This window comes from Bubalus kerabau, chromosome 11 (assembly GCF_029407905.1).
Source record: "Bubalus kerabau isolate K-KA32 ecotype Philippines breed swamp buffalo chromosome 11, PCC_UOA_SB_1v2, whole genome shotgun sequence".
In the NCBI taxonomy this organism is placed as follows: domain Eukaryota; kingdom Metazoa; phylum Chordata; class Mammalia; order Artiodactyla; family Bovidae; genus Bubalus; species Bubalus kerabau.
Window position 1 is genome coordinate 49,659,883 of NC_073634.1, and position 141,943 is coordinate 49,801,825.

At 50.6% G+C, this 141,943-nt stretch overlaps 2 protein-coding genes and 1 long non-coding RNA gene across 3 annotated transcripts; 2 read left to right on the forward strand and 1 right to left on the reverse strand.

Moving 5' to 3' along the window:
* Positions 1-16,463: 16,463 nt before the first annotated feature.
* PSD4 (pleckstrin and Sec7 domain containing 4) lies at positions 16,464-44,647 on the forward strand. The gene is made up of 17 exons (XM_055540279.1): positions 16,464-16,551; positions 26,723-27,808; positions 28,942-29,067; positions 29,366-29,444; positions 30,623-31,004; positions 34,710-34,886; positions 35,307-35,387; positions 35,532-35,644; positions 35,791-35,849; positions 36,020-36,109; positions 37,769-37,812; positions 38,171-38,331; positions 39,354-39,424; positions 39,517-39,680; positions 40,390-40,534; positions 40,784-40,927; positions 43,000-44,647. Exons 1-17 carry the CDS (start codon positions 16,537-16,539, stop codon positions 43,255-43,257), a joined length of 3,195 nt encoding a protein of 1,064 aa, XP_055396254.1. The 5' UTR covers positions 16,464-16,536; the 3' UTR covers positions 43,258-44,647.
* A 13,705-nt stretch (positions 44,648-58,352) lies between these two features.
* Positions 58,353-92,836, reverse strand: PAX8 (paired box 8). Its single transcript, XM_055541732.1, has 11 exons — positions 92,749-92,836; positions 86,086-86,251; positions 83,892-84,089; positions 82,023-82,111; positions 81,604-81,729; positions 80,987-81,162; positions 76,230-76,350; positions 75,592-75,798; positions 67,911-68,012; positions 60,927-61,013; positions 58,353-59,480 (listed from the first exon to the last, which is right to left on the reverse strand). The coding sequence occupies exons 1-11, from the start codon at positions 92,834-92,836 to the stop codon at positions 59,404-59,406; spliced, it is 1,437 nt and encodes a 478-aa protein (XP_055397707.1). The 3' UTR covers positions 58,353-59,403.
* Positions 61,160-63,117, forward strand: LOC129623159 (uncharacterized). The gene is made up of 3 exons (XR_008700387.1): positions 61,160-61,276; positions 61,533-61,674; positions 62,993-63,117. It is a non-coding gene; the product is annotated as an uncharacterized LOC129623159 (long non-coding RNA).
* Positions 92,837-141,943: the final 49,107 nt, after the last annotated feature.

Here is a 141,943-nt window from a genome sequence, read left to right on the forward strand (position 1 = left end):
TCACTGACTGCACTAGAAATATGGACTCACTTCGATTTTCACATAGAGATCCTTACACAGTTACAGGCAGAAACTAGAGTGGCATCTGGTGGGGCATTGAAAAATAAGAGCCTCCTGCCAATACCACGACCTCTGAGGACATGTTTACTAAGACAAATTCAAGTTTCAAGACACAGCTATTCGTCTCCAAGCCACCGATCCCTAAACCATCAAGCAAAATTTCACCGTAAATCAAGTTATAGACGGCTGAAATTCCGAGCTCAAATAATGCCACTTTTTTCTTGAGCCCAAATAAGAACTACTACAGGATGGGTTTGGAGGGACTCGGATTTGTACCCAGCTTGGGGCTGTGCACACGTCTGAGATTCCGGCTGGTGTCTGGGCTGGAGGAGGACACCGGAGCGGGGCTCCAGACGCCGGCGGCCAGCCCGGCTGGAGCACCGCAGGTCATGCAGGAGGCACCCGCCCGCCCTGCCGGCCCGCGCCGCCGCCGTCAGACCAGTCGGACGGCTTCGCCCGCCCCGCCCCGCGCCGCAGGTTCTGCCGCCGCCCTAGTCTCCGCGCCGGAAACCCAGTGCCTCCCGCGAGCCGCGCGCCAGAGCTGGACCGGCCCGGCCCCCGGCGCAGCTGCCGCCCCGCAGCCCCCAAGCCCGCGCCTGGGCTCCGGGCCATGGGGCGCCCGGGCGGGCGGGCGGCCGGAGCAGGAGCCCCGCGGGACTCGGGTAAGAACAGGTGGGGCCCCGCGCCTCCCTCGATGGGGACCGTGTGCCAGCGCACTGGGGCGCCGACCGGGGGAGCCCCTTTGCAACCGGGGACAGCGGGAGCGAGTGGGGGTCTTCCGCCTTCAACTTCATCAGGGGGCGGGGCCAGGGACCGCAGGGGGACAGCAGAGCCTGCCCCGGCCTGGGTTGCCAGTGGCCACACTGACCTCCTCCAGCTGGGCGGGTTGCATTTGGGTGCAGGAGGAGTCCTCAAAAGCCTCCAGCGTCTGAGTCGGGCGCCACCGAGTGCCCTACTCCTTATATCCCATTGGCCTCGGTGGGCCCTGGGCTTGTGACCCGGCCAGGACCTTCTCTCTGTTTGCTGGGAGCCTGGCCGGCCTGGCAGGCTGTCCGCCTCTCCAGGAGCGCACGGGGATGGAGGAGAAGCCAGCTGTTCCCCATTTCCTTGGGTGCTGGCCCCCCTCTCCTTGGCCCTGCTAGGTGTGTCTGGTCAGAAAACCCCAGAGATTCCTAAGACGGTAAAAAGTGTCTGCCTGGCTAACAAACTCGCATTATGCATCTGGGGTTCTTTCTGGCCCTGGGCTTGAGTTTAGCTTCTTTCAGTAAAATAGCGGAGCCAGGACTGTGAGTTCTTTGCAGGTGTGTTTCCCCCCGGGGCTGCAAGGTGCAGTGCATTGCTAACTGTGCTCACCCAGACCCCTGTGTCCGTGGCCTGCATGTCTGGGTCAGGTGGGCAGCAGCAAAGTGGAGGCTAGGGCAGCCAGGGGCCCCACCTGCCCTTGAACCTTCCCCCGGCCCAGGGTTGATTGAATGTAATTAGCCACTAATTGAATGTCTCTGAGCCCCTCTACATGTGAAACACACCAAGGTCAGATTTAGACAGCTGACCCTGCTGAGTGATTCATTCTTTTCTTCCAGATATGGTGTTTCCCTTAGGTGAAGGGTCTGAAGAAGGGTCATTCATTCATTCATCCAAAATTTACTGAGTGCCAACTACTAATCAGACATGGAGGCACTGAGAATATAGCTGCTCTTATTTACATGAGTTGTAGGAAAGAGAAAATAAGTAAGCAGATGAATCATATTATTTCCGACAGTGAGAAGTGCTATAAAACAAAACAAAGCGGGATGACGATGGGCATGAGCATGCGTGCTCAGTTGTGTCTGATTCTTTGCGTCCCCATGGGCTGTAGCCCGCCAGGCTCCTCTGTCCATGGCATTCTCCAGGAAAGAATACTGGAGTGGGTTGCCATTTCCTTCTCCAGGAGATCTTCCCAACCCAGGGACTGAACCCTTGTCTCCTGCATTGGCAGGCGAGTTCTTTACCAGTGAGCCACCAGGGAAGCTGTCTGACTTGTTGGGAGGTTTAAATCTGAGGCATCGATTTGAGTTTCCCTGGAAGACATACCCTTTTTTTCTCTTTAATATTTATTTATTTATCTGGCTGTGCGGAGTCTTAGTTGCAGCATGTGAACTCTTAGTTGTGGCATGTGGGATCTACTTCCCTGACAAGGTATCAAACCCAGGTCCTCTGCATTGGGAGCAAGGAGTCTTAGCCACTGGACCACCATGGAAATCCCGGAAGACATATTCTTTTGAGTCACTTACTTGTTCATTTATTTGACAAATACTGAGGGCCCACATGTTAGGCACTGTTCTGGGTATTAAGTATACATCACTGAATAAGACAGTCTTTCCTCTCGTAGAGCTTATTTTCCAGTGGAGAGAAATGGACAGCAACAACACAGTAACACAGAGATTCGCTCAGTCATGTCTGACTCCTTGCAACCCCACAGACTGTAGCCTGCCAGGGTCCTCTGTCAATGGAATTCTCCAGGGAAGAATACTGGAGCGGGTTGCCATTCCCTTCTCTAGGGCATCTTCCCAACCCAGGGAACGAACCTGGGCCTCTTACATTGCAGGCAGATTCTTTACTGTCTGAGCCACCAAGGAAGCCCACAGTAACAATAACAGTTGTTTTATTGTCATGTCAGATAAATGCTATGGACAAAAGCAAAGTGGCTTAAGGGGTGAGAAGGTGATGGGGGCTCCTGGATTCAATAGGGTGGTCAGGGCAGGCTGTGCTGACTAAGTGTAGTGAGGAGCCAAGTGTAGACAAGACACAGGTATGTGACTCTCTGGGGAAAGAACATTCCAGGCAGAGGGAAGAGAAAGTGCAAAGGCCCGGAGATGTAAAGGACGCTGGAGCAGACTGGGCATTGCTGAACATGTTACAGGAATGGGAAGGAGGACTTCATGGCCGTGGGAGGTGAGCAGGCATCTGCAGCTTTCATTAGAGGGGGTGGGGTTTAGACTGCTGACCAGAGACATGCAGGAGGGCAGGTGATGCTCTCAGCTGCTGGGACAAGAAGATTTACATCTCCCAAAAAAACTTCCCATGTGGTGCTAGTGTTAAAGAGCAACCCCCCCGCCCCCAGTGTAGGAGACATAAGAGATGCTGGTTCAATCCCTGGTTTGGGAAGATCCCTGTAGAAGGAAATGGCAACCCACTCCAGTATTCTTGCTTGGAGAATCCCATGGACAGAGGAGCCTGGCGGGCTACAGTCCATAGAGTCACAAAGAGTCAGACATGACTAAAGTGAGTTTGCACGCACACAAGTAAGAAAACTCAGGGTCAGGCCTGGTGGTTTACACTAGCAGGGGAATAGGCAATCACCAGAGATGGAGAGTGTGTCTCTTGGCAGGAGAGGTATCACTTGCTTTTCTTTTTTGTAATTTAATTTTTAAATTATTTATTTATTTATTGGCCATGCCTCTTGGTATGTGGGATCCTAGTTCCCCGACCAGGGATTGAACCCTCACCCCCTAAGTTGGAAGCATAGAGTCTTAACCACTGGACCACCTGAGAAATCCCTCACTTGTTTTTCTTACACAGCATCCATTAAAAGGACATGGGCTAAAGTGGGAGGCAAACCACAAGTTTTTTTAAATCAGTAAAGACTGGCTATGGGGAGCACAATTGTTGCTTGCTGTCTAGGAAAATTCCAATAATCTTTTACAAAGAATAATCTGATTAGTAGGCTCAAAAGAGACAGGAGGGTATGTTGATTTGTACTATATGCTAGGCTCTCCTTTAAGCACCTTATGTGCAAACACAAACCAGCCTCATAGCACGTCTGTGAGGTACAGACAACCCCATTTCACAGATGAGAAAACTGAGGCCAGCGAGAAGCAAGTTGCCCACTTTTCTACACAGCTAGTGACTGAAGAAGAATCAGGATTTATAATCATGTGGTGCAGTTTTAGAGCCAAGTGTTCTGAAAGAGAGACAGAAGTTTTGGCTGAAGGGATGTTTATTAGGGCTCCAGGGTGTCTCACAGCAGGGGGTTCTTAGACAACAGCAGGGCTTATGGGTGCATTCCATCTCTTTTCTTCTTTATAAGACAATCTTTGTGTGGGTTACAAATTCCTTTAAAAATATTTTGAAAGGTACTACTTGCCTGTTAAAAATTGGTTTTTACAGATGTTTATTCAAACAGCCCTTAAGGAACACAGAAATCTCTCTTGTTGTCCTGTCCTCTGATTCCCAGTCCTCTTCAGAGGCAATTGAGAATGCTTGCAGACAAATGTTCTACTTGTAAATGAGTGTGTGTGAATTGTACTTTTTAAAAAGTATTTTTAAATTAATTATATTATTTAATTTTGGCTGCGCTGGGTCTTGGTTGCTGCCTATGGGCTTTTCTCTATTTGCAGCGAGCGGAGCCTGCTCTCTAGTTGCAGTGCCTGGGCTTCTCACTGTGGTGGCTTCTCTTGTTGCAGAGTTCAAGCCTCAGTAATTGTGGCACACAGGCTTAGTTGCAGCATGTGGGATCTTCCTGGACCAGGGGTCGAACCTGGGTCCCCTGAATTTGCTGGCAGATTCCTAACCACTGGACCACCATGGAAGTCCTAGATGGTACTTTTTTTTTTTTTTAACACAAATAAGAAAACTCAGATGTGTACTTTTTTTTTTAAACTTAATATACTTATTCTGATTCAGGACATAGAGATATACTTCATCTTTTTAACATAAAAATGTTTGTACTTTATTTCTCTAGTCATTCTTTTATGGTCTTCTAAATTGTTTTTCCTATTTTTGTTAGTTTGTTTGCTGTGGTAGACAAGTATGCATTTGGATACTTGTACCTACTTCGGGCTTCCTAGGTGGCGCTAGTGGTAAAGAACTCACCTGTCCATGCAGGTTTGATCCCTGCATCAGGAAGATTCCCTGGAGGAGGGCATGGCAACCCACTCCAGTATTCTTGCCTGGAGAATCCCATGGACAGAAGAGCCTGGTGGGCTACCGTTCATAGGGTCACACAGAGTCGGACACGACTGAAGTGACTTAGCACACACGCATGTATCTACATCTTCGCTCACTCTTGTGACTTTCAGCAGGGGAAATCTATAAACGTATAACTACTGATTGAAAAGCTCTGTGTATTTTAGATTTCCACTGATGCTGCCAGCCTGCTTTCCAAAGCCCCAGTCTGACTTACTACTTCCAGGATTGCTTGTTTGTGTTGGCATGGCCCTGCAGACTTGGGCATCACGTTGTCATGTTTAATAGGTATTTCTTTATCATGAGCAATGTTATGAGTCTCCTGTATTTTTTAAGCCCTTTTTCTTTCTGTTCATGTCCTTGGCCTCTGGTTTAAGTTGGATTTTTGTCTTCATGTTGTTGTTTTTGAATTCTGAGGGAATTATAAGGGATCTTATTATGATTTCCTCTTTATCCCTCATCACTGACTGCCCTTCAGCATCTTCCTTTTGTGCACAGCAGCTACTCTGATATATTTATGATATGTTTATCCTGGGATGAGACTATTTTAGAGAAATGTATGGTGTTGATTTATATGTGCATGTAATTTAAACTTACAGACATTGTATTGTGCTACAAATCTCAATCTTACTGTGAAACTCGATGCTGTTTTTTAAGATTTATCTGCCTGGTGTCTGGACACTTGGTTTATTGCTTCTGATTGTTGTACTATCAGAAGCAATTGTTGTACTGATTGGTGTATTGCTTCTGATTGCATCCCATGGTTGGAATTACAAAATTATCATAACCATTGATTCTTTTTTTTAAATTAGTTTATTTTTAAATTGAAGGATAATTGCTTTACAGAATTTTGTTGTTTTCTGTCAAACCTCCACATGAATCAGCCATAGGTATACATATATCCCCTCCTTCCTGAAACTCCCTCCCCATCCCACCCCTCTGGGTTGATACAGAGCCCCTGTTTGAGTTCCCTGAGACATACAGCAAATTACCATTGGCTATATATTTTACATATGGAAATATAAGTTTACATGTTACTCTCTCCATACATCTCACTCTCTCCTCCCTCTCCCTATGTCCATAATCTGTTCTCTATGTCTGTTTCTCCATTGCTGCTTTGTAAATAAATTCATAAGTACCATATTTCTGGATTCCACATATATACGTTAGTATATGACATTTATCTTTCTCTTTCTGACTTCACTCTGTATAATAGGCTCTAGCTTCATCTACCTCATTAGAACTGACTCAAATGTGTTCCTTTTTATGGCTGAGTAATATTCCATTGTGTATATGTACCACAACTTCTTTATCCATTCATCTGTTGATGGACATCTAGCTTGCTTCCATGTTCTAGCTGTTGTATAGTGTTGCAATGAACATTGGGGTACATGTGTCTTTTACAATTTTTGTTTCTTCAGGGTATATGCCTAGGAATGGGATTGCTGGGTCATATGGTGGTTTTATTCCTAGATTTTTAAGGAATCTCCATACTGTCTTCCATAGAGGCTGTATCAATTTACATTCCCACCAACAGTGCAGGAAGGTTCCCTTTTCTCCATACCCTCTCCAGCATTTATTGTTTGTAGACTTTTTGATAGTGGCCATTCTGAGGTGATATCTGTAGTTTTGATTTGCATTTCTCTAATAATGAGCAACGTTGAGCATCTTTTCATGTGTTTGTTAGCCATCCGTATGTCTTCTTTGGAGAAATGTCTATTGAGATCTTTTTCCCACTTTTTGATTGGGTTGTTTGTTTTTCTGGTATTGAGTTGTGTGAGCTGCTTGTATATTTTGGAAATTAATCCTTTGTCAGTTGCTTCATTTGCTATTATTTTCTCCCATTCTGGAGGGTTGTCTTTTCACCTTGTTTATAGTTTCCTTTGCTGTGTATCTGCTTTTAAGTTTAACTAGGTCCCACTTGTTTACTTTTGTTTTTATTTCCATTATTCTAGGAGACGGGTCATAGAGGATCTTGCTTTGATTTATGTCATCAAGTATAACCATTGATTCTTATTGGCTTGGTCTAGAAAGTTTTTTGGGAGAAATGGCATGATGGGGGTGAGCCTTGGCAGATGAAGAGGATTGGCTAGGAGGAAAGGAGAATGGGGAAGGGAAATAGAGCTGACCAGGAGCCCAGCATGAGGACATGCCGAGGTGTGAAAGTTCCAGGAACGTTCAGGGGAGCCCCATAGACTGGGGGCATGGCTCAAGGTAGGCGTGTGTGGTCCCAGGAGAGGTTGGGGAAGGATCTCAAATGCCAGTGTTGGGCTTTCCCTAAAGGCAACAGGGAGAGGCAGTGGGCTAGGGGTCAATCAGGAAGGATTTTCAAGGGCAGGGGTGGTCTCCTAAAGGAGAATTGGGACCGTGGACGTGAACCTGGGAAGCAGGGGAGGTCCCTGGGATTCTTCAGGTAAGGGAGGAATGGTGGGGCTGCTGGGCAGGGAGAACCAGCGGGACTGGGTGCTGGAGGCATGAAGGGTGCCTGCTAACCTGGGGAAACCAGGCAGATGGGATGTCACTGACAGGACCGAGGGCAGGCCTGGGCACAGGGGTGGGAGGTGCACTCACGGGCATGTGGATAGGCTGTTGGGTGCCTAATTATTCTGAAGTCCTGCTCGCCTACCTAGAGTATTCTCGTTGGTAGTTAGGACTGCAGGCTGAGGAGTGTTCCTGACCCTTCAGTGAGTGGGTAGGAGGTGAACATGCAGGAATGGGTAGGTCATCATGTGCTGTTGTTATTGTTTAGTTGCCAAGTTGTGTCTGACTCTGTGACCCCATGGACTGTAGCCCGCCAGACTTCTCATGGAAGTCCATGAGAAATCCATGGAATTTCGCCTGCAAGAATACTGGAGTGGATTGCCATTTCCTTCTCCAGGGGATCTTCCCAATGCAGGGATTGAACCCAGGTCTCCTGCATTGCAGGCAGATTCTTTACCATCTGAATTTCCAGGGAAGCCCCCAAGGGCAGAAGAGGCCCCTCTAGAACAAAGCCCTGGGCAGGCATGCAGGGAGAAGTGGATGGAGAGGCTGGACCAACAAGGACGCATGGATGCCCTTTGAACTCTGCCCTCTGCTGGCTCCACAACCTCAAGGATGCATCCTCTCATGAAAAGCTGGTCAGGGGACGGCCAAAAAGGGCTCTCTGCCTTCCTGGTGTCTCTCCGTGGATCCTTGGAGGATATGTGGAAGGGGTGAGTCAGACAGGAGGGAAATGACCTCAGAAAGCACAGGTGTGTGGGTTCTCTCCCTGGGGAGGAGCTCTGGGCCCTAGCACTGTTCCAGCTGGAAGTTGCCAAGCCAGACAGGCTGCTTCCTCTGTCCCCGTGGGCAACTGTTGATAGACATGATCATCTCCAGCTGGCATGTAGAGGGCACTGGGAAGCCCATGGCTTTGTTGCTCTGGGAAGGCTTAAGTGTGAGCACCTCCAGGGGAACACTGACCTTTCGGGGGGCCCCAGGAAATGCCTTGCTCTTTTTGTCTCCCTTCTTCACTATATCAGGGCATATCTGTTCCTTTAGGTAACACAAGAGCCTTGGTTTTCTGCCAGTTGTGCACCTGAATTGAATTCTATGCTCATCAATCAATGATATATGAAGGCCAGTTAGTATTATAAGGAGTACCGCAGTTCTTTCTCCAAAAGAGTAACTGCCTGAAAGGTTGAACTTAGCTGTATAAAAAGTGTCTACTCATTCACATAGTTTGTCATGATTTCTGACATGAGAATTTTCCACCTATACTATTTCATGTAACATTTTTCCCTGAGTGCATGCAGTTTGAAAAATCAATGTGAAGTAAGCATAATTTACTTTAGTGTGGTCCTTAGCAACAATATCTGTGAAATCATGACTTTTTACTGTATATTCAAATACATTCTTAACTATTAAAAATGTTTATTATGTATACCATATGCCTACTTAGGCAAATACAGCTTTAGATTGGTGGATTCATGGAGGAGATAATCTTTACGATGTGAAGTGAAGCGAAAGTTGCTCAGTCATGTCTCTTTGCAACCCCATGGACTATACAGTCCATGGAATTCCAGGCCTTTCTGGATTGTAGCCTTTATCTTTTCCAGGGGATCTTCCCAACCAGGGATCGAACCCAGGTCTCCTGCACTGCAGGCGGATTCTTTACCAGCTGAGCCACAAGGGAAGCCCAAGAATACTGGAGTGAGTGGGTAGCCTATCCCTTCTCCAGTGGATCTTCCTGACCCAGGAACGATGTGGGAGAGGGGGAAAAGAAAAACTTTACCCTCTAAAGGGCCTTTCCAGGTGGCTCAGTGGTAAAGAATCTGCCTGCCAAGCAGGAGATGCCAGTTTGATCCCTGGGTCAGGAAAATCACGGAGAAGGAAATGGCAACCCATTCCAGTATTCTTGCCAGGAAAATCCCATGCATAGAGGAGCCTGGTGGGCTATAGTCCATAGGGTCACAGAAGAGTCAGACACGATTTAGCGACTAAACAACAAGAACCCTCTAAGATGCTGTCACTGGTACCTGTGAATTATACTGACAGATGATTAACAGTAGAAAAAGTTTTATTGGCCTGCACATGAGAGTCAATCTAAGTAGCTGGCTTGTTAAAGAGTTGCAAAGAGTCAGACGTGACTGAGCGACTTTCACTTTTCACTTGTTAAAGGGTTAAAGGCTTATATACCTAAATTAGTAGGGGAAAGGGAGGAGGGAGAAAAAGGCTTCTAGGTGAAGAACAAATAGGTTTCTTTTCGTAAGACTAATGTGTTTTTAGAACACATGAAATGAGAAAATAGGATAGTGTTGGTCTTTATACTTAATGACTGTTTTTTTCAGTCTCCTTCTGGGCCATAAATTTCTCCTAGAGAAAGGAGGTGGGGTAGATTTTATTCAGTTCTTCCTTCTGGGAGTAGATCTGCCCTGCAGAAGGAATTTATGACAACCATATTTCTTAACGGATAAGTTAAGCTCTGAGATGGTTTCTTAGTGTATCTGAAAGATCTCAAATGTCTTGATCTTAAACTCTGTATCAGTTCTGGGGCCCCAGGTAGGTCCCTACGCCAGCATCAGAGAAGTCACCCTGCAGCCAGTTGAGAGGTGGTAACAGTGAGGGGGTCCCATACAGATCCTCTCAGGCTCACCTCCATCCCACACAAGTCCCCCTCTGGCAACCAGACAGGGTAAGGGGTGTTGGCAAAGAAACTCCCAGCCTTTAAAGTAAGCAGAGAAATTAAATATTTCTCTGTAATTTAATACAACAAATTTATTTTTGCTGATGACAAACATCATATGTATTTGTTTTTGTTTTTGTTCCATTGCTAAGTCGTGTCCGACTTTGCAACCCCATGGACTGCAGCATGCCAGGCTTCCCTATCCTTTACCATCTCCTAGAGTTTGCTAGAACTCATGTTCATTGAGTCAGTGATGCCATCCAACCATCTCATCCTCTGTCGTCCCCTTCTCCTCCTGCCTTCAGTCCTTCCCAGCATCGGGGTCTTTTCCAGTGAGTCGGTTCTTCGCATCAGGTGGCCAAAGTATTGGAGCTTCAGCTTCAGCATCAGTCCTTGCAATGAATATTCAGGGTTGATTTCCTTTAGGATTAACCGATTTTATCACCTTGCTATCCAAGGGACTCTCAAGAGTCTTCTCCAGCACCACAGTTTTAAAGCATCAGCACTCAGCCTTCTTTTGATTCAACTCTCACATCCATACATGACTACTGGAAATACCATAGCTTTGACTGTATTGTATTGTTTTTTAATTTGAACCTACCACTCAGCATGTGGGATCTTAGCCCTCTGACCGGGGATCAAACCCTCACCCCCTGCATTAAAAAAAGCACAGAGTCTTAACCACTGGACCACCAGGGAAGTCCATCCCTATTTAACAGCAGGTACACACACACACACACCATAAAGAGCTTAAAATCCTGTGTATTGTTACCACACAGAGATTGCCACTATCAACCAGTGTTTTGGTATTTCATTGCCTCAGTTCAGTTCAGTCGCTCAGTCTTGTCCGACTCTTTGCGACCCCATGAATCACAGCACGCCAGGCCTCCCTGTCCATCACCAACTCCCGGAGTTCACTCAGACTCACGTCCATCAAGTCAGTGATGCTATCCAGCCATCTCATCCTCTGTCGTCCCCTTCTCCTCCTGCCCCCAATCCCTCCCAGCATCAGAGTCTTTTCCAATGAGTCAGCTCTTTGCATGAGGTGGCCAAAGTACTGGAGTTTCAGCTTTAGCATCATTCCTTCCAAAGAAATCCCAGGGCTGATCTCCTTCAGAATGGACTGGTTGGATCTCCTTGCAGTCCAAGGGACTCTCAAGAGTCTTCTCCAACACCACAGCTCAAAAGCATCAATTCTTCGGCTCTCAGCTTTCTTCACAGTCCAACTCTCACATCCATACATGACCATGGAAAAACCATAGCCTTGACTAGACGGACCTTTGTTGGCAAAGTAATGTCTCTGCTTTTTAATATGCTATCTAGGTTGGTCATAACTTTTCTTCCAAGGAGTAAGTGTCTTTTAATTTCATGGCTGCAGTCACCATCTGCAGTGATTTTGGAGCCCAGAAAAATAAAGTCTGACACTGTTTTCACTGTTTCCCCATCTATTTCCCATGAAGTGATGGGACCAGATGCCATGATCTTTGTTTTCTGAATGTTGAGCTTTAAGCCAACTTTTTCACTCTCCACTTTCACTTTCATCAAGAGGCTCTTTAGTTCCTCTTCACTTTCTGCAATTTCATTGCCTAGGTACATACATTTTAAAAAAAATGAGACTGTGCCAAATATATAATCAAGTTCCTTACTTAATAATATGCCGTGAGAATCTTTCCACTTCATGAAATACTCTTCAAAAGCAAGATAGTTAAAGGTGCCAGGTTTCACTCTATGGCTGTCCCATAATTTATCTGTTTCCTGATTATGGATGTTGAAGTTGTGAGCATTTTTGCTTTTATAGTATCTTGTTGTTCGGTCGCTAAGTTGTTTCGGACTCATTGAGACCCCTTGAGGCTGTAGCCCACTAGGCTCCTCTGTTCATGGGATTTTCCAGGCAAAAATACTGAAGTGGGTTGCTGTTTCCTTCTCCAGGAGATCTTCCCAGATCAGGGATTGAACCTGCATCTCCTGCATTGGCAGGCGGATTATTTACCACTGAGTCTATCTTAATGCATATGTATTTAGACAGATGTTTGTAAGCATCGTCTGGGTACCAAGGGGGCTTGAGGACAGAGGTGAGTACCTGTGGATCCCTACTTTCTGGTTACCTAAATGTACCTGTAACAAGTGGCTACATGGAAAATGCTAATCTGAAAGCATGGGGCAGCTCTAGGAGAGAGCAGCTGAGGCCAGACTCTCGTGGAAGAAAAGGTCCAGGGATTGGTGGCCTGGCCACCTGTCCCCAGGCCAGGAAAGGACACCTCACAAAGTTACTGTACCAAGCACTCGATTGGGCAACCAAGTCCAGGAGACAGAAGCTTGTCACTCATTTTTGTAATAATCACTTCCTGCCCTTCCCTCGGAAATCAAGGGCAGCCTTGGCGTCCACATGTGTAGGGTGGTTTTTGATGGTGTTACCACTGGCCTCTGCCCCCTGTCTTGCCCTGCTCAGGGATACCTCTCTCTCCAAAGTCTGACCACAGGTGTTAGGGAGGCACCCCGGAACCCCGTCCCTAGACCCCATCGTGGACTTGGTCCCTGGAAGCCCTCTACCTGGACCTCCCTCCCAGCGCTCTGCTCTGATCCCCAGGGACCCCGCAGTCCACTTGGCCAGTGGGCTGTCATCATCTAAGCTGTCAGAGGATTGTTTAGGAAGACAGGCATCCCCCTGTCTGTCTCCCCAAGGGCCCAGGCTTGTGAAGGCCTGAGGGCTAGGAGGCAAAGGCCATTTTCTGGAGGAAGGAACATGTGGCTGCCTCAATCCCAGGCCTCCTTGAAGAACAAAATCTCTACAGAGACAACAGGGACATGTGGCCCAAATGAGGTGCCTCTGGCTTCAGCTCTCCCTCTGCCTGGTAGCTAGTACCCCCAGAAGAATGGCAGTGAGCTCCATCAGCATCAGAGCTTTCCTAAGGTCTGCTTTGTTAAAAATGAATTCATGGCTTCCCTGGTGGCTCAGTGGTAAAGAATCCACCTGCCAATGCAGGAGACATGGGTTTGATCTTTGATCCAGGAAGATCCCACATGCCACGGAGCAACTAAGCCTGTGTGCCACAACTATTGAGTCTGTGCTCTAGAGCCTGTGCTCTGCAACAAGAGAAGCCACCGCAATGAGAAGCCTGCCCATTGCAACTAGAAAGTAGGCCCCGCTCATGGCAACTAGAGAAAGCCCATGCAGCAGCGAAGAACCAGCACAGCCAAAAACAAACAAGTAAAATTATTTTTTTTAAAAGGTGAGTTTTCAAACTGGGCTGTCCGTGGCCCTACATGCTTGGAAAGAAGCCTCGGTCCTTCATACGAGTGGTGTGTGAATGGCAGTGGGGTATAGCAGAAAGTGAATTTGGTTTGGCAGTCCTGGGCTCAAGTTCAGCCGGAGTGGCTACTCTGACCCTCGGTCTCCTCATCTGTTCTGTGGCATGGGGCTCATGACACCCCACCCCTGCCCTAGACTCTAGATTTTGGAGATACTGGTTATAAAGGGCCCAATGAATGTCAGCACCTAGGGTCCCGCTGTGAAAGGTTGTCAGAAGTCAGGTGTCCATCCCCTCTGTCCTCTCACATTCTGCCTCTCAGGAGTGTGGGCTGCGTGCTAAAAGCCCCAGAGCTCCTCTCCTGGAAGGTGGGCTCCACTCCCCAACCTGCACTCGGTCTGTGAGACACCGCCTCCCCACCTGCACCCAGCAGCTTCCTCTGCGGGCAAACAGGAAGCCACTCACATTGGGGGAGGCAGGAAGGGGCTGTCTGCCTCTGGGCTGTGGTCAGGTCAGCAGATTGCGCATCTGCTGGGCCCAGGGGAGGGGGATGTGGGCTGGGACCCCCAGAAAGGGGAGGGGGCATAAAAGATCAAAGCCCATCTCTGGCAGGGCTCTGGGGGCAGGAGCCAGTTTGCCTTCCCCTTCTCACCCTGAGCCACACACCCTGTGAGCAGAAGGCCCTCCTTGGCTGTCCAGCTCTGTTCCTTGCATCTTGGGAAGGAGGTGAAAGTTCTAGGAGATGGAACAGAGCTGACGGGTGCAGGAGTCTCTTCTTGGAGTTTGCTCTAAGCAGGAACCACCCCCTGGCCACATCCCAGAACCCCACCAAACACATACAAGACCTGCTGGGAGGAGAGAGAGAGGCAGACCCCATTTCCCACAGTGTCGCTTGATGTGATCGAGGGATGAGGATGAGCAGCTTTGACTCCTTCATTCATCAGAAGGTCTTGGAGCAGTTATGAGCCTGGCCCCCACCAGTTGGGTGGTGATAGAGGCGAGTGGACCAGTGCTTGCCCTTGAGAAGTTCACAGTCAGGGGGATGGGTGGAGATTCAGAAATATACAGAGGAGGCTGATCCCTGGCACCTGGCTTGACCAACGGCATCTCAGCCCAGCATGCTAAGGGGCCCGGGGATGGTGCAGAGCTGGGACTGGAGGGGGTTGATCCCGGTCCTTGGCTTCTGATCAGTCCTCACCTCCTGGTCGCCCCCATCATGTCTTCACCCCCACCCCCAGCTTGTCTGTAACCTCCTTGTGGGCCTCATTCGATGGTCACTTTGCTCCTTATCGTCCTCCGCTTTCTAGCAGCATTTGACACAGCCAACCACTTCCTCCTTCTGAAGTTGTCTTTCTCCTCTCTTGTCTTTGGTGACAACACACTCTCTCATTCTCACCTCCCTGACAGCCCCTGCTCGCTCTCCTCTGCAGGCGTCTCCTGGGGAGGCTCTGCTGGCCCCTAGTGTGGGTGCCTTCCTGCTGGTCACACTCGAGCTCCTTTCTGCACCCCAGCCCCTCCCATCCACTCTAGGTACTAGCCACTCCTGCTTGAGTAGCTCACAGATATCTCAAACCTAATATTTAAAGATTGAAACCCTTGATTTTCTCCCTTGAGCCTCATCTCCCCAGTTCTTTCCCATTTCCACAAATATTACCACCCCTCAAGGTTGCTCAAGCCAGAACTCTAAAAGTCACCCTTGACTTCTGTCTCTCACCACTTTAGTGGCAGATTCTACCAGGCATCCCTGATGTAGGTCCCACATCCTCTGTCTTCCTTCTATGCCATTTTGGACCCCCTTCCACGCCACCGTCCCACCTCCCCTGGACTGTCACAGAGCCCTTCCCTGACCTCACTGAGCACTTCCACTGTCTCTCTTCCATGCAGTGCCAGGCAATCTGAAAAATAAATACACTTGTCACTTCCTTACTTTACCCCTGGGGACCCTGTGGGATCTGGCCCATCCACTTCTCCCGCCCTCCCACACTGTCTGGCTGTCATTCCTGGAGACCTTTCCAGTCTCAGTAAGAAACTAGACATGCAGTTTCATCTTCCTAAAATGCCCACCCCACGCTCTCTCTTCACATCCTGTCTCCTCTTCATGGGGATATGATGCCCCTGGTCTCCCCTTGCAGTGAGCCCTCCACCCTCAATCACTTTCTTCTCTCCCCACCTGTTCCCCTGCCAGCACTCCTCATACTTTATAATCACATGTTGATTACTTCTTGTTTATTTTCTGTCACTAGATTGGAAGCTCCTGAGGACAGAAGTCTTGTGTTTTGTTTTGTTTTGTTTTAATATTTATTGATTTGGCTCTGCCAGGTCTTAGTTGTAGCACATGGGATCTTTTGAATTCTTAGTGGTGGCATGTGGGATCTAGTTCCCTGACCAGGGATGAACCCAGGCCACTTAATTGGGAGCGTGGAGTTTTAGCCACTGGACCACCAGGGAAACACTGGGGATCCTGTGTTTTATTCCTGACCATCAGTGGCTTCTCACATTGAGACAGCATGGGGTCGGCGCTGGCCATGTTCCAGACACCTCGTGAGGCTGGAGACCTGAGGGTTGGCAGTAGGATTGGCCTGAGGGAGGGTTGGCATTTAGGCCAAGGTGACTTGAGTTTCTGTCACCTGGCAGGGAATAAGAATCCCCCATACAGAGGAGAAGCAGCTTAGAGGAGGTAAGGAACCAGTTTGCATTGCACTGAGCTTGAAGTAAGCCCGCATCTAGCATTGCAGCCCCAGAAATGGAACAGTGGAGGGTCCTGCATCGAGATGTATTGGGATATGTCAGTGTTATAACACCACAGCTGATGAACTCTTATGGAAAGAGTGTTCCCTTCTTCTGCCTCCCCCTTTAATGATGACCTGGAAGCCCAAGTTTGAATTGAGATCCTCAGCCATCACTGTATATGGCAGCAGAGCCTACGCCCGGCCTTTGTCCCCTTCCTTCTCTCTTCCCTGTTCTGGCTTGGGACATGACATGCCCTCAGGCCCAGGCCATGTTCACCTCTTGACTGTCTCTCCCCTTCCCTCCAGGTCTCGGGCTGCACAGAGCAGTGATGCAATGTCCACAGAGAGGGTAGAGACCCTGTGAGTCCAGGAAGCAGAGAATCCTAGATTCCAGGGTGCCCAGGGTGTGATGCAGAAAGGCCAGGTAGGCATGTCCCTATGGACTCCTTGCTCTGTGTGTGTGTATGTGTGTGTGTGTGGTGTGTGTTTGGGGATGTAGCTGGAGCCACGCCCTCTATGTTGTGGGCCAGGCTGGCCCAGGTCTGAAGCCTTTGATTGTGGGTCTTTTTTTTAAAAAAATTAATTAACTACTTTATTTTTGGCTGCAGTGGGTATTGTTGCTTCCCCAGGGTTTTATCTAGTTGTGACGAGTGAGGAGCACCGGCTGGAGGAACGTGGGCTCAGTAGTTCTGGTGCACAGGCTTAAGGCATGTAGCTCCAAGGCATGTAGGATCTTCCCTGATCAGGGATCGAACCTGCATCTCCTGCATTGGCAGGCAGATCCTTTACCATTGAGCCAGCCACCTGGGAAGCCCCTCCGTAAGACCTAGCCACACATAAATGGAGGGAAAAAGAAAAGTTGGCAGCCCCAGGGCCCTCCTGAGTCCCACTGAGTGCCCTGCAAGGAACCGAGAGCTGGGCAGAGATGAGAACCTGGTGACAGACCCGCAGGGAGGAGGGTGGGGCGTGCTTGCAGCCCAGGGCGCTGCGTCTTCCTCTTTTTCTCTCCCAGGCCCTGATTCTGGGCTGTGTAGAGGGTGGGGGCCCCAGGAGCAGGGGGCTGGCGGCCAGAGGCACTGAGCCTGGGAGAAGGGGCTCTCACATTGGGGCAGGAAGTGTGAGGTGCAGAGCAGCAGGGGAGCCCCAGAGGCCTGAGGTGGGTAGGGAGGGTGAGTGTGGTGAGGGGAGCGGAAGTCGGAAGCGGCAGCCGCCACGTTCGCCTTTCACAGGGCGGGTGGGCCGGGCGGCAGGATCGCAACGGGGGAGCCAGGCCCACGCATCCCTTCCCGGTCCTCTGGAGGTGAGCAAGGTGGGCCTGCGTGGGGTGGGGGCGGAGGGTGCAGGGAGTCATGTGCGGACCCTAGTTGGGTAGGTGGACAGGATGGAGGGCCCTGAAGGCCTGTGCACCTGCCGTGAGCCCGGCCCTGGGCTGCAGCCCCATCCTTCTCCTTCCTCCTCTCCATCAACCAGCCGCCTCCCAATGTAGCCCTTTCCCTGAATCCTGCTGTGGCTCCCACTTACCCCAGCCTCCCAGGGAGTCCCTTCCTGAATCTTCTGTGAGCCTCCTTGGATTCCTGGTGACTGGTGCCCAGTGGGGGTTAATGAGGCCAGAGGCCCCAAATGAGGCTTGACCCCCCCCTCCGCCTGGACCCCCGGAAAGAAGGAAGCCATTCGGGCCAGGGCTTTGGGGTGGGGACAGCTTTGGGTGTGGTCATTGTAGGAGCTCAGACTTAGGTCTCCCAGCCCCGCCTTGCCTTCTGGAGCCCGCAGCAAGGCTGGGTTAGGGGGAGGGGGCCCAACTTGCTGGCTTGCCCTGGCAGCACAAATTTAGGCTTATCGCCCTGATGGTTGACAGGAACAAGGTCACTCTCAATGGCGTCCCTGTTTGGGACAATATCAAGCTTCCTAGTTCTTGTCCTCAGCCACTGCCCCCTTATTCTAGGGCCTGAGATCCTACAGGCAGGGTCATTCTTCTCTGCTAAAAGCCTGGGAAGGGTGACCCGTAATCAGCTGATAATAAACACCCCAGAGGGCTGTGGGGCCTCAGCCAGGAGGCCTGTCTCCCAGGCTTTAGGACATCACAGGGCTCCTTGCTCTACAGATAAGGAACCACCCAGCCTATGGATTAGAATCTGGGCTCAGGGCTCTTTGTTTTGGGAGGGGGAGATCCAGGACGGCTTGAGGGAGGCCCAGGCTGGCCCTGAGGCTTTGTTGTCCTCCTGTGGGCAGTAGTTACCCTTTGGCCCTCTGCCCCCTCATCTCCTCTGCCCCTGGCTCATCCTTTCTGCTCACCACTCTCTCTTCTTTTCTGTCCTTTCCATTCTCCCTCCATGCCTGCTTCTCAGCTGACCCATCTCAGGGTTCTCAGCACCAGTGACATGTGTGTGTGTGTGTGTTTCACTGTCTCTCTCGCTCTCTCTGCACATTTGCATGAAGCTGCCTTCCATGTGGGCAGGATGTGGGGTGGCCCCTCATCATATGTCATGTACCTCGGGTGCCCTGGCCCCAGGTTCAGGAAGGGGTGTCTGTCCTGTGACCTCAGCCCGGGGACAGCGTGAGGGGGAAGGGAGGGTAACTGCCCTCAGAGCAACACCCTTAACCTGGCTGCCACTCAGGGCTGCTGAAGGACAGGGCAGATCACCTCCTAAATCCCAGAATGGGCCAGAAAACTTTGGTTTTTGCATAGGAAGGGAACATTGCCAGGACAAAAGGAGGCAGCTTTCTGAGCTGGAAGCTTAAAAGGAGAGAGAGACATATACAGTCCAGACAGGACATCCAGGAACCGACTCCTCAGGTACAGAGGGAGCCGGGGCCAAGCCTGTGCTCTCGTGGAGGGCCTTTTGTTTGCTTGTTTTCATGTATTTTTTTCTTCTCCAAATGGACCTGCAAAGCAGCCAGGTTAATGGACCTGCAAAGCAGCCAGGTTAATCCAAGCTGGACATGGTATTTCTGAGCACCTCCCAAGGGTGGGCTCAGCGTTGGCACTCAGACCCCCTCCCATTTTCTCTCTTTCTTTTTTAAAAAGATTTTATTTATTTGTTTATTCATTTAATTATTTTGGGCTGCACTGGGTCTTCGTTGCTCCACAGGCTTTCTCTGGTTGCAATGAGTGAGGGCCACTCTTCGTTGCAGACTTCTCATTGTCGTGGCTTCTCTTGTTGCAGAGCATAGGCTCAAGAGTGTGTGGAGCGTGGGCTCAGGAGTTGCAGAGCGTGGGCTCAGTAGTTATGACTCTCAGGCTCTGGAGCACAGGCTCAGTAGTTGTGGTGCACAGGCTTAGTTGCTCTGTGGCACGTGGGATCTTCTGGGACCAGGGAACAAACCGGTGTCCCCCGCATTGCACGATGGATTGTTATTGCCTGGGCCACCAGGGAAGCCCCTGCTCCCATTTTCTAGCAAACTTCCTGAGAAAACTTATCCATCTTATTTCCTTCTTTCATAGGCAAGGAGCCAGGTGACGTTTTGGACCAGAGTCACATGGCTGGTCAGTGGTAGTTAGGATTTGAGACTAGGCTGTGAGCCTCCAGGTTATGGCGAGTAGGGGCTGAATGTGTGACACTCGTGCTGTCCCCTGTCCCCCTTGGACAGGCTCTCCCCTGGCCTCCCGTGGCCTTCAACACCTCAGAGCACAGGCTCTGTGCCCAAGCAGGGGGTGAAAAGAGAACCCACTCTCAATAGGATGATCCAGGTGACATCTGGGCTCCTTCCTTCCCCAAGATGGAAAAAACCTTGCCTTGAAGCTGGGGGGAGAGGATAGGTGAGGGTAGAAGGGACTTATGACCCCTTGGTCCCCCAGCTGTCGGGTTCTGTGTCCTTTACCTCCAATCAGCTAATACAGGCTCAGCCCCAGCAGTGGTCACTCTGCTCTGGACAGGAGCCCTGCGGGCCACCCAGTGGAGCGCCCGTTCTCTCCCATCCCTCCCCATCCTCCGCTCCCTCCCCAATCGTTCCCCTCACTGGCTTCTGGACTCAGAGCATTTTCTTGGATTCCAAAGAGCCACCCCACTTCTCCCAGAAGTTTTCCTTAAGCTTCCTGACCCATCATGGTGCTTAGAGACATGAAGGGCCGCTCCTTTCAAAGGTGATGGAACCCAGCTAAGAGACCCGTGTTGGACACTTTCTACCTCCTTTGTTCTGGTTAAGATACCTGAGCGATTTTAAAAGAGGTAACACTAAATACCAAGGGTGGGGGCGGGAATAAACCAAGAAAATTCTAGATGCATGAGACCTGGGCTCTGCTCCCCAATTCCTGGCCCACCTCTGCTTAAGAGGTGCCATCTTACCTCCAGGAAACAGAGGCTGGTCTCCACCTTTGACCCTTGACTCTCTATCCCTGCTCGGTCAGGTTGCCCTCACCCAGGTGATTGGTGGGACTGCCATGTTGGTCATAAGAAGTGACCTCACCCCTCAGGTCATTCTGTCCCTTCATTCAGTGAGAAGCAATAGAAGGTGGGGGGGTGCTGTGGGTGGGGAGAGGGAAAGAGAGTGGGAGAGAGAGACAGAGACTCAGTTAACTTACATTTCTAGTGAGGATCATAGACAAGGTGGTTGAATGGGTCCTGAACTTTCTTCCTCTCAGTCCGGCTTCCTCCTCAGAGCCAGGACCCAGATGGACGTTTTGGCTGCTGGACTGGCCTGGTGGGAACCACTTCTGGGAAAGCTCTGCCCTTAGGGCGCTGGGAGTAAGGTGTGATTCGCTCATGGCCAGACTTGCGCTTAGGGGAACGTCTTCATGTCATAATGATGCTAAATCTCCTTCTCCAAGCCTCAGTCTCCCCAGTCCTGTAGTGTGGTTGTGAGGAGGGAGCTTTCTGAGGATCCATCCACCTACCCATCCATTCATCCATCCCTCCTTCCACCCCTCTATCCATTCATCCATCCATCCTTCTAGTCATCCATTCATCCCTCCATCTATCCATCCATCCATCATCCCTCCCTCCCTCCCTCCATCCATCTCTCCATCTTTCCTCTTATTTTCACAAACATTTCTGGAGTGTCACTTCTGAGTCAGGCAGGTCCTGCCCTGGACAGTGGGGGAAACAGGTGAATTCAGGTGACTCCACTTCAGAAGAAATTCATGCTTTGTTCAATCCATGAATACCCAAAGGAATTGATTTATGGATGGAAAGAAAATGCTGCTAAAGGGAGCTGCAGACCTGGATCAGACCCCAGCTTGCCCACCCACCAGCTGAGCTACCCAGGCACATTTCTGAAGCTCTCTGAGCCTTGTTTCCCTATGAGTAGGAGGGCAATGTCACCACTTGCCTCACCCATGGGGTGACTGGCAGGCCTGAGGTCTGGGCTGCAAAGCACAAGCTAGTTGAGTGACACCCTACTGAGATGGGCGCGCACGACATGAGTTGAGTTGCCAGATATAATACAGTCCAGAGCTACATTTAAATTTCAGAGAAATGAGTCGATTTTCAGTGTAAATATGTTCCCAATATTGGGCATCTTCTGTTGTGTATTTGCTAAATGTGGCAACTCTGCCTAGAGGTTGTGTGCACCCATGTGGACCTGTCTGCCTGGAACCAGGACACCTGCCACCAGGCTCTGTAACCCCAGGTGTCTCATGAGTGATCCTGAGCTTCTCCAGTCCACACTAACCCTCAGCTTTCTAACCGCTGGAACTAGAGGATAACGCTGTGCCCCCTCACACTTGGCAGCTGGAGCGGGTATACACAGTTTAATTCAGTTCAGCCACTCAGTCATGTCCTACTCTTTGCAACCCCATGGACAGCAGCACGCCAGGCCTCCCTTTTCATCGCCAACTCCCGGAGTTTACTCAAACTCATGTTCATTGAGTTGGTGATGCCATCCAACCATATCATCCTCTCTTCCCCTTCTCCCGCCTTCAATATTTCCCAGCATCAGGGTCTTTTCAAATGAGTCAGTTCTTTGCATCAGGTGGCCAAAGTATTGGAGTTTCAGCTTCAGCATCAGTCCTTCCAATGAATATTCAGGGTTGATTTCCTTTAGGATTGACTGATTTGATCTCCTTGCAGTCCAAGGGACTCTCAAGAGTCTTCTCCAGCACCACAGTTTGAAGGCATCAATTCTTTGGTGCTCAGCCTATTTTCTTGTCCAGCTTTCACATCCATAAATGACTGCTGGAAAAACCATAGCTTTGACTAGATGGACCTTTGTTGGCAAAGTAATGTCTCTGCTTTTTTAATATGCTGTCTAGGTTGGTCATAACTTTCCTTCCAAGGAGTAAGCGTCTTTTAATTTCATGGCTGCACTCACCATCTGCAGTGATTTTGGAGCCCAAAAAAATAAAGTCTGTCACTTTTTCCACTGTTTCCCCATCTATTTGCCATGAAGTGATGGGACCAGATGCCATGATCTTAGTTTTCTGAATGTTGAGTTTTAAGCCAACTTTTCCCTCTCCTCTTTCACTTTCATCAAGAGGCTCACACAGTCGGTCACTAAAGTGATTAGGGGTAGCATTTCTGTAGGAGATAGTGATAGCAAAAAACACAAAGAACCTCCTTCTGGGGAGGGGAGGCAAGTGAGAACCAGGTGGGTTGACACGCTAGAAATTACACAATGGAGTAAATGCTCTGAAATACGAGAGAGAAGGGGGTGGTGTGCAGGCATACCTCTTTCCTCACCATGTGCTGGATCTGTCTGTCTTCCCCCAGACCCCACCCCACCTCCTTCAGGCCCTTCCGTCCCCTCAGGCCCCAGCAATCTGTTCCCTTTGGTCTCTGGAAAGCTGCTACAACTTCTCTGATTTTTCTTTCCCTTTGAATCCATGGAGGAAGACCCCATTTCTTCTGGGAAGGCCAAGCCAATCCTCATTTATGTCTAGCATGGTCATTAACATTTATGTGTATATCTTCTTTGCTTCATATACAAGTTTATTTATAAGGGCTTCCCTGGTGGCTCAGTGGTAAAGAATCCACCTGCAAATGCAAGAGACACCAAGATGCAAGTTCGATCCTTGGGTCAGGAAGATCTCCTGGAGTAGGAAATGGTAACCCATTCCAGTATTCTTGCCTGGGAAATGCCATGGACAGAGGAGCCTGGTGGGTTACAGTCCACAGGCTTGCAAAGAGTAGGATACAACTGAGTGACTGAGCACTTTGGCAAAGAGGGACATGTGGAACTCCTGTCTTATTAAAAATTGCAGGGCATACTTTCCTCTGACCCCCTGCCCATAATTTCCCATTCCCATTATTGTCATTTGAACGTGGCTGTCAAGCAATTCACTAACAAGAGGAGAGGAGTTGAAGTCATTTAGGCAGAATGCTGTGGTACTCACAGGGATGCCCTCCTAAGGAAGACAAACACGTCAGATAGAATGTGTGGAGGAGTGAGGACTGGAGAGGGGGCATCTCAGGAGGGGAGCCTGCTGGACACAAACAGACCAGGTCTTGACAGGGAGGGATGGTCAAGGGGTCTGGGAAGGGAGCTAGGGGTGCCCCGAGTTCAGGTGTCTGTGATGGAGGTGCTTCCCTGCACCTCTGCTCTCTATCTCATAAATGGAGCTATTGCCTGAGTTTCCCATACCGTAAGGGTTGTTTCCCTGGTGGCTCAGACAGTAAAGAATTTCCCTGCAATGCAGGAGACCCAGGTTCGATCCCTGGGTCAGGAAGATCCCCTGGAGAAGGGAATGGCTATCCACTCCAATATTCTTGCCTGGAGAATTCCATGGATAGAAGGGCCTAGTGGGCTACAGTCCATGGAGCCATGGGGTTGCAGAGAGTCAGACATGACTGAGCAACAGTCTCAAGGGCTGTTTCCTTGAGAAGCCTGCAGAGTGTGTGTGTGTGCATTGCAGGGGGGCGGTGTCTGACCTCTATTTATACTTGGTCCTTATCCAGGAAGGCCTGGGGAGGGGTGTTTGGCTCCAGAGGGGTTGCCCAAATATAGATGGTGGGTCCTGACCTCACTTGTTCTATCTCCCTTGGAGATAGGATCATAGCAGGGCTCTCACCCAGAGAGGGGAAGAGTTGAAAATGGACAGCTGCTTGTGGGGAGCAAGGTAGCCAGGGATTGCCCCTGAGGCCAGCCGAGGACTTAAGAGTGAACCGTATGAGTCCTCAGCCTTTAACCTGGGGAAGGTATGGGGTGGAGAGGAAGATGCTCAAATGATGACTGAAAGTGAAAGTGTTAATCGCTTAGTCATGTCTGACTCTTTGTGACCCTATGAGCTGTAACCCACCAGGCTCTTCTGTCCATAAGATTCTCCAGGGAAGAATACTGGAGTGGGTCACCATTCCCTTCTCCAGGGGATCTTCCCTACCCAGGAATCAAACATGGGTCTCCTGAACTGCAGGCAGATTCTTTATCATCTGAGCCACCAGGAAAGTCCCAGATGATGACTGAGGCTGAGCTAAAAGAGTTGGAGACCCATAGGAAGAGCAGATTTCAAATTGATTGGATTCAGAGCATCAAATACAAGACTGAAAGTAAGAAGTGGCCTCAGCTCTTGGGAAGTTCCAGTCTACTGGGGAGGCCAGCTGAGAACTCGGTGGTAAATCGGCCCTTCCTGGGGCCTAAAGCTTCAGAGTCCTGAGGCCACAGATCGGCAATTACAGATTCTTGCTGTGCTCACAGTGAGGGATGTGAGGGTTGGGACAGAGGGAGAAGTAAAAACCCAGAAAAGGATTCTGGTTTTGAGAGACTTTTTGGAGGATGCTGTCAAGGGGAATAAGAAACTGAAATTCACGCTGGTCCTGTCTCGTTTTTCTCTGGCACCTCCTGAAAGAAGGAACAGTACCCAGTTGTGCTGTCGTGGTGACCTTAAACAATAGGACCCCACCCAGCCTTGGTTCCCTGTCTCTGAAACTTCCCCCTTATTGAGTGTCTTCTGGTGGACCGTGAAGTAGGTGGACAGTGGGTACTGGGAAATCACACATGGTTGCAAGTCAGGAGCAGGGATATGTGTGTGTTTATTTGTGCCTTTGCTCCCCCCAGATATTTCGAAAACCAGCTTAATGTATACACAGTCCTCCAAGTAGACATATATGAGTGAGGAAAGTAAGGCAAAGGGAAAATGAAAGATGTGGTGTGGTCTGGGCTGCATTTATTGTTCTATTTTTATTTATTTGACTGCACCAAGAAATAGTTGCAGCAAGTGGGAGCTTTAGTTGCAGCTTGTGAACTCTTAGGTGCAGCAAGTGGGATATGGTTCCCTGACCAGGCATTGAACCCAGGCCCCCTGCATTGGGAGCATGGAGTCTTAGCCATTGGACCACCAGGAAAGTCCCCTGGGGTGCATTTAATCCTGGAAATGGGTGCATAGGGCCTGCAGATTTAACCTACACTTCCTGAGGGCCAGTACTGGGAGGGAAACGGGTCCAGTTACGAGTTTCACAGTGTCCACAGGTTCAGAACAGGACAGTTGTTCTGAAGCAGTAGCTGCTGCTAAGTCGCTTCAGTTGTGTCCGACTCTGTGCAACCCCATAGATGGCAGCCCACCAGGCTCCCCCATCCCTGGGATTCTCCAGGCAAGAACACTGGAGTGGGTTGCCATTTCCTTCTCCAAAGCACGAAAGTGAAAAGTGAAAGTGAAGTCGCTCAGTCGTGTCCGACTCTTCGCGACCCCTTGGACTGCAGCCCACCAGGGTCTCCTGAGCTGCAGGCAGTACTGGAGTGGGCTGCCATCGCCTTCTCCGCTGAAGCAATAGAGCCACTCCCAAAAGCTGTGTAACCTGGAGTCCACACACAGGGGATGGAGATATATCTTCTAGAAAATTCCCTGTGAAAATCCTCGGCTGCATCCCATTAGGCCCCGCCCAGAGTGCCAGTGTGGCTGATGCACTGAGCAGCTCTGAACAGATGTGGTGGAGCCCCAGGGGAACATGGCTGGACATCCCCAGCTTTCTCCACCCACACCCCCCCAAGTCACCAAGAAGGCAGTGGTCTCCTCCCCATGCAGCCTGGGTCTTCCCTGTGGGCTGAAGCCCACCCCGCCTCCCTGCAGGAGCCCAGGCTGAGCTTAGCTGGTGCTCCTCTTCCTGGTTCCACCTAGGCCAGACTGCATGGCTGTAACTGAGAATTGGCCGGTTCATTGTTGCAAGGATGCAGGCCCCGAACGCTGGAGCCTCGGGAAGTGGAAACAAGACTGGCCATGGCCTTTCTTCCCTGGCTGCCTGCTTCTCTCTTGAGTCTGTTTCATTCCTTTCACCTCTAGTCCTTGACTGTTTGGTTCCCACATACATTGGTTTCCATGTCTTTTTTTTTTTTTTTTTTTTGGTTTGCCTCTGCTTTCCTGCTAATTTGAGACATTTGTGACTTTTGTTCTTGCTACCAACATTGTCAGCCTCAACATTCTCCAATCCAGGTACCCCAAAGAAGGTTCTGCTGTGCTCAGTTTATCTTTTTCAGCTCAGCCATGGGAGCCACCTTCAGCCAACAGCTGAGTGTCTTTGGGGCAGGTGCCCCCATGGGTACAGGCAGTTGCGATCATGGGTCAGACAGCACGTATGGTATACTCCTCACCCCTGCCTCCGTGTCGAGGGCAGTGGCCCTTGGCCTGGGCTGTAGATGTGGCAGGCACTCAAAACCATATGTAACTTGCCACTTGTGTGCTTCCAGGGGCTGACAGCCCAGTGCTAACCTGAGTTTGTTTTGGGTACTTCCAGGGTACATGTGGGGTCCCGGTCGCCCCTCTGGCCAGCGCTCCCTCTAATCCACACAATGGGCTTGTGAAGGCGGAAGTTCCTGAAGGCTCTAACGCAGCTTACACTCATTGGATAATGGGCGACGACGGACTCTGTGGCCACCCCAGACCCGTGGAAATCCTCGACATCTGTTTGGGAGACAACCTGCAACCCCACTCGGAAGCCCACCTAGGGGAGACCTGTGGCCACCCTGAGCCTCTCGAACCTCACGGGGAGCAGACGTGGGCCTCTGTCCCTCCTGATGCTGTGAGGCCCGACGTTTGTCCCCAGGGCTCCAGCCCAGAGCCCATGCACCTGGGGAGCGGCTCTTCCCAGGAACAGGCAGGACAGAAAACTACCTCCCCCGGGTCTCCCAGGGACAACCAGCCTCTGGGGAGCCCAGGGCAGAGCCAGAGCACGTCCACGCAGGTGGTATTCTGGGCGGGGATCCTGCAGGCCCAGATGTGCGTGCTAGACCTGGAGGAGGAGCTGGAGAAGACAGAAGGGCTCAGAGCTGAGTTGAGATGCTGCATTCCCACGGCCCCTGCCGACCTCCCCACTTTTCCCTCCAGCCCAGTTGGCCCCCGGAACTTGGGCCTCCTCCCCAGCCCACCCCCGGATGCAGATGAGGCCTCTGAGGATGATAGCAGCGGGCCAGAAGGGGAGCCCCAGAAGCCAGCATGGCCAAGGGAGGGCACGCTGGACTTGTCTCCCGAGTGGAGTGCCGAGGAGGAGAGCATCTTCTTTGACAACCCGCTCTTCCTGGAGAGCCCTCGCTCGGACACCAGTGCATCTGAAACGCACTTTTCCTGGGACTTCTCGGACTCCTATGTAGATGTGAGGACTGGGTCCCAGAGCCCACAGACCCTGGAGCCTCCACCCCCAGGAGGCAGAGTGCCCTGGGAGCTGGGCGGTGAGCCGGATCTGGGGGAGAGCACAGCAGAGTCCAGCGGGCACACCACCCCTCCATTCCCTGTGCCCACCTACAGGCCACACTCTTTCTCCTGGGCCGTGGTGGACACCCCCGAGGGGGCTCCTGCAACACCTTCCAGCCAGGAGGAGACCGAGGTAAACTGAGCCCTGAGAACCCACCCTTGGGCTGTGCTTGGGGACATGGACAGAAGGAAGGACCTTCCTCTGCCATCACTGGGCCCAGAACTCTCTTCCTTTTGGTGAGCAACAGAGCAGAAAGGCAGGCCCAGGGTGGCCTTCAGAAGTAGAGGGAATTTTACAGGAGCCGTGATATCATCTGAGCACGACGACAATGCTCAGTTGTTAAGCAGATGACATTTATTAAGGCACAAATGTCTCCATCTCACCAGCTCTAAGGTGCTGCGTCTGGACACATTTAGAGAACAAATAGCTCCTCCCGTTGCAGCATGTTCCAGGCCAGTCTTTAGACTCTGGCCTCCCACCTTGAAGAAGGTCCCAACTGTAACAGAGCAGGGGTCAACCTGCAGGGGTGACCTCTTCTCCCTGTGGGGAGATGTCTCCTTTAAGAGTCCTCTCTGTTTGGGAGAGATTGCAGCATTTTATTACTTTTAGCATCTTTCATCGAATTCAGTTTCACCAGCTCAGGCCCCCAGGACAATGGCAGAGGTCCTTGATATCAACTAGCACAAGTTATGGGGACAAGTTATGTGAGCACTTTTTTCCCCCAGGGAGGCCTCTGCTTAAGAGATAAGGAGACTCAAGATGGCAGAGCCAGGCTGTAACATTCTAATCTCTGTGATCCCAGAGAACAATGGGGAAGAGCTCTGACCCCAAGATCTGAGGAACTGTGAACACTGGCAAGGCCCCTCCACCCACAGGCTGGGGTGGAGTAGGGACAGTTGTGGCTCTGTTTTGAGACGTGTTCTAGGACCTAGTGGCTCTGTTTTGAGACATGTGTTCTAGGACCTAGTTGCTCCAGGGCCCCTGAGGTCCTCAGAGGGAAGCCTGGGAGCTCTGTCCTGGGAGCTGGCAGTTTGCTCTTATCTGGGATGACAGAGCCCAGCCCAGTGTCTGGGGGCTGTTGACCTTCCCTCCAACACAGCCTCTTCTTGAGCAGGACCATGGGAAGCAGGGCCCATTCTAAGCAGACAGAGCAGAGATGACTAGAAATCAGTGAGCATGGATGAGGCCCTGAGGCCAGAGGGATGTGGGAAAGGCCCTGGAAGCAGTTTCCCTGGGGCAAATCTCTCCTCTTTTTCTTCCCTAAGAGTTCTCTGAGAGACAGCCTTGACCCTGCCTTGCCCACAGCATCCTGTGTGGACAAAACACTGAGCTGGGAGACAGAACATGTGGAATATAACAGCAGCACCGCCACACATCCAGTGCAACCTTGGGCAAGTCACTTCCCCTCTCTAGGCCTCACCTTTTCCATCTGTAAAGAGGGAACGTGAGCCCTGTAATTTCTGGGGCCCAGCACCAGCCCACCTAGGATGTGGGTCCCATCCAGGGTGCCCATAACTGATCTGAGGCCCAGATCGGGGAGTGTGGTCTGGGATAGGGGAGGACAGCTGGAAGGAAGGGCCCTGTAAACTTATAGTCCTGCTTCCCTCCCCATCTTCCCCTTCCTGCACTGCCCCCTACATCTCTCAGTGTCTCCAGGCCTCATGGATGTACCTCTATCTTTCTCAACAGGTTGGGCCCAGCACCCAGGGCTGGCCAACCAAGGTCATTCCTTCCTGGCCCCCAGGGCCTCTTAGCTCCCAGGACAGAGGTGAGATCCAGTGTGGGGTCTGGGAAATCAAGTGGTTGGGGTCTTGATCGGGAGTGGGGACAAAGATCATTCTTGGATCCCAGGGGTGTCATTAAGGGGTCCCCTTGTATTGTATTAGAACCAGACAGACTTGGGGTTAAACCCTGTATCTGCCTCTGAAACCTCATCAATACAATGGGTTTTAAAATACCCATCTCTGCTAATGGGAAGTTGCTGTATAACACAGGGAGCTCAACCCAGTGCTCTGTGACAACTAGAGGGACAGGATAGGGTGGGGAGCGGGAGGGAGTTTCAAGAGGGAGGGGACATATATATACCTACAGCTGATTCACGTTGTTGTACGGCAGAAACCAACACAACATTGTAAAGCAATTGTTCAGTCGCCAAGTTGTGTCCGACTCTTTGCGATCCCATGAACTGCAGCACGCCAGGCTTCCCTGTACTTCACTGTCTCCTGGGGTTTGCTCACATTCATGTCCACTGAGTCGGTGACGCTTATCTAACCATCTCATCCCCTGCCACCCCCATATATTCCAATTAAAAGTAAATTAAAAAAAATAAATAATGAAATACCCATCTCTTGGAGTAAATTAAGACTAAAATTTAAAAAAAAATGCTCATAGAGTAAATGAAGAATAAAATTTTTTTTAATAAATTAAGTAAAATACCATCTCATAGAGTAAATGATGAAATGTGCAAAAGATCCTGAAGCTGGGAAAGATTGAAGGTAGGAGGAGAAGGGGATGACAGAGGATGAGATGGTTGAATAGCATCACCAACTCAATGGACATGAGTCTGAGCAAGCTCCGGGAGATGGTGAAGGACAGGGAAGCCTGGCGTGCTGCAGTCCATGGGGACGCAAGGAGTCAGACATGACTTAGCGACTGAACAACAGCAACAAAAGACCCAGCCTTTTGGATTCCTGGATCTTCATGGTTTAGCAACCTTGAACCCCTGGTTGCCTTGGGGCTGGAGTTCTCTGCCTGCTGCCCCATGTGTGGGAGGTCACTGCCCCATGACCGGGGACAGAATGTGCAGTTTCAGGGAGGAGCCCGGGGGGGTAAGGGAGGGGGGACCTGCTAGCAATGACAGCCCAGGCTGTTCCCTGGCTCTGCCAGGCCCCTTGGCCCGCAGCCTGCCCTCACCCCATGCCAGCTTCATTCCATGCTCTTTCTCAGGTGACAAGGATACAGAGTGTGTCCAGGAGTCTGCTCCCTGCACCGTGACCCCTGGCCACCCCTGGGGGAGCCCAGCCTCTTCGCCAGAGCCGAGCAGCCCTGAGTCTGGGGTCAGAGGCCTCGACTCCCTGCCCAGCCCCGTCTCCTCCCGGGAAGGCAGCCTGCGGCTGCAGGGCCACCCCCCAGGCAGTGTTCTTCCCGAGTGGACACTAGATGCTCCAAGCCCTTCATTCCTGGAGACAGATGGGGCAGAGCCAGGTTCCCTGGAAAAAGGGGAGGCAGGAGAGGCCCCAACCCAAGGGAAGGAAGTAAAGTTAAGCCCCGCCAGGACTGCGGAGGCCGGAGCCAGCCAGCCTGACGCTTGCCTGACTTCTGCAAAAACGTAAGTGTCATTCTGACCGCCCTCTGCTTCCTAATTATGTAGGCATTTAAGAATACCCACTCTGATTCTTTTCCCTTATAGCTTATTACAAAATACTAAGAATAGTTCCCTGTGCTATTGCAGTAGGTCCTTACTGGTTGTCTGTTTTATATATAATAGTGTGTATATGTTAATTCCAAACTCCTCATTTATTCTTACCCCTCTTTCCCATTTGGTAACCATAAGTTTTTTTCCATTTCTGTTTTATGAGTAAATTCATTTGTATATTTTTTTTTTTTAGACTTCATATAGAAGTCGTAGCATACAATAGTTGTCTGACTTCACTTAGTATGATAATCTCTAGGTCCATCCATGTTGCTGCAAATGGCTTATTTTATTCTTTTGTATGGCTGAGTAATATTCCATTGTGTGTAGGTGTATATATGTGTATACCACATCTTTTTTATCCGTTCATCAGTGGACATTCAGGTTGCTTCCATGTCCTGGCTATTGTGCCTAGTGCTGCAGTGAACATTGGGGTGCATAGATCTTTTCGAATTACGGCTTCTCTAAATGTATGCCTAGGACTGGGGTTCATGGATCATATGGTAGCTCTATATTTAGGTTTTTAAGAAAACTCCGTACTGTTCTCCATAGTGGCTGTGCCAATTTACACCCCCACCAACAGTGTTGGAGGGTTCCTTTTTCTCCATGTTCTCTCCAGCATGTATTGTTTGTAGACTTTTTGATGATAGCCATTCTGACTTGTGTGAGGTGACATGAGAAACGCACACTGGGACCTAGCATAGAATGTATATAAGCTGGGATTATAGACTGGAGGGTTTGGAAGCACAAGAAACCAAAGAGTGGGCGGTCATACACATAGGGCAGGACTCGCATGTGCCATGGGACAGCCAGGAAGACATGTCCATGACCAGACCACAGGAGATGACCAGGGGCTTGTGCAGTGAACCTGGCCAGGACCATGTGTGCGAAAAATGGGAGTCATGCTAGGCAGGTCTGGGAAGAGAGAAGGTCGGAGCTAGTGGTATGGGGATTACAGGCTACTATGAATTTGAAGGTGTGATTGGGAGGCTCAGAGTGCTGACTTAGATCTCTCTCCCTCACAGAGTAGCAGGGGAAGGTTTGATTGGTACCAAAGGAATGGTGGATCTTGGGGTCCATGGCAGGATTGAATGACCTCAGAACTGTGAGCCGAGGTAGGAATAGGCCACCTGGAAATCCACCTAAATGTCCTCCTGCCCCAAGGATACTGCGTGAAGCCTGTCAGCCTCTAGGATCTCTCCATGGAAAAGGGATTTTGTTGGCCAAATTGAGGTCAGGTGAAAGAGATCAGGGAACACCAGTGATGGTTTAAGTGTTACACTAACTGGAAGGTGTTACACTAACTGGAAGGTTAACTCCACTCCGATCTTAATGTCATTGAGTGATGGTGAACCTCAGGCAGTATCAGAAACCAAAGAAGCATCTTTATTCCACTGCTGGAAATATACATGGTCTCTGGAGATGTTCAGAGTAATCAGAAGAGTCTCTCAGTATCTGAAAAGAGAGCATTGATTGTGCCAGAAATTAACCTTGATTCAGCCCCAAATAAAAGTAAATCTACCTAAAATGCGAGCCATACTTTCATAGTAGATAATGAAAAAGGTTTAACTGATGCTTTTCTTGGTAAACCACACTAAATATTACAGAAATAAATTTATTTAATCTTATATTTAATACAATATAGGAAGTTAATTTTCCTAGCCTAATTTGCTGGCTCAGTGAGATGTCATTCATTCATCTTTAACTTTCATAGTGAGGTAATAAAGGTCTATTTATTACTTTATTTTGGGCTTCCCTGGTGGCTCAGATGGTCAAGAATCTGCCTGCAGTGCAGGAGACCCAGGTTCAACCCCTGGGTTGGGAAGATTAAGAACAGCTTTATTGAGATATAATTCACGTATCATACAATCCATCCATTTAAAGTATACAGTTCCATAACAGATTATATTTGCCTTGTGGGGTTTTTTCCCCTCAAAGTGCCTCCCTATCTAGATGTTATTTTAGTAACAACACTAATTGACTTGGTCATGTTGGTAAAAGTATTTGAGGGCTTCGTCAGCTGATTATCCAAGTAGTTCTCTCTACATTTTTTTGGCCGTACCATAAGGCGTGTGTGATCTAGTTCCCTGAGCAGGGATTGAACCTGTGCCCTCTGCATTGGAAGTGTGAAGTCTTAACCAATGGACCTCTCAGGAAGTCCCCCAAGTAGTTCCCTTTACATGTGACAAGCATATCATTATTTTTACTTCCTCCTCCTCAGTTGTTCATCGGAATAACCCTTCCTGTTCCTGTACTTGTCTCTGGCGTCCCAAGTGACCCCTGGAATCTTCCAGTATTACTTTCGTGGACTTCATAACATCCTATGTTTCTTCGGCAAGATTTGTAATGTCACTTTTCAGTTGATTTCCATTATGTTTACCTTGTTGGATGCAGATGAGCCTCAGGAAGTAGGGAGAAGTTACCAGCAAAGTCACTGACCCAGATGGGGGCAGAGACATACATTTGTGTTACATGGAGAGGACTACTAAGCCCAGCCGAATTTTATAAGTGGATAGTCCATTGGTGAACACTTTTGTGTTGTGATAAGTTTTGCTTCTCTGTACAACTCCCTAACTATGGTAACCTGGATGATGCGTGCTCGCATGTGCTCAGTCGCTTAGTCGTGTCTGAATCTTTGTGACCCCATAGACTGCAGCCCGCCCAGGTTCCCCTTGTCCATGGGATTTTCCAGGCAAGAATACTGGAGTGGGTTGCCATTTCCTCCTCCAGGGGATCTTCCCGACCCAGGGATCAAGGCTGTGTCTCCTGCATTGGCAGGCAGACTTTTTACCACTGAGCCACCTGGGAAGCAACCTGGATGATAATAACGAGGATACCCCACTACTTGGTTGCAGTGTTGCAGGGACAAGGCAGGAGTCAGATGGAGATTGGTCTTGGTGACTTCTGAGGTTCTGAGTGTTCCCTAAGCCTGCCCGAGGGTCTCCTAGGCCTGTTCACCTTTGTAGGTCCCCATCCAAGCCCCTGCAGTGAGACCCTTCTATATGACAGGGAAGCTGGTATAGGAGGGCAAGGGTTGGAAACCACGTCTATGGCAACCCCAGCTATCACCATCCCTAAAGCCAGTCTAGTTTCTGGTTCTCACCTCATCCTTGCACCATCCTTGCCTGCAGATCTAGGAGTAGAGTTTGGAGCTGGGGGTAGGGAAGGAGGGCAAGGAGGCATGATGGGGAGGGCAGGAGAGGTGAGGGACACAGATGGCTGCTGGGGTTTGGGGAGGTAATCCCACCCCTCCTTGGGATGGATTCAGTGCCACCAGGGTCTTCAGAGGGCTGCACCTGCCACCAAGGGGAATTAGGCTCAGTGCATCCCTGCGGTTTACCTGAGAATGTGCTGGCACCAAGCTCAGCTCCAGCCCCTGCTGGCTTGGTGTGGATACTGCCCGCACTGGGCCCTCCTGGTACCCAGGTCAGGTCAGGCGGGCTGTGACCCAGACTCTTCCCTGGGGGTAGAAGGTAGCCCCAGCTCCTGCCCTAAGCTCTGGGCATGGACTCTGAGCACTACTGCCCCCTACTGCCCCAACTGACCTCAAGGACACCTGACCCAGAAGCCCTTTGTCTCCATCCCAAATGGGAGCCTGAGGACACTGATGGACTTTCACAGGCTTCCTGGGAGCCCTATGCCCCAAGTGCAACCCCCAGAGGAAGGCCAGAGGCCCCCGGCTGGAGACAAGCTGGCGAATGGCGTCAGGACTGACAAGGTGGCCTGGAACTTGGCCTCTCGCCTCTATCACCTGGAGGGCTTCCGGAAGTCTGAAGTGGCTGCCTACCTGAGGAAGAAGTAAGGGGTTTTGAACTCAAGTAAGGCTGGATGTCTAGTCAGGATGGGAAGGACCACTGATGGGCCATCCTTGCTGCCCGTGTCCCCCCACCGCTGACATCTCATGCCTTCACTCCTGCCCTGTCTGCTGCACCTCTCTCCCCTTCACCCCCAGACCCTTGCTGTGCCCAGACCCTTAGTCACATTGGACCACCCTCAGTCCCTGCCTAGAGCTGCCAGACCTGGCCACCTGCCTCCCCTACCCCAACCCCATGTCCCTCCCACTCAGCGCCGATGGGGTCCCAGGGGCTGCCAGTGCCCTCTCGGGCCCCAGGGTCCACCCTGGCTGTGCCTTTCCTTTGATCACACCCCCAGCCCCTGTCAGGCCCCAGGAGGCCCGCCAGTCCCCACCCAGGCTTCATCCCCACTTTCCTTCTGCAGCAATGACTTCAGCAGGGCCGTGGCTGAGGCGTACCTGTCCTTCTTCCAGTTCGGAGGCCAGAGCCTGGACCGTGCACTCCGGTAACACCTGGGGGCCTTCTCTGGGGAGGAGGGATGGCCAGCGCGGCGGGGGGGGTGGGGGAAGCACCACCAGCAGAGGCTGGATTCTGGCTGGCCCCGAGCTCAGGCTGCCGGGCTCTGCCTGGACTCGGGCCCTCCTTCCAGGGGCTTCCTCCAGGCCCTGGTGCTCAGTGGGGAGACCCAGGAACGAGAGCGGATCCTCTATCAGTTCTCCAAGCGCTTCCATCACTGCAACCCCGGGCTTTTCTCCTCAGTAGGTAGGGAGGGGCCGGTTCACTGGGTGGTGACTGGTGGGAGTGTACTCATGGGGGCCCAGAAGCATTGGGGAGGTCCCCCCACCCAGGGTGGGCAGAGGCAATGCAGGAGTCCCAGTTCCAACGGCCTTTTCTCTCTGCGGAGGCAGATTGCGTGCACACCTTGACCTGCGCCATCATGCTCCTTAACACGGACCTGCATGGACAGGTGAGAGCCTGTGGGGGTCTTGGGAGAGGGGAGCCACGACCAAGGCCCAGGATGGGGTTGGGGAGGGCCCTGGGGACCCAGGGGAGGTTCGGGGTGGCCAGCCGGGGGTCGTGCTGCTGGAGTGGGACATGTGTGCCAGCTGCCCCCCTCTCCACATGTTCTGGCCACAGAACATTGGGAAGAGCATGAGCTGCCAGGAATTCATAACCAACCTGAATGGCCTGCGGGACGGCGGGAACTTCCCCAAAGAACTGCTCAAGGTACGGCACGGGGTCCATGTGGGGCCTGGAGCCTCAGCTCACTGTCCCAAGGGGAACATGAGCTCGGGCCTGGCTCTGCCAAGACATCCTTCAGACAACACGCCTTTTTAAAAACATAATTCCTTATTTATTTATTCGACTGTCCTGGATCTTTGTCACCAATAAGCAAGATCTTCTAGTTGTGGCATGTGAGATCTAGTTCCCTGACCAGGAATCGAACCTGTCCCCCCTGCAATGGGAGCATGGAGTCTTAACCACTGGACTGCCAGGGAAATCCTAGAACAGGCCTTCTTTACTGAAGGGAACTAAAAGTGATACTGCCCAGCCTGCGGCATCAGTGTCCCCTTGAAATGTATCAGCTTGTGTGAATTCACATCCCCCTGGCCTGGATCCACTGAATCAAATCTCGGGCTGGGTCCCTACATTGTTCCGTCATGCCTCTGGGTGACTCTTAGGCCTGTGAAGTCTGAGAAGCACTGGTTTTTGGTCCTTGGTGTAAAGCTTCACGTGGGGAAAGTCTGGAGCTACGATTCAGGAGCCAGAGGTTGCAGGGTTTGCATTCTAGCCTTGGGCAGCTTACACTTTGGCCGAGGCAAATTCTCCCAGGGTGAGTGACCATTTTGCAGGGTTGTTACCACGATGAAATTAAGGTGGTCAAGTGCTTAGTCCTGCACACAGGCTGCTTTCATAAGCAATCACAGCATTTATTCTCCTGTCTATTCAGCGAACATTAACTGAACACTTACTATCTGCGTGGCACCACCGCTAGGTGTGGCCAGAGCTCCAGAAGCCAGCCAGCCAGCCCCGTGGACATGCGCACTCTCGGTCATATCATTTCAAAGTCATGGCATCTCGTTTATTCACTCACTCACCAAATTCTGACTGCTCTGTAGTGAGGCATTCCTTCTGCCTCACATCCCTCTGGGCAGGATGGTATGTGGGTGATTCATTTCCCCTTCAGGGAACTAGTTCAGGCCTCACTAAGTTCAAGGAAAGGGCTTCCCTAGTGGCTCAGATGGTAAAGAATCCACCTGCAATGCAGGAGACCTGGGTTTAATCGTTGGGTTGGGAAGCTCTCCTGGAGAGGAAATGGCTACCTGCTCTAGTATTGTTGCCTGGCAAATCTTACGGACAGAGGAGCTTGGCAGGCTATGGGCTTCTCTGATGACTCAGACAGTAAAGAATCTGCCTGCAATGCGGGAGACCTGGGTTTGATCCCTGGGTTGGGAAGGTGCCCTGGAGAAGGGCATAGTAACCCACTCCAGTATTGCTTGGAGAATCCCCATGGACAGAGGAGCCTGGTGGGCTACAGTCCATCGGGTCGCAAAGAGTTGGACCCGACTGAGCGACTAAGCACACACACACAGCGGGCTGGAGTCCATGGAGTCACAAAGAGTTGGTCACAGTGAGCACAAACAAAGAAAAGCTCAAGGATTGGTTTGTTCACCCTTGTGTCTCCAGCCCCCAGCGCAGTGCCTGGCACATGGCAAATGCCTGATAAATTGTTGCCTGCTTGCATGGATCCATGGGTTGCTTGCTGCCCAGGGCAGAAGGGCAGCAATACTGGGATGGACATGGCAGCATGCCCGTCCTACCTCTGGCAGAGTATGGGCCCCCTGGCCTGAGGCTCTCCGGTCCAGCTGTGTGTTTCTGTTCCAGGCCCTCTACTGGTCTATCCGAAGTGAGAAGCTCGAGTGGGCCGTGTAAGTGAGACCCATCTTCCCTCCCCACCCTCTCTCCTGCCTGCCCTCTTCCCGCCTAGCTGAGTGGGAGAGTTCAGGGTCCCGGACAGTGCTCCCCTCTGCATGGGTGGAGTCAGAGGCAGGGCATCAGGCTGGTCTCAGAGAGGGTGCAGGGGGGCATGTAACACCTGGAGGAGCCAGAGGCCATGAGGGCATAGGGATGATAGGAACTGATGGGCTGACCTTGAAGGAGGGCTTCTTTTAGGGGGTCCTGAGGTGTGGCTGCCCAGCAAGAGAGAGGGTGGGGTCCTGAGGCAGGGGTGCCTCCTGGTGGCCTCTGCCCATTTAAGCAGCCCCAGCCTGATTCTTTGATGCCCAGGGATGAAGAAGACGCAGCCAGGCCTGAGAAGGCCCAGCCGTCTCCCCCAGCTGGCAAGATGAGCAACCCTTTCCTCCAGCTGGCCCAGGATCCCACGGTGCCCACCTACAAGCAGGGCTTCCTGGCCCGGAAGATGCACCAGGATGCGGATGGCAAGAAGAGTGAGTGTCTGCCTGCTGTCGTGCATCTGTCGACCAGTGTGTGCAAAGCGCCCTGCCCAGGAACACGATGTCCTGAGCCGATGTGTGTGTGGGTGTGCAGAGAGATGGCATGGGTGGAGGATGGGCAGACCCATGGTCCTTCCTCAGTAGTGACTGTAAGTGGGGGTGGGGGAGGTGATGCAGAGACAAGACAAACCTAGGGATCCCCTGCCCCCTGGGCCTCTGTGCTAAGGTGGGAATTAGACAAACAAGGCAGCGTCTGGGATAAATAGAAGAGCTAGCTGCATGATGCAGGGAGGTCTCGATCGGGTATGGGGTGTGGAGGAGGGCTTCTGTTTTTGTTTGGGGGTAGAATGTGGGAGACAGGATAGTTAAGGTTTCTGGGACATGATGGTCTCTGAGCTGAACCTTGGAGGAAAAGAGGGTCTGGTTATTTGCAGAGAGAGCCCCACCAGGCAAAGAGCACAGGGTGGGGTGTGAGAGAAAAGACGGCGCAGGGTGCACTGGGCTTCATCCTGCAGGCCGTTGAGGGCTCTGGAGCAGGGAGCCACATGACCAGAGCAGGACTGGGATCCCAGGTGGATGGGGCTGTGGTGACCAGCTAGGGGACTGGCATTTGGTTGTGAGAAGCCACATGAGCAAGGCCAGGAGGTGACCATGGGGACGCAGGCCTTCAGCCCTAGCTTCTGAGCCCCTGTGTCTCTCTGGATGGGACTAGAAAGAGGCCCCAGAAGAGCTGTGCTTGTGGGTGCGTGTGTTTGAGGGGGCTGGACTGGATGAGCACCTACTTGTGTTACTGTTCGTGAGCAGCTCTGTTTTGGTGTCTAAGCGTGATCGCCCGTGTGTGTGAGACACAGTACTGCCTGCTTGTGATCTTCTGTGTTTTGTTGTGTTGGTGTGTTTCTGTGTGTTTCTGTGCACCCTGGGGAGGGACTGGAGGTGGTGAGATGGTGTGCACCTGAGGGTCTGGATGTGGTGGGGGGGGAATCATCACCCACCTTTGTGTTCTGCTTCCCGGGTAGCGCCATGGGGTAAGCGCGGCTGGAAGATGCTCCACACCTTACTTCGAGGGATGGTCCTCTACTTCCTGAAGGTAGGGAGGGTGTCTGCACCCCTGATGGGCAGTGTAGGAGGGTGGGCAGCTGATGGAAACCTCTTTTCTGAGCCCCTGTTGCCCTGTGGCAGGGAGAGGACCACGCCCTTGATGGGGAGAGTTTGGTGGGGCAGATGGTGGATGAGCCGGTGGGGGTGCACCACTCACTGGCCACCCCCGCCACCCACTACACCAAGAAGCCACATGTCTTCCAGCTGCGCACGGCCGACTGGCGCCTCTACCTCTTCCAGGCACCGTAAGTCAGGGGTGGGGATGGGCGATAGCAAGGCCCCAGCTTTCCTCCTGTAAACCTCTCATCCTCTGACGGGTGCTGGCCCCACGCTGGAGGGAGGTGCAGGCGTGACCTGAGATGCGTCACTGGTGGGTCCCAGATACACATGAAGTGTGGAGAGCAGGGAACTTCCAGCTTCCCTCCCCCGCCCTAAGCCCATTTCACCCCTGGGACCGCCTCTTCCTTGAAAGTTGGACTAAGCCTTTCAGTTCCAAACAGAGGATTCCAGGAAGCCACGAACACTTGATCATTTTTTGGCATTTGATATAAACTCTATTGGGCTTCCCTGGTGGCTCAGTGGTAAAGGACCCACCTGCCAATGCAGGAGACTTGGGTTCGATCCCTGGATCAGGAAGATCTCCTGGAGAAGGGCATGGCAACCCACTCCAGTATTCTTGTCTGGAGAGTCTCATGAACAGAGGAGCCTGGCGGGTTACAGCCCTTGGGGTCCCAGAGTTGGACACGACTGAGTAACTAAACATAAACTCTTATTGCCTTCCCAAATTTGCCTCTGTTGGGTGAGAAAAACCACCAGCAGGGGTCAACCACCTCAGCTAGTGGCAGGACTTCTGGCTTTTGTAGCCGGGTGCCTGTGCTGACCACCAGAGGCTGGAGGGCGGTGATAGGCTAGCACGCTGTGGTCCAAGGGACAGACCGCTCTCTCTGTACACAGCACTGCCCAGGAGATGACTTCCTGGATCGCGCGCATCAATCTAGCCGCTGCCACGCACTCAGCTCCGCCTTTCCCTGCCGCGGTGGGCTCCCAGCGCAAATTCGTCCGTCCCATCCTGCCCGTGGGCCCAACCCAGGGCTCCCTGGTAAGACCTGAGCCTGAAGGAGGGGCGGGATGTGGTGGTGGGATACACCCTGGAGGACTAGAAGGGAGATGAGAGGCTGTGCACCTGGCCTAGGAGAAGTGGGGGACGGGGGCTGGGCTGAACATCTGGGCCCCTGGGTCAGGATGGAGCTGTACTCCTGGGCTCAGGAACAGAGAGGGGAGGTCTTGGGATGGTGGGGACAGAGAGGGAGGGCTTGAAACAGCTCCCCGCACCGCCTCCCGCTCCCAGGAGGAGCAGCATCGATCCCACGAGAACTGCTTGGACGCTGCCTCTGACGACCTGCTGGATCTGCAGAGGAACTTACCCGAGCGGCGAGGCCGCAGCCGCGAGCTGGAAGACTACCGCTTGCGGAAGGAGTACCTGGAGTACGAGGTGAGGTCGCTGTCTCACCCTCCGCCTGGACCCTCTGCCGCCCTCTCATGGCCGTGGCTGTCCCTGCAGCCTTGGCTCCCAGCCGCTCAGGGCAGTGGGGCGGGGGAGGGCTTGTGTGAGAACTCCAGCCCTGTATGAATGGTCTACATACACGAATGTGTGCACACGCCTGCACAAGTGTGTGTGTCTGTGTGCTCTCAGGCCACTTCACCTCTTGTCCTTGGAACACAGCAGCTGCTTGTCTGGTAACACTCGTGTGTATGTGTGTTGCTCAGTTTGGCCCCCATCCAGGCTCCCTTGTCCATGAGATTCTCAGGCAAGAATACTAGAGTGGGTTGCCATTCCCCTGTCCAGGGGATCTTGCCAACCCAGATCTCAAGCCCAGGTCCCTTGCTTTGCAGGAAGATTCTTTACCATCTGAGCCACCTGGGAGGCCCAATTATTATATTATATATATATATATAAATGTACTATATATATGTGTGTGTGTGTATGTATATATGTATATGTGTGTGTACATATATATATATATATGTATATAATTTTCTTGGCCACACCTTTTGGCACGTGGGAGCTTAGTTCCTGACCAGGGATCTAACCCATGCCCCCTGCATTGGGAGTGCTGAGTCTTAACCACTGGACCACCAGGGAAGTCTTGGAAAAACTATATTTTAACAGAATATATATTTCCCCTCATACCTATCTAATACTATTATAGTAGGCAGTATTTCTGAAGCTTGTTGCATGGATTGTCTTATTTAGTCATCCAGCTACTCTGGGGTAAGGACACTAATCCTCAGTTTACAGATGAGGAAACTGAGGCACAGAGAGATTAAACTTGTCCACACCTGATATACTTTCATGAGACCTGATCACATCCATGCCTCATTTATGGCCGTAACTAAGGAATGATCTTTGTTAGCTCTCTGATGCTGAAATATTTTCCTCACCCCACCCCCAATCCTGCATCCAAATTCAGCAGCAGGGGGGTGTAGGGCAGTTGACGAGAGAGGAGGGCAGAGGCCACGCGGGGCACGGAGGGGAGAGGGGAGCAAGCGTCAGCGTCACCTCCTGTCTGTGTCCACTAGCCTTGCACTATCCTCTCCCTCCCTTTCTAGCTCTTCCTCTTGGGGCGTTGGCTGCATCCATAGCCGTGAGCATGCCACTTCCCCGAGGTCCCAGGGGTGGCTGATAGGATCCAGCCCTGCCTGCAGCACTCCAGCCATTCCCCACCACTGACCAACCTTTTGCTGGGACCTTTAGCAAGGCCTTGACCCTCCCTGGTGGGCTTACCTGGTGGCTCAGATGGTAAAGAACCTGCCAGCAATGCAGGAGAACCTGGGTTCAGTCCCTGGGGCAGAAAGATCCCCTAGAGAAAGAAATGACAGCCCACTCCAGTATTCTTGCCTGAAGAATCCTATGGACAGAGGAGCCTGGCGGGCTACAGTCCATGGGGTCGCAGAGTCAGACACGACTGATCAACTAACACTGACCCTCCCTCTTTATAAATAAAGCACAGCGATGACTCCCACCCAGCCTCCCAGGGCGTGGATGAGGACCCAGTGGGCTGGAGGGTGGGACAGCACTGAGTAAACTGGGAACTGTTTCTGAAGGATGCTAGTTACGGGGGCCCGAGGAGTGTTAAGCAGATGAGGGTAGTTAGCGCCATGCTTTCCAGATGCCAGTTGTTAAAATGCTATTCAGACTCAATGAGGGCTGCGTACAGATGTATGCTGTTTGTGTGCAGTGCTGCACAGATCTCTGGCCTAGTGGCTTATGGATCTTTTAGTGTCTCAGCGATGTAACGTGCTCCAGAAATGTTAGTTACAGCACCAGGCAGTGTTGGCTGTATCAAACAGGGCCAGGCTGATGGGTGTAACTCTGAGACACCTGGGGAAGGACAGGATCTGCAGAGATCGCTGTTCAAGTGAATGCTAGCTGTTGGCCCAGCCCTCTTTCTAAAGTCTCTGTCCCTGTAGCATCATTCAGTGTGAGCTGTCTGTGTGATCCCAGCCCCCTCCTGACCTGGAACTGAGGTGGTGCTGAGGCAGTGGGACCCATATGTGTTCCAGAAAACCCGCTATGAGACCTACCTACAGCTGCTTGTGGCCCGTCTACACTGCCCATCGGAAGACCTGGACCTGTGGGAGCAGCAGCTGGGGAGGGAGGCTGGAGGCCTGCAGGAGCCCAAGCCCAGCCTGAAGAAGTCCCACTCCAGCCCGTCGCTGCACCAGGATGAGGCCCCCACCACGGCCAAGGTCAAGCGCAACATCTCAGAGCGCAGAACCTACCGGAAGATCATCCCCAAACGGAACCGCAATCAACTGTGAAGCCAGGGTCACCTCACCAACTACCCCCCGCGGCCTGGGCCTGCGGTGGATTTGGGATGAAACCCTAGGAATAGCCTTATGTCAGCGGGTCCGTACTGAGGATGGGGCCCCGCCTCTTCCCCGTGGAAGGATACGCTAGTGTGGTCCCCCGTTCCTTCCCTCACTCACCACACTGGAGTTCTCCTGATACTGTTGCCCCCACCCCGGCTGCTCCCAAGAGAGGACAGAGGTCAAAGACTTGACTCAGCTCCCACAGTTCATCCCATTCCACCCTCCATCCCTCCAGAAGCCACAGAGGACACCTTTCCTGGACCTGGGGAGTTGCTCAGCTCTCTGTCTTTGAGTCAGAGGACAGACTGACTCCCCCATCCTCAGGGACAGAGACCAGGGCAGTAGAGACCTTGGCACAGACAGGCTAGGGAAGCTGCAGCACTGGGAGCGGTCTTGCTCTGGAAATCAGGTGACTTGCTGGAAGAGGTCCTGGGAGACCCCAGCTGGGCCCTGTCCACTGCGGGGAACAGCCTTCTGGGCAGGACCAGAGACTCGGCAAGTTCAAGGGCTCAGTGAGGCTGGCTCTGGGGCCCCCTGCCTTTGTCTGGTCTTCCCTACATCCTGCACACATAGGGGGCAGATGAGAGAGGCCTTGCCTCCCATGGCCAATGGCTGATCATCAGAGTGGAACCAACGGTGGTCAGCGAGGGCTGTAAGGGGAGAGGGTTCCCAGAGCTCAGTGGAGAGCCCTGTAACAAGGGCGTTTGCCTCCCCAGAGCAGGGAAGGAGGTGCTCCAGGTTTGGGGAGGCTAAGGGTAAGAGGTGGTGACGCATGCTGTGTCCCCTGGGGGCTCTGGAGGGTTGTGAGGGGCCGTGAAGGCCTGGCTCCCTCCCCACAAACCCCTCCCCTGGAAGCTCCAGGACTCACTCAGGGACCCCTTCCCTCCCCCAGCCTGCTCCCAGGGGCCCTTTCCACCCTCCCTGGGAAGCCCCCTTGTGCTCCCTTTGGCCGCATCCCAGCTGGGCTGTTCTCCGGACACTCGAGGACCCGAGGCTCTGCCTGTGGGAAGGAGGCCGGGCCGCCAAGCAGCCACCATTGTCTCTGTTCAGCCAAGTGTGAGAGCCGGCTGCCCGCCAAAAGGGGCCTCTCACCACCCGCCTGCTGGCTGACGCACGCACGGCCTCTCCAGCCTTCCTGCCGCCCTGCCCTCCCCTTCGTGCTTGTAACCAACACGGGGGCCTGCAACTCCACCAGGTGGGGCTGGCACTTGAGGGTTGCCAACAAGTGTCTGTCCGTGGCTGGGCCACGCGCCCAGTGGGTGCACAATAAATACAGGCCAGTGAAGAAGGAGGTGCGTGCCAGTGAGGGGGTTGGGAGGGGCAGGCAGCTCTGGGTAGCTGAGGCCACCGTCTGGCACCTGCCTGAGGGTGGCAGGCCAGGTTCCCTTTGCCATGTGTGTGCATGTGCGTGTCTGTGTGTGCATGTATGTATCTGTGTGCGTGTGCATGTCTGTGAATGTGTAGCATGCTAATCGTGTGCAGGAGTCACATAGGCTGTCACAGCAGGAGGGGACCTCAGAATCATTGATTGATCCACTCATGGGTTCATTCTTTCATTTCTCCAGTAATATTAAGTACCTTTATGGGCCAGTACTGTGAGATTCAGGCATGAATCAAGCATGTCCCTGGCCTCCAGGAGAGGACCATCCTGTTCTCTGGTGCCCAACTGGCAGTATAGAGTGGCACTGGAGACATTCGCATCCTATGCCCAGGAATCTGGATCCAGTAGGTCTGGGTCAGAGGCACCAACGGGTATTTTTAAGGCTCCATGGGCCACTCTGATGGGCAGAGGCCAATTGTCTCATTTGATTGGGGTGGTATACTAGCGCTGTGTGGACGTGACTTGGCCCACAAATGATGCTTACAGGCTGAACCGCTGTGAGTGGGTTATTTGACCTCACTGACCTGTATCCTTATTTCCAAAACCAGAATAAAAGGCAGAGGTTTGTTTGTATGCATGCATGTCTGTGACGCTTCCATGCTTTTTTGCTCTTGTAGAACTTGTACCTCCCTTTCACCTTGGCACAGGAGGTCTCCAAAGCCAGGTGCTCCAGGCTGCTAGGGTGCACCTTGTCCAGCGCTGCTCCAGCTGGGTTTGGCCTGGAGGCTTGATGGGTTGTTAGGCTGCGGTTATGACATGTGACCACTGGGGGGCGGGCTTGCACCTCCCAAGCCTCAAGCACTAGGTGTCCAGCTGCAGCTATGCCTCTAGAAGAACAGGTAGTGAGTTGGGTGCTCCTGGCCATCACCAGAACCAGGCTCTTCCATTTCCCTAGGGCCATAGTGGCCCAGGTCAGGCCTCCCACCATCTGGGAAGGCAAAGGGTTGGTACTTTGACATCGTTCTTCAGTGAAATGCTTGTGCTTATTTGCTCAGTCATGTACGACTCTTTGCAACCCCATGGACTGTGACCCGCCAGGCTTCTCTGTCTATGAGATTTTCCATGCAAGAATACTGGAGTGGATTGCCATTTCCTTCTCCAGAGGATCTTCCCAAACCAGGGATCGAACCTGCATCTCCTGTGTCTCCTGCATTGCAGGTGAATTCTTTACCCACTGAGCCATCTGGGAAGACCCTCTTGCTGCTGATGGAGAGGAAAAAGTTTCTGGAGTCATATGGGACAGCCTAGGATTCCCTACAGAATTGTCTCAGGGAACCTAGAACAGTGAAAACTAAATGAGTTTACTTTTCACCCAGTCCCAGTCCTGCGTATGGAACAGATCAAACCCCACGGGCCTAGACTGACCTTGTCTCCACCCTCCTCTTCCTTCCCACCCAGGAGTGGGCTGGCCCATCCCTTTGCAGGGGAAGGGACTGGACACACGTTCTTGGTGAGCAGCTCAGACTGCATAAGGCTGGCTGAAGTCTGTCCTCAGGGCCTCCTTTGCCATCTAGGGGGCTCAGCTCACTGCCATGAGCCAGGTGACACCCCGGTGCAACCTTTTCCCAGTCTGTCAGCATCTCTGCTCCATCTGGCTTTCTGCTAATAACATTCATTTATTTGTTGTTTGCTGGGCACCAGGGAGGAGTTAAAGGTCACTAAGGCCTGAGGGCTGGGTCATTTCCTTGCAGGGCTCAGAGTCAGATGGAAACAAGAGGGCTTTGTTGGGGTTGGAGGAGCTGGACTGGAGGGTTGCAGGGGGGATGGCATAAGACACAGAATAGTCAGGGTGGGCTCAGGCCAGATCAGAAAGGAATCAGTGTCTATGGCCATACCATCCTAAACACACCTGATCTCGTCTGGTCTTGGAAGCTAAGCAGAGTTTGGCCTGGTTAGTACTTGGATGAGAGATCATAAAGGAATTGGTGGGCAGCTCAGAAGGGTGAGTTTTGAGCAGAAGAGTGACCAATTCATGGCTTGGGAGACAGCCTGGGAGTTTGGCTTTAAGATGCAATAACTTGAGTGAGTGAGCCTAGAATAGGGTAGATAATGGTAATGGCCTAGAGATGTTTATTCTATCTGTGCAACTTTTCTATAAGAAAAGAGGAGGCAGAGAGAATGACCTGGAACCTTGGGCCAACCTGGCATTCTCACACCTGGCCTCTCCTCCCTTCCTGTTCCCCTCCCCCAACCTCCATGCTGCCCTGCTCACTTATGGGGTTTACTGAATGTCAAACTCTGTGTACAGCCCCTCCTTATCACCCACTCTGCCAACACCTTTGTTATTGTTCAGTAGCTAAGTCATGTCCGACTCTTTGTGACCCCCATGGATGGTGCACACCAGGCTTCCCTGTCCATCACCAACTCCTGGAGCTTGCTCAAACTCATGTCCGTTGAGTCGATGATGCCATCCAACCATCTCATCCTCTGTTGCCCCCTTCTCCTCCTGCCCTCAGTCTTTCCCAGCATCAGGGTCTTTTCCAATGAGTCGGCTCTTTGCATCAGGTGGCCAAAGTATTGGAGCTTCAGCATCAGTCCTTCCAGTGAATATTCAGGACTGATTTCCTTTAGGATTGACTGGTTTCATCTCCTTGCTGTCCAAGGGACTCTCAAGAGTCTTCTCCAGCACCACAGTTTGAAAGCATCGGTTCTTTGACACTCAGCCTTCTTTACAGTTGAACCCTCACATCCTTACAATAACACTTCTGTCCCCAGCTATTCTGCATCTAACTGGCGGCTCCACCTCTACCTGTTCCCTGTCTCCCGTGGAAGCGGTGCTCCTTGCCTTTCTGGGACTATCCCCTCTCTCTCCCCAGTTTTCTGCCTGCCTTAGAGCTCCCCCTTGGGGGTCCCATCTGGGTCTTGGGCCTATGCTCTACCCCTTCATTATCTTGCCTTGTAAACAACTTGAAGAATCACCATCAGAAGGAAAAAGAAAAGCCTGTGTTTGACTCTCTGCTTCCTGTAGCCGAGACCCACGGATGGGTAGTCTTTGCCAGCTGTTTTGCTCCCTCACCTGGTTCCATTCACACCTGGCACATTGGCCTCCAGCCACCACTCTCCACTGATGACCCTCCATCACCAAAGTCTTCTCAGCCTCCTCAGCCCTTCATCTCTCAGTGACCTTTGGCCCCATCCGCCCCTTGATCTGTGGACCTTACACGAAGCCCAGCGTGACCTGGCCACTTGCTTAGCCTCTTGTGCTTTGGTTTGCTTCTCTATAAAATGGGGATAATAACACCACTTACCTCACAGGGCCCTTAAGTGAAATTATGCACGTAAACAACTCAGAACAATGCCTGGCACAGGAGGAAGGCCGGTTAGCTATTAGCACTGGATTTGCTGGTCTTCCCCAGGCACCCTCCCGCCTCTGGGCTCCCGTTTACCTTCTGCCCTCAAACACAGGGTCCTTCTCCAAGGCTGGGCCTCTGCCCTCGGCTCTCTCTCTGCCTGGACATTGCGAGTGACAGATGTCAACTCAGATTGCCTCCTTCCAAGCTGGGGGTGGGGTGTGGAGGCAATGCTACTCAGAGGATGGGGGCTGTGACCAGCTGCTGAGAAACACTGAGAGCTAGGGCTGGGAAGAGGAAAAACCCATTGCCATCCACATACCACTTCCTCTGTGAAGCCTTCTTTGCGTTCTCCTCCCCCAGCTATTCCCTATCACATCAAAGCCAAAGTTTCCACATCCCTCCCCTGCCCTCCTCTCCAGTCTTTCCTGTCTGTCTGCTTCCAGTGGAACATAAACCTCCCAAAGGCGGGAACAATGCAGGTTGTTTTCCATCATATCGCAGGGCCTTGTCCAAGGCCTGGCTCTTGGTATCGAAAATTATAAATGTCAAAACTTTATCCTCCCTGGGCTTCCGGTACTCCACGTTCTCCTGGCTCTTCTTCTATTTCCTTACATGTTCTTTTCCATCTTTCCTCTGCTTGCATCGCCCCCACCCCCAGCCTTGAACTCAGCCTTTTCCCAAAATGAAACCTCAGAGATCTTGCCTCACTGACTTCATGGGCACCAGAGTAACTTCTGGGAAAAACTTCCAAATCTAAGCTTTCAGCCCTAATATTTTTTTTTGGAATTGCAGACCTGGAGTTCTGTCTGTAGGGATAGGGACCCTCAGTTAATCCTCCTGGAAATGGTAAATTTCTGTTCCCACCCCACCCCCGGGTGTGCATGCTCAATCATGTATGACTCTTTGTGACCCCCCGGGACCATACCCCGCCAGGCTCCCCTGTCCATGGGATTCTCCAGGCAAGAATATTGGAGTGGGTTTCCATTTCCTCCTCCTGGGGATCTTCCTGACCCAGGGATTGAACCTGCATCTCCTGAATTGGCAGGCAGATTCTTTACCACTGAGCTGCCAGGGAAGCCAAATTTCTGTGTAAAAGTTACTTATGACCCGTGAGAGTGAGCTTGGTGTCATCTCCTGTAAACTGTCCCCCGTGTCTATGAATGATGCTGTGACAAGTTGTCCATTGCTTTGAAAGACAACACACCAGGATTATGGGGAGATTTGAGCCAGATGGGCCTTTGCCTCACCTTGGGGTCAGGTAGAAGCTTCTGGTTCTCTGATTTCTTTGTCCCCATCTGATGTGACACGGACGGTGGGGGAGGGAGGTGTATGCACAGAGAGGTTGAATGAAGTGAACGAATGAGACCCAATAAGTGACTGTGACGGCACTGTTGCTTGGCCACCAAAGATTCTAGGCGTGTTTGCAGTCGGGACCCATCCTTCTACCCAGTCTATATTCCCTGTGGTCCCGATGCTTTCTTTCTTATTTGTATTTGACGAATTCATTGCATGCAGTTCCTGTGAGCTGTCTCAGATCCTCTCTGGAACAAGGTGGGGAAGGCATGAATATTTAAAATAAAATAAACAAAATGTTGGCATGTGCGTGTGTCTTAGGTTGGAAATTCCTTAAGGGCAGGGACCATGTCTGTTTATATAGCACCTGGCACAGTGTCAAACTGAGGCTTAACAAATGAATTTTGATGAAGACGAAAAAGAAGCCGCCTGCAAGAAGATACAGAGCCAAAACTCAAACCTCACCCCAATCCCCTTTTTCCAGGGAGTAGCCTTCTTCAGGCTCCACCCAAATCCTCACCCCGTTTCTGATCATCCAGGCTCCTTCTTGTCACCCCTACCTGTCCACATCCCCCCCCCCACCCCGTCACCAACCCTGTGTGTGCATGTGCACTGAGTCACTTCAGTCATGGCCGACTCTTTGCGACCCCATAGACTGTAGCCCTCCAGGCTCCTCTGTCCTTGGGATTTTCCAGGCATGAATACTGGAGTGGGTTGCCACGCCCTCCTCCAGGGGATCTTCCCGACCCGGGGGCTCAAACCCACGTCTTTTATGTTTCCTGCGTTGGCAGGAGGACTCTTTACCACTAGCGCCACCTGGGAAGCCCTGTCCTCACCCACAAATTCTCCCCTTCCTCACACAGAGAACCTCAACCTCACCTCACTCGGGGTGGCTTCACCCCAAACACCCAGGCCACCCTTTCACCCAGTGTCCCAGCCCCGCAGGCCCATCCCCGGCTGGGCGGCAGTGCGTGGTGCTGGGAAACACCACCTCCGGCCAAGTGTTTGAGGTGCTGTCCCCTCGCGTGTCTTGGCCCCTTGGGGGCCTCCAGCCAGGCAGGGACCCGACAGAGGGAGGGGAGGGGATAAGCTGCTTCAAAACTCCAGATGCAGCAGTTAAAAAGAGGACAGAGGCAATGATCCTTCAAATTGCCACATCTGTATAATCTGCCTTTTATTTTCTGCTTCATGAAGTTTTATTTCCTATTATTTATTCACCTCCCCGCCCTCCCCTCCCCCGCCTCCGCTCTTCCTTAGCAGGCGACATGCTCAGATGGGCCCCCGAGCCTCAGCCTGGGTCTCAGCCCCCCACCCCTCCCCCACCCCGGGCTGGCTGCTGGGAGAAGGCACCTGCTCCCCCATGGTGACTCCTTCTCCTCCCCCAGTCACTGCGTTTCAGCCCCCAAACGCCCCTCCCGCCACCCTCCAGGTAAAGCTGGGTGGAAACGTGCTTGGGGAACAGGTCATGGAGGTGAGGCCTGTCCCCAAGGCCCAGGTCACTGTCACCACCCTGAGCCAGAGCTCAGGGGGTGGAGGAACCCAGGAGATAGAGATGGGGACTCACAGCCAGGTGGTGTCCCCATCCCCCCCTCCGCATACCCTCCACCTGCCTCCTCTCCTGGGGCCTCCTTGACCCTCTCTACCCAGCACCCTCATCCTTCTCTCTTCCCTCCAGTTCTTGGACCTGTGGTCAGGGAGCTAGGCTGGCCCAAGCCTGGGTCAGGGAGCTACTGAAATGGAGAGGAGCGGGACCAGGCAGGACCACAAGGAGGGGAGCTTTTGGTTTGTTTTGAGGTTCTGAGCATCTCCTGCACTCCCTACCCCATTGGAGGAATAAAGATTCCTGACTCAAAGAAAGACCCAGGCTGTCTGGTTCTAGTTAATCATGGTGGGGGGTGATGGGGATGCTGGCCCTCAGTGCCTGCAGTGGGGTGGGAGGGCCTCTGGGAAAGGGCACTGACATTGAGACTTCTTGCCTAGAGCCCTCCCGAACCCTCCTTGGGACACAGAAGTCAGGACAATAATCCTTTTAAGGAAGAGGAGTCAGGCTGTAGGTTAGGATTTGCAGTTGGTGTTCCTAGAGGCTCCTGGGAGAAGCTATGGATGCTAGAGAAGGGCCTTGGGGTGGCGGGTGGCAGGCAGGAGGAATTTTGCAAATCTTACCCTGAAACCTGACAACACTTTATATCCCTTCTCTTCTGGCTTTTATCCCTTTCCTACCTTGCTCTATGGTGACCTTTTTCCTCATGTTTATTTTTGGCTGTGCCGGTGTTAGATGCAGTTCAGGGGTTGTTCACTGCGGTGAGCAATGAGGTGCAAGTGGAAGTGGAACTAGTGCTGGGTTCTTTGTTGCGGTGCATGGGCTTCTCTCTAGCTGTGGTGCTTAGTTGCCCCTCCACACATGGGATCTTAGTTCCCTGCGTGTGTGCTGCACGCTAAATGGATTCAGTCGTGTCCAACTCTTTGTGACCTTATGGACTGTGGCCTGCCAGGTTCCTCTGTCCACGGGATTCTCCAGGCAAGAATACTGGAGTGGGTTACCATGCCCTCCTCTAAGGAATCTTCCTGACCTAGAGATAGAACCCATGTCTCATATGCCTCCTGCCTTGGTAGGTGGGTTCTTTACCACTAGCACCACCTGGGAAGCCCTAGTTCCCTGACCAGGGCTCAAACCTACATCCCCTGTATTGAAAGATGGGGACGACCTTCCCACCTTCAACCAAGGAAGTCCTTAGAGTGACTTTTATAAAGGCTCTAAGCTCTGAGGTTTTTTGTTTTTATTTTGGGTGATGGTGGGGTTGGAGGAGGGTGATCTCATCTGGTTCATCCCTCTTACAGGGACAGGCACAAAGTAGGTGGTTTATGATCTGCTTCCGAATGAATGAATGAATCAACGAATGTGAGGCCTACACCTTCTCATGCCCCGGCCTGTACTAACTGTGCCTGTATTTGCTTTGCTGTTTTCTCATCTCTGCCCCATCCTGGAAGCCCCTGGAAGCCTGGCTTTCACCTAGCCAGCTGAAGCAGGACTCTAGTCCCCCGGGTGAGTGGGGCGCCAGGAGCCACTTTGCCCCTACCCCAAACGGAGACTGATTCCACATACAAAGTATGGTGTTTGCCTGATGGAAAATTACCTGGGGAATCTGGAAGAGAGCTTCATACCTGAACCAGTCAAATGAGTCCCATAATGCCTTTGATGACCGGGTGACTACTGATTCATGACCTTAGTGCTGGACATCACTCTGGCCAGAGCCATGCATTTTATGGCCCAGGAAGCTGAGGATGTCCCTTGGGCTGCCACCCAGGAGGTGATGGGGTGGGGACAGAGGCCCACACCCAGGCCTGGATTCTGCAGCAATGCCATCTCCCAGGGGGTAAACAGATGACCATAACTAACAGCTGCAGTGACACCACAACCTCAGCCCCTAAAATAGCTGGTGACTAGGCCTTTTCTCTCGTCATCAGCAAAGAGGGTGGTTCTGGAGAGGACGTGGTGTAATCTCAACAGGTAAACCTCAGTTCTCATCAAGGTCAAGAGGCTGTAAGGCCTCCCTTCTTTTTAGCGTGTGTGCTCAGCCGCATGCAACTCTTTGCTACCCCATGGACTGTAGCCCGCTAGGCTCCTCTGTGCATGGGATTTCCCAGGCAAGAATACTGGATTGGGTTGCCATTTCCTTCTCCAGTGGATCTTCCTGGATCAGGGATCAAACCTGCACCTCCTGCATTGGCAGACAGATGCTTTACTGCTGAGCCAGCTGGGAAGGAAGCCCTCCTTGTTTTTTACACACTTCCTTTTCCTTCTTTGCTTTGATGGAGAAATAAGTTTCCATTCAGACCAAGGGCATCCATTTATGGCTAGCATCTTTCCCGAAGCAATGTCCCCTGGTGGGCGCGTGACTGGACTGGGGGACTCTCTCCGGGCTAGGACCAATGGGGGTGCGCTCCTCTTCCCAGGGGCTCATCTGCCTGGGGAGTGGTAAAAAGTATCCACCTGCAATGCAGGAGTACAGGAAATGTGGGTTTGATCCCTGGGTCGGGAAGACCCCCTGGAGAAGGAAATGACAACCCACTCCAGTATTCTTGCCTGGAAAATCCCATGGACAGAGGAGCCTGGCGGGCTACAGTCCATGGGGTCGCAAGAATCAGACATGACTTAGCAACTAAAGCATAACCACCACCTCTCCCCAGAGCATGTATGGAGGTGGGGGGGGGGGCAGCGGAAACCAATGTTGCCCACAGCTGGGGACCTCTACTCAGGACTCCCTGGGAAGCGGGAGCAGGTCATAAGAATCGGGGCTCAATGGAGGGATGCGGTGGAGGGGAACGTGCGTTCCCAGGCCTGGGCTGTTAGTGAAGTGACTAATGCCCCCCTCCTGGCAAAAAAGCAAACACATCTAAAACAAACAAAAAGAGTTATTTGCAAATGAACATGGCTCTCATTCAAGGATGGGCCCTTGGATTTGAGGCAGCAGGCAGGGCTGTGTGTGCACACACGCGTGTGGGCCTGGGCTCCCCTTACACAGGGGAGGATGCCTTGGCTAGGGAGGAGGGGGAGGGAAAGAGGGAGAGTCTGAGACAAGGGGGGACCAGGAGGCACGGTGGGGGGAGGGTGTTGGCTTCACGCTGGTACTAGTGTGATTTATCCCTAATGAGTTCTCAGCACATGGCTGCTCCCGGCTCACTCCGGGGGCCAGCGCGGCCTCCTGCGGGCCCCAGCCCGCCCCCCACTCCAGAACAGCCTCCACTCGCTCAGAAAAGAGCCAATTTCCACACTGCACAGTCCGCTACACTCAAGGGGAAATCACATTTCCCTGGGAGAGCCGGAGGCAGCGCTTCACTCCCCAGCCTGGCCGGCTGCCACCGGGCACAGATGTGGAAGAGCTGGGCTCCAGCTTCTCTTCTCCCCCCAAAACAAAGCCCCACACCCACAGACCCAGCCCTCAACCTAAGTCTCAGGGCAGCCCCTCGGCACCTGAGGTTTAGCCTTTGCCACTCAGCAAGAGGAGAAAGGGTGATACTCAGGGAGGATGTTGGCCGGGAGGGGACCAGCCTTGCCTGCTTCCTCCAGCTTCATCCAGGAAGCCAGGCACCTGGTTTTGCTTGAGGCACTTAGAGATGTGGAGGTGGGGTTGCTGGTGGCATGTGTGTGTGTGTATGCACACGTGTGCGTGCGAGCAGGGAGCAGTAGGGAATCAGTATCTGCCATCAGGAGATAAAGACCTTCAGCATCTGTATTCCGAGTGCCCCCAGAGCTAGAGGAAGAGGAGAGAGCAGAGAGAAGAGAAACAAACCAGAAGGGAAAGGAGGGAGGGAGGAGAAATGCTTGCAGCATTTTCTGAGCAGATGCAGGACCTCTTAAGTCCTCACGAATATTCACTGGAGACACAAAAGGTCTCACAAAGGAATAATTGCTTCGGACTCCTGCAGAAGAGGGACTGGAATGGGGAAACTAGAAGAGGTGAGAAAAGGAAGGAGAAAGAGACGAGGCGGGTAGAGAGAGGAGGTGGCCCTTGTGGGACGAGATGCTTTCACTAGCATCACAGCTGTGGGAGCGTGGCTGGCCACTCTCTGTCTGCGGGAGATGCACAAGCTGGGACAGAGGAGCCATCAGACTCCTTGCAGGTGGAGATGCTTTAAGACCCTAAAAGCTGGAGGAGGGCTGAAGGGTCGGCCTGGGGGAGACTTGGGACCAAGGATGGAGGCTCAGTTGGCATTCCCCGCTGGCCCCGGCACTCCTTCCCCACCCGCAGGCTAACCTCTGGGTCCTTCATCCAGGACTGTCCCCACGTTGACGTTGGGTGGGTGTGGCAGTGCCCCAGGAGCCATGAAACTCTGTACCTCGCCATTGAGCTATGGGAGCCTGAGGTCTGTGCAGAAACTCGGCCACACCCTGCTACTCAAGGCCTTAGATTAGGATGCAGATTCAGCCTCAGATTAGAGTTCAGGCAGTGGTCTCAGTTCCTCTGAATGACCTTGAAAAATCCAGGCACCTCTTGCTCCCAGTTTCCCCAAGTGTGAAATGAGGCTAACATTCAGAATCGGAGACAAAAGTGGTCGCTGGGGTCAAAGAGTCGGACACGACTGAGCGACTAAACAATAATGCCAAGAATATTGAAGAAGTGACAGAAGGGCTCGGAACCAGCCTGGGGGCTGGCCTTAGAGCAGGACTCCCACCTGCCCCCCACCCTCAGGCCATGGGGCAGGAGCCAGAGGGTCACAGCAGCTCCAGCCCACCTTAGACAGATGGGTTCTGCTCTACCCTAACTGCTCTCCTAGCAGGAAACCCACCCACGTGCAGGGGCTGCCTGGCCCACACTGCCCCCTGAGCTCCAGGCACCCTGGGCTGGCCTGGTGTGTTCTGGGAGGGTACAGGGGGTGCTGGAGGAGTAAGGGCGAGGATGACAGACCAGGGAGAGCAGCCTGGAAATCTGAGGAGGCCTCTCCACATAGGTAGTGAAAAGGCTGGTTCCAGGGCACAATGCGGGTTGGGGATGGGGGGGTGGTGAGGCTGGGCTCTCTCTGCCCAGGTCCAGGTCTTCAGAGAAACTAGAGGCCCCCGACTCTGCTACAGAGTAGACCACCCCTCCCCTACTTCCCACTCGCTGCCCACAGATGCGTCCCACATGCCCCAGCTGGATCTTCTGTGGCCACGCCCCTTTCCTCCCATCCTTGTCTTCACGCTTCTTCTTCACCATGGCCCCCTCATGTACCTCCCCGACTTGTCCCAACACTGCCCCTGAAGACAGGGCACCTCAGATCATCTCTCTCCCCCAGCAAGTGTGTGCACATGTGTGCACTCAGTTGTGTCTCTTTGCAATCCAAGGGATTCTCCAGGTAAGAATACTGGAGTGGGTTGCCATTTCCTTCTTCAGGGGATCTTTCTGACCCAAGGATCGAACAAGGGTCTCCAGGGTCTCCTGCCTGCATTGCAGGCAGTCTTTATCATCTGAGCCACCAGAGAAGACCCTGACATGTAGATAGCTATATTTTCTAAGCCCCTGGGGTTTGACCATGGACACAATGTCTGGAGAGGTACTGGCTGGGACCCGCTGCACTTGAGCCATGTCACACACCCACGGACACCTGCTCTGAGCAGCATCCTGGGAGGCTCAGCTCACCTCCAAGAAAAAAGGGGAGAGCTGAGCCATTGTCACCCAGCAAAAGCACCGCCAAGTTCCTCTGTCATTCAGGGCTTAGAGAGGCTACCAGGGCACCGCTGTTACCAAGGGTTTGGGTGTGAATAGAAAGGGTTGCTCTGCAGACTCCTTGGGGCACCAAGCAACTCAAGGTGGTTCCTGGGTGGGGACTGTCTTGGGGAGCTCAGGAACGCAGAGGTTTGGGATCATGAAGAGCCTCAGATATAATGGGATTCAGTCCTGCTGCCATGCTCGAGGCTAGAGGGAAGTCCTGTTATTGAAGAATGAGACTCTTCTCAGATCCACAAGGAAGACACGGGGACCAGCTTTCTTTGTGGGAGGGTCCGCCTTGTCCATGCTACCCTCAGTAAGCACTCCTGGCCTCTTCGTTGGGAGAACCAGGGGAGTCAGAGTCTCTGCCCTCTCAGCCTGAGAGTCCCTGGGGATGAGGGGTTGTTGAGGAATCCCTTCCTCCATCAGACTCAGCCCCAGCTGCTGTTTGCCCAACTGTCAGCCTTGTCCTGGGCATCCTCCCCCCACCACCCCCCGGCCCCACTCCAGCTGGGTCCTTAATGAAGAGGGTCCACACAGACACCAGGCAGCTGCTGGTGGGACGAGCATCCTCTTGTGGACAGAGCCAGCCCTTGCAGTCACCACTGTATTTCCCACCTTGTTCTATGGAATTTCACAGAAGAGGGTTGTTCTAAGTCCCCACAGTAACTCCCTCACCCCTTCCTGGCCCCGGCTTCTTGACTACCCAGTCTTGCCAAATATTTTGCGTGTGGTCGCTTGAGTGATGTCCAACTCTTTGCAACCCTATGGATTGTAGCCTGCCAAGGCTCCTCTGTCCTCCATGGGGTTCTCCAGGCAAGAATACTGGAGAGGACTGCCATTAATTCCTCCAGGAGATCTTCCCTGGGATCCAACTCAAGTCTTGTAATTACGTCTCCTGAATTGGCAGGCAAGTGCTTTACCACTAGCCCCACCTGGGAAGTCCAATATTGCCAAATATTGGGTTGGCCCAAAAGTTCATTCGGTTTGGCCAACCCAATACTTAGGAACCAAGCCAAAAGATATTAGACTCTCAGGGGTAGTCCCTGGATCTCCCTTGGGTCCCTGGTATCCCTGATGAGTGCCCGTGGTGCTAAGCCAAAGTGTTAGACTTAAGGTAAGAGGTTTTGACCTACCACTTCCTGCCTCAGGCAAGTTATTTCTTTATTTTCTGAGCCTCAGTTTCTCCATACGTAAAATAGGGCAAATCCCAGGTTCATTTATGTGAGGATCCCATGCAGCTCCTGGTGGCTCAGACGGTAAAGAATGTCCCTGCAATGCAGGAGACCCTGGTTCGATCCCTGGCTTGGGAAGATCTCCTGGAGAAGGGAATGGCAATCCACTCCAGTATGCTTGCCTGCAGAGTACCACAGACAGGGGAGCCTGGCAGGCTACAGTCCCATGGGGTCACAAAGAGTTGGACATGACTGAGTGACTGACACTCTCAACACCTTCCCAGGCAGCTGAGGCCAATAATTGTCTTCTCCCTTCCCTCCTCTCACACCTCAGGGATCCTAAGAGCTGTTTATGCAGGCTCCGGTGTGGCGCCGTTCCTGGATCTGTCACCAGCCTTCCTGGCTGGTTCTTTGGCTTCCTGTAAGTAACAGCAGCCACCACCTGTGGAGAGTCTGTGATTGGTCAGGCACCAGGCCACTTGCTTATTTTCTGCTCTCATTGACTCAGAGATGGAACAATCAAAGCTTGGGGTAGTGGTGTGCCTGGCGCCGAACATCTCCCTGGGGCAGAATGCTAAGTCAGGGTTCTCCCAGACAATAGCGGTCCTTTCAACATGCAGCCCCAATACAAGTTCATTGGCTGCTAGGCTCTGAGGTTTTCTGGAGAAAACCCTGTCACAGGGTTCCTCCTACCCAGTCAACCCAAAGCCAGAGACCAAGAGCAATGGTTTATTGAGTCATATGGCAATGGTGGGTTGTCTTTTAAAAAAGAAGCTTCAAGGAGAGAAGCCGGACATGGCAAGGAAACGACACTGAGAGGAAAGGGGTAGTTTGACTTAAGCTGAGGCTCATTTACAGTATTTACAGTCAGGCCTGGTGGGGGCAGGGGTGGGAGCTGTGGGGCCCAGAGAGGGAACTGTAGGCGGGGTTGTGTCAGGGTCTCTCAGTAGCTGTGGGTTTGGCAGGGCTGTTGGGAGCAGGAGGCAGGGTCCCCAGTTACATGCCTGGTTCTACTCTGGGCAGGGCTGCACCCCACCCCCCAGAGCCTAGGGCGGGGTGGGAGGGGTGCTTTGGAATGTCTGTCTCCAGCTGTAATGGGCTGGTCTGGCTGCCAAGGAGAGGGGTGGATTCTCCGCTGCAGGGGAGCTCCTGGGATGGAATTGGTACATTCACAGCAGCAGGTAAGGGGAAGGCAGGCGGCTGACCACCTTGACCACCGGGTGGAGCTCCTGGTTGGCTGGACCCAGGGTTGAGTCTGTGACCAGGAGGGACGAGCAGGAAGAGCCAAACAAGCTGCATAGAGAAGGCGGTGCCTCTCAGGGTGGCAGCGGGGGCGAGCCTTCGCACCCACTGTGGCTGCAGGCTGGGCAGAAGTGCTCACAGCCCATGGCCATTAGAGCGTGTCAACAGTGGAGCCACGGAGGCGCCTCTGTGCGCCCCAGAGCCCGCTGTGGGCCCCAAGGGCCATCTCTCTCCAGCCCTCTTGTCCACATTTCTCCTCCGATTCTGTCTCTTTGGAATGGGACAGTCTGTCCCCCTGGGACTCTTGTCCCTCATTAAGGAGTCCCGGAGGACCGGTGGCGTCTCCTCCACCATCGTCCTGTCTCTCATGGTTCACTGAATCACCCACACAGGGAGGGAGCCGCAGTGCTGGATTTGTGGTTATTTTTCATGTAATAAATAAAGATTCCTTTGTGTGACTCTCAGGGGCCTGTCCCAGGCTGAGTCCTCCCGTGGCTCGGTCGCTCCCACTGTCCCCATGGCAACTACAGATGGTCAAAGGCCGTGGCGGTGGTGGGCGGTGCGCTCGGCCTTGATGTGGAACTGTAATAATATGGGGAACCTGGATAAGTTCAAAAAAAAAAAAAAAAGAACAACAACACTGCCGGTCAGAAGAAAAAAATTGCACCATAGCCTCCCCCTGCCTCTGCTAACCTTTAAGACAGCGTGAGTTAATCATTGATCCCTCTGGCCTATCTGATCATCAAAGATTAACTCCTCTCTGGCCCTTATTTCCTCCTTCTCTAGGCTCACCTTTGAGTTTCTGGCCAGAAGGAGAACAGTGGCTTCTTGCCCCTCCCCTCCCCACGATTCCTTTGACCTTCAGCACCCTTGCATTGAGAGAGGGCAAGAAAGAGAAGTTACGCCTGGAGCCCTGAAGAATCAAGTACTGACTGGGGGATCGCTGGGTGTTCCCTGGCCTTGCCCAAAAGGCACAAGATCAGAGGATCTTAGGAACCAGTGGGGATAGAAAGCTGACTGCTCAAGGGATATGTGGATTTGAGAGCCTCCTCCAGGCTGCTCTGCATACCCACAGGATGGACAGCCAGGGGAAGTTCCGTGGGGAGGACACATCTCTATGCCCTCATCTTTCTGAGTTGAACTACATAAGGGTGGCTTGAATTCACATGGCAAACAGAGCCCAAGTCAGTCAGCCTCCTAGTCATTCCTGGAACATGAGGAGGTAACAGGAGGAGAGGGGGGGGATCTTGGGAATGGAGACCCTTGGGGTCAGCTGCACTGTGCTGCAGCTTCTACAGGGCTCAGGTTTGCTCCCAAGCCCTCCAGGTCACCCCTTCATGGAGACTCCAGTGGGATCCCTCACATTCATTTATGGGGCTTGGTTTCCTGATTTCCTTGGTTTCGCAACCCAACCCCGGCCCAGGGGAAGAGGGGCCGATGAGAAGCCCTGCAGTCCAGTTCACTATCTAGACCTCCATACTGAAGGCTGCTGCCCACATCTCAAGCCAAATATCAGGAATATGGTGGGACAGAGGGTCTCTGTGTAAGGGCTTTGGGGCTGAATCATGAGTATTTTTGAGCCACTTAGATGGTTAATGAGAGCGACAGGATGGCACTGTTTGCAATCAGCATGCTCCCCAGCAGGAGGGTTGCTGGCACTCCCCTAGGCACCCTCCAAGATGTGGAGGGGCACAGAGACGTGCCCTCCCCGTGGAACTTTCTTAGCCTGTCCATCCTGCAGAGATGTCCCCTCCACCCCTGCCCTCCCAAAGCCTGAGCCCTGAATCTTACACAAAACAAAGATTTCACAGACATGGCCTCAGGAGAGAGAAGTAAGTGATGCCCAGAAGTCTCCCCTCTGCCTCTCCCCCAAGACAACTTGGTACCCTGCCTTTCCCTGACCTGCTCGGATTATGAATAACACCTGTCTCTCCAGGCCCTCCATCGAACTGGGGATTCCCCGCTCTTAGACCACTTTGGTCCAACCTAGCACCTCCACCCGCCCCGAACAGTGGAGGGCCTGCGACAGCCCCAAAGGCAAACTTACTCAGTAAGCTGGAGTTGGGGAAGCGCCAGGCCTCGCTGTAGGAGGAGTAGGGGGTGTGGCCGTAGGTGTTGCCAGAGTATTCGCTTCCTGTGGGAGGCACACAGTGAGAGACCCATGAGGTGGATTCACAGCCTGAGGGCTGGGTCTGGGGGATGAGGGTCTGCAGGGTGGACACAGAGCGAGCCCTGGAGGACAGATGGGGCCAGGGCAGGGACAGTGGGAGCTCAGGAGACCCCTCCAAGAGCCCTTTGGAGGCCCCTCTGTCTGCATTCCTTTGGGGGGCAGTGCCTTTTCCGTCAGGGACTGGGGGCACCTCCCTGACACGACAGCTCTCACAGGAACCCCAGGAGGTAGATGTTATTATGATGCCTGTTTTCCAGATGAGGAAACAGAGACTTGGGGATCTGTAGCTCACACAGCTGCAGGGTTTGGTGGAATTTGAAAGCTGTGCTGTGACTCCAGGTTCCAGGTTCTAACCATTTCTGCTGCTGCCTGGACCTTCTGTAGAAAGGTCTTTCCAGGAGGGGTCAATGTGAGTGACAGAGGTTAGAGGTCAAAGAAGGACTCAAGGGAGTATAAACTGTGCTGTTGTTGTTTAATCACTAGGTCGTGTCTGACTCTTGTGACCCCATGGACTGCAGTCTGCCAGGCTTCTCTGCCCATAGGATTTTCCAGGCAAGAATACTGGAGTGGGTTGCTGTTTCTTTCCCCAGGGGATCTTCCCAACCCACGTCTCCTGTATTGGCAGGTGGGTTCTTTGTAGCCTCCTTCAATATGCTTTGTTACAGAGGGCAGAGAGAGAGAGAGAGTGTGTGTGTGTGTGTGTGGTTGGGGATGGGTGCAGAGGATGAAAGGCAGAAAAGGGGAGGGGCCTGGAGAGCATGTGGGGCCTGAGACTTCCTCTGAAGAGACTCTTGTCCCATCTCAAACCTGCCACTTGAAGAAAACTCAGCACACGACTTACACAAAGCAAATCAGATCACCTGTTTCTGTGAGTGGATTCTTGGCCTCACTAGAATTACTTACCCAAGAAATGACTTAAGAATTCCCTTAAATAACAAAGCAGACCACTGCAATTACTGCTGGAACTCAGACGGAGCTTAAGGTTGGCAAAGCACTTTCCCACACTCGATGCCCCTTTCTTCTCACAACTGGGAGGCGCCATCAATAACGCCAATTTATAGAAGAGGAAACTGGAGTGCAGAGTGAGTAAGGAGTTAGCCTCAAATCCCACAGATGGGAAATGGCAAAGGAGAAGCTGACCTGAGAGGTCTTCACTCGAAATTCCAGATCATCCATTTATGCACTTGGGAGACAGTTCCATCCACAAAGCCAGGTTCCCACCGATCCTGAACTCCAATGAATGTCCACACCGCCTTCCAGAATCTCATCTGCTGTTACAAGTCAAGTGCATTCTTTGGCTCCTGAACTCATTCCCAGACTCTGGGAGTAGGGCTCGAAGCTGCCTGGTTCTGGAGCTGGCCTGCCTGGAGCCAAATCTCTGTGCCCCACTTCCGAGTTGTGCAACCTTGGACAAGTCACTGAGCTGCTCTGAGCCTTAGTTTCCTCATCTGTCAAACGGGGCAGATTATTGCCCCTATCTCATGGGGTTGTGGGGAGGATTCAATTTGATAACATACATCAAATGCTTATGGCACCACTCTTGGAACAGAAGAAGCAGGCAAGGAATGCCAGCGTTTATGATTTCCCCATTAGGCAGGCACAAAAATAAAGCTCACCAGAGCCCCACATCCATCATCCAACCAGTGTTAAAGCCTGAGTTGGGGTCAGTGGGTGCTGATTTCCTGCCAGAGAGGTAGGCAATTGCACAGGAGGAATGGAAGCGAGGAGGAAGAGCCTGAAGGAGAGGAAGGCTTCTGGGTCCTTGTCCAGGCCATTAGTGACAGGCAGTAACACAGGAAGTTCATTAGGGGCAGGGATTAATCTAACACAGGTCAGGTGAACAACAAATACATGGAAGAGAAAGGAGGGAGGAAAAAAAGCAAAGGGATTAAAAAGAGAAAGAAAGAAACTAAGAAATGACCTCATCCAACCATTCGTTTCAGAAATGAAGAAACTGCTGCCCAGAGAGGGAAAGACATTGCCCCAGGCCACATGCTCCCTTAGAACCTTCTAGGACCCTGGCCTCTGGTGCCTACTCCGGTGCTCTTTCTTGTATTCACAATGAGATCTGCTTTATGTACTGCTGGTGTACCCCACTCCTCCTTGGTTTCAGTGCATCCTTGGAGAAAGCCAATTATACCTTAGCAATGCTTTCAGGCCTTGACCCTACCCCAGCCAATGCCAACATCAGCCAGCTCCAAAGGACAGGAAGAAATGTGGAAAATCCACCGTATTTGCCCCTCACTGTGTCGCTTATTCATGCATTCACTCACTCGCTCGCTTGTTCATTTATCCAGCGCACACTTGCAGGGTACCTATGTGCTTTGGTCACACAGTAGTGGAGGAGAGGATGGGGCTGAGGTGGTGGTATACCCCTAGGTGCAGCATCCTTTCACCATCAGGTCCGTCATCCCACCTTCATCTACGGCAGATGAAATGTCCTTGCTCTCATGAGAGGCCAACCTGTCCTCTTTGCTCTGCATCCTACCCCACTCATCTTTCCATGGATTGGGCCCTCATAATTTACCCCTTCTCTTCACTCTTTGTCAACATCTTCCTTTCCAATTCATCATTCCCCTAGCCACCCAACAGGCTCTACTATTTTCTCTTTTAAAAATCCTCTTCTTAGCCCACATTTCTCTGCAGCTCACAGCCCTTCTCTGCACCATGGTCTCTGCCCTCACCTCCTCATCCCCCCTCCAGTCAGGCCAATGCTGATCCCTTCAAATCCCTACCACCTCTACCCCGATCACTCCAAAGGTCACTTGGCTGACTCTGATTCAGTTCATCACTCCCTCCCTGCCTTTGGATTTCATGGTGCCAAGTCCCCTGGTTTGCCACCTAACCCACTGGCCTTTCCTGCTCTCTCACCTTGTTGGTTCCTTCTCTGCTATATCTCTAAATGCTGAAGGACCCCAGAGCTTGGTTTGTGAGCCATCTGTGATTTTCCATCCACATCCTCTTTCTGGTGACCTTGCATAATCCCTTAAGCATTAAATAACAATTCTGCACAATGGTTGAAAGGTATGCCCTAGTCTTTCCTGACTATAGATATACATCATGTGCCTACTGATGTATTAAACTGGTTATCTAGGAGGTGTCTCAATCCTAATATGGCCCAGTAGAATCCTTGACTTCCATATGCTAAATACTCTACCATTTCCTCTTCTGCTCTCCCATACATACTTGCCACCACCACCCATGCCTTTTCCCAAACTTCAAACTTATCCTCGTTTCCTCTGTCATTAAACCCCTATGGCCAATTCACTAGTAAGTGCTATTGGCTCCACCACCAAAATACATTACACCCTTAATCTCTCTCTTCTCCTCCTTCTCTGCTACTTGCCTGGTGCATGCCACTATCACATCCTGTATCAACCACTGCAACTGCCCCTCCCCTAACTGGTCTCTAGGTGTCCTCTTCTGGCCATCTACCATCTGATTTCCCAGCGACCCAGGTAGTCTTAAAATTTGACCCCCCCCCCCAATATCTCTTCATTGTGTAGTGCTTTTCACACTCACTCGCTGTTCTCAGTTATACTCATACTCTTCCCATGTGTGATCATGCTACACTACTAGTTCCTACCTTGGGGCCTTTGCACTTGCTGTTCTTTTGGGCTGGGGATGGCCTGCCCCAGTTTATCACTTGGCTGACCACTCTGAACACCTTCTCAGAGAGGCCTCTCCTGATCACCCAATCTAAAGCAGTTATCTTCTCTCCCTGCGGCTCTTTATTACATCATCCCATTTTATTGTCTGAACCAGAGCTTATCGCTATCTGAAATTATCTTGTCGATTCATTCGTTGACTTGTTTACTATACTTTTTTCTCCACTGTTAGGCTGTAAGCTCCATAAACAGATGGACCTGGCTTGGTCACTGCATCTCATACCAGAGAATCTCAACTCTTATTTGTTAAGTGAAAAGTGGTAAATGGATGGAAGGATGCAAGGATGGTTGAAAGGATGGGTGACAGAAGTATGGATAATGGATAAAAGAAAGGATAGATGTATGAAAAGATGCATGGAAGGATGAATAGAGGGATAAAAGGTGAACTAAAGGATGGATGGATGATGGAAGACAGATGAATGGATGGGAGCAAGGATGGGTGAAGAAAAGATGAATAGAAGGTTTAATTGAGAGAAGAATGGATGAATGAATTGAAGTATGGATGGATGAATGGAAAGATGGGTGAATAGGTGAATGGATGGATGCATGAATAGAAAAATGGGTAGATGGATGGAAGAAAGGATGGATAAAGGAAAGATGAATAGAAGACTGAATGATAGACTGATGGAAGGATGGATAAGAATATGCATGGATATATGGGGAAATGTGTGAAAGATGAATGTATGGAAAGATGGAGAGATAGATGGGTGTATCCATCTATCGGAGCTGTTGTTCAGCTCTAAAACTGGTAAGAGGGCCATTAACAGTATTAACAGGGCAGGAACAGCAACAGCAACAATTAGAAGGGAAAACAGAAGATGAATAGGCAAGAGAAATCTGTGCCCTGGTCTTATTCCTGTGTCACTCTCTTATAGCTCTTGTCGTTACTTCTGATATGATGGGAGGCAGCGTGGTGTAGCAGAAAGAACGCAAGACTTGAAAATCAAAAGAATAGTGTTTGAACAACCCAGCCACTTAGTATGATTATGATTATGATCCCCAAGCACACCACTTTGCTTTTCTAAGCTTGACTCCTTATCTACATAAACCTAAGATTATATCAATGCTCCAGTCTTATGGTGAGGATTCAATGAGAAATAAACTTATACCTACGAATGGCCAGGCACCCAGAAAATGCAAACAAATGATCTCTTCTGTCCTTCTACAACTGACTGAAGACTGTCACTGGCATGACTTGCTGAGAGCATTTTGTATCTATCTAGAACAGAGTAGGTGCTCAATGAAAGTTTGATTTTAATGGAAGAAATCCCCCTTCAATCAATCAGGAGATTGTAACCACTGGTAAGAAATGGACAAATACTTTTCTACCAAAAAAATTCCTTAAGAATTCATTTGCACCACTGAGTTACTAGGGACCAAAGGATACATTTAAATAACATTGCATTTTCTAAAAACTGATTTGCATGAAACTTACTGGGTGCTCATCCACCTTGCCAGGCAAACCCCCTCTTGGAATTCACTTGTGGTCCACGGTGTACTTGTATTATTATTATTTCTTTTTTCTGCAACACCCACTCAGGATGAGGTCTTTAGAGAAACAACCTGGGAGACTTTGATGAGAGGCCCGAGCCTCCCAGCTACCTCACAGGTCACACTCTGGGCCCCAGGAACCCTGTGCCCTGGGCCTGCCCCCGGGAAATGATTCATAATTAAGAGAAAAGCCCTGGGCTTTCTGTCTCTTCCTCCTCCTCTAAGCAGGCGGCAGGGAAAGGTGGAGAGGTTGGAAGGGGGATGGGGGCACTGACTGGAGCCTGGGATTGTGATTGAGAGGCCCCATTATCCACACTCTTAAAAAAATAACCGAATCTTTTCCTTTTTTATCTTGACCAATCTCATTTCACGCTCCAGAAGAGGAAGGGAGGGAGGGAGGGAGTCTGGGGCCAGGAGGGAGAGAGGAGTCAGTATTCTGTATTTTCAACGCTGCATTAAGCACATCGCCACGGTAACCAGGCAGCAACAAGTGCCAGCTCAGCGGGTTCCCAGGGAGCCCAGAGCCTCCTTCCCTCCCTCCCTCCTCCGTCCCCTCCCTCTGCCCAGGAGCGCCCAGCCCACCTGCCTCGCACAGGGCGCCCACAGTGGGTGGCTGGTAAAGAATAACCCCTGCTGGTGGGGGAGGGGAAGCAGGCCTGGGTGAAGGCCTTGAGTCTCTGAAGTCAGAGGCAGGTAGGCTGGTGGTAGGCTGGTGGGGAGAAGGGGGGTCACAGATGCCCTGATTCAGAGCCCCTTCCAGAAGCTCCAGGTCCTCAGACCTCTCTGGGCAGGGCAAATGGCTCTGAAAGTGTCAGCTGCTCAGTCAGGTCTGACTCTTTGCAACCCTATGCACTGAAGCCCTCTAGGCTCCTCTGTCCATGGAATTCTCCAGGCAAGAATAGTGGAGTGGGTAGCCATTCCCTTCTCCACGTAGGGACTGAACCCAGGTCTCCTGCATTGCAGGCAGATTCTTTACCATCTGAGCCACCAGGGACCCTATGTATATGGCTCCACCCTATTCATTCTGAGGTTCTCCCTGTACGGTTCCTAAAAGAGACCCCCAGGACTGTTGGGGAGGATTCCAGGACTGTCCAAGTGATGATGGAGACATACTCCCTGCTCATCTCACACTCTAGTACCTTTGGAATACTCAAGCCATGGGTCCTGACTGTGCAGGGTTGAATGAATGTGAGGTATGAAGAAGGATATTTCAACCATCTTCATGGCCATCATCACCAACACCATTCACACTCATATTTTTCTGAAAGGGTAAACCAGGATTCATCAGAGGTAAATAACTGGAAGACCACAGGGTGCTTAAGAGCTGGGCTTAGGTTTACCTCCATTGTTCTAATGGCTCCCAGATGACTCTCTATGAAGGCTTACTGAATCACTGGAAGAAACAGCAGAGCTCTGATTTGAATGTCAGTCTGTCTCAGCCTCTCCCTTTGCATCATGATGGGAAATAGGGAGCCTCTGGGAAGAAGGGGGCTGAGCTGGAGGGAGAGTTAAGGGGGCCAGGACTGCACTGGAGTCTTTTCTCCAGGTGTTAACAAGGAGCTGCATCCCTTGGTCCATCCTTCAGTGTCCTTCAGAAAGTCTATGCATGGGGCACACCCTACCTCTTGTACCCTCTTGCTCCACCTGTGGCCACCACTTCCTCCTTACAATGTTTCCCCTCCTGCCCAGCCCCACCCCTTACCTGCCACCATGCCTGCGATGGCAGAAGAGGCATAGCTGCCCTGTCCACTGGTGGGGATGTGGGGTGGGTATCCAGGCAGTGTGGGGCCCACCATCTCTCGCCCTGAAAAAATACAGCAAAGCATTATCAGGCGGGCCACTGTGGGCTCCTGTACTTACTGTCTTGCTCCGCGGAGGCTCTGCAAGCCTGCCCTCTGCCACTCCCACTCTCTCCCAAGCCATTCTCTGGACTTACTTCCTCCCTCCCCTCTCCTTCTCTGAGCCCAAGCTCCTCTCTACTCAGTGGGCCTTCACCAGGCCACAGGCTCCACCATGTAGGGAGGACCTGGCTATTACAGGCCTCTATTATTCCCTATCCTCCAATGATTTTATTTACAAGAATCTTAGTCATCCATAATGATGTCATGGTATTGGAAGGAGGCTGGGGGCTATGTCTTCTAGGTCTTTGTGGTCCCCTGTGGCATTTGCATAGCAGCCAGCACAGTGGGCCGAAATAAACACATTAGAGGCCACTGGCCACCCTTTCAGCCCCAGCTCCCAGGAGAACCAAGGTCAAGGCCCTATGAAGGGATGGCAAAGGGGCGGCTGGTTGGCCCATCACTGTCCTTTTCTGGACCTGTGGCAGACATTGTTAATCAATCACCACACTCTTTGCCTCTGAGTCAGAATGGGGTTTCTGCTCCTCAACCTGGCCTTGCGGGTGGATATAACATATCAGAGCTGCAAGGGACATGAAACATGGTGCCTATTCCTGACCTGGAAAGGAGAGGTGGGTTGACAGGCAGTGTTTACACAAGCCTGAACCACTGACATCTATCCATGCCATTCCTGAAAAGAACTGTTTTCAGCAAAACTGACAAGTATCCCTCTCTTTGTTTATCTATAATTTGTGGGAAATAGTCTGGCCTTGGTGACACGGAGGCTGCTCTGTGAAGTTCTGAAGTTCTGGCTCTGCCTCTCCTCTCCTTCAGGTGGTCAAGCCTTCCCATTCTGGAGACCCCATTTAACCTGGTGATTTCTCTCCATCCACACCACGTACCAACAACCACAATCCTCCATCCACCCGTGTCCCTTCTTTCATGGGCCCCTGTCTGAAGGCGCACAGGATCCTTCCAGACCCAAGGATTCTTGACCAGGTGAAAAGACATCCCAATCTGCCCAGATATGAATACTGTCCCAGCATATATACAAAGAACGCACATTTCACTCTCTTCCCTCTCAAAACACCCCGTTTGATGATGAAATTATCTGGTTGTCTGAGTTCTTGGTGATGTTTATGAGGTAGATAGGAGGTTTGCCAACCTCATCCCCATTGACACTTGGGGCCAGATAATTCTCCGTGGTGGGGGGTGGGGGGTGGGGGGAGGCTGTGCATTACAGGATGTTGGACAGCATCCCTGGGGTCTACCCTCTAGATGCCAGTAAGTTCCCACCCAGTGCGACAACCCGGAATGTCTCCAGATATTGTCACATGACACCAGGGTGGCAAAATCACCTCTGAATGAGAACCACTGGATTAGATTATCATCATTTTATCAAAATGCCTTTACCTCTTTCCAGACTGGGGGCTGCCTTTTCTTCTAGGACTCACATGGATTCCCTGTGAGCCTCTGTCAACCAGGTTACCAAGTCCACCCCACCACGGCACTGTTTGCCCAATTTTCCCTCCATCAGTCCCCCACACCCACCCCTGGGGTCCTTCTTGTGTCAGACCCTCTGGGGGTGCCTAGCAAGAATGGAAGAGAAGGTACCTCTCACGGAACCCTGTAAGTTGTCAATACCGCAGTAACTGCCTCCTTACCTCTATTTCTAGAGATTCCTTGAAGACAATTCATTCATTTGACAAATATTGATTAATCCTGATATCCTGGGCACTTTAAGAAGCACTTGGGGATACAGCAGTAAGCAAGAATGTAAATTAGCAAGGCTAGGTGCTAAGTCAAGGGAGGATAGACTGGGAAGGGTACTGGAGCCCTGGGGGGCTCAACAGACAAGACCAGGCCTGCTGGACTTCCACCCTTCCTCTAGGAGGAAGAGTCCAGAAACTGGAGGACTTCGGTCCTCATTCTGCTTCTAGAACTAATTTTCCAAGTGCCCTTAGACCAGCCACCTACATGCCCCAAGCCTCAGCTTCTTCACATGTAAAATGGGAAAAAAAATAAATAAATGAAAGTAGCCATACACACCTTATTACTATTACCATCATGCTTTCAGCATCATTCAGAGTCAAAAGTTTCCTGCCACAGGTGCACGCTGATTCATGCAATGGACACATTCTATAAATAATTACATGCCAAGGGAAACCTTATAGAATAAATCCTATTGGAAAGAGCTATCGGTGTTCATGATTCAAAGCTGTGTGAATGTTTTGGTAAAAATAAACACCACTCCCTAAGTTCCTAATTTGTTTTGAGCATACTGTCTGGCAGTGGTTGGCGCTGGACCAAACAGAGTGGAACCTGCTGGAATTTGACAGATGCGTTCAGTTCACTTGACACAGGCCTGAACAAATGAGGGCTCAGCAACACAGGTGAGAGAAGGGGAACTTCAGTATAATGAGAAGGAGAGGGGGACACAGGCAGAAAATTGGATCTTTCTTCGAAAAAGACTGCAGTACGATCAACTCTCAGACTCAGCCCCTTCGACCCTTGGATGAAGCCCCTGGTACTAGAGCCCACGAGAGGCAAGGAGCGGCATGAAGTCCATGTAGGCAGATCAAGGACAGAGGGTGGATGGGACATGAGTAGGAGAGTGATGGAAGAGGGTGACAGACATCTGGGTCTAGATTATGGCCAGGGAGGACAGTATTTAATTTCCCTGGCCTGCATCTTCTCATCTCTCTTATGAAGAGCTCAGTTAGATGAGAGATTGCACACTGGATTCACCTAAACCAATACTTGATTGGTAGGGGCTTCCTGTTGCACTGCTGAGAAGGATTCTGAGGCTGCATGTATGTCTGCTATGACTGGGGTTGGGGGTGAGTATTGGCTCTCAGACCACCTATTAGCTATTACTGGCCTAGTGCTCTCTGGGGCTCCCTGTGGTCCCACATTTCCCCTTCTCATGTTACTCTCATCTTGTCCTTTTCCATCACCAGGTTCTGCTGCTTCTTAAGCTCTACAGCTCAGGAGGACAGAGCACCAGGACAGCACCAAGCTCTCCTTAAGCCACAATTTAATTTAGTCACAGTTGCGCCCCTCAGTCCCATCCTATGAGAACTAGCCCCTAAAATGCTCTTGGAAATTGAATTTCACCAGCTTTACTCCCTTGTATTCTGTGATTTTTAATCTTCATTTCTTCTCAGTCACCCAATTTTCTCCCAGTGGGACAGAGATATCTGAGTCAGATGCTGGAGCGTCAACTCCTGGAGGCTTCCTCCCCTTAAACTTGGCCCCCTTGAAAAGCCGGCTGAGACTGTCTTCAGGACACCCTTCACCCTCAACTTCTCCGTTAGTCCCCAGGAAAGAGTGAAAGTGTTAGTGGCTCAGTCGTGTCAGACTCTTTGTGACCCCATGGACTGTAGCCCACCAGGCTCCTCTCTCTATGGGATTTCCCAGGCAAGAATACTGGAGAGGGTTGCCATTCCTTTCTCCAAGGGATCTTTCCAACCCAGTGTTTGAACCTGTGTCTCCTGCATTGCAGGCAGATTCTTTACCACTGGGAAGCCCCAGGACTAGAAGCCGCAGGACTCTGCTTCAATTCCTTAAATATTCGGTTTCTTCCCCCAAAGCCAAAAACTTTACAACCTTCTTAGAAATGAAACTACAGAAGCCATAAGGTGGAGGCATGCCTTCACAGCCTATTTTCTGGACTTGATTTTTAAGGCTCTTCACCATAAGTTTATCTATGGTTTGTAATTCCATCTCTCCTGCACTCAAATATATTTTCAAAATAGTTCTATTTTTAAGAAGCTGATGTAGGACTTCCCTGGTGGTCCAGTGGATAAGAATTTACCTGCCAATACAGGGGACATGGGTTCAATCCCTGGTCTGGGAAGATTCCACATACCTTGGAGCAGCTAAGCATGTGCACCACAACTACTGAGCCTATGTTCTAGGGCCAGCAAGCTGCAGCTACTGAAGCCTGTGTGCTACAGCTCCACAACAAGAGGAGCCACCGCAAGGAGAAGCCCGCGCATCACAAGTAGAGAGTAGTCCCCACTCTCCCCAACTAGAGAAATCACATGCACAGTGCCAAAGATCCCGCACAGCCACACAAAATAAAATAAATTATATATACACATATATATGTATATATATGAAAAGCAGCTGATGTAGACAAAGCTGCATATTAAATGACTGGGAAGTCGGGTTCTGCAAGAAAACACTAGCATCTCAGAAATGCTGGTAAATATCCTACGTATCGGTAGAGGCCAGCGTCAGAAAACCAGGACTTGGGGGAATTCTGAGGGTAGAGGTGATTTCAGACCATTTATCGGCTCCTTTGATGTCCGCCCTCTATGTGACCTCTTTTCAACTCCTTATCTCGCTCTGATAGCAAGGAGAATTTATGGCAATCCAGAAATCTCTTTGGCAGGATTAAATATAATTTTGCACAGAAGGATGGAGGCGGGTAACGGACTCTTTGATGATAAAGCCAAAGTCAGGGCTTCCTCAACAGCTGAGCTGGAGTCAGCCGGAGAAAAGACAGGACAAGGACAGCATCAATATTGCTCTCGGTCAGGGCGCTGGGACCCTAGACAGGGGCATCTGGGAGGAGAATTTAGGGGCAATCCTCCTGTCTCCCAAACCCTGAGATTTCTTCTTTCTTGGCTAATTAGGGAGAAGCTGAGACCCAGAAAAACCATCCTGAACATCGCATTAGCAGAGGCTGTGCTGGGGAGAACTTGACCTGGTGGAGACTCTGAGGCAAGCAAACACCTGGTAGGAGGTGGTAGGCAGGGTCCAGTCCATAGGTAGCTACTCAGAGGAGGAGAGCTGGGGAGGGCGTTCAGATAGGTGATGATTATGGAATGAAAATTTACCTAGTCCTTCATCGTCTCCCCTGTCTGCAGCATCATTACCTTGCATTAATTTGGTCTTGGCTTTCTTTTTATTCTTCTAAATCAATCTCTTGCTCCCTTGGATAGGTTTCCAGCCCCCAGACTCTTGATATCATTCCCTTCTTTTTTTTTTTTGGCCATGGTGCCCATGGCTTATGGGGTCTTAGTTTCCTGACCAGGGATTGAACCTGGGCCCACAGCAGTGAAATCGTGGAGTCCTAATCACTGGATCTTCAAGGAAGTCTCAAATTACTCCCTTCCTAATCTGGTTTCTTCCTACCCCATCTCCCCAGTCTGCTCACTCCGGCTCAGCCACGTGGTAGACATTTAGGTTCAATCTTGATTGGATGTTGCAAGGGGACAGTCTTTCAGGAGCTTCAGGCCACCACCTGGGCTCAGCATGGACACTAGCCATCCTGAACTCCTGTGCTGAGTCACAGGGCAGGCCCAGTTCTGTAGACTGTGACCTTGGCTTGCTTCCTGCTCTCAGTAACCATCTAGACCAAGCCTCTCCAAGCCTGGGCCCTGCTTGCTCTTCCCAGAGCCCCTGCCTCTGTGCTGCCTCTTCCACCCTCAGGCTGGGCTCCACAGCCTTCACGGGGGTCACACCCTCCACATCAGCCTCACCAGGGTCTGTCTCTGGGGGCCCCCCGCCTGAATGACCACTGCGTGTCTGCTGCCTGCTGCTTTGCCCCATGCAGGGATGACCTCCCAGTCCTGCATGGACAACGGACACAGGGCAAGTTGGAAGCATCACCCCTGATTTGATCACATGTTGTCTGGAGGTGCTTGAAGCCCTTAAGGGAGGGAGAAAGTAGGGGAGGGGTTTGAGGGTAGGGACTCTGCACTGGGCTGTTTAAACCACACTTCACACCAATGCCCAGGTCTGTGCTCTGACATATCTGCTTCCCACTGCCCGGGGTCCTTCTTGCTCCTCTCTGGCTGATCCTGCCCAGCCTCTTCACAATTCCCAGTAAGTGAAGAACTGCTCCCCCACACCACACGCTTCACCCACACCATCATCCCTTACCTGCCTCTTCTCAGCCCTCCTGGCCATCGCCTACCAGATACACAGGCAGGCAGTGGTGCCCAGTGACTGGGCCCCTCCCCCACACACATTGAATTTAAGTCTCTCCGACTCTCCCCCTCCTCTCTCCCCTCCTAACCCTGTCCCATTTTCTCTGGCTGACATCACTTCACTCAGCTCACAGACTTTTCTTCTTTAATCACTTTGGTCAAAACAAATGACCCATCTCCGCTGACTTCACCCTCTTTTGAAATTCTGCACTGAGTCAACACTTTACTCCTTGCTTCATCACTGCCTCTCTGCCCACACGTTGGGCTTCCTTTATGAACCCTCTACCTCTGTGTCCACCTCCTCAAAGAGGTCCTCCTTCATTAGACACGGGGATGCACAAAGGGAAAAAAAAAAAACGTCCTAGGTGCCAGACAGACATAAAATGTAGAGACAGTTATAAGGAAGGGTCAATGGACTTGAATAAGATGACCTTGAGGTCCCTCTGGGTGGACAGAGGTCTGGTTCTTATGATGCAGTGATTTTCAAGTGCAAGGGCTTTCCCTGGGCAGAGCCCCTGCTTCAGACAGAGCAGCTCTTCATTTGTCTGGTCTGGATACCTGGCTTCTGTCAAACTTTACATTTCAAGAGTGTTGTGAGGCCCGGCAAGCTTGAAAACCACTGGTCCAGAAGGGCTGGCCCACTCCTGGTTTCTTCCCTGGGTCCTGGTTCAATGCCTTGGACCCACTTCTGAAATAGTCTCATCTCTGTGGCCGTCTTTCAAATATCTGGAGACTGTTATCGGGCTCTGTTCCCTCCCTCACTCCACCTCTGGCCTTCTCCCTGCCTAGCCAAACACCTCTGACTTTTTCAGCCACTGCTCAGACTTTGCCTGGACGGGCCAATGTCCTTCTGCCCGGGAGATTCAGCTCTGCTGGGATCTGATCCACAGGGCACACGCAGGCTGACATGTCATCATGTTCCTATTCAGGGATTTTGGCTGGGCCTTTCTCCCTGGGCCTGTTGCCCATCAGTGTAAGGAGAGATTTGAACTAAATGTCCCTAAGGTGCTTCCAGACTTCAGTTGGATGAGGGTTTTGATGAAAAGTCCCTGCTTCCCCTTCTCTTGAGTTGGTGAGTCACTCTGCCTGAGTGTCCTCCAAGAGAGACACTTAAGCTAGGGACACAAGAGTTACACTATGGGGACCCAATTGGGACTGACCCTCCATCCTTAGAAATTTGATCCAGAATTTGGCCCCCAAAGCCAACGCCTTTCTCCCTCCAGAGTTTTCTTTTTTTCTTCTTTTGCATTTTTTTTTTACCCAGACCAAGGGTTTGGGGCTTTACTGAGTCTGGCTCCTGGTCTTAGGGTTCTGGCACTTTCATGGGGCTTTGGGGCAAGGTTTTGGAAATCCACCAGGCACCCCCACTGCCAAGCACCCCCCAGAGTGCCTGCCCCTCCCATGGCCTGACTTTGCAGGCATGGAGGACCGCATCTTGGCGCCTCCAAAAGTGGCCGGAGGAATGAGGGAAGAGGATGATGGTGGAGAGGACTTGGGAAGAGAGTAGGGGCTAGACCCAAAGTAGGGAACTGGCGGCCGGCCGTGAGGACTCCCCCTCCCGCCCCCCGCGATGGCTGTACGGCCCGGGACCTCCCTGTCGTACCTGAGAGGAGGGCCTGGCCCGTGAACTGCCCGTACACGGAGGCAGCATGGGGAAAGGCATTGAAGGGCGGGACCGAGGCACCGGCTGGGACCCCGGAGCCGACTTGCTGCAGATCCAAAAAGGCGGAGCTAGATAAAGAGGAAGGGGTGGAGCTAGAACTGGACACCTCGGGGGTTTCCTGCTTTATGGCGAAGGGTGAATGAGGATCTGCCGGAGGGAGGGAGACAACAAGGAGAGAGGGGTGTGAGATGATGGGGCGGGAACATGCACAAACCAAGCCATGAGATGCGGGAGGGGCGGGGCGGCGAGGCGCGGGCGGGCTCCTCCCTGAGGCGGGGCGCGGGGGTGGGCGGGGCTACGCGGTGTCACTCAGGTTGGGGGAGGAGGTGAGAGGGCACTTCTGTCTCCCTGCTGTGCCTCTGTGAGTGTAGACGCAGGTCGCGTGTGCCCCGCGCTGGGGGGCAGGCGGAGAAAGGGCCGAGGACAGAAGGCGAGACCCTCTCGACCCACCTGCTGACCGGCCAGCAGAGTCCCCTCTCCTCTCGAGGCCCAGGGCCCTAACACCTTCCTCCTCTCCACCAGCCAGCTCTGCCCGCCAGCCGGCTCCCGCATGGCCCAGGAGATTCTGGGCATCGTACCTGCCACCACGGGGTAGGTCTGATGAGTCGAGAGGTTGCGCCCCAAGGGTGTATTGGAGGGGGTCAGGGTGGCCTTCCCGTCGTCCAGGGCGCTGTTGAGCAAGGGCAGCGGGTAAAGACCCTGGGGAACAAGAAGAAGTGAGCGCACAGAGGCTGTGGGCGGCAGGCTCTCCTTTTAAAGCCCCACCCCCCCCACCCCCGCCAGCCGGCTCCCCCTAGAAAATACCTGCTTCCTCTGTCCCCTCTTCCCGCTCACTCGCTCAGTCTTGACTCTTAGTCTGTTTAATCAGTTCTTATTCTCTGACTCACAGCCCTTCTGTTTTTCTCCCAGTTCTAGGGGCAGAACTCGCCCTCCGCGGCAGCTCTGGAATTCAACGCTGGCTGGTGGCAACAGCGCCAGACACAGAAGAGAGTGGGTCCTTCCAAGGACCACACCCTGGCTGGATGCTGGGCCCCTTCCGGGTTTCCTCACCCTGTCTGGGCCCACGGAGGGCAAGATGCAGGGCTGGGGCAGTTAGCACGTGGGACTGTTCAGGGTGCTTTCCTCCTTTCATTAAAATATTCCCCAGATGGGAAATGGAGGCACAGAGCTGGTCAAGACACTTCTCACACTCCCACAGAAGTCACACTCCCCTGGTCTGACTTCAGGACCTATGTTCTCAACCACTGCTCTGCAGTGGATAACATCATGACCACATCTTACATGTAAAGACAGCAGGCATTAGACATTGCCTGTATTATCCTGATCCATTTCTCCCAACAGCCCTGTGACGTAGGCAAGCAATATTATGTCTGAGATGCTGAGAGCCTGAAGACCAGAGATGTGAATGTCCTAGGTGAGTATGAAGTGGAGTCTAAATCGAGGACATCTGATCCTGACCCCTGTGCTCTCTCCTTCAGTAAAGGACAGACCTGACACCTAAGCAAAATAGGTAGACTTCTTCCCTCTCTCTCCATATCCAAGCAAACATAAATGTGCACATTAAGCTTGAAGATGATATTTGTGGTTACTTTTGTTTAAAAATTCTTTATCAAGTACCCCCGGGGGTTTTCTTTGTGAACCTCATTTTAGACTTCACTGAGCCTCCCCTGACATGAGTGGGCCATCTCCTCCAATGCTTCTTCCAAGAAGAACTTGTTCAATTAAAGGCAAGGGTACATCACCCCTCATCATGATAACCTCCCATCAGGCCACGGAACAGCACACACCTCTGCTCCCCACATGTGGATCACACATGTCACTAATGTGCTCTGTGAACTGGTGTGCAAAAACCGAAATCAAGGCTTGTGCTCCGTGGTTATATAACAGCTCTCTAAAGGCAATCGCTTTCAACAATTTGAGCTGGGTTCTCCAAGGAGCCACAGCAGTTTCTGGTTGCATGCCAGGCACTTATGGAAGTTGCAGTCAACTCTGGAGACCACAAGGGCACCATTATCCTGTAGCAGCAATTACTGACTAAATGGCACTCTGGTTCTACACCTTCTGAGGGAGCTTCCTGCTTCTAGTCAGGGTAGAGTTACTTAGAGCCTGGTTTCGTGAAATTGAACAAAATGCCTGATTTCTAGGAAGTGTAAGAAAAGTTTAAAATGTTTTGTGGACATGTTGATCTGATATAAAACACCTCCTCAAAATCCTGGTGGTGGTGGTTACTCAGTCATGTCCGACACTCTGCGACCCTATGGACTGTAGCTCACCAGACTCTCTCAGCATGGAATTCTCCAGGCAAGAATACTGCAGTTGGTTGCCCTTCCCTTCTCCAGGGGCTCTTCCCGACCTAGGGATTGAACCCAAGTCTCCTGTACTGCAGACAGATTCTTTGCCATCTGAGCCACCAGGGAGGTGAAAGTTGCTTAGTTGTGTCTGAATTTTTGTGACCCTCCAGGCCAGAGTACTGGAATGGGTAGTCGCTGCTCCCTTCTCCAGGGGATCTTCCCAACCCAGGGATTGAACCCAGGTCTCCCGCATTATAGGCAGATTCTTTACCAGCTGAGCCACAAGGGAAGCAAGCCACTAGGGAAGCCCCACCTCAAAATCCTATAGCTCTCCAAAATCTAACAATTCAGTGAAAAACAAACCTATAAATCAGACATTTCAGTAATGTAACCCCAAATGCCTTAAACATCTCAAGGATGATTGGATTTCTTATTGGGGTGGGACTTGAATTGGGGTGCAGAGAGCACAATTCCTCAGGACTTGGACAAGTTTGAGCTCTTGTTCTGCAATCACCAGCTTAGTAGCTTTGGTCTCCTTGACCTCTCTGAGCCTTGGTTTTCTCACCTGTGTACCGTTTTCTCACCTGTGTAACAGGGATAATAGATCTTCTTTACAAGGCTGATGCAAGGATTAAAGGAGATTTTATATACCTACGTTAAACACCTAGCACAAAATGCTTAGTAACAAACATTCCATAAACAGCTACTTTCGAGTTATGTGAAGGGTCACAAGCTGCCCAGTTCTTGAGGCTCTGTCGTCATAATATTCACATTGTGTTGATCTGTTCCTTGATGCACTTGTGAAATAGAGGAACAAGAGCTTTGCAGACTCCTAACTGTGCCTGGTAGTAAAATAGCAACCAGAAATGAGCCCACAGAAATGTTTATGTTGAATGCTTTGCCCTTTCTTGATTTTGCAGAAAAGATGGCCATGCTTTTGCCCCATCCTGAGGTCAGGTGTGAGGACCTGTGCTTCTCTCTCAGCTTCCCAGACCAGAGGCCCTTTCCTTGCCCAGCAAGAGGACACTGGGGTGTTCCTTTGGCAGCACTGGCAGCTGTGGGAAAGGCAAGGAGCCCCAGGCACAGGCTGGGTCCTCCCTGTCCTTCCTCATCGAGCAGGGGAATGAATGAGGGAGGGAGTGATTGGCTGAGCAAGGCACTGAATCAGTAATGGTCATGACTGAACCTCCATCTCCTCAACTGTAGGATGAAGGAGTAGAGTAGTTGCATGGTTTTTAAGTTCTCTTTTTCCAGTCTTCAAATAAGAACTCGCATAGGAGCACCATATTTAAAACAGGTGACAGTGGACCAGTCTGAATGAAACCAGGGCCTAGAGGTCTGAGCCCCACAAACTTTCACTTCTGTCAGCCCTCTCCACCCTCCTTGGCCCTAGTCCTCTCCAGGCAAATGGAAAGACTGGACTGAATGGGCCCTGTGGGTCCTCTGGCTCAAGACTCTCCATTTGCATGATCCCCTATGTATGTATGCCAGTTTGGAGTAGGGTCTTGGGACACCTTATAATCAAGCAAGGTCCCTCAGAGGCGTAGGGGAGCTCAGGAGTGGTTCTGCACAACCCAGTGGGTCTCAGCAGCAAGGTTTCTCTACCAGCACACTGAGCTGTGTGGGGTCCATATCTCACAGCAGGTTCCCGGCAGACCTACCGCTGTGGCCCCATTCCCCTCCTGCCCAGTCAACCCCGGCCTGGGGTGCCATGTGCTGACTCGTGGCTGATCGCCCTGCCCTCTCCCCAGGTCTGCTGACGGCCAGCCTTCTCTGAAGCCCTCCTGGTTGTCACAGCCCAGGCTGATAAAATCGCTGACGCAGATTGCCTGCCCAGCTGCGTTGTTGGCAAGGCCCAGCCGCCCAGACGGTCACTGGCAGTGGTTCAGCCAGTGACTGGCATCGTCACCATTGTCCTGCTCAGATCTTAAAGGTACACGGGCTTGCCTCACTCCTGGCTCAGATGACACCTTGAGCTGAGAGGGATGAGCAGACACTGCTCTAGAGAAAATCTTCAGCTGATTGATGGTGTTGGGTTAGGGGATGGGGAAGACGCTGAGACTGTGGTGTTGACAGAAGATAATTAACAGAGGTGCAGAGTTATTTTTTGGCTCCTGAAGACACTTTGGACATCTCTGCCAGTTTTTCATAGAAGCCAACCCCTGATAAGCCATTTCACCTGTCCCGAACACTGGGAATAAAACTTTGCTTGTAGCTTGCATTTCTCGGGCTGCATTTCTCATTGCATTTACTCAGTCTACCTTTATTAAGCATCTGTTAGAGGGGCACAATGGGAGATGCTGGAGGTAAAAAGATGCCTTGAGATGCTGCCCTGTGCTCAAGAAATGTGCTGTATCTTGACATCTCTGTCTGCTAGGCAGTGACACTACCCCATGAGTTCTGGGGAGCGGCCCCTCCCACCCCGGACATGCAGAAGTCTGGGAGAGTGAAAATGAAGCGTGTCTGAGGGGCAGGGAAGAATTCATGGACCAGGTGAGGCTTGAGCTGAGTCATACTAGCCGAGCAGTACTTTTCCAGGCAGAGAAGTGGGAGGAAGGCATTCAGCGAGGAGGGCACACCGTGTGCCGGGGCAGAGAGGTGTGAACGAGAGGAGCGTGAGCATGGCAGGCCAGGGGTGGGGAGGCGTGAGTGGTGCGAGGCGGGGCTGGAGGTGCTGGTGGAGGTCACGCTGTAAAGGCTGGAGCTGCGACTTATTGCTGTAGGACCTGACCCTGCTATCTGGGGGAGACACTGTGGCAGGGGGATGGCATGGTTGGTTGCATTGCTCTAAGCTCAGAGGCTACAGGTGAGGGAAGGCAGGGGGCTGGAAGGATGAGCAGGAAGATGCTGCTAGCGTCTGGTGAAATAATGCCCATGACAGCCTTGGAGCTGCTGGAAGCACGTGCCCTGGGCCCATCAAGCAACTTCTAGTTGCTTCTAGAATTGCCAGTTGACTAGGGAGCTTTCAGAGACCATGTCTTGCTCTGCCCTCCCCCCACCCTCCCAACTGTCTGCTCGCCTCCCGTGCCCAGCTGGCCCCTCACCTGCTCGCCTTTGGTGTGGCTGGGGGAGGCGTAGGCCTCCGGGTAGTGCTGCCGATCAAAGGGGCATTCGAGCGATTCGAGGTGGTGCTGGCTGAAGGTGTCCGTGCGGAGGTGTTTGCGGGGCCCGCTGCTGCTGCTCTGGGAGTCAATGCTCAGCCGGCAGCTGTCCTGGTCACCTGGCAGGCGTCCCCCGGCAGGGAGAAAGCTTTCAGGGGGCTTGTCGACCCATTGCCCAGGCCAGAGTGGGGAAGCAGACTCACTTGGGAAGAGGGAAGAGCAAGACTTCCGGGTGGCTTAGAGACAATCCACAAAGTCCTGGGCCTAAGGGGGTCTCTGTCTCATCAGTAGTAGTAGTATTAGTCACTTAGTCATGTCTGACTCTTTGTGACCCCATGGATTGTAGCCCACCAGGCTCCTCTGTTCATGGGATTCTCCAGGCAAAAATAATGAAGTGGGTAGCTGTGCCCTCCTCCAGGGGATCTTCCTGACCCAGGGATCAAACCTGTGTCTCCTGCATTGCAGGCAGATTTTTTACCACCTGAGCCACCAGAGAAGCCCTGTCTGAGCAGTTGCCCTCCTGCACCCCCAACCTACCCTCTGGTCCCCCCAACACTCACTGTCATCCATCTTCCTCTTGCTGTCGCTGCCAGGCTGGGCGATCCCCAGGAGCCCATTGATGGAATAAGTAGAACCCAGAGAGTCCGACTGTGGAGATTCTGGGGGCGTCACAGCTGAGCTGGGGACTGCAGTGGGGCAAGACAGAGGGTCAGGATGTGGGCCTGACACCCCTCAGAGCCCCTGACACCACCACAGAGGAGTCAGGAGCACTGCCTACTGGTGCCAGGGTTCTGGCCTGTGTTGTTTCCAGCCCTAAACATTTCAGAGAATCTTCCCTGGGATTCCAGCCAGGTTTGGGCTCAGTTCGAACATACGGATGTGTCTGTGTGGACATGTTTGTGTGTGACTCTGTGTGTGTACATGGATGGGAGTGTGTATGCAAGGGGCTGAGTGTGACTGTGGGACCCTCGGCACTCACTCAGCGTGTGTCCTGGGCTCAGGGACTTGGTGGCCACGCAGCTGTCCATGGGAAGGTTGAATGGCTGCTGCACTTTAGTCCGGATGATTCTGTAAGGAAGAGAAGAAAGGCCCTTATAGCAGAAGGAGGCAGGGCTTCCAGCTGCCCCAGCTCCATCCACCTTTTTGAGATCCCACTTGAGTATCTATAGACACTCAGCCCAAACTCAGCTCATTGTTCTTTTAGTTGCTAAATTGCAACTGACTCTTTGAAACCCCATGGACTGTAGCCCACCAGGCTCCTCTGTCCATGGGATTTTCCAAGCAAGAATACTACAGTGAGTTGCCATTTCTTCCTCCAGGGAATCTTCCTGACGCAGGGATCAAACTTGAATCTCCTGCATTGCAGGTGGATTCTTTACCCACTGAGCCATCCGGAAAGCCCCAAACTCAACCTGTCCACACTCAAACCCACGACCTTACTCCTCACGCCTGGTCCTTCCCACTGTTCCCATTCCATGACTAGCCCACCCGTCACTCAAGGCAGAAGTACAGGTGGGGCTCAGTATCTGCCTTCCTCCCTCCTCCGAGCCGTCATCAGGTTTGGTAGATTTGACCTCTTAACTCTCTTCAGCATTGATCCCTCTCTGCATCTCACTGCCACCACTAAACTCTACCTCCAGGGTCACTCACTGGCCCACTCCTATCTGCTCTTGACCCTTTCTAATCTTTTCTTTCTATTGCAGCCAGACTGGACTTTCTGAAATGCAAGTCGGTCTCATGGTTAACATCTCGTGCTAAGGTTCTTGCCATTGCTTATAGGTGAGAGGTAAGAATACGTAGCATGACCCCCGGCCTCTGAGGGGCAAACAGACTTTATTCACATCTCCACCTCAGTCTACCTTATGCTCTCCCCTTCCCTTTACCTGCTGGCTTTCTTTTCAGCTTTTCTTTTCTTTTTGGCCATGCGGCTTGTGGGATCTTAGTTTCCCAACCAGGGATCGAACTCAGACCCTCAGAAGGGAAAGTGCAGAGTCTTAACCACTGGACTGCCAGGGACTTCCCTCTTTCAGCTTCTCGTATAAGATTTTATTAGCCACAGGGCCTTTGCACATGCTCTCTCAAGCTCCTTTCACTCCCCCTTTCACCTAGGTAACTCTTATTTGTTACTTCTTACTTGGGACATCTTTTCATAACCTCCCTAAACCAAGCCACCTGACACCAGCTCAATACCCTCATATTTTTCTCCCTAGCCAGACTTAGAACTGCGTGGACATCAATTAGGACTTGGTTAGTGCCTGTTTTCCCACTGGACTGTAAGTGCCACACAGATAAGACTTGTGCATCCCCAGGGGGTACGTGTGTGCTAAGTCATTTCAGTCGTGTCCAACTCTGCAACCCGATGGACTGTATGTTCCTCTGTCCATGGGAGTTCCAGGCAAGAACACTGGAGTGGGTTGCCATTTCCTACTCCAGCTTTAGGGCCTACACATGAGTAAAGTATGTGTGAATGAATGAGTGAGTGAATAACTGACTGAGGTGGTGACTGAATGACTAAACAAATGAGTGGATGCTTGAATGAGGTCCAGGTTAGGGCTCTTGTGTCTCATGCAGGAAAGGCTCGATTCAAGAAGTTTCGTTTATTGAATGAAAGAGGATGTGGTATGTGGGGAAGGAAACTGCAGAGAGTACAGCCCTGGGGAGGGGGATACGTTGAGGTGGGAGTGGGGATGCTATAGAGGCGTGGTACCTACCTTGGGCCCAGGGCACTTCCAGCCTGACTTTTCAGCATGCAGCCCCCTCCAAGGTTCTGTTCCACTCAAGTCAGGTCTCCATCACGATTCCCCCAAAGCCCAGGGACCCCAGTCCCCGGCTGCGGTGTCCACCTCACCTGTTGATGGAGCTGACGCTGGGCACAGTGTCGTTGTCACAGACACCCTCAGCCAGGAGCCGGTCCCGGATCTCCCAGGCGAACATGGTTGGGTTCTGCCGCTTGTAGTCCCCGATCTTCTCCACCACCTTGGGGGTGGCCACCTTAGGCTTTGAGCCCCCTATCACTCCAGGCCGGATGCTGCCAGTCTCGTAGTACCTACTCCAATAGAGAACCCCAAAGAAGTACCCAGTAAGCAGGTGGGGATCTTTGGGCAGCAAATTAGCCAGAGACTCTCGTTCCCTTCTGAGGCTGCTTGGGGAAGGGCCTGAGGGGGTGAATGGTGACCCCCAAGGCTGGTCTCTGGCACCATGTTCCTGTCACTGCCTGTTTCCCTTGCATGGGTAGGTTTATGCTGCTGCTGAACCAGAACGTCTTCAAAAGGCTTCACCCTGGGATGCCTGGTTTCTCTCTTTCCTGTCATCCCTCTGGCCAGTCTCCTGACCTGAACACCTTCAGGAAACACCTTATGGAGCACAAAAGGTCTCCCTTCTAAGAAAGGACATTTTGAGTGTGCTCTGTGTGTATATACAGGCTCAAGGTGGTGGCCGGTTGCTCCATCCAGTTTTCCTTGGCTGAAGCATGACTGACTGTTCTCGACCATCCTGGTTCTACCCCTCCTTCCCCAGAAAGCCAGCTGGGGTCATTGGGCCGTCTGCCCTGACTTTCTGGTTTCACCTTTGTTCTCCATAAAACCCCTCCAACCCCCCTCCACCCCACCCCACAGCCCCGGCCACTGGTTTTCCACCAGGTTACATGGTTCAGGTTGAAGCTGGTCCTCATGGACTCTGGAACGCCAGCCTGGCTTGGAGCCCTGGCCATGTCCAGCTCCCTAAGCTAAGCCAGCTCTCTCGGGGTCTCCCCATGCCCCATCCCCCATCCCCCAACCAGCTGCTTAGGCAGATCAGTGACCTGTGTCAGGATAGCCTACCTCTCCTCCTTGGGGAAACTCTGGTTTCTTCTGCCATGAAATAAAACCTCTTTAATACTCCCTTTTGGGTGTCACCATCCACTAGCACTCAGCCCCTCTTGGGGTGCTGCAACCCACCTGGGAAACCCCTCTCCTGACCCCAGGAGACCTGGGGACCACAATTTTCCCTGATGACTTCCATCAGGGAGGCAGGGCTTCCCACGTTCAATTATAAGCCTTGACCTCTTTGAACCAGAACTCCTCCTGAATCTCACTTATGGGTTGGGTAAGGGAGACACTGAACTGACACAAAGCCCAGAAAACCCTGCACATGGGCACTTCCACTGGAAGTGGCCCTCCAGGCTAGACTACGCTTTGCTGCTCCTGGTCCCTCCTGAGCCTTTAAGTTAACAGTTCTTAACTCTGGCTGCAGAAAATTAGAATCTTAGGGCTGAACACTATACTCAAACTTGGGCTCATTCCCCTAAAGTTCTGCCTTAACTGGTGTGGGCCGGGGCTTAGACATCCATTTATTTTCTAAATTAAGATTCCCCAGGTGACTCTACTGTGCAGCCAGGGCTGTGAACTGCTGCTCCGGAGTTGGTCATAAGCGTCACCTAGTCATCTCATAAAAATCATGGTGTCCGGATCTGGCTCCCAGAGAGGGTGCTGCAATGGGCCTGGTCTGGGGCTTAGGATCTGCATTTCATCAAAACACCCCAGTGCTTCTCTTGCAAGTGCTCTGGGAGTTACAGTTCGAGAAGCACAAACTCAGACACCCCTCGTGCTGGAGCAAGACCTCAGGAGCCACCTCTGATTGCGTGTCCCCTCCCTGTTGTTGTTGCTGTTCAGTCGCTCATTCGTGTCTGACTCTTTGCGACTCCAAGGACTGCAGCATGCTAGGCTTCCCTGTCCTTCACCACCTCTCAGAGTTTGCTCAAACTCATGTCCATCTCTTGGTCTCAGCAGGGGGAAAGCCTTTTGGGAAGATTCTTCTGCTTTAGGAACAAAGAAGCCTATAGAAACCAGGACATGGGGCAGAAGAGACCATGGGGGAGGGAGAAAGGAAAGGAAGAAGAAATGGATGAGGGAGGAAGGAAGAGCAGGAAACACACAGACGAGCAGCAGATGGGCGAGGCCCGGAAGCCCTACCACATCCTGTTCAGATCCTGGGACCCAGGCCGGACACCAGAGTGGACCCGAGTCCCTGGGAGGGAAGGGGGTGGGGGTGAATTTTGTGCTTACCTGCCAAGGATCTTGCTGACACAGCCATGGCTGACACGGAGCTGGCGGGAAATGTCGCAAGGCCTCACGCCCTGGTGGGCTAGGTCCACGATGCGCTGACGCACCACTTCAGGCAGGGGTCTGCCATTCACAAAGGCCCCTCCCAGCTGGTTCAGCCCTCCGTGGCCTGAAAGACAGTAATCCGGGGGGACTGCTGTCAGGGCCACCAGGCAGAGAATCAGCCGGCATGTGGGCCTTGGCTGTTGAGAGCCCCTAAACTTGAGCTCTATTGGTCACATCCCCTGGAGCTCCTGCTGTACCCCTCTGCTTTCCGCCTCTGAGTAGGGGCTAGCTCAGGGTGGCAGGGGCAGGGATGTATGATGCCACAGAGGGGCACATTCCACTCTGGGGACCTTTTGTGTCTGCTCAGCATTCTTTTGTGGGCTTCCCAGAGGGCTCAACAGATAAAGAATCCACCTGCGATGAGGAGACACAGGAGACACAGGTTCAATCTCTGGATCAGAAAGATCCCCTGGAAGAGGAAATGGCAACCCCCTCCAGTATTCTTGCCTGGAGAATTCCATGGACAGAGGAGCCTGGCAGGCTACAGTCCATGAGGTTGCAGAGTCAGACATGACAGAGTACACACACAGTCTCCTCTCAGACCCTCAGCACCTCACTCCAAATAACAATCTCACCACCTTCCTCTACCCTCTGGAAAGTATCTAAAGAGTTGAGGATTCAGGTTCTGTCTTCCTACTCTGACGCTGAACTGTGTGATCTTGGGGAAATCTCCATGTTTTCTCTGCGTCTCTGTTCATCTCTAAAATGAGGGCATGGGACGAAGAAATCAGTGGTATTTAAGTTTCTTGTTCTCATTCTTCTTTTGAACTATAGAGCTAGATTTTTTAAGCACAAAGACAATGAGAAACCCAGACTCAAAAGAATAAAAGCAGAGCTTCTCTGGTTGATCTAGGATAGAGCAGGCCTTGTCCTTGGGCTCCCAACTTGAGCTCTGTTTGGAGCACTGAGAGGCAGGCAGAGACCTCACTGGCCCATGTTCTGGGGCTTCCAGGACTGACGTGTCAGGCAGTGGGCAGTGGTACAGAACATGGACACACCGTGATGTGTGCCTGTCTCCTTAGGTGCCTTCCTGACTTGGCCTCTACCCTCCAGCCCCAGCCTGTGTTTCATTCTGAGCCCATCCACCTATTCTCAATGCATATTTGTTGAGTACCTACTACGTGGCAGGCACTGTACCAGCCCTCCCAATGTTGAGTTGGATAAGGTAGATGTGATTCCTGTACTTGCCTCATGGGGTTCAAGTGAAGAGTTAGACCAGCTGGTGGCCATATGGCATGGCCACATCTGGGACACCAGAAGTGGACCTGAGCCAGCACTGGGACTTGGACATGAAAGGGGTTATGGGAACCCTTGGAGGGGACCAAGCCCAGGCTCAGGGGACAAGAGAAAGTTTCCTGGTATTGGTATTGGTTTAGTTGCTAAGTCGTGTCTGACTCTTGCAACCCCATGGACTATAGCCTGCCAGGATCCTTTGACCATGGGACTCTCCAGGCAAGAATACTGGAGTGGGTTGCTATTTCCTTCTCCAAGGGATCTTCCTGACCCAGGAATCGAACCCAGGTATCCTGCATTGTAGGCAGATTCTTTATTGACTGAGCTATGAGGGAAGCCCTAGACGAGTTCCTGGAGAAGTCTAAACTGAGGCTGAAGATAAAGAGGTGTCAGACCAGAGAAGGAGATGAGGAAGAAAACTGTTCCAGGCAGTGGGAACAGCATGTGCAAAGGCTTATAGGTAGGAAGGCATCTGTTAGATTTATTAACATACTCAGTTCTCTAAAATCCCTAGATTCTGGGTGGGTGAGCTTCAGGCCCGAGGTCTTCCTTTGGCCAAGGAGGAGACCAGGGCTTAGAGAGTTACAGTGGGTATTCATGTGACTGATGTGACTCAGCCTGCATCATGGGGGGTCAAGATCTAACCAGGAACAAATGCTCCTGTTGGGGCTGCTGGGAGAGCCCTGTTCTATGGCCAGAACGGATTCTGGAAACTTGGCCTTGGCCCTACAGTCCCACGCTAGAGATGCCATGTTCCCAGCATGATGATTTGGTGATCTGGCTAGGATGGCAGAGCCCCGGGGTGGGAGTCAAGGGGAACAGGCGGGCGGGTGAGGAGGAAGAGCCATTGCCAGGCCTCCTGTGTCAGCCCGTTAAGGACAATTTATGGCTGAGGGCTGGACGTGCCTCTGCTAGGCACACTGTGCTCATTACTGCCCACTGACTTAGCACATTCAGAACTGCCTTGCAATGACCCCTCAGGGGCTCAAGCTGTCTTCAGCAGAGCAGTCAATGTCTGCTTTTTTTTAAGAGGCTACAAGTGCCTCTGGCCTGGGCACTGAGTCAGGAGGAAAAGCCCACTAGCCAAACACCTGGCAGGAAGGATGCTATGATCCATCTCCCTAGTGGAGGCCACTGGGTGACCTTGGACACTGCTTCCACCTGTCCAGTTCTAGGCAACTTGCCCTAGCCAGTGTTTCCACCAGGGCCGGGAAGACATCCCAGTGCTCAGCAGAGGGGCCTGAGCCCGCTTTGGAGAGGGCTGACTTCTCACTGGCCACAGGCAGTCCTGGAGAGTGGCTCAGCCTTTCCACCCTCACTCCATTCCTGAGGCTTTTGGCTCTTCTGGGTCCAGACACTGAACACAAGGGGGCACCAGAGAGCCACCCAAAGGGACAAGACCTTGAGCAGCTCATCTTTGTCCCCATTCTCCAGAACTTAAGACTACCAAGCCATCTAGGAGCTTAGGTGTCCATGCTAGGTCCACTACATCTGAAAGCTAGGGTTCCTACAGGTGGAAGTCTTCACCCCTAGAAAGGCAACTGGTTAAAAAAAACCAAAGGCTATTTTTTGGGTAGCATGAATTGGGAATTGTGCCTTAAAAACAAACCTATCCTGTTTCTCCGTTGAAGCTGTTGGGGATCAATGTCCTAAATCTTCCTGAAGGGCTTGTTGATCGATATCCTTAGAGACTCAAACTCTCTGGAACCCGCTGGAAGGGTTATTTACTAGATCAGCTGGCATCTGTGTGAAAGGGAAGATGTACTCATACCTCTGGCTCTTAAACTGTGAAGGCCCTGGTGATTTATTTCATTTTATTGACTTCTGAGTTCTTTATATTACCATGCAAAGGGTGTTGGGCTAGATTCCTGTGTTGACTCTGCCTATTTTAATTTATTTTTTCAGTAGTTTCTTTTATTCTGAAAAATTGCTTGAATTCTTTTAAAATATTCTTTAAATTTCCTTCTGAAGAGTAGTTTCTTTCCCCCCCCCAAGGCTTATTAATTTGTTTATCCCTCCATGTATACAGTATTTTACCATCTAGTCATTATATATATATTTTTTTTTTTTTTGAGAAGGAAATGGCAACCCACTCCAGTGTTCTTGCCTGGAGAATCCCAGGGACGGGGGAGCCTGGTGGGCTGCCGTATGGGGTCACACAGTCAGACACGACTGAAGTGACTTAGCATAGCATAGTCATTTTTTAAATATAGTAGGTCCTTGTTTGTTACCTATTTTATTTATTTATTTATTTGGCCACGCCGCATGGCACTTGGAATCTTAGTTCCCCAACCAGGAATCAAACCCACACCCCCTTCACTGGGAGCACAGAGTCTTAGCCACTGGCATACCAGAGAAGTCCCTAGTTATCTATTTTAGATATAGCAGTGTGTACATGTCAATCCTAAACTCCCAATCTATCCCTACCCCCTTACCTCCTTGGTAACCATAAGTTTTTTCTCTAAGTCTGTCAATCTGTATTTGCTTTGTAAATAAGTTCATTTGTATCAATTTTTTAGGTTCTGCATATAAGCAAAATCATATGATATTGTCTTTCTCGCCATATATTTTTTATACATTTTTTAAGGGTTACTCTTCATTTACTGCCAGTTTTAATTTTATGATTTGAGAAAGTTGGGTTTTTTTTCCAAGCATATTGTTTCTATCCACTTATTAAGAGCTAAACAAAACGTCCTGCAGTGTCTGATGCTGACTTCAGGTGATGGCTGGTAAAGAAAATTTCAGAGAAAAACTAACTGCATGTACATCCCCCACCTCAGCCCCATCTTCTTAGAATAATGATTTTTATTGTTTGTATATTACAGTGTTCATCTCTTTTGATCTCAACACATATATACCAAGTGGGAGTATGCTTAGTCTTGAAGTCTTGTCTGACTCTTTGTGACCCCATGGACTGTAACACACTAGACTCCTCTGTCCATGGAATTCTCCAGGCAAGAATACTGGAGTCTGTTGCCATTTCCTCCTCCAGGGAGTCTTCCTGACCCAGAGATGGAAACTGTGTCCCTTGTGTCTCCTGCATTGGCAGGTGAATTCTTTACCCACTGAGCCACCTGGGACGCCCATATATACCAAGTAGTGAGTATAAATCAGAACACTGGGAAAGTCACCTTGAACAAGACAGGAAAGCTGGCCCTCGAGGAACTTACAATCTTTGGAGAGATGCAGTCAGATAAATTGAACTTCCCTGGTGGCTCAGACAGTAAAGAATCTGCCTGCAATGCAGGAGACCTGGGTTCAATCCCTGGGTAGGGAAGATCCCCTGGAGAAGGGAATGGCTAGCCACTCCAGTACTCTTGCCTGGAGAATCCCATGGACAGAGGAGCCTGGTGGCTACAGTCCATGGGGTGGTAAAGAGTCGGACACAACTGAGCGACTAACACACATGAAATCAGATAAATTTGGACTCATCATGTTAAGAGAGAGGTTTTTAGGAAGAGGTAAGTCAGATGCCAGAGGAGCCCTAAGTGGTCAGAGGGAAGCTGTAGCACAGAATGACTAGGAGGTAACCAAGAGAAGAAGCTTCCATAGGAAGAAAATCCACACACAAGGCTTTAGTGCTGTCAAGACATGGAAAGACATTTACTATAGCTGTCAGAGAGGCAGGGTGGAGGGTGTGGAAAGAGCCTGCTGGCTGCAAATGGAGACAGGCCTTATGGTTTGAGGTTTGGAGCCGAGTCCTGGTCACCCAAAGGTTTTTGTCCCTCCTGTGTCCGGTGTGGGGGAGTGGACGCCTTTGGGCGAGTCACCACCAGACTAGCAGCCTAGAGGTGGGCGCATCCTTCCTTCCTGCCCCAGGGCTACCCACCATTGCTGACCACCTGTCCATGTGGCTGTGGACCAGGTGGGCTCTCAGGCCGGAAGCCAGGAATGAGTAGGAGCCCTTGGTTGGGCGGGGGTGGGAGGTGGGGAAGGTATGACCCAGGAAGAGGTGTGAGGCTTCCTGAACAAAGGCCCTTTGTTGGTCTGGAGGTCGTGGGGGTGGAGGAAGAAGATAAGACGGCCTGGCTGGACATAAGTGGGTTCTGACTGTGAGATCCTCAGACAAAGGGATGCCAACTTGCCTGGGGACAGAGAACTCTGAGCCTATAGTGAGGGGACAGAGCTCTACAAAGTTCTGGGTGAAGCCTGTGGTCCAGAAATGTATATTTTGGAAAAGTGACCATTTGGAGAGATCTGAGGACTTTCTTTTGTCATTCTTCACTCCTTAACAGGGCTCTGAGGAGTAAGGATGGTAGGAGGAAAAGAGAAGGGGCTTCCCAGGTGGCACTAGTGGTAAAGATTCCACTTGCCAATCAGGAGACACAAGGGACATGGGTTCCATCCCTGGGTCAGGAAGATCCCCTGGAGTAGGAAATGGCAACCCACTCCAGTATTCTTGCCTGAAAAATTCCATGGACAGAGGAACCTGGCAGGTTACAGTTCATGGGGTTGCAAAGAGTCACACATGCATGAGGACAAGAGAAAAGTCATTGCCCCATATTCCTGTTACATGCACGGATACTCAGACCCTTGAGATGTAGGATAATTTCCCTGTGCCCCACAATCTTTCTTCAATTTTGATTTAATTTTTCTTGGCCACGCCACATGCACAGAATGTGGGTTCTTGGTTCCCAGACCAGGGATTGAACCCATGCCACTGGAGTGGTAGTGCAGTTTTAACCACTGGACCGCCAGGGAAGTCCCTGAGCCCCGTAGCCCGAGTCTTAGTCCCAGCACTGCTTGCACTGGGCAGTACCCTGATCTGTTTAGATTCTTTTATGGGCTCGCAAGGGCAGGAATCCTGTCTCTGTCTACCTAGCACCTGTTACAAAAGTTTAATTAACACTTTGGTAAATACACGTGGCAGAAAAATGCTTTACAAATGTGTGGGGGGCTGTTGTGATGGTTGGTGAGTGAGTCTTACATTCCCCACTGTAAGACCCCCAGGTCCCATGGTTGGGTACTTTCCCCCCCCTTTTATGTTCTATTTAATTTCTCACATTGCTGCCTAGCCCGAAAGCGAGAATGGTTCGATGTACTGTGCTGTGAAAATTTCCACTTGACTATCTGGAGATTTTTGTTTCAGCCTAAAAGAACTGTTAAGATGAGCATCTGAGCCTTGGAAGGACTACAGTGGAGGGTGCAGTGGCCGCTTTCGGGTGTCCTGTAAATCTCGCTGTACCCACTTGTCCTCCCCAAGGCACGGGTCCCCAGCCTCTAGGATCTAATGAGTCATGATCTGAGGTGGAGTTGATGTGACAATAATAGAAATAAAGTGCACAATGAATGTAACGCACTTGAATCATCCCAAGACCATCCCCTTACCCTCCACTCTGTAGTTTAACCGTCTTCCAGGAAGCAGGTCCCTGGTGCCAGAGAGGTTGGGGACCACGGCCTCAAGCATGGTGGCCATGCTAGAGCTACCCAGTCTCTGACCATCTCAGCCGCATGATGTTGTCTCCCCAGCACATTCACCTGCGGGCCTGTGATTTCCTGCTGTAACCTCGCAGCTATTCCCTTAGGCTCCATGCCTTTCTGGCACAGAAAGGAGTAAAGACCAGGATCTCTGCCTCAAATCACTGCCAAGGGAGATGCTCCAGGGCCGTGGAGACCTGGTGTTCCAACCTCTTGTCCGACCTTCCACCCTAAGTCTACATGCTGAGTCCCTCCAGTATCTATGAGGTTTAGGTTACCTGGGCACATTAGGCCCTTGGACTACAACAAGGGGCCGGTATGCTGAGAAGCAGCAGTGTGCATCTGGTTTTACCCTGGACTTGCTGCGTGACCTTGGTCTCTGTGCCTTGCACTCCTTCTCCCAAGGGTGACCAGAGAAGAGAGACAGTAGGTCGGTAAGGCTGCTGCTTGTTCCTCTCATCTGTCTCTCACTGGTTCCTTCCGCCTGTGCTGCAACTCTGTCCATCAGCCTCCTATGTCTTTGTCTTTATATTAGTTGTGCGCTCTTAGTCGCTTAGTGGTGTCTGACTCTTTGCAACCCCATGGACTGTAGCCCGCCAGATTCTTCTGTCCATGGGAATTCTCCAGGCAAGAATTCTGGAATGGATTGCCATGCTCTCCTCCAGGGGATCTTCCCAACCTAGGGATCGAACCCAGGTCTCCCGCATTGCAGGCAGATTCTTTACTGTCTGAGCCACCAGGGGAGCCCAAGGAAGAAGTAACTAACTTTATATTACATCTCTCTCTCTCTTTTTTTTTTTTTAACCAGGCCCATTCCTTGGACCTGCAAACAACTAAATTCATCTATGCTGCCTCCCCAGCGTCTGCTTACAAAACAAAACCAACCTCCCCTTGACTAGGAAACCTCTCTTTCTTATTGATGTCAACCAGATTTCTCAAGTGGTCATACTTGGCTGTTCCTATGTCCTTCCCTTCATCGCTTGCTATTCAGGGATCACACCGTGATATGCCTTATCCTTAGCAGGTGCTCAGATGCTAGGAAGTTGGTGGATGGCAGGTGCTGAGTTATCCTTCTTAAAGAGTCTTCCATGACAAGGCTTGGCACTTGGTCCAGGTTCCTTGTGTTTCTCTTTAATGGGGTTCTCTTCCCTGCTTTGTTCTATGTTATCTACTTTTTTTCAGGCTTCATTGAGGTCTCAGTGCTGCCTCACTCTACACCGTCATCCTTGGTGATCCCACCCTCTCTCCTTCTTTTACCTTCTAACCCTGTACTGATGGGATCCGGGCATCCAGCTATCTTCAGTCCAGATCTCTCCCCCATTAAAAAAATAATTTTTTTAATTTATTTTTGACCACACTGGGTCTTCGTTGTGCTGTGTGGGCTTTTCTTTAGTTGCAGCGAGCAGGAGCTACTCTCTGGTTGCTGTGAAAGGACTCATTGCAGTGGCTTCTCTTGTTGCAGAGCTCGGGCTCTTGGGCACGTGGGCTTCTGTGGTTGCGGCTTCCGGACTCTAGAGCGCAGGCTCAGTAGTTGTGGCTCACAGACTTAGTTGCTCCACAGCATGTGGGCTCTTCCCAGATCAGAGATCGAACCCTGTCTCCTGCATTGGCAGGCAGATTCTTTACCACTGAACCACCAGGGAAGTCCTTCCCCCATAAGGTGTGACACTTGTTTATATTCAAATTGCTATCAGAAATTTCTGGGTGACAGAGGCATCTCCTCTAAGACTGTTTGGGTTGGTCACATTACCACCCGCCATGCAAGCATAAAACCTGACCTTCAGCTTCATCAGAGGCCAGCTTCTACCACACTCTCCACACTACATGCTCAGAGACCTTGTATGTGACCTTGGAGCTCAGTGTGTCCTCCTGTCTTGGGGCCTTTGCACACGATATTCCCTCTCCCTGGCTTCTTCTTTTTTAAAAATATGTATTTCTTTATTTGGTTGTGTCTGATCTTAGTTGCATCATGCAGGATCTTTTATTGAGGTGTGTGGACTCTCTAGTTGTGGCTCAAAGGCTCCAGAGCGGTAGGCTCAGTAGTTATGTCCATGGGCTTTCTTGCTCTGATGCATGTGGGATCTTAGTTCCCTGACCAGGGATCAAACCCATGTCCCCTGCATTGCAAGGCAGTTTCTTAACCACTGGACCACAAGAGAAGTCCCTGCCTGACTTCTTTGTCTCTAAAACTCTAATCTCTAATGTAATGCTTGATGCACAGTAGGTACCCAATAAATGCTGGTTGAGTTCATTCCTGGAAGGAAGGAAAGAGGGAGGAAAGAAGGGAGGGAGGGAAGAGAGGGAGGCAGGAAAGAAAGCAGGCCCAAAGCAAGCTGAGTGAAGCCCACACATTCTTTGCTTTCAGCAGAACTCTGTCTCTTTCAATGACACATACTCTTAGACATGAGTTGTTTTAAACAGGAGGCCCAGACATCATGACACAGGAGAAGAGAGGTCTGCCTTCCTTTGCAGGAACCATGGGATGAATGCAAGGGCCTTCCAGTTGGCTTTCACATCCAACCTTCAAGGTCATCATTAAGGTGTGACACTTGTCAGGCTTACACCTTTGCGGGGAGCATAATGGCTCACACACACCCTTGTTGTTTGGGCAGGACAATTCTATGAGATAAATATTCCTGTCATCAGTTTACACCAATAAGAAGACTGTCACCAACTCAAGACTTTGGGTTCCAAATTGGGAAGCCTTTTTTCCCTAACCCTGGCCATAGAGGGCTATGGAAAATGATGAGTGGTCTACAATGCTGGTGGGGAGATTTCTACATGCACCGAAGGAAAGAGCCACAAGAGCTGGCTCCAGCTAGGGAGGACCACAGTTTGATAGTAAAAACCTCCTCTCCTGGGAACTGGGACATCCCTGACTCAGAGACCCACTTGATAAGTTTGTGACTCAGGGCTGTGGGGTGATATTACCCCTGATGTCTGTCCATAAAAAAGAAACTGGTTCCCCAGACCTCATAGCCAAGGAGTTCAGCACTGTGTTTTGGGTTCAAGGCCAAGGATATGACCAAGGCAGTACTGGGATCCTGTTTCCTCTGATCTCCTCTGGCATTAAGTAGAGTATCAGTCAGGAGCTGATCAGAAAACACAAATCTGTTTCTAGGTATTTCAGCAGAGGTGCTTGAATAGAGGGACCTGTTTATCTAGGTGGTTGGAGGCTGTAAGAGCAGAGAGGAGCACTGGGATAACCCTGAGACAGTAACTGTGGGAAGACGCCCCCATTTCTAGGACCAGAGTAAAAATGGAAGAGGTTGGACTTATCAGAACCTTGACACTTTAAGGACGGGCCAAGGGGACTGGGCTTGGACCTCCAAGGTGATGGTAACTCTTGGCTGCTGCTCGTCCATCTGAGGGGCACAGGAGGCAGGGTTCCTGGAGAGTTTGTCTCTGGATCACCTGCTGCTGGTGAGGCATGCTGACAAGAACCACAAGCAATAAGAGGAAAGCCCTGTCTCATCCTTCAGCTTTTTAGCCCTTCTGTGTGGCACGCTTATCAGTCCTTCATAGAAGCCCAAACTATAAGAAATTTGCAAATCTGTCCTTTTCCCCTGATGAGTGGGGTGAGGTTCATTTATTTGTTTATCTTCATCCACTGAAGCGGTATAGGGTAGAGGTTAGAAGAGCAAGCTCAGGAGACAGACTGCCTGCATACAAAGCCCTGCTCCTCCTCTGATTTTGGCATGAGCTTCACCTCTCTCTGCCTCTTCCTAGGCATGCTGTGTGATCTACATAGTGTTGCATGCCATACACGATGCGTGTATAGCACTCAAAAACATTCTCCATTATCATCTGACCATCACTGCTCCCAGGCCAGGCATGGCTCCAGGATCCGGGGATGTACAGGGATTAAGACAGGTGGATTTCACCCTCTTGGAGGTTATAATTTTATGGGAATAGTTTTACTTTAATGAACTTATTTCTCTGCAGGTGACAAAGCTCTCGCACCCCATCTACCCCAACTTCCTGCCTGGATCAGTTTCTGCTTTTCCTCCTTCAAAATCCTGAGTGATGAGCAAAAGGTGAGGTTCTAGAATTCCCTGAGGGACAGGGAATTCTCCTAGCCTATTGGCCACTGTCCCTCCTGTGGGGCCTTCATGCACTTTAATGTAGCCCAAGAGGCCCCCGGGTTGTAAGGTCATGAGGACCAGCTCCCAGCCCCCTACACTCTGATGTTTTGGCAGATCTGAGGGTCTCCCAGAGCCCTTGGAATGAGAGGTAAGAGGTCTGGCTTCCTTGGATGCTCTTGCCTTAGATCAGCCCAGAGGTGGGAGGGTGTAGCCCTGTTCTTTCATCTCCAACAGGGAGAGAGGACTGGGAGGGGTGGAGGGAGGGAGACAGAGGGAGGATAAAGAGGATCCCCTATATTAGTCTCTAACTGGGAAAGAACTAAGCTTGGCTGGTATTTTACCAAGATTTTCTTAAAAGAAGAAGAAAGAGGGGAAGGAGAAAGGGAGGATGGGCTACTTTCAGTATTCACCACCCTCCCCCTAGAGTCAAACTTAGACAAACCTAGTTTAGTTCAGTTCAGTCGCTCAGTCATGTCCGACTCTGCGACCCCATGAATCGCAGCACGCCAGGCCTCCCTGTCCATCACCAACTCCCGGAGTTCACTCAGACTCACGTCCATCGAGTTGGTGATGCCATCCAGCCATCTCATCCTCTGTCGTCCCCTTCTCCTCCTGCCCCCAATCCCTCCCAGCATCAGGGTCCTTTCCAATGAGTCAACTCTTCACATGAGGTGGCTAAAGTACTGGAGTTTCAGCTTTTAGTATCAGTCCTTCCAATGAACACCCAGGACTACATCAAGTCTGTACATTGTCACCCTACTTATTTAACTTATACACAGAGTACATCATGAGAAACGTGGGGCTGGAAGAAGCACAAGCTGGAATCAAGATTGCTGGGAGAAATACCAATAACCTCAGATAGGCAGATGATACCACCCTTATGGCAGAAAGTGAAGAGGAACTAAAAAGCCTCTTGATGAAAGTGAACGAGGAGAGTGAAAAAGTTGGCTTAAATCTCAACATTCAGAAAACTAAGATCATGGCATCTGGTCCCATCACTTTATGGGAAAGAGATGGGGAAACAGAGGAAACAGTGTCAGACTTTATTTTTTTGGGCTCCAAAATCACTGCAGATGGTGATTGCAGCGATGAAATTAAAAGATGCTTACTCATTTGAAGGAAAGTTATGACCAACCTAGATAGCACATTAAAAAGCAGAGACAAACCTAGAGAGTGTATTAAAAAGCAGAGATACCACTTTGCCAACAAAGGTCTATATAGTCAAAGCTATAGTTTCTCCAGTAGTCATGTATGTACCTGAGAGTTGGACCATAAGGAAGGCTGAGGGCCAAAGAATTGATGCTTTCGAACTGTGGTGCTGGAGAAGACTCTTGAGAGTCCTTGGACAGCAAGCAGATCCAACCAGTCTATCCTAAAGGATATCAACCCTGAATACCATTGGAAGGACTGATGCTAAAGCTGAAGCTCCAATACTTTGACCACTGATGTGAAGAGCTGACTCATTGGAAAAGACCCCCATGCTGGGAAAGATTGAGGGCAGGAGGACAAGGGGATGACAGATGACGAGATGGTTGGATGGCATTATTGACTAAATGGACAGGAGTTTGAGCAACCTCTGGGAGATAGTGAGGGACAGGGAAGCCTGGCGTGCTTCAGTCCATCGGGTTGCAAAGAGTCAGGCACAACTAAGCTGAACAACACAGACTGAACAACAACCCCCCCCCAGAGTCAATGCTTAGGAATAAGACTGACAGCCAGCGGAGTGAGAAGGGCTCACTCTGGAGCCAGGCTGAGCTCTCTATGTGCATCTTCTCATCCAGTTCTCATAACAGCACATGATCCCCATTTTACAGATGAAGAGGTGTGAGCAGAAACTGTCTGTAACTTGCCCAAGGGTGCATCGTTACCAAAGGGCAGAACTGAGACTCCAGCTGAGGGCTCCCAGGTGCCCCTGACACTGCCCCTGGCAGCATGTGGCCATTCCAGATGGACAGTCAGAACTTTCTCTGCAGGCAAATGTGTCTTCACATCACCTGCCAAGCATGGGTGCATGGCAAAGCCCACTTCAGAAGCCTCTCTGGGATTTCATGCTGTTGAGGTTGAATTTTTCCTTTTTTACAAGTTTTCTTTAGCCAGAGAATGAACCAAATTCCATTATATTTCCCCCCTCTTCCACACTGGTTTGTCCTCTTCCATGTCTTGATTGCCATCCACCTCCACTCCCTTTCTGCCCCCAGTCCTTCCTACGTAGGTTTCTATTCCTCTGTCCTCAGTCTTCTCCCATTGTCTTGCTGGTTTTTCTTTCCATCCCTTGCTGATGGCCTCTGCTCCTCTCGGCACCTTCCCTGCCCCAGTTCCCTCCACTCCTGTCCAAGATGGCAGACTCCTCCCCTGCACCTCTCCCCCAACTCATTCACACCCAATTTTCCCTTCTCTCTACCTTCCCCTCTCCCCTCGCTCTTCTGGCCGATTCCCCCTCCCTGAGCTGTCTTGTCTTTATTGCCTGCATGACTGCTCTGGTTCTCTAGCCCATCTTCCCCTCAAAGGCATTCGCAGCTCTGCTGTTATTCTTGTATTAGCATTGAACCCATTAAAGCTAATTTGTTTGCCCTAATCTCCATTTATTTTTCCCTAGTTGATATTAGATTTCCCTTTCTATTGCTCCAGCATGATTTTCTCTTTGTCTTCCTAATGGTCCACACACCCCCCCTTCTTCTATTAATCTGATTGGCTTCACTGTGTGGTTTCAAGGCCTTTCTCCACCTCCCCCAGCCCTGAGATTAACCCTGTCACCTCTCTCCCAGGAAGGGACCCAGGGCTTGGATTTCCAGGGATGGAGCTCCTGTAAATGTCAGACAACATCTTGTTGTTATCATTTAGTTGCTAAGTCATGTCTGCCTCTTTTGAGACCTCTATGGACTATAGCCTGACAGATTCTTCTGTCTATGGGATTTCCCAAGCAATAATACTTGTGTGGGCTGCCATTTGCTGTTCCAGGGGATCTTCCCCACCCAGGGACTGAACCCAGATCACCTGCATCACAGGTGGATTCTTTACCCCTGAGCCACCAGGCAAGCCCCCTAAATGACCTCTAAGCTCCCTCAAGTATTTGATGCGAGTTCCTGCCTTGTCCTGAAGCCTGTCTGGAAAGCTCAAGAATGTGGGGTCTGGAGAACTGGAGGCAAGTGGAATGCAATAGGCTGTTCTGAGCCCTGAAAGATCACCCAGCCCAAGGGTTTCCTGGCTATCTTTCCCTCTGGGGCTGTCTCAAGTTTTCTGGAAGCCTCTGCAAGCTTCTCAGATCCCATAGATTGTTGTTACTGGTGTTCAGTCTCTCAGTTGTGTCCAACTCCCTGCGACCCCACAGATTACAGCACGCCAGGCTTCCCTGTCCTTCACCATCTCCTGGAGTTTGCTCACACTCACGTCCACTGAGTCGATGATGCTAGGAAGCCAAACAGCACTGGGCCACTTTCTCCCTGTGATTAATATTGGGCATTGTCTCTCCTCCACCTTGTTTCCCAAGCTGGGGACACATTCCGTCCCCTTCCTGAAGAGCGGAAGCTTCCTCTCTGTGGATGTGGCTTTGGGGTGGCTAAAACATACCCCGCACCCTGGCCATCATGTTACCAAGGACAGAGGACTGCCTGGACCACCTCTCAGAAGCCTTCCCTATCCCCTACTCTCTTCCCCTCTGACTGCCCTGGTCCACAGCCCTCCATCTAAGTCTCATTATTGGCCTTTCTTGGGGCCAGTGCTCTGCCTGACCCCTGGACACCTAGCTCCTGGAGGACAGGTATAGTGTCCTATCCGACCATCTAAGCTTGCATCACAGGAAGAAGACTGGTGCTTTCCACCCTGGTTGCCTGCTAGAGTATCTGGGGTGTTCAGAAACTTTCCATTCCTGTCAGTTCAACCAGAATCTCTTGGCATGATGTCCGTATTTTTAAAAAAGTTCGTCTGGCGATTGCCCAGAGTTTTGTTTTGTTTTGTTTTTGCCCAGAGTTTATATCCACTCAGTAGATGGTCAATAAATATTTATTGAAAGCATGAATTTATGGATTAAACACAAACTTCCGGTGAGAGGCTGCAAATGGAACTTGCCGGTACTTGCTGGCGGTTGCCTAGAGGTCATTGTCAGCTCCTTCCTTCCCACTGAGCCTCTTAGATGCCTCCAGATCCCTGGAATCGCGCACCTGGGGCTGCAGTGGGAAGGACCAGGGCCTCTGCATTTCGGAGAGTGGGCACACGCGAGGCAGGCATGTCAGCACTCACTGATCCCAGCCTTAGGAGCCCAGCATCTGTACCAGTCACTGTGCTGTGCCCTCAACTCCCCCTGGGGTCAGAGGCTTATGGATATTAATGCTGTTTTTCTTTTAGTGGTTCTACATTAAAGCAATTTTCAGTTCATTAGATTTCATTCAACGAAAGCCCACTCTATGCCTAATAATATTCCAGGCTGTGTGTATGTGGGGAGATGGTTTCTGAGTAGAAGACACAGTTCTTGCCCTTGAGAAACTTACAGGTTCATCATCCCTGACACCCAAAAGAAACTTAAAGATTTAAAATCTATTCACAAGCACTGTCTCCTTTAATTCTTTTTATAACCCTGTGGAAAACCTGTGGTGGGGTGTATGTGTACATTTCTGTGCGAGTGTGTGTGAGTGTATGGCTGTTTGTGCTCCTGTGTATGTCTGTATGAGTGTGTGAGTATGGCTGTTTGTATCCCTATGTGTTTGTATGAGTGTGTGTCCCTCGGTATGTATGAATGTGTGTGTATGTGGCTGTGTTCTTTTTTTTTTTTTCAATGTGGCTGTGTTCTTGTGTGTGTGTATATGAGTGTGTGGGGGTGTGTCTGTGTCCCTGTGTGTATATAGGTGTATGTGTGTGTGGCTGTTCATGTCTGTGTGTATGTGGCTGTTTGTGTTCCTGTGTGTTTATATGAGTGTGTGTGTTCCTTGGTTTGTATGAATGTGTGTGTGTGTGTGTGTGTGTGTCTATTCTTGCCCTTATGTGTGTGCCCTTATGAATGTGTGTGGGTGAGTCTGTGTCCCTGTGTGTATATATGTGTATGTGCTTGTGGCTGTTCATGCCCATGTATGTGTAGTTTTTTGTATCCCTGTGTGTATGTATAAGTGTGTGAGTGTATGTCTGTGTCCCTATGTGCATGTGTGTGTGTGTCTGTGTCCCCGTGTATGTGTATGAGTCTGTGTGGGTGTGGTTGTTTGTGTCCCTGTGTGTGTATGAGCGTGTGTCTGTGTGTGTGGCTGTTTGTGTCCCTATTTGTATGTATGTGTATGTGTGTGGCTATTTATGTCCCTATGTGTATGTATGTGTGTGTGTGGCTGTTTATATCCCTATGTGTATGTGTGTGTATGTGTGTGGTTGTTCATGTCCATGTGTGTGTGGCTGTTTGTATCCCTGTGTGTGTGTGGTGTGTGCAGGTGACTGTTTCTGTCCCTGTGTGTATATATAAGTGTGTGGGATTGTGTCTGTGTCCCTGTGTGTGTGTGTGTGTGTGTGTGTGACTTGGTTGTGGGAGCAGGAGAGGTCTTGGCTGTCCTGAGGAGTCAAACAGGTTGGAACAAATGAAGAACAATGGCTCTTGTGAGTCTGACACATTGAGCAAAATCTGTGACGAAACTGCGTATCTGTGGCTTCCACACCTGTCAACAGCTGGTTCCCCAGAATCAGAAGCTGCAGCAAAGTGGATTACACACTCGACAAGACTGCCTGAGGAGACAGGAAGGCACAGGGGGCAGACTCAGCCTGCAGGTTGTGGTTTCAGGGAGGAAACGGGAGGGGCACTGAGAACTTGGAGACCAGGGTCGTGCCGGCTCTGGGGCCCTCCTGTCTGCACTTCGGTTTCCTCATCTGGCTTGAAAGGCACAGATCATCGCTATTGTCCTTTTAGTCCTGACATCCACAACTGCAAGACTGCCCACAGGCCTGAGAATAGAGGCCAGGAACAATTAATACTAGAGGGGGTGCAGAGAGAGCTCTGTGGGGGGGCTTTGGGCAAGTTTTCCATGGGAGAAACTCCCACAGGTGGCCCTGAGGCCACCGGTGGAAAGATGAAGGGAGAGACACACAGTGGGCCCTCAGGCTGCTCATGACCTGAGTGATGGCAGACAAAGATGCTCTGCTGACCAACGATGGAGGGGGACATGTGCGAGTGCCAGGCTGTGGGCCACATCTGAGAGGGTCCCCAGCCAGGAAGGGGAGGTCACCGGCCTGATGCCACAGACTCACTTCATGGCAGAGCCCAGGCAGGACTCACATTTTCTGAACCATGTTCCCATTCATTCCACAGCCCAGGGGGCCCTGTGGGATTTCAGCACCATCTCAACTGGGCCATCTTGGCCGACAGTGAAGGAAGATGGCAGTGCAGATGACGGACAATGTATTCTGAGCCCAGGCACACCCTGGAAGAGTCCTGGTCCTTTTACCAGTTTGCTTGTCACTTGATTGTCTTCTGTGGGGAAACCGAGTCTTGAAGCTCTTATCCATGGGTTTTGAGTTTGGGAAGTAGAATCTCTTCCTCCATGGGATTACGGGGCTTTGAGCAACAAGAAATCCCCTCAAGAACAGGTGTCACTTCTCCTCCCTTCTTTTGTTAGTGTTATATTTGTTTGTTTATTTACTTAGGCTGTGCTGGGTCTTCATTGCTACATGCAGGCTTTCTTTGGTTGTGGTGAGTGGGGGCTACTCTCAAGTTGGGGTGCATGGGCTTCTCATTGCAGTGGTTTCTCTGGTTGTGGAGCACAGGCTCTAGGGCGTGAAGGCTCAGTACTTGTGACACACCAGCCTAGTTGCCCCATGGAATGTGGAATCTTCCCGGACCAGGGGTTGAACCTGTGTCCTCTGCATTGGCAAGCAGATTCTCAACCACTGGACCACCAGAGAAGTCCACTTCTCTCTCAGTCGGTCCCAAACCAGGGCTTCTACAGCTGGTATCACTCAAACCCAAAGAAGCTAAAGTGGGGACTGAGCTAGACCTACCACCAGCAACACTCAGACTGTTACACATTGAACTGTGCTCCCCCAAAACTCACACGTGGATGTCCTAAACCCCAGAATTTCAGAATGTGACCTTATACAGAAATAGGGTCTCTGCAGATGATCAAGTTAAGGTGAAGTCATCAGGGTGAGCCCTAATTCACTGTGGCCACATCCTTTCAAAAGGGGAAATTTGGACACAGAGAGAGAGAGAGAGAGAGAAACATGGGGAGAATGCCATGAGAAGACCAGAGTGATGCTGTTGCAAGCCAAGGAACACCAACCATGGCCAGCACATCACCAGACACTAGAGGAGCAACACAGAACAGATTCTCCCTCTCAGACCTCAGATGAAACCAACCCTGCCAACATCTTGACCTCAGACCTCCAGCCTCCAGAACCATGAGAACATACATGTCTGTTGTGAAGTCCCTAGTTTGTGGTACTTCATTACAGCAGCTCCATCAAATACAAACACACAGATCAACAAGGTTCGAGCTCTGAACAGACACAGCAGGCTTGGGGAAGGACACCACCTTGGCTATTAAGGAGGTGGCACTAGCAGTAAAGAGCTAACTTGTCAATGCAGGAGACATAAGATATGGGTTCAATCCATGGCTCAGGAAGACCCCCTGGAGGAGGGCATGGATACCTTCTCCAGTATTCTGGTCTGGAGAATCCCATGGACAGAGGAACCTGGCGGGCTACAGTCCATGGGATTTCCAAGAGTCGACTCAACTGAAGAGACTTAGCACACATAGTTAAGAGCAAAACTGAGACTGCACCTGAGTCTGACCCACTGCTGTCCATACCCAGATGGGAGATCTCCCAGGAGAGGAGTTGCCAGGCACACAGAAGGACTGACTGTCTCTCCAGAAGGCTGGCATGAGAGACTCCACATGGGATTAACTTCCAGTTGGGACTTGTGGTGGGCTGACTCCAGATCACTGGTTCCCCAATGCTGATCTACAGTGGCAACATGGGAAGACAGTGAAGCAGGTAGATTCCAGGGCACCACACTGGATAACAGAGCCCCAGGAGCCTCTGATGCTAGACTAGAGACCACACTTGAGAAATATTTGTAGAAACCAAGTTTTCAAAAAGGTTCTTTCATTCAGCAAATATTTATTAAGCATCTAGCATATATCTTGCTTGTTTAGTCACTAAGTCATGTCCAACTACTTTGGGACCCCATGGGTTGTACCCTGCCAGGCTCCTTTGTTCGTGGAATTTTTCAGGCAAGAATATTGGAGTGGATGGCCGTTTTGTCCTCCAGGGGATCTTCCCAACTCAGGGATCAAACCCATGTCTACTTCATTGGCAGGCGGATTCTTTATCGCTGAGCTTCCTAGGAAGCCCCCACCTCAGTCCCATAGTGGCCACTTACTATAAAGAAAAATAGGAGAGTAATTACCGTAATATCATGCGAAAAGATCAAGTATATTTCAGATTTGGAAAACTTCATTTAAAACTTCAGATGTACAAGTTAGGTCAACTAGGAAGACAACGAAGCATGTTATGAGAGAATTATGTGACAACTACCATCATGAAGTTATATGGAACCCTCACTCCCTATATGATTTTAGGGAAATGCTGGGGATGCAGAGACAGCTTAAAGAGATCTTATTCTAGCTCAGAGGCAGGTGAAGTGGGCAGTCAGACAGGGTGGTCACTAAATGTGAGGGTATCAGAGAGAGGGGGTCTGGTTTGAGGAAGTCTTGTTGTTGAGTTGCCAAGTCATGTCTGACTCTTTTGGGACCCTATGGACTGTACCCGCCAGGCTACTCTGTCCACAGGATTTTCCAGACAAGAATACTGGAGTGGGTTGCCATTTCCTCCACCAGGGGATCTTCCCAACCCAGGGATCGAACCTGTGTTCCTGTGTTGCAGGCTGATCCTTTACCACTGAGCCACCCAGGAAGCCCAAGGAAGTCTTGGGTTGGCCACAAAGCTTGTTTGGGTTTTTCTGTAACATGGAAAAAACCGAGCAAACTTTTTGACCAACCCCAAAGAACTTGAACAGGGCATTGTGAAGGGGAGTAAGTGGGTGGGGACAAAGTTCCAGGCAGCCGCCACTGACTGGGCAAAGGCACATGGGTGGCAATGTACATGGTGTATTTTGGAAACAAAGGCTAGTTGGCTGGAACATGAGTTTGCATACGGAAATAGTGGGAAATAGGGACAGAGGGGTGAGATCAAAGCTTCTCGGATTGTTCACCGGTGGTTTGCCCACAAATGCCTGTTAATGACTGGATGCAAAGGAAGAGTTAGCAGGACTCGAAGATGAATTTGGAAAATCACCAGACTCAGATTCTCTGTAACAGGACTGGAAAGGGAGGGAAACCAGAACATTTTGATAATGTGAATCATCTAGTGATCACAGACCATTGCCAAGCTGTTCCACTTAATAAAAATACCACAAAGCCCAAAGAAGACAGAGTAAGTGGGTATGTGGCTCTAACAAGAGAACTAAAAGGAATTTGGAAATCAGCAACAAGAGAAATGTGAAGCCCAGCTAGCGGATGATGGCAGTTTCTATGCACAAGTGAAAAGCTCCCCACCCCCCATGCATATTGAGTGCACTTGACTCAGGCTTGGTGATGGCAGGGTTAGAGTGAACTCCTTCATCTGGCCCCTCTGGTCCAAGCCCCACACAGTCTGTCTGAACCCACCTGTCTTGCCATTGCTGTCTGCTATGGACAGGGCTGACCCTGAGTCCTGGAACCTGCCCACACTCCTAGGACATCACATCTCTGCTCCCACTGGTCCTTCCTGAGTCCCTGGTGGATTTATGCCCCTGTCTCAGGGCAGGCTCCCACCCGCCATCCACTCACAGCCCAGCATGCCACCACCTCCTAGCTCAGCATTTTGTGCCTCTCTGGACTGAAACCCTCACTCTCTCTCCATGCTGTGGCTAAAAGTCCAGTTTGCTTTCCTCTCTAGAATGTCAGCATAAATGCAGAAGCATGGTTCTTGAGCCCTGTAATCCCATAGCTAAACTCCATGCCTGCCATACTGAAGGACTCAGTGGATGTTTACTTACTGAGCTGAATATTAGAATAATGATGCCCTTTGAGACAGGAGTGAGAACTCTAGGCTCTGTGGCTAGGAATGTAGGTTTGGGGAGAGCACATCATAAGAATTGGGAGTAACTGAGCCTGATTGGTGGGGGTGAGGTGAGACACATGCGCCAGGCACTGCCCGGCAGGTACAGGCTTGCCAGGGAGTCAGAGTCAGAGATGAAGGGACTACAGATCCACCCTTAGAAGCTACAATAAAACCTGGAGTCATGCAGGCACAGCATCCACAGGGAGACCCACTTAGAAGTGAAAGAGGCCAGGAGGAGCGGAGACAGGTGTGTCATAGGAGTAGAGGGCAGGGAACAGAAGCACCTCTGGAGGGGGGACAAAGTGGTCTGTGCAGCCGAAAGGAAGAAAAATATATCATGATTTCTATGGCTGGTGTCATGGGCTGAATGTTTGTGCCCATCCAAATTTATATGTTGATGACCTAACCCCTAATATAATATTTTTAGGTGGAGGCTTCTGGAAGATGATTAAGGTCAGATGAAGTTGTGAGGGTGGATGGCTCATTATGGGATTAGTGCCCTTGTAAGAGGAGGAAGAAACACCAGAACTCTCTCTTCAGTCTCCTGCACTGAGGAAAACCCATACGAAGACACAGCAAGAAGGCAGCCATCTGCAAACTGGGAAGAGCGCCCTCATCAGAGCCTGACCGTGCTGGCACTTCCCCCTAGACTTCCAGCCTCTAGAGCTTGAGAAATAGGTGTCTGTTGTTTAAGCCACACAGTCTGTGGCATTTTGACATCAAAGCCCAGGCTGACTAAGACAGGTGACTGGGATGGAAAGGTCAGAGGTGACAGGATCTTCAGAGAAGATCTTGAGCGGAGGTGACACGGCTCTAGGTGTATGCGAGGGAAGCTGAGAATGAGACAAAGGAGCAACTGCTCAAGGTGTGATGGGTGAACAGATGCAGGCAGCTGAGTGCCAGGAGACCCCAATCCAGTAGCTTGCCTTTTCTGTGTATGTCCTTATGGTCCACAGAGTGACTGGGTTCCTTAAATGATGGATACATACGTGCTATATTATACCAAGTACCTGGAAAGAAGGGGGTTTCTCAGGGAAAGTAAAGAGGAGAGGAAGGGGCACATCTTTTCTTTAGATGGTGGCAATGTAAATTCCCCATGATGGATATGCTCAGGATGCTTTCTGACACAGGCATGGGGACCTCATCATTTCACAGAATTGGGGTCACTATGTGGATGTCAGGCAACACCAGTCTCATATTGACCCCAGCTGTTCCCGAGGGATGGGGCATCTGGAGGGTCCCACACAGTGTTCTCCCATGAACACCACAGCAAACTCAACCTAGCGAAATTAGAACATGCTGCTAAATCAACTCCTGGCTTCCCAGGTGGTTCTGTAGTAGAGAACCTGCCTGCCAACGCAGGAGACATGGGCTCAATCCCTGTGTCAGGAAGATCCCCTAGAGAAGTAAATAGCAACTCACTCCAGTACTCTTGCCTGGGAAATCCTATGGACAGAGGAGCCTGGCAGGTTACAGTCCATGAGGTCGCAGAGTCAGACAAGACTTGAGTGACTAAGTACACATACATGCTAAATCAACTCCTAGGACCTAAGAAAAGTGTGAGGTAGTGGCCATTCAGATCACATCAGATCAGATCAGTCGCTCATTCGTGTCCGACTCTTCACGACCCCATGAATCGCAGCATGCCAGGCCTCCCTGTCCATCACCAACTCCCGGAGTTCACTCAGACTCATGTCCATTGAGTCAGTGATGCCATCCAGCCATCTCATCCTCTGTCGTCCCCTTCTCCTCCTGCCCCCAATCCCTCCCAGCATCAGAGTCTTTTCCAATGAGTCAACTCCTCCCATGAGGTGGCCAAAGTACTTGAGTTTCAGCTTTAGCATCATTCCTTCCAAAGAAATCCCAGGGCTGACCTCCTTCAGAATGGACTGGTTGGATCTCCTTGCAGTCCAAGGGACTCTCAAGAGCCTTCTCCAACACCACACTTCAAAAGCATCAATTCTTCGGCGCTCAGCCTTCTTCACAGTCCAACTCTCACATCCATACATGACCACAGGAAAAACCATAGCCTTGACTAGACGAACCTTTGTTGGCAAAGTAATGTCTCTGCTTTTGAATATGCTATCTAGGTTGGTCATAACTTTCCTTCCATGAACAGTGGCCACTAGAGAGGAAAAAAAATACTCCTTTAACTCAAAGGTATTTTATCCATAATTGTAGTTTTTCCTGCCACCATTACTCATTACTCATCATATCCACTAGTGGGTACCTCTGCCCACTCCGCAGGGAAACATTGTTTGAGAATCACTGATTTATGGAAGTTATACAAATGTCTGTTGATCAAATGCATGAAATATTTCCTAGGGACCACACTGTTTGTAATGATGGGTTCCTGCGGTGCTGCAACAAGCATGGTGTGGTGCTGTGTGTCCACGAGACTGTGGTTCCCGCTCACGTTGCACCTGCTAGCTTAGTGCACAGGGCATGCGTGTTCCTAAGGTTCCAGGGCAGGGCTCCCAGGGATTCTGAGCAAGGACATTCTCGCTGTCTGAGCCGAGGAGCCCACCAGGGACAGTCTTCCGCCAGCTGTCTTCCATGTTGTCATCCTTGGGGAAGCAAGAGGTCAGATTCTTGAACAGGCAAGTCCAAGTCCTGCTGCTGTTGCTTACATTCTTGGTAACCCTTTCCCCACTTGGGCAGAGTCACCATGAACCCCAGAGCCTGAGTATTTCCAGCAGCTCTGACACTGGCCAGACAATCAACCTGTGCGCAATGACTGACTGCCCTTGGGTCTCATTTGAAAACAAGGTCTCTGCAGGGCTCCACAGCCACAGATGTCCCATAATCCAAGTTGTGTGGGGGGGGGGCTGGCAGAGGTCATGACTGGACAGTGGAGTTTCTCTGCTCAGACTTCAAACCACAGATTTCAAGAATATGGAGTTTACAAGTCAGTAACCGCAGGCTAGACTGACCAGAATTGATACTCAACATACTGCAGGCTCCCTGGACCTCTTGGAACCTCACTTTTTTTCACTGTGTCTAGAGTCATGCACTCAGTCAGCTCTCGTCAATTGCTCCTGTAATTTCACAACCAAGTCTCTTGGGGTCTCTGACAGCAGAGATTTCTTTGGCCGTCATTTTTATCACTCCCAAACCAAGGAAAGTGTTCTGTGCACACACATGTGTTTATGTGTATGAAAGGGTGAGTCTTGTATGCATGCGTGTGTGTGTGAGTACTTGTCACCCATGTGTGTAAGAGTGTAGGTATAACTGGGTAGGTGTGTGTATCACAGACTGTGGACCAGGGTGAGGACAGCCAGGAATCCAGAGTACAGAATTTAAGAAGGCACTTGCTCTCAGGGCTGATTCTGTCCTTTAACGAGCCCAAGACTGGGGCCTCCTTAAATTTTGCACTTTGCATGCTTTGGTGACTCACTCTAGTCTCAGCCTTGGTTGTGTGATGTGTCTGTATGTGTGAGTCTCTGTACATTGGTGTGTATGGGAGTATGTGTATGTGTGTGCATACATGTGGGTGTGAGTGTGAGTGTATATGTGTGCACTTGTGTCTGTCTTGGCAGCTGTCACTGGGCTTTGCCCATCCAGTCAGAAACTAGGGGGCCCCTTCTTCTCATTCCCCTGGGTCAGCCTTCACTCTACCCCATGCCACCCTTCAAAAGGGAGCACCATATCACGAGAGTCCCAGTTATAGACATGAAGCCATTCCTCTGCCACTAACCTATGCCATCTGGGGCATGGCATAGTTGTCTGACCTCAGTTTCCTTGTTGGTAAAATGGGGCAACAGGGCCTCACCCTCCTGGCCTTGAACAACTCTGGGTCTAGGTAGCCAATTTGATGGAACACAACCTACAAGGCTTCTGTGACATGCCATCCTCAAGTCTAGAAGGTGAGAGGTATAGAAACAGACATTCTTATACAAAGTAGGCTGCAAAACATGCCATAAAAATAAGGTACTAAAGATGCTGGGGAGAAGGAGAGGAATTGTGGAAGGCTCTAGGAGGAAGTGGCTTTTGAGCAGCATGGGTTGAGGATGGCTGAGATGTATGTATCATGGATGTGAGGTCCAGCAGGCCCCCTAGCCGCCCACTGAGGCAGGAATCACAGGTCTGCTTCACTGGTGAGCGGCTCCTGAGGTCACACAGGTGCCCACGGTCTGAAAGGGGATTCAGACCACATGTGCTGAGCCTCCAAGGACCCGTATCTTTGGCCACCTCCATCCAGGGGGAAGGGGCTTCCCTGGTGGCTCAGACAGTAAAGAATCTGCCTGCATTACAGGAGACCTGGGTTCGATCTCTGGGTTGGGAAGATTCTCTGGAGAAGGGAATGGCAATCCATTCCAGTATTCTTGCCTAGAGAATCCCATGGACAGAGGACCTGGCAGACTACAGTCCATGGAGTCACAAAGAGTTGGATACAACTGAGTGACTAACACACACACAGAAAAATCATCCAGGGTAAAGAGGTTCCCAGGCCTCTATGCAGGGCAGACTGATGAACACACAGAAAACAGTCTGTAAACAATACAAGGCTGTGCGCAATCGTGTGTACACGGTAGGACAGTGAGTGACTTCCCGGGAGGTGGGGACAGAGAGCAGCGTGGGCAGGGGCTCACCACGCTCCTGCCTAAGCTTTCCTTGGGAGATGGACACCTTCCAGCCAAGCCGACCAGTCAGACTCTGAGGAAAGCAACTGTGATGAAGCAATCGGTGGCAACTGTGTGGCTCCAGGAAGACTCTAGAGAGGGTGACACTCAACAAGAGGGTGAACCCCAAGACCCAGAGCATGTCTGTTCCAGTTGGGGCACCTGTCCAGACAACTGTGAGGCCAGCAGGAGATGAGCGGCTTGTGGGATCTATGGGGTGTTATCATATCTGGTGATGCAGGAGACCCCGGTTCCATCTCTGGGTTGGGAAGATTCCCTGGAGAAAGGAATGGCTTACCCACTCCAGTATTCTTACCTGGAAAATTTCATGGTCAGAGGAGCCTGGTGGGCTACAGTCCATGGGGTTGCAAAGAGTTGGACACAACTGAGCAACTGACACTTTCACTTTCATATCACCAGAGAACACAGGGACTGGAAGGACCCAGGTCTTGTCACTCTGCCCAAAGGGAGGTGTCTTATAAAATCTGCAAATCTCTGAACACACAGGGGTTAAGCATTAGATGTGTCCAGCAAAGGTTCTGATCTGGTCCATGCTGCTTGCACCTACAATTCTGCAACATTTTGTCACAAGCTGGCCAGCCACCCGGAGCCCCAGTGTAGACCGTCATGGAGTTGACTGATCCAACACAGCCTCACATGCTGCCTTTCTTGAACAGTGACTTCTCCAGAGATCAATCAGACTCCAGAAGGCCAGATGAGGTTTATCTGTTATCAGCAACCACATGATTGTGCTGGGGTGGCTATTGGCGATAAATGACCTTTGGTGCTCCCACTACTTGGGTTCTTAGTTTGCAATCCTTGTCCAGACACTGAATTGTTCTGTCTGATTATTTTCAGCGCTGGTACTGTGTGTTTGACCCCTTTGACAGGGAATCGCAAGACTTTAGCTCCCTGCCCCGAGATGGTGCCTCTCACCCCTGTCATTTGCCTGGACTACCCTGGCACTGGGTGCCACCAGCAACGGCATGATGCTATGCACATGGCAGGTAGCATCCACAAGGGCTTGTGAAATTGGATGAAAGTTCTGACTTTCAGATTCCAGCTTGACCTCAGTGCCTCTCCTGCCCCAACATCCTCCCCCGCAGCCTCTTCCTCCAATTGGAAGTCACAGCCAGCTGCCCCGAGGACTTGTCAGGAAATCACCCCATTCCTGCCATCTCCACTTTGACAGTCGTCAAGAACAATCTCAGGTTCAAGGGAAAGAGCACAACAGAGCTGGAGTCAGAAATCTCTTGCTTAGCTAATTCCAGACTTTTAAATGTCAACCAGGGTTTGCTAGGTGCCAAAGCTGGATTACTATGACACAAAGTAGGAAAGTATCAGACAGAAGGTAGGGGTGGGGCTGGAGAGAAGGAGAAAGAAAGCAGAAGATTCATGGATTCTTTTTTTTTTTTTTTTTTAAACATATGGTTCTGGATCAATTAGGAATCAGGACTCAAGGTATACAGGAGATGTGGGTTCGATCCCTGGGTCAGGAAAATCCCCCTGAAGAGGGCATGACAATCCACTTCACTATTCTTGCCTGGAGAATCCCATGGACAGAGGAGCCTGGCGGGCTACAGTTCACAGAGTTGCAGAGTTGGACACAACTGAAGCAACTGAGCGTGCACACACGCACTCAAAGCACATCTCCCTTTGGTCCTATCTCAGCTACACACACATCACAGATGCACGTGCACTCTAGTTCATCCTTTTTCTAAGGCAAATTCTACCAAAACCCTGGAATGTTCTGGATGCCAACATAAAGTCCACAGACAGCCCATTCTATCGTGAACCTGCTGCTTCCCCGATGATTGGGTTTTCTGGTAAAAGGAAACAAGGACTCCTTTTTCAGAGTGGATTGGGGTAGCAGCTGATCATAGCCACAGGCCTCTGAGTCAGCACTTTTCATGAATCCTTTCATTTAATCCAACACCCCTAGACTGCAGGTCTATGATTTTGTCCAAGTAGAATATTAACATGTCTGTCCTAAATCTTTTTTTTTCCCCTTAATTTATTTTTATTATTTCTGGCTGTGCTGGGTCTTCATTGCTGCGCTGGTTTTTCTCTAGTTGTGTGTCTTCTCTAGTTGTGTGTCTTCAGTTGCGGTGCTGGGGCTTCTCCTCTTGCAGAGCACAGGCTCTATGGCACATGGGCTCAGTAGTTTCAGCTCCCAGGTTCTACAGGGCAGGCTCAATAGTTAAGGCACACGGGCATAGTTGCTCTGTGGAATGTGGGATCTTCCTGGACTAGGGATCGAACCTGTGTCTCCCGCACTAGAAGGCGATTCTTTACCACTGAGCCACCAGGGAAGCCCTGTCCTAAATCTTAACTGGAGCAAAATTTTGACACAGGGTTTCAAGTTACACATGGAGAGTTTCACAGGAAATGCTAAAACAGTGTCTTGTTTGATCATCTGTCCCGGAGAATTTGGGGGGACTCTTGTCCCCCGGTGCCCATGTATTGGAACGGGAAAATTCTTGAGTAGTTGCTATGTGCCAGGTGAGGAAACTGGTTTCACTTTCAGTGTTTCCTAGAAATCCTGCAATATGCCCGTCTTTTATACAGAGGAAACTCGTCCCCAGGGAGACAACTGGCTTGCCTAAAATCACACAGCAAGAAAGCAGCAGGGTCAGGCTCACGGGCAAAGCCTCTGAGGAGGCGCCCCCAACCGCCTACAGAGATGGAGAGGCATTCATTCACAGGACCTGGCTTCACAGTGACTTCAAAAGTCCTTCGCCCTCTTGACACCTCACAGCCGCCCCTGAGTTGATCTGAGGAATAACAGTTCTCTCAGAGAAGCTGAGGAATCAAAATGCAACACACACAGTGGGCCCTGGGTGTGTGCAAACACGCAGTTCACACAATGACAGCAGATTAAGCTGTTTGTCCCTCAAATGTGTCACCCACCCAGCTCCCGACCACTCTGCTGTGTGCGCCTGACAGTACAATACATCCCGGTGGACTAATTAGCACTAACGACTCAGGTCACTCCAAGGCCACTTAGGGAAACAAGTGCAGAAGAGAACACGGAGGAGTGCTGGAGCTGAGGACAGGAGAAAAAAGGAACAGAGTTAGAAAGGAAGGGGGGTCCATCCATGTCTCTGCAAAAGGCACAATTCGTAGAAGACTGTCACACAGAGTAAAGTAAGTCAGAAAGAGAAAAACAAATATTGTACATTAACACACACATGTGGAATCTAGAAAAATGGTAGAGATGATCTTATTTGCAAAGCAGAAATAGAGACACAGACATACAGAACAAGCATATGGAAACCAAGGGGGAAAGGGCTGGGTGGGATGAGTTGGGAGATCTGCGATTGACATATATACACTGCCATGTATAAAACAGATAACTAATGAGTACTTATTGTATAGCACAGGGAACCCTACTCAATGCTCTGTGGTGACCTGAATGTGAAGGAAATCCAAAAAAGAGGGGATATATGTATAGGTGTGGCTGATTCACCTTACTGTATAGCCGAAACGAACACAACATTGTCAAGCAACTATACTCCAATAAAAATTTTAAAAAGGAAGAGAGGGAAGAAGTAGTTTTCTCTCTCCATGTCTTTCTCTGCTTAAATCAAAGATGGGTTTGCTTCTGAGAAATGCAATCAGCCAGGAGCTGGGCAGTTGCATTCCACAGCATAAAGGGACAAAACAACTCCCTTTCCAGATCCTGGTACAAGTGGAACCTTGGCTGAAGCTCCAAAGGAGCAGATGACTTAATTTTGAACTCTTGAGTGAGAGGAACCCTCAGGAAGCAGAAGAGGGAATGAACCTAAACTTAGGGAAATAAGATCTGGTATCTTAGGGGCTCCCCACTTGCTGCCCGTGGAGAGGGCACCCAGCAACCATCCCTGACTTTGTGGTTTGGTCTTCCCAGTAATTCTGAACCTGTGTCCATCATTTCCACTAATCTATTAGTCTCTGAAATGTAGCCAAGCAGGCAGGCCCAGTGGGGTTTGGAGATGCCAAGGGAGCAAGTTCCCTGATGGTCTACAATTTATGGCGGTACTTGTGCGAGTGTTAGTCGTTCAGTCGTGTCTGACTCTTTGCAAGTCCATGGACTGTAGCCCGCTAAGCTCTTCTGTCCCTGGAATTCTCCAGGCAAGAATACTGGAGTGGGTTCTCATTCCCTTCTCCAGGGGATCTTCCTGACTCAGGGATCAAACCCGGGTCTCCTGCATTGCAGGCAGAGTCTTTACCACTAGTGCCACCTGGGAAGCCCAAAGGGTCATGCTCTAGGTGAGACTTAAATTCACAACCTTGGCATTGCTCTGCATGTACTGCTGTATAAGTACCGTGCGTTAACAGATTGCACCACTGGAGCTCTGAGGTTCTTGTGGGTAGCCGCTTTTTTTTTGATGCAGGTGGAAACATGGCAGCACTGGAGGGGATGTGTTAAAAGAAAGCTCCCTCTCTCTGCTTTTCCTGAGTCGCTGACCATCTTCTTCCTCCTCACAGGACCTCCAAGAGGGACATCCAGATAGGGATCACCACCCCCATTTTGCAGATGGGAAGACTGAGAATAGTCTGTTTTAACTGAGTTGGAGCTTTAGGGACAGAGATAAGGAAACCAAGCCAACAGACTGATGGTCCTATCTGTCTCTATTCGTAAGAATCCTTGAGCCTCCTGACCCAAGATGCTGGCCTAAGTTCCCGATAGAGTTGCAGGCGTGAAGCCATCTAGTGATGCGGGGAGTTTTGATGAGCTGGACTTCGAGAAAGAAGGCAGTGGAAAGGGAGTTGCAGACACATCAGCCTCAGTGAGCACGAGTGCTCCTCTCTTCTGTAAAAATGTCCGTAACACACCTGCCTGGTGGCTCCTGAGAATTAAACGAGATGATGGATATGCTCTCTCCCAGCAGAATTCCACACCTGTAATAGCCCTCAGAGATAAAATAATCAGAACTTACATTTACCAAGGGCTCACTAAGTGCCATGATGCGCTCAGCACTGTGTGTTGCATCTCTTTCTTTGGATATGAATGAGGCATGGGCAGCGCTGCCGCGGCTGTGGGCAAGCTGTGCGGAGCCTTGATGATCCTTGGCATTTTCCATGGGATTCAGGACCTCAGGAGGATCCTCCGGCATTAACACAGAAACAAGACCCACGTATCACTGGAGGATCCCTGAATTTTCCTCCCTTTGATCTGAGACATGCCACGGCAAGGAGACACTGGTGTGTACCCAGGCCCTTTGTCCTTCGTGGGGAAGAAGCCCCAGTCAAAGTAAAGCCCATACTCAGTGACCAATGGTGGTTTAAAACAGAAACCTTTCTACCATGATTTTTCTGATCCATAGTGCCGGTAAGAGACATTTGCTCATGTGGCCCACCTGACCAAGGGAGGGGTCTGGAGGGGTTTTAAGAAACCCCCAAAGACTTGTCAGCCCTGACTCTGGACCTCAGTGACTAAACATAACACAACATGTTTAGTCGCTCAGTCGTATCCGACTCTGCGATCCCAAGGACTGTAGCCCACCAGGCTCCTCTGTCCATGGGATTCTCCAGGCAGGAATACTGGAGTGGGTTGCCATTTCCCTCTCCAGGGGATCTTCCCGACCCAGGAATCGAAGCTGGATTTCCTGCATTGACAGGTGGGTTCTTTACCACTGAGCCACCAGGGACGACCCAGTATATAATTAAGACCACAGATAAATAAGGAATTGTGGATGCTCCTGCCCACTCCACCGTGATCCAGAAATTCTATCCTAGGGTCACTGACCATGGACTGGAGGAACCGAGATTCGCTTGGGAGGGTGAAGTTTTCAGGAACCAGGAGACCCTTGGACTGTGCTTTCTATACTCTTTCTTCCAAAAAAGAAACACCTAGCACCTCTGTTGGAAGCAGGCATCGCACCTACTTCCTACGCGAACCTGAGCCAAGGTGTTCTAGAAAGAATCCTCCCCACCAAAGAGCTCTGAGTGGGAGGCTGCATCCTCCTCTATTTTGACGGAGCTCTACACCCCCAAGTTGTATCTCTGAAGGGAGTGAAGGCTCCTGGGGGCTGAGACACAGTCTTTCACCCAATCTCAACTAAAACAAAAGCAAACCGTAGCCTGGAATGGGAGGGGCACGTTCCCCTCCCCCCTCCTTTTAAAATCATCTTTCTTCCCCCCCTTAAATGAAATTGTGTCTTTTATCTCTTTGTGTACTCAGAACCTCGGAGCTCAAAGCTTTCTCAGCGCAACTGAGAAGTCAGTACCTCTTGGATTGATAAATAGAGCAGCTTTAAAATGCTTAGAACTGAAGACGGACCAACTGTGGCGAGAGAAAGTAAACACATCCCCGCATCAGTCAACCCTAGCAAGCTCCTCGCTGAGATTACAAACTGCAGTTCCTGCCTGAGCTGGTGAGGATGCTGGAGCAGACTGGGGTGGGGTTGCGGGGGGAAGAGCCACAGAGCAGCCTCCTCTGCTTCTTAGTCATGTCCCAAAGGAGATGGGTCACCTGGGAGTCCTCTCAGGACCCGGTTTGGATGTTCCCAAGCAGAGCCGGCTCTGCCAGCTGGTTTCATGCCTGAAAATGTCCCAAGAGAAAAAGGAACCTCTCTTCCTTCTTTTGATCTCAAGGAGTTTCTCTTCCTTACCCCTACTCTCTCTGTGTGCAGGTGAAATTCTCCAGTGAGAGAACTGGAATTTTTCACAAAATAGACTGTGATTGCTACATAATTTGATATGAATATTTGAGGAACTTTTCCCATGAAAAATCCATACTTTAAACACTCTCCCCCCCAAACATACACACACAAATTGTTTTTATGAGAACCAATTAATAAATGCTAATTCATCCAGGCATATCTCCACTAAATTACTCTTTCATTTAATTGCAGGGGAATTTTCCATTACTAAACTCTCCCTTGCTGATTTTTTTTTTTGCATTATTTATACATTATTTCAGTTTCACTAATAGTGAGGTTGGTATGCGATATTATCTGCTGTTTGTAAGTTTTAAATTTCTTTTCATTTAACATGTTTCCTCATTCTTGTCGCTCCACGTAATCTGGGAGAAACATCATTAAAAGCAGACAAGATTTTAAACATAAATGATGGAAACAGGCACTGGCTGAACAGAACCTGACAGGACAGTATCTTGTCTGATGAAACAGCTCCGATTTCAGGCACGCGTGGGTGTCCGGGAGCATGCGTCTCCACTTTGGATTAATATGGAAATGTTTTCCTATGTCAGTGAGTCACAAGTCAATCCACGGAAAAGACTGTGGGTTCTGAACTAGGAACGATCTCAGGGGCTTTAATAATAAAAATAAACAACACTTAAATCTTTTTATAAGCCACCAGAGCACAATGTCTCTTTTCTTGCTTCCTTTTCGTGGGCACCAAATCCAAACTTTGATATCTAGACACCCCAAATTCAGACCAGCCACTCCCCAAAGATCCTGACTTTTTATGCATGAAAAAGTGGGGGTTCTGGTGATGGTAAGGGGTTAGGGACTGTGGTTGAGATCATATTCAAAAGGACGTGTTTTAAAGTAGAATTTTGATTTCCTTATATTGAATGGCAAAGTTTCCAAGTACCTGGCCACCTTCATTTCTGAAATGAGTTCTTTCTTTTTCCTCTCCAATCACCTTCTTCCCTTCTAGGCTCCCCTCCCTCATTGTCTCCTTTCAGTGTCTTTCTTTTTCTCTTTAGTCTCTCCCTTCTTTTTCTTTCACACGAACACATTCTAGGGGATGTGAATGATTAAACTGTTTACTCCAAGGTTTGAGGTTTAGGTATGAAAAGTCATGTCACCGTAAGTAAAGTTTCACCTTTATACCCAACTCTATCAATAATTACAGAGCAAGGATGACGGTTAGTAAATCTGTCTTACAATTTGCTCTTACAAAAATGATACCATTTATTCTGAGTGTACTGAACTCCCTTGATCTTACTTTTCACAAAAATTAATTACAAAGCTGAGTAACCTCCAAAATGAAGTCAGTATATAAAGGGATGTATATTCCTGGGAAAAGGCATACACATAAAACACGTGCCATATTAAAATTCAAGATTCGAGGCCGTAAATAGAAAGTTTTGACATGTAGTTATAATGGTAGGTGCTCTCCTCTGAACCAAAATATCTCTTAATAATTAAATTTCTGAGATTGATTTTTGTGTTTTTTTTTTTTTCCCCCTCCACTTCCTTTGTCCTCTTCAGTAAAATTAGGTACAGTCCTTTTGGGTATAGACTGATAAAATTAATTAACTTTCCTTCCACCCCAAAAATGTCCCAAATAAATGCTTCCAATAGACATCAAAAAAGTGTCAATTAGAAATAATTACTTCTTATCAATCAGTGGGGCAATTAAAGTGACAAAGCTTGAAAAGATACTTATCTTAAAACTAATTCACAAGGTAGCTAAATTATCTCCTAATTAACTTGCATGGAGGAGGGTTGGAGGATGGACCATCTCCAAACAAAGATGAATTGAGGAACCCCAATACCTCTTTATGTTCCTCAAGACCTTTTCTCATCCCTAGACCTTATTTTCAACCCAGGCAGGAAACCTGGGAAGAAAACAGTTTCTTGGCTTCCTTTGCTCCTTTTTAAAACCGAGAAGAGGGTATGGGGGGCTTTCCATCTGTGATCTAAGGAAGTTAGAGAAACGCTCTTTCCTTAATGGAAAGTCACATCTTCTTGAATAATATATTTTCAGGAGTTGGGGGAAGAGGATTTCTGAAAAGTTACTGTGCATAACTTTTAATAACAACCTGCTTGCTTTTTTTTTTTTACTGAGCCCTCTTCCTCACTCATGTAGTACTGTTTACATTCTAATACTTATGTGGCATCTTTTACTTTTTAAAGAAAAGTTCTTGCTCAGGATCTCTGTTCCTTGATGCTACAAAACTCCCGGTGGATTTTACGGACCGTTCATCCCATCGCTGACCATCGGCAAATCAGACTCATTTACTCTTCGCTCTCCACATCCCTTCAGAATAAAACAGTAGGGAGGAAAAAGGAAATTTTAAAGATCCCTCTGCGAAGCCAGGGGGGTGAGCCGCAGTGGCGGGGGCGGCAGAGGCCGCGCAAAACTTTTCTCAGCGCGTTTCGTTTTATCTGAAACGGTGCGCTGGGCCTCGCTCCCGCGAAAACGTCCCGCCGGCCGCCTTCGCCCCATTTTGCTCCAGGGAAAAGCTTCAAGAAGGCTTCTCCAGGCAAAGTCCAGGCAGAGCCATGAACTCAGAAAGGGAGAAAGAAGGAAATCTCTAAGACCATTGAGGGAAATGGGCTTATAAAAAACTGGAGGGCTCAGCTTGTGAATTTAGCTCTAAATACAGACAAGTGATTAGAAAGACGGAGGGTCTCTCACTCAGATTTACCTAGAGAGGATTTGGAAAAGAAACAGGGGACAGCCTTGAATCTTTTGAGCTATGCTTTAAACAATTTTCTTCTGTTTCACTAGCATTAAATTAAACTATAGGAGAAAGCCTTTCTCCCTCTCTCAGATTTATTTATTTTTTATTCGTTTTGGGGAGAGGATTGAAGAAGTCCCTTCTAGACAGAGAATATACTTCCGTCCCAGGCCCCGCCTGCGGTAGGGGCGAAACCGCTCCCTCCCCAAACCCAAGGGCGATTGCTTCCGAGCTAATGGAAAAGCAGGGTCTCCTCATCTGGGTTTGGGGCTGATTAAAAATAAAGTAAAAATAAATTGTGCCCTTTCTTCTTTCCCTCTTGATTTCCATGTATTCTAACGAGCGCTTCCGTAATGACAATCAGTAGTGAAAACAAAATCCAGCCAACCCGAGGGACCGCGATATCGTCTTATTTCTCACGCAGCGACAGAGAGGAAAAGGTCTGGTCCAGGACTGTAAATTCGAGGACCGAGAGAGAGCACCCCCTTTTATCACCGCCAGAGCGGTCAGGGGAAGGTCGGCGATGGCTTAAGGGTTGGGTAGAAAGAAACCCGGAGCGGAGCAGAAGCTGCGGAACCAGCCTGGCGTGGGATCCTGCACCTGACGCCGCGCCGCGCGCTCGGCCTGGGAGACCAGTCCTGATTCCGAGGCGAGGGTGACGTGTGTCGTTATACCCGCATTAGGCTAAAGACTAAGAGACCAAAACCTGGTCCTGGTCCCAGAAAGTGGTCAAGGAGCTTTTATAACGCCTGGGCGCGGAGTAAGGAGAGCCAGGCGCTCCGCTGGGTCTCCTGGCTCGCCAACCCCGCCGCTCCCGGGAGCCTTGGTGAGATTTCCACTCCGCTCCCCCGAAGGCCGGGCGCCCGCAGAGCGGGGCCAGGACCGCGGTGGCCTCGCTCACCTCCGGGCACCGGGATCGGGAGGGAGCGTGCTGCTGACTCAGTCTCCGGTGGTGGAGCGAACCCGAATCAGAAACCTTCGGGCGTTCACCGGGGTCCCAGCGCCTGTGCCGTTGGATCCTCCGCCTCCAGTCCCGGAGCAGCGCGGCGCTCTGGGCTAAATTGAGATCTCAGCCGCGCGCAGCGCCCGATGCGACCCTCCTTATTATAACAAATGTCCCGCTTGCCGAGCGGGACTTCATATTCGCCGAGAATTCATCTGAAATATTGATTTCCTCTCACTCCACCGGCCCAAATCGATAGCGTTGCGCCCTGGCCCCATAAATCGCCTTCCCCGCGGCTGGCCCGGCTCCATCCATCACCGCGGGCCGGGCCGTGACTCCGGCTCGCTGTCCACACTTGCTGAGCGCCCGGCGGGCCATGCCCTCTGTGCCGACCAGCCCCAGCCCTGCGGCTCCTTCCTGGCACAGACCACCCCGACCTTAGCCCGGAGGTTGCGGAGAGTCGGCGCCGCGGCTATGGACCCCGAGCGCTTTTGAAGGCCGTGGACCCGGATTCCGGTGGGGAGCGGGATTCGGCCCGCGGAGGGCTCAGTCCTCGCCCGGCCGGATGCCCCGCACGCGGTTCCCCTTCTGACCGGTGTTGAGCAAGGAGTCCGATAGCCCTCCAGTGCGCTCACGGCTCCCGGGCCCCGGACCGCGGGCTCCTCTCGTGTGGGCTGGAGAGGTGCGCGGGGCTCAGGGTCCCGCCCGGGGAGCCTCAGGAGAGAGCTGCGCGCACCCGGGGACGAGGGCTTAGAGGTCGGGAGCAGGGGAGCTGCAAGTCCAGCAGGGGCGCGGCGTAGGGCCTGAGAGCGCGCAGGATGGCCACTCTGACGGGCCAGGCGAGAGGCGGATGGGACACGAAGGACACTCCTCTGACCCCACGGAGAGCTCCTCGCCCCTCACGGTGGTCCGCAGAAACCCAGGCCTGGGGAGGTCGGTTCCGCCGGGCCGAGGGGGTACCTCAGGGCCCAAGAGAGTGGCGAGGCGGCCGCTGCGGAAAGCCAGGCCCGAGGCGTTTCCAGCTGCGCCCCCACGCAAGGGGTCCAGTGAGCCGCGAGCCCCACCGACCCGAACGCACGCACGGACGCACAGAGACGCGGGGGCTCCGGGGGTCCCCGGCCACGCCGCGTTCTTACCGGATCTAATGGAGTTGTGAGGCATCCCGGAGAGTCGCTCGCAGCCCGCCGAGGGCTCAGGGCTTCCTCATGCAGGTCCGCGCCGCGCCCGCCGCCACGCCGCTGCCCTGCACAGACCCGGGGCACGGGTATGAGACTCCGGCCCTCCGCCTTAGACCTCCTCCCCAGGCCTTACCCCAAGGCTTTCATCGCCAGGCAGGGGTCGCAGGATTTTCAGGCAAAGAGTGGCCAACCTCAGGCCGGCCTAACCCATGCGCCCGTCCGGAAGAGCCGGCGTTGGGGCCCGCTGGGCAGCGCCAAACTCTAACGCGCTGCCCTCCGCTCGGCTGCCCCAGCCTCATCCAGTTTAACTTGAGAGAGAAAAGGCTGCTGGGCTTCCTGGGACCCTTTCCCTTCTCGAATCACCCCTCTCTCCCACTCAGCTTTCAGCCAACCCCTGGGCAGCATACCTGGCCGGCCGGCCACAGGCCCTCACTGCCCGGGTCCGCCCTCGAGGGTGCCTTGGACCCCGTGTCTCTCCTCCTTCCGAAGTTTGTTCCCATCCACCCGGCATCGCCGACCGGTTTTATCCCGCCAGGGCCCGGAGAGATGGGTCTGGAGAGGCTCGCAGGCCGCCGATTGGCTGGCTGGGTGCGGGAAGGGGAGGATTTTGCAAGGGGGACATGGCTGAGTGGACTCAGGAGTTAGAAACATTCGCTGGAGCTTCTGTTTCCAGTGGAGAGAGGAGAGAGAGGCAGCTGAGCCCTAACTCAGCAGGCCTGGAAAGATCTGAGGAGTGTGCGATGGAGGCTTTAGAGCTTGAGGACAGGGGTCTCTGGGAACCTCTGGGCCCAGTGAAGCCCGCCACCTTTCTTGCTCCCTGAGGAATTTGAACTTGGGGGAAGAGTTCAGAGGACAGGACTAGTTGAGGGCCTAGATTGCCTAGATTACAACTCAACCTGGAAGTATGTTAGAAAGGGACAGGGTGAACTGACCTTTGACTTGTCTGCAGGAATCAGCAGCCTCAGGGGAGCAGGGGTAAGAAGGGTTGGATAAGAAGGGCTCTCTGGGTGGAGATGAGAAGCCCTTGGTGGGGGCAAAAGCTTCCTCCCCTTCTTCATTGCTCTCCTCTTCTGTTGAGGAAGCAGATACAGGGATGGCTGTGTGGGTGAACCAATGTCCTACAGTGCCAGCAGGGTGATCCCACACTCAGGCCTGCTCTGGACTCAGGGTTACAGCTGCGGGGAGAGTGATGCTTGTAACTGGGAAGGGCTGCTCTGGGATGCAGAGGCCAGAACCACTGGGGTGAGAGGGAAGGGATGAGGCAGAGGAAACAGGGGTAATGCAGGAGTGTGTGTGCACATGTTTGAATAGCACACACACACACACACACACACCCCCCACAAAAGCTTTCAGGTTAATCCATTTCCTCCTCCTGCCCAGCCTTGCTTTTTCTGGATTCAGCAGAAATGAATCATTCTATGAATAGAAAAAGAGTATGTATGTCCTGAAATGGATCCTCCACCCCACATGTGACTTGAAACAAAAAACAATTGGTGCTTTATTGTTTTAAGTGCTTCTCGAAAATTGTTACTTAAGATTGCTCTGTGGTTTCACAATGTTCAGATATTCTGCTTCTCTAGTCAGACCTCCCCCTAAATCCACTCTCACCCTAGAGAGAGAGAGAAAAGAAGGGTGTCGGGATGAAAGTGGACCTGGGTATAGGTCCCACAGACCCCTCTGCCCTGCCTCGGCCAGTTTGCTGCTCTGGTGCCTGCCCTGTTGTCTGTAGGGGAGCTGTGGACTGTGGAGGCCGCTCAGAGACAGTCCGCCCAAGCTCCCCTCCTGCCTGGGGTTGGGGGAGGGCAGTGCTCCATCCAGGGTGAGCCTGAAAAGCCCTCATCCAAACAGTTCTGCAAACCTCAGAAGATCTGTCCAGGCCGAGGGGCTGACAGGTACCAATAACCTTAAAAATGCACGTATTCAGTCTTGCCAATGCTTTCCTCCTGTTCAGCAAAACAAAGCCCCTTCTCCCTCTCTGCTTTTAGAAAAATTTCTCAGAGGACAAAAACAGCAAGTTATTGAAACATTCAGGTCCCAGTTGTGAGTTCGTGTTTTAAAAAATTCATTTTAATATGACAACTTAATCTGCACATCCGCACACCTGAGAACAGCCCGCCCTCAGACTGGGATGACAGTGGGTTACCAGGAGGAGGCACCACGGACGAGTTCTTCCAAAGCCAAGAACCAACAGGCAGTGAGAACACAGTGAGCTCCTTTGCCTCTGGGTCTGGTTCTGCTTTCTAATTACAATGGGAAATAAGGCCTGGGTTCCCTGCTACTTTCTAATTCTTTTCAACCAAGGCCAAGGAAATGGTTATTAACCAGTATCCTGACTTTTTGCAAAATGAAGAAGCTGAAAAAAATATATATATACATATATAATTTTCCCAGGTGGTGCAGTGGTGAAGAATCCACCTGCTAATGCAAAAGATGCAGGAGATGCAAGACTTGGATTTGATCCCTGGGTCAGGAAGTTCCCCTGGAGGAGGAAATGGCAACCCACTCCATTATTCTTGCCTGGAAAATTCCATGGACAGAGGGGCCTAGAGGTCTATAAACCATGTGGTCACAAAGAGTCAGATACAACTGTGCATGCATGCCATTTGCTCTACAAAGTTTGTATATATATATATGTATTAATAATTATATACATATAATTTTAAAAATGGCTTTTATCACAGTTTTTTTCTCAAACAGGAAAATTCCATGATCCTTTTAGCTAAGCATGAACATCTCAAGCCTTCCTTTGATGTAATTACAATTTCCAAATAAATTTAGCATGCTGACTAAGATGCTTAGAGCAATGGGAAATTTAGGACATTGTTTCAAAACCCAACACCTTCTCCTGCCCTTCTCAGATTTGATGTCCATAAGCCTTTCACACTGAGACTATCATCTGGCAATCTGTGGTTTAAACCCAGTTATGATTTTTTAAACACAGTGTTTTTCCAAGAAAATGTAATTAGTTGCCGATATGAAAATCAATAGGGAAGTGAGAGTAACTTTGGTTTCCTTTAAAAATCTGGCAGATGTGGCCACAGATCTGAGTGTTTCTTTGTGGAAATGAATTGTCTTGTGGTTCAACATTCCAAGAGGTTAATATACATCCCAGGTGGCTGCCTAACCCCCGTGAGTCTTCTGAGATTTTTAAATTCCAGGTTGATCCACTGAACCTTCCAAAGGGGTTCTGTCTTTCCGCAATTCAGCTGAAATCCACCCAGCTGGGGATGAGACCAAGGACATTCCCTAGATGTGGGATTTGGGGTGCTAAAACACCCAACGTGTCATGGGGAAACCAGAATGAGTTGGTCATGTCAGCTAATAGTAGGGAAGGAAGGTGGTCTGGGGTCTTTTATAAGAAGCTCAGAGTTTAAACTGTCTCTGGGTTGGGTGCACATGGAATTCTGCAACCTGCTGGCTCAGGTCCTCGAACCCCAGAGTGGTCCACAGGCTTCTCTCCCTATCACCTCTCTATATCCTAGGTGAGGGGACCCAAGACCTCTTCCATCCAGAGGAGGAGAGCCCAGCCCCCAACAGTCTTTGGGGAGATCCTTGCCCCCTGCTTACCTACTATGCCACCTTCCCCTACATGGTAAACAATCCCAGGACTAAAGAGCATCCTTTGGGAAAGAAACAGCAGCTCCCTACCCTGAGTTAGAAGGCTAGCGTGTCAGCCCTGGCTGTGTGAAATGGGACCATTCCTTTTCTCTGAATCTTACTTTCTTCTGTAGCATATGGGTGGGGGTAGCAATGGGAATGAGGGGGTGAGGAGGGTGAGACCCACCTCATAGCCTTGCTGTGAGGATGAATAGAATTATGAACGTAAAAGGCCTTTGAAAACTGCAGCTCTGTACAAAAGTTAATTATTATTAGACAACAAAGGCCGGGCAATACTTCCAAGAAGGGCAGAGTTAAAGCTCCTCTAAAATTTTGCTGTGCAAGTCGGTTCCTTTCATCCTTTCCCAGCAGCACTGTGCATTCGTCAAACAGCCATGTGAGCCACTGGGTGATGGACAGGTGAGCTGTGGGGCAGCAAAGGGCCAGTGAGCGTGCGCTGATGCTGTGGGTACAGGGCGGGTGTAGGGAATGCTCTGGGGCTGGGGGTGTCTGTGAGGGGTGCAATGAATAGTTTCTGACCCAGAAAAAGGACAACAGAGTCAGTGCATGTGTGTGTGGCGGGGTGGGGGGGTGGCGGCGCCAGGGCAGAGCTTTGATGCCCTGAGAAGTGCTCAGGGCACCACTGTCTCCCCCTTCCTCACTTCTCAGACCTGTCCAATTGTGTCACAGCCAGGTGGGATTTTTACCTTGTTCCCCAAGCCTCAGGAAGTGGCCAACAGCATGCCCTGAGGCCTCCTGGTGGCTGTGCCAGAGACTCAATCATTAATTACCCTGCACTCCTCCTCTCCTCCCCCCACCCTCCAGGCTTTCAAAACACAGAAATACAAATACAGATCCTGGCAGGGGAAAGGAAAGTGGAAGGCAGTTTGGAAAAAGCCACCCTTGGCATCTGTCCAGTTGCTTTGGGGGTTGGAGATGTGTCCTGGGCACAGGTCTCTGGAGCTCTTTGCCTACCCCAAAGCACCTGGTAGCTGCTACCTGGGCTGGTCGGGAGCGGGAGACTTGATATTTTCAGGGTTTAATAAGAAAGAATCTCCTTTGGGGAAGCAAAGAGAGGTCAGATTTTTTTTTCCCCTGCTTTTAACAGTATTTTAAAAAGTTGTAAATAATGACCTAGGTTCCTTTGCCACCCATTTTGCGGATGAGAATACTGAGGCCCAGGAAAAGCAAGTACAATTTCCAAGGTTACCCAGCTGGTAGGTGGCTGACTCAATGTCCAAATAAACACAAGGGACCCAGGTCTGGCCTTAGATGTTAGAAATTCTGCTCACTCCAGCCTAGTTCCCTCATTCCCCAGCACCTACACTAACTCCCACCAGAAAGGAAGGTTCTGGATCCCAGGGTGTGGTCAGGGTGAGATCAAACTCCCAGGGCCAGAGAACTTTCCTGCCACAGAAGAAAAGTGCAGCTCACCAGGCAGGAATGCCCTCCCTTTGGCCCAGCCCCAGAGTCCAGCCCAGAGCAGAGGGGGTCAGGACACAGGAATCCTCTTAGGTGGACGCCAGGGCACTGAAGTGGGCTGCCCTCCTGACAGCTGTCCTTGGGGAGGCGCCAAGGGGAAAAACCAGGTCTGAGACTTTTTTCATCAGATTCAGGGTTGGTTTTGTTCTTTGTGGCCTTGGAAGGCCAGAGGTGTCTGATGTTGGCACAAACCATAGAACAGAGCCTGGTAGTGCCCAGGGCCCTGATGAAAGGATCTGAGACCCTGGTGATAGGGTGGGAGGAGGGGGGAGAAGCTGAGGGATAGAGAAGGAGTTGGAAGGTTTAACTTGCCTCTTGCCCCCAGCCTTCACTGCCTGCCCCCTGGAAGGCTTCCCACATTCTAAGCTAAGTAACCCTGGGCACCTTGCCATGCTTTGGGCCTTGGCTGGACCCAAAACTCTCTTCCTGTTTAGACCTCTTGCATTCTTCCACAGACTCTACAGCCTTTGACTCCCCTGCATTTGGAGGAGCAGAGCTTTTGCCTCTCCGTTTTTGGTCTTTAGGCTCTAGTTGTCCCAACAATGTGGTCCTCTTTGGTCCCCATAGGAGGAGGGGACATGCCAACATGTTGATGGAACGCTGAACATGCATTTCCTTCTAAGAACAACGGCTAAATCTACTATTATTTACAAAGTATTACTAAATGCCAGAAACTGTCAAATGCCTTACATTTAACCCTATTTATTTTCCACAACAGCCAGTGAAACTGAGTTTTGGGGAAACATGGGCATAGTGGCTGCTCTGGATCATCCCATGGCTGGGCAATGGAGCCATGATGGGAACTTGGGCTCATCTGACCTGAGACAGCCTTCCCTCCACTTTCCCACAGCTGTTTACAGGGCAGGACAGCTTTGACAGCTCCAAGAAAGCTATCGGAACAAACTAGGAAGAAGAAAACTAGAAAAACTGTTTTGTTTGTCAGTTTCAGGGGCCATCAGTGGCTTAATAGGAGAAAGCATGACCCTTAGTAATGAGATTTACACTGCCGAGATTCACAGACAGGCCAGGTAAATGAAAGAATGAAAAAAAATTAAGGTGGAAGTCATATTGAGTCTTACCTTTCTCCCTAACTGAGTTTTCATGCACTTAGCAAAGTGCGGACACAGAACACATTTGTGGCAAGAATGAGTTAATCATCTACCTATGGATTTTCCTTTTTATTCCCCCTGTGTTTTGAGCTTTATTGAGGTAAAATTGACAAATAAAATTGACAAATATAATTGGCAAATAAAATCGTAAGATATGTAAGGCGTATGTCACAGTGATTTGATATATGTATACACTGTGAAAGGATTCCCACCATCTAGTTAATTAACACACCCATCATCTCATTCATTTGTCTGTTTATTTTGGTGAGAATATGTAAGTTCTACTCTCTTGCGAGTGTGTGTGTGTGTGTGTCTGTGTATTCAGTCGCTCAGTCATGTCCACCTCTTTGTGACCCTATGGACTGTAGCCGGCCAGTCTCCTTTGTCCATGGGATTTTGCAGGCAAGAATACTGGAGTGGGTTGTCATTTCCTCCTCCAGGGGATCTTCCCAATCCAAGGATCAAACCCGCATTTCTTGCATCTCCTGCATTGACAGGCGGATTCTTGACCCCCTGCGCCACCACTATATAAAACAGTGTTATCAACTCTAGTCACCATGTTGTACATTAGATCCTCAAGAACTTATCTACAAAACAGAAACAGAGTTACAGATGTAGAAAATAAATTTATGGTTACTGGGGGAGAGGTGTGGAGGAATAAATTGGAAGATGAGGATTGACATATACACACTAATGTATATAAAATAGATCACTAATAGGAACCTACTGTATAGCTCAGGGAACCCTACTCAATAATCTGTAATAGCCTATATGGAAAAAGAACCTAGAAATGATTCACTTTGCTATACTCCTGAAACTAACATAGCATTGTAAACCAACTATACTCCAATTAAAACAAAAATCTGTATCTTTTCTGAAACTTCTTAAAAAGTTCTTTCCATTTGTAGGCATGTGGTCTTTATGTAAGGTAGCATGCCCTTTTTTTCATCCTTAATGCCTCTCCTTTAAAGTTGTGGGCCTGATGATTCCTGTTCACTTCTTCTACATCGCCTCTCTCCTTACAAACTTTCATCTTGTTACTCTGAAACTTGAGTTTTCCAAGTAGAATCACTTCTCTCAGGCTCACTCTGGGGGGTTGGGGGAGAGATCTCATAGTCCTAGAGAAGGATCTTTTCCCACTCAGATCCTGACACCTGCCCTTCCATCATACAGAGAAAGGGTAGGAGTCACCATTCTCTTCCAGGCTGGGAATCTGATGCTCAAATGTGATGCTCTGGCACCACTCTGTACAGGTTGCGTGATCTTGTGCCAAGCACCCAACTTCTCTGAGCTGAAGCTTCTAAGTCTGAGAAGTGAGACTAATAAGGGTACTTCTCTCATATTGGTATGATGCTTAAGTCAGCACTTGGAGCACAAAGGATGCTCAGAAATGGTTACTAGAATGGAAATAAAACTAGTCACAGGCACTTCCCTATCAGTCCAGTGGTTAAGACTCTGCACCTCCCCTGCAGGGGGCGTGTGTCCCAAGTTCCTGGTTCAGGGAACTGAGATTCTGTATGCCTGCCTCAACAAAAGCAAAAAACCCAGTCACAACACAGGTGATGGGAGTGTCACTCATGGACCTCGGGGGTGGTGTCACTGTCACCATACTCAGGACACGAGGAGACGCTGAGAGACTCCTAAGAGCAGTGGGGGAATGGCACTGGGGAGGAGAATTGAACTTGCAAGTTCTGGGAAAACCGGAGCACAAGGTCACCAGATACATGTGAGCTGCTTTGTCCCTTTCCCCCCTCATCTGGGCTGTGCACCCACGCTGGGCTCCCTGAGCACTTGGAGACTGTGCTCATAGACCAGACCAGCTCTGCCAAATTCTTCAACCAGAGAACTCTCCTCCCCAACTCTGTTTCTGTGACTCCATAACATAAGACATCATTCCTGGAAGGGCAGGCATGGGCCTCAGCTTCCCTGGTGGCCGGGGTGGAGTGGGGTGGGGAGAGGGGAGTCTGGCAGAGATGTCTGATCTGTCACTTTCAGATTTATTGATAAGCCAGTGTCTTCTCTAGTTTTCTTTGTTTTTATTTATTTACATTTAGCTTATACATATAATAGGTCATAAATAATTTAAACAGAAATGATAAATGTCTCTCCCTTCTTCCAGCCCTTAGCCCGAGGTAACCCTGTTATCTTTTCAATATTTGTTCTTCTATTCATACCTAATGTCTGTAACTGTAGAAATAATGACCTCTGTTTGGAGTGTGTGTTTTAGCATGTGTAGTAGCATACCAGAAGTAAGTTTCACTCTGCCTAGTAGCATACTGAAAGTGTTTTGTTCTGCAAGTTGTGTTTATTCACTAGTAACATCTGAAACATCTTTGCATTTCAAGACTGACACCTCTGCCTTGTCATTTTGAACTTTTCCATCAGGGTCCAAAATGTGAATGGAACAGAGTCTAAGCAACTGTCCTCCTTTTGATGGATATTTATCACTCATCTGGGTTCTCATCAAAACTGTTCAGTGAACTCTTTGTGTATGTATGTGAATATTTTCCTGGAAAAACTGAAACTGAAAAATGGGATTATAGGAGCACAGGGTAGGGTGGGCACGTTTAAAATAGGGATGAACTACTTGGCTTCCCTCAAGCCTAGTCTGGCTTCTCTTTTCATGACCCTTGAATATCTCTTTCAAGATGGAAGGTAAGCAGGTCAGGTGGAGTAAGAAGGTACCTGTGAGATTTCCTCATCCAGGGTCATTGGCATCCTCCATGGTGTACAGATGTTGCTGGGGAATGTTCTTCCTCCCAAGCACATTTTGGACTGCCCCAATCTAATCAGGGAATAATTGCATTTCTGCTGACTGGGATCAAAGCCACCTTCATAGGTCAAATTGGGTGACTGAATTCAGTGTTACATTCTCTCCTTCAAGATTCAAGAGAGAGCTGGACTCCCATGCTTGGGACTCAGTCTCTCTATTCTGGAGCCTGAGGAGTTGGGAGAGACCTGAGTTTATGATACAGTCTTGCTCTGAGCTGTGTGATGTTGGGAAAGTCACTCACCCACTCTGATTCTCAGGTTCTTCATACTTAGAAAAAAATGCATATAATATTCACATCCTATCAGCAGGGTGGGATGAACTGCAAACTTTTAAGAAATATGAGGAATGATGAATTTGAAGCAGTTATGATATTGAATATAATGCCTGGATGACTTCACCAAGATAGCCCTTTCTCTTTCCCTCCCTCCAACCCTCTTCTTATTCCTTCTTTCTTTCCCTATTCCTGTGACCCCAGTGCTTCCTTTCCATGTATTTGATTGTGCAAATCTTTATTGAGCATCTGTTAAGTGCTGAGCACTCTGCTGAGACCTGGGAATACCGTGCTGACCAGAACAAGAATCATGTCCTATGGAATGAACAGACAGGTCTGAAGGGAGGTGTGCTGCCTGCTGTGATGGGGTGGGGAGGAGAGTGGGAACTATAAGCAGCAAAAAATCTGGAGGGCACCTCACAAAATCTTAGTTGTTCAAAAAGGACCTGTAAGCAGAGACTCAAAGGAAAAGGTAGAACCAATCAAACAGAGGAAAGGGAGAAAGTAGAATAATCTGACATGAGCAGAAAAAAATAATGCATGTGAAGATCCAGAGACTGGGGGCAGGGGGAGGAGGTTTGGCAGGCGCTCTTAGGGAACCAAATTCACTATAGCAAGAAAGCATGCATGCTCAGCTGCTCAATTGTGCTCACATCTTTTGCAATGCCATGGACCATAGCCCACCAGACTCCTCTGTCCATGGAATTCTCCAGGCAAGAATACTGGAGTGGGTTTCCATTTTCTTCTCCAGGGGATCTTCCCTACCCAGGGATGAAACCTGTGTCTCCTACATTGGTAGGTGGATTCTTTACCACTGTGCCACCTGGGAAGCCTCCAGTGAGAAATAAAGTGTAATTATAGAATATGTGCACGCACGTGATTGTGCACAGGTATGGTGAGGGCTGAGGGATAGGACTGGGAAAGTGTGCAGGGTTGGATCAGAGGAGTCCATAAGGAATTTGGACTTTATCCTAAAAAGCAAAGTAAAAGTGAAAGTGAAGTCGCTCAATCCTATCCAACTCTTTGGGACCCCATGGACTGTAGCCTACCAGGCTCCTCCCTCCATGGGATTCTCCAGGCAAGAGTAGTAGAGTGGGTTGCCATTTCCTTCTCTAGGGGATCTTCCCGACCCAGGGATCGAACCCTGATCTCCCACATTCCAGGCAGACGCTTTAACCTCTGAGCCACCAGGGAAGCCAAGGGATGTCTCTAAACAGATTCTAGTGGGGGAGGTGGGGAAAGAGTGGCCAGACTCCTGTTTTAGAAAGTTCTTCCTAGTGCAGTGTGAGAAAGACTTGGAGGAGTCCAGGTTGCAGGTGCGGAGAGGCTGTGGTACCATAATTCCCTTTAGGCTGATGGGAGCGCCAGAGGTGGAGAGAAGGCATGATAGGGATGGGGTGGTGGAAACATTGTCATGGTCACCTGTTGACTCTCAGTTTCACCCTGGGTCTGGTGGTGATAGGTTGCAGTCCTATGAAAACCAGATTGAATATAACTGCTAGCCCTCTTACCTTCCTATGTTTTCTGGAGGACTCAGACCTAGGGTCCCCCCAAAAGGGAAGACACATTTGGCTCTTCTCAAAACTTCCCAATGGCCCAGGAGAAGTTTGTCTGGTGACAGGTCAGACAAGAGAAAATGGAGATGTTGGTCCAGGGCCCAGACTGTGATTGATGGGCTGATGGGAGGGAGAGGAAGCATGCACTCAAAGTTGCTGAGGAGTTTGGATTTCAAATCCCTCTCTGATCAGGACACAGATAGCACCCTTGTGACTGAGTAACAGAGAAACAATGACCAGGAGAGAGTGGCGGGGGGTGGGGGGGGTGGGGGAGGTTGGTTGGAAAGTTATATAAAGAATATCTGCCTCTATGTAGGACAGGAAAAAAAGAGAGAGAGAGAATTGGTTGAGAGTCAGGAGGTTGGGCTTCCCTGGTGGCTTAGATGGTAAAGAGTCTGCCTACAATACAGGAGGCTCAAGTCTGATCCCTGGGTTGGAAAGATACCCTGGAGAAGGGAATGGCTACTCACTCCAGTATTCTTGCCTGCACAATTCCTGCGAGGCTTCATGCACAGCCTGGAGCCTGGAGAGCTATAGCCCATGAGGTGGCAAAGAATCAACGCAACTAACACACACAGGGTCTTAGACTTGAGACCGAGGCTATGGGACATTGGGGAGGTCACTGGCTTTATCTGGGCCTTGGTGTCCCCAGCTTTATAACTTATATGCAGAGTATATCATTAGAAAGGCTGGGCTGGAAGAAGCACAAGCTGGAATCAAGATTTCTGGGAGAAATATCAATAACCTCAGATATGCAGATGACACCACCCTTATGGCAGAAAGTGAAGAGGAACTCAAAAGCCTCTTGATGAAAGTGAAAGAGGAGAGTGAAAAAGTTGGCTTAAAGCTCAACATTCAGGAAACTAAGATCATGGCATCTGGTCCCATCAGTTCATGGGAAATAGATGGGGAAACAGTGGAAACAGTGTCAGACTTTATTTTTCTGGGCTCCAAAATCACTGCAGATGGTGATTGCAGCCATGAAATTAAAAGACACTTACTCCTTGGAAGGAAAGTTATGACCAACCTAGATAGCATATTCAAAAGCAGAGACATTACTTTGCCAACAAAGGTCTATCTAGTCAAGACTATGGTTTTTCCAGTAGTCATGTATGGATGTGAGAGTTGGACTGTGAAGAAGGCTGAGCGCCGAAGAATTGATGCTTTTGAAGTGTGGTGTTGGAGAAGACTCTTGAGAGTCCCTTGGACTGCAAGGAGATCCAACCAGTCCATTCTGAAGGAGGTCAGCCCTGGGATTTCTTTGGAAGGAATGATGCTAAAGCTGAAACTCCAGTACTTTGGCCACCTCATGGGAGGAGTTGACTCATTGGAAAAGACTCTGATGCTGGGAGGGATTGGGGGCAGGAGGAGAAGGGGACGACAGAGGATGAGATGGCTGGATGGTATCACTGACTTGATGGATGTGAGTTTGGGTGAACTCTGGGAGTTGGTGATGGACAGGGAGGCCTGGCATGCTGCGATTCATGGGCTCACAAAGAGTCAGACACGACTGAGTGACTGAACTGAACTGACTGAAGTGGGAGGTGGAAAGTGTACTGGCTTTCAAGTCCCAGTGAAAAGGAATATTTCCTAGAAATGTGTCCTTAGCAAAAAACACTCAATATCTCTATGCCATAGTTTTTCATTTTCAGTACAAAGTTCTTCAGGATATGTTCCTCGCTAATCTCACTGGGTTGGCTCTTATGAACTGGCATGTGTGGAAGTACTTTGAAACCCTAGAAGTCATAGTAATACTGTAGACTGATACAAACTTTACAGTAAATAAAGGCTACCTTATCCATTTATTTCATTTAATATATTCATCAGTATTACCTGTATTATTAGTATTGCTATGTGTATCTACCACACAACAACACATAATACTAAGTATACTATATATGATACAATATATATTGCTATTTGTTGTTGTTTAGTTGCTAAATCTGGAGAAGGCAATGGCAACCCACTCCAGTACTCTTGCCTGGAAAATCCCATGGACAGAGGAGCCTGGTAGGCTGCAGTCCCTGGGGTAGAGAAGAGTCAGACACGACTGAAGGACTTCACTTTCACTTTTCACTTTCATGCATTGGAAAAGGAAATGGCAACCCACTCCAGTGTTCTTGTCTGGAGAATCCCAGGGACGGGGGAGCCTGGTGGGCTGCTGTCTATGGGGTCACACAGAGTTGGACACGACTGAAGCAACTTAGCAGCAGCAGTTGCTAAATCATGTCTGACTCTTGCAACCCCATGGACTGTAACCTGCCAGGCTATTCTGTCCATGGGATTCTCCAGGCAAGAATACTGTACTGGGTCAGCATTTCCTTCCCCAGGGGATCTTCCTGACCCAGGGATCAACCCCAAGTCTCTTGCATTGCAGGCAGATTCTTTATAACTGAGCCACCAGGGAAGCCTGTAGATGCTACTTCTGGCCTCATGGCTATTTGGAATTTCCAGATGGTAGCAGAAGGGCTCTGATGCTGGCAGTCCTGGGGGCCTGACTATTTCTCACTTGCCTGGTCACTTGGGGTCAATGATTTGCTCTAGACAATTTTGACTCTGGGGTCTGGGAGCTGGGTCCAGGGTGTTGGGCCGGGGGCACAAAGTCAGAACTATTCCAAAGAACAGAAAAGCCCCTCTCCTTCTCCAGGTGCCCGATGCCTTGCCCCAGCGGTGGCCAGGTGAGGATGCCCCTCCTCTGCTTGGGGAGGAGAGTGGGGATATGAAAAGAGGGGCCTCAGCAAAGGGCCAGCCCTGATAGGCTCAGCTCCACCTCTCCCAACCCTCCACCCCCACCACCCCAGCAGCGTGGCAGACTTGCTTTAGATCCCTGTTCCTCCCACCGGCTGGGGCTCCAGGTGCCTTCCTTTTAATTAAAGGTACCTAGGGAGAAGGTAATGGCACCCCACTCCAGTCCTCTTGCCTAGAAAATCCCATGGACAGAGGAGTCTGGTAGGCTGCAGTCCATGGGGTCCCGAAGAGTCGGATACGACTGAGCGACTTCACTTTCACTTTTCACTTTCATGCATTGGAGAAGGAAATAGCAACCCACTCCAGTGTTCTTGTCTGGAGAATCCCAGGGACGGGGGAGCCTGGTGGGCTGCCGTCTATGGTGTCGCACAGAGTCGGACACGACTGAAGGGACTTAGCAGCAGCGGCAGCCTTCCGCTACACTGGCCTTCACTTGCATGGGATCCCACCCTTTTGCAGCTTCAGTATCCTAAGAAGCCAGGAGCTTCACCGAGCATCCTTGAACTGCGCCCTGGAAGGCGAGGCAGAGCCGACTCCCCACCCCCGCCCCGCCCCCGCCCCCGCCCCCGCCCCCATTTGTTGCACGCTGTTCAGGGCAAGACAGAGTGTGGAGGGGTGGGGGCGGGGCCAGCTTTCTAGCCCCTTGGCCGCCCCGCCTGTCTTGGACCCGGGCCCGCAGAAGCAGAAGGCTTCAACTTCCCAAGCCCCCGCTGGCGTGGCCCCAGTCCACCTCGGTCCCTGAAGCCAGGGGGCGTGGTCCTCTGCACTTCTGCAGTCTCGGGCCTGATCCTCGATGCCTGAGTATTGAATCCACAAGGAATGCAGGTGTTTGCTGGATCCTGGACTGAGTTCCTGTGGTCACAGCTCCTATCCTTGAGACCCCTTGGACTCCATGGTAGCCCACCAGGCTCCCCTGTCCATGGGAATTCCCCAGGCAAGAATACTGGAGTGGGGTGCCATGCCCTCCTCCAAAGAGTGAGACAAAGAGTGAGACTTAGTATGCAGGCACAGGCACATAGCTCCTATCTGGAAGAAACTGATCGCTGGTCAGAACTGTATTGGAGATTACCCAAGCCGCAGGAGGTCTCCACCTGAAGGGCACTGGAGTTCAGAGAAAAACAGGACTTGAGCTGCTAGTCAATTCCAGACACTTACTGATTAGTATTAAGAAGATGATTCTGATGCTTAGACCCAGCAGGCAAATTAACGAAGGTTATGTAGATGGCTTAAGCCCAGGCCCACCATTTCTCACTCAGGAGGAGAGCAGGCTCCACCTTGGGAAGAGGAGACCCCTTCCTTCCCAGGTGCTCCTGCTCTAGTGAGAAGATAAGACCCAGACAAGGGAGACTCTAGCTCAAGGTCTTTGCTTCTGACCCCACACTTTCCTCTGCCACATGGCTCTGGCTCCCTCAAGACCTGAGTTTTCTTCATAATCTCCCACCAGCCTTCTCAGCACCCTGCTCACCTGAGTCTCATCCATCACCAGGCCTGTACCCAGCTTTCCTGTCTTGATGCCCTAAGGTCTCAAGGCCAGGGAGACAAGAATAGGGTCAACCTTCCCCTGTGTAGCAGCCCCTGTACTTAAAGAATAGTTGTTATCCCATTTCCCAGATTGATTCTGAAGATTCACCTTCTGACTTCTGTGAACTAGCTCTTCCTTTTCTACAAATCCCTTTTCATTTCCTTAAACTAGGAGATGGGAACATAGCAAGGGGTACTGGGGGTTGCTCTGATTTCTTCCATGCAGTGTCTGATACAGAATAGACAACAAATAATGAATGAATGAATGGGGCTTCCCAGGTGGCTCTAGTGGTAAAGAATCTGCCTCCCAGTACAGGAGACTCAAGAGATGTGGATTCCATCCCTGGGTTGCAAAGATTCCCCTGGAATAGGAAATGACAACCCACTCCAGTATTTTTGCTTGGAGGATCCCATAGGCAGAGGAGCCCTGCGGGCTACAGTCTATGGGTTTGCAAAGAATCGGATATGAGTGAGCACATACCCACTCTTAAATAATGAATGAGCTTAGAATTAGACTCAGACTTCCACGTTAGAGGAGGAAGGAGGCATGCACCAGAATGCAGAAATGTTCAGAACCCCCTATTCACTGATTCATGTCCCAATAAACCTGTCATATTTCTGGGATCCTCTGGGGGCTGTTATGACATCAGCTCCTCCTGCAGTGCTCCAGAGGAAGTCAGTCAATATTCCCACTCACTTTATCCTATTAAGCTTCTGGAAGTGGGAGGCCGAGGGTGGCTTTGCCTTCTGGAATCACCCAGTCAGTCAGTCAACACCATTCCAGGCCCAGGAGAGGGCAGGGTAAGCTCAGGATTTCCTTTAGAGGTGTGTTTTCTGTGCAAAATTTTAGTGCCTAATTCCTCCTCCCTACCAGATGGTGAAGCACATGGAAGATAAAAGTCTTTCATTAGCATTTTCCCAGCCATGCACCCCAGAGTGCAGTGAGCCACCCCTTTTTCTCCATGTCCCTTGCCGTGTGTATCCTGCTGAATCAGGGGAGGTGGGCAGGCTCCTACGAATGATGACAATGACAATCACCCACAGGGCACTTTCTCATAGCACCCTGGTAAACAATTGCTGCAGTAAGTATTGATCTGTTTCACAGATAAACAAAGTGAGGCGCTTATGGGCTAACATACCCGAGGGCCCCTAACTATGAGTGTTGGAGCCAGGGTGTGGCCCTAGACCTTCTAATTCCTGAAACTGGGTTGGGTGTCAGTGTGGAAGACCGTCTAGAAGGCAAGTGGAGCCTTGGCAAGACCCTTGTATCTCCAGGCTTTGGCTTCCAGGACGAAGAACACTTGAACAGCTTGCTTAAAATGACCCTAAATGTGTCTCTTCTCTAATTAAGGCACAATGACTCCTGAGATGTATTAAAACACATGTTTGTCTTGAAAAGAATGTGACAATATCAATCCAAAGATCCATCAGACTTATGATCAAACACTGGGCCATTTGATTAGCTCACTGTCACCCCAACGCAAAAGAATGATCCTCAAAGGGCAGATGTTTAGGTACAACTTGCAGGAGGTGCATAGCTGACAGAAAGATTATAGTCTTAGGTGGCATTTGTGGTAACAGGGCATCCAAGGTGCAAGTGTTTATATTCCCTCTGCATTCCTTGTGAGTCACATTGCCCCTGGGTTATGGGTTCAGTTCTTTTTTTAAAAAAATATTTACTTATTTATTTTAATTCATTTGGCTCTTAGTTGCATCACACAGGATCCTTCATTAGGGTGCACAGACTCTCTAGTTGTGCTGCTTGGGCTCAGTAGTTCCAGCTCCTGGGCTTAGTTGCTCTTCGGCAAGTGGGGTCTTAGTTCCCTAACCAGGGAACCCATGTCCCTTGCATTGCAAGGCAGATTCTTAACCACTGGACCACCAGGAAAGTCCCTGGGTTCAGTTCTAAACACAAAGGAAGGTGAGAAACAGAAACAGAGGGGATCAGAAGACCATAAAGAGACTCTAAACCATTCCCACTGAGGATGAATGAAAAGTAGGGGATATTTTACCCAAGAAGAGAAGGCCAAGGATGAAATGGAAGCTGTGGCAAGGAACTGATTCTACCCCCTCTCCCCCACACCCCAGCTCCCCTCATCATCCCCCACAGCCCCACCAAGGATATAAGGGAGACATCTTGGATGTCAGTTTTCCAGCCCAAGTCCAGTCTTCAGATGACCACAGGTTTGCTTGACAGCTTGACCATAACCTCTAAGAAACCCAGAACCTTAACTATCCAGCTATGGAGCTCCTGGATTCCTGACCCTCAGTAGCTGTGTGAGATAATAAATGTTTGTTGCTCTGAGTTGTTAAGTTCATAATTTGTTACACAGCTCTGGATAACTAAGACTTTACTCTTCTACCTGCTCTGAGAATCTACGCTTGGCCCCAAGAGTGTTTCATCAGCAGGCAGCTCAGAGGATATCGTCATTGCTAGAACAAAAATAGAATTTTTTTATTCTTCCTTTAAAAAAAAATTCTCAGTTGACTTCTCTGAGTTTTAAACCTGCCTCTAGCTCTAATGTGGAGATTTTGTGAATTAACACATCAATTCTTTCTGGGCATTTTAAATGTAACTGTGATCCAATTCCCTAAGGGAGTCCTCCCAGAGTCTGTCCTGGAGACATCAGGGATGTTCCTCTGAGTCTAACAGTTGCTTTATTCTGTATTGGCTGGATCTCTGGGTGAGTCAAGGAATTGTCCTGGGGGGAGAAATAGCATGTCCTTTCCGAGAGAGAAGTTGGAATAAATGAGAGCTGCGGGGCTGGATCTCTGGGTGAGTCAAGGAATTGTCCTGGGGGGAGAAATAGCACGTCCTTTCGGAGAGAGAAGTTGGAATAAATGAGAGCTGCGGGGCTGGAGGGCAGTGGTTGAGGTCGATGAGGCTCATCTCTCAGAGTCAAAGAAGAGAGGAGGTCCATCAGGTATAGAGTCTCAGTCCTGCACTTCACATGTGTGCGCATGTGTGCAGCTGTTTATTCCATCCACCATCTTTCAAAGAATTAAGAGGCCAAGACCACCACTGGCAGAATGTCACAAGGTTTGTTGATTTTTTCCCCCCTAGTTCTGACTTCCTTTTACTGGAAAGGGCAGGGAACACAGTGTGGATTGAGGAAAGGAAGGGGGCAACAAACACACTGAGTCCCTGAGAACTAAGGCAAAGGAAGAAACAAGTCCAGGAGAAGCTGGTCTGGGTCTGTGAAGGGGTCGGGAGCGTTCTTCTGGGATCCCGGGACTGTCCTCTGTGGGCTCTTCCCATTGTGGACTCTGCCTGTAATTCAGGCAGGTGCCACTAGGTGGAGAAGTGCCTGGATTACAATGCTTGCCTTGCATGGTTTCTCATGGGTATGTGTAATTGAGAAGATAGTTGCAATATCACGCTCATAATCATCCACAAAAAATCACAAAGTGCTCATTACAAGAGAAGAACTCCTCCATTAACAAGTATTGTAAATGCATTTACTTATCACTTATTCTCTCCAGACCCCATCTTTAAAGTGTAAAAGGTAAGCAAAGTGATTTCTAATGTCCAATTCTAGGATCCCATAATATAACATTTGTGATAAGATTTATCTTAGTTATCTTTTATTTCTTCTACCTCTTTAAATCTGGGGGAGTCTAACTATATTCCCCACCCCTTCCTTTCCCACAGTTTACTTGTGTTATGTCTCATCAATAACCATTTGATGTCAGTTTCCTCTACTTCTCTCAATAAGAAGTCTCTATATTTCCGCTCATCCATTCTCCTCCTTTCTTTGTTTTACAGGCCGACCTTGAAGATACTGTAGGTT

What these genes read in the sequence shown, in the direction of transcription:
- PSD4 (XM_055540279.1), top strand. An exon ending in CGGGCTTTTCTCCTCAGTAG is followed by an intron (nt 35,645 to 35,790) that starts GTAGGGAGGGGC and finishes CTGCGGAGGCAG; the next exon opens with ATTGCGTGCACACCTTGACC. An exon ending in GAGAAGCTCGAGTGGGCCGT is followed by an intron (nt 37,813 to 38,170) that starts GTAAGTGAGACC and finishes TTTGATGCCCAG; the next exon opens with GGATGAAGAAGACGCAGCCA.
- PAX8 (XM_055541732.1), bottom strand. Translation starts at nt 92,836, where the DNA reads ATGGCCACCATGCTTGAGGCCGTGGTCCCCAACCTCTCTGGCACCAGG. An exon ending in GGGCCAGGCCCTCCTCTCAG is followed by an intron (nt 68,013 to 75,591) that starts GTACGACAGGGA and finishes GTATTTTTTCAG; the next exon opens with GGCGAGAGATGGTGGGCCCC. An exon ending in CCCCAACTCCAGCTTACTGA is followed by an intron (nt 59,481 to 60,926) that starts GTAAGTTTGCCT and finishes GAACTTATCCAG; the next exon opens with GTTCCCCATATTATTACAGT.